This window comes from Perognathus longimembris, chromosome 17 (genome assembly GCF_023159225.1).
Source record: "Perognathus longimembris pacificus isolate PPM17 chromosome 17, ASM2315922v1, whole genome shotgun sequence".
NCBI lineage: Eukaryota > Metazoa > Chordata > Mammalia > Rodentia > Heteromyidae > Perognathus > Perognathus longimembris.
The window spans coordinates 2,909,420-3,034,435 of NC_063177.1; the positions used below are offsets into that span (position 1 = coordinate 2,909,420).

Consider the following 125,016-nt stretch of genomic DNA (forward strand, 5'->3'; position numbering starts at 1 on the left):
GTTTGGCCCTGGCAAAGCCAGGATTAGAATGAGGCAAATGAGTTGTACAAGCACAAGATTAGACTTTTGTTTCTAACAACATCTAAAATGTTGATGTTTGGGTGGGGTCAGGACAAATGGAAGGAGAACAATGGAAAAGGAGTGATGTGTTGAATTGAAACCCCTTTGTACATCTCATTAAAAATGATTTAAAAACCAAAAAATATTTAAAGTGAAACTTATTTTTTGTTTAGCATGGATTTCTTTATATATTTGTTTACATTTCAGTGTGGTACTAAAAAATACATTATATTGATGGCTGTGTTTTCTGATACCCCTAAAATTTTGTCCCAAGGCAACTGTCTCCTACTGCTAGGATCTGCTAGGCTCCCCTTGAAGCCACATCACAGTTTGGTTTCTCCAACTCAATCTTCTTTTTTGCCTGGCTCCATTGTAGCAGTAATTCTCCATCCATTTCCAGTAAGCCTCTTACAATCAACTCAGAAATATCAGAGTCTTTCTTGAGGACACCTAATTAAAAATAAGGGAAAAAAGCTAGGTGCTGATGGTTCATGCCTGTAGTTCTACATGGGGATAGCAGTTCAATGGCCAGCCTGGGTAGAAAAGTCTGAGAAACTCTTATCGCCGATTAACCAGCCCCAAACTGCAAGCAGAGGTATGGTTTACCCACCAGCATAAAGCAAAGCAAGAGTGCAGAGGTCCTGAATTCATGCCTCCGTTTCAGCACAAATAAGTACATTAATTTATGAATTATAAATGAATAGACAATAAGAGACCTTATACAATAGGTTACCCTCAATAAGCTTAACCCCACAACCTAACTAAAAGGCGGCCATTGAGACATGGATTTTGAATCTCAGTTTGTCTTCTTTTTGTTGTAAAATGGGGAAAAAAATCCTGGTGTCTTATTCGTCCTGGGATAGTAGGGAAAGCAAAGGAGGTACCCTAGGAAAAGAGCTCATTTTGGTGTCAATTTTCTGGTATCCAGGAAATGCTCTTCATGTCCCTTCTGCCTTAGCCTCCTCTTCCTCAAAGGCTGACAGAAAAGCTTCCTGACTAGCCATGATCACCCTGGGAAAAGAAAAAAGAGTTTCAAGGAATCAGGGAAGGTCAGGCATTCTTGCAACTAAATCAAACACTCTTCATGCTTTGACGACTGATAATCTGACCAGACCACTTCCTGGTAAAATCGGCAAACGTGTGAGGTCCTCTCTGTGAGTTGTTTCCAAACATCAGTGATTAGCCACAATTAGGGATGGGAGCCTGTCATTCCCTGTGCTGTGGAGGAAATCCTGAGGCTCCTTATCAGGAGCTGGACATGATTTGTCAGCCCTGGTTGTCTTCAGGACTGCAGGACTTGTTCAGATGCATTCCCAATCTCACTGACATTATCTGTGTCCCCACTTGCCTCAGACTGTTTGTGTCCCACTGATAGTGGGGAACTTGGCATCTTATTTTTTCAGTGTCCAGACGAGGATTCGTAAATAGCAAAGAAATTAAGATAGGTGTTTTGGAATGTGAGGAAATGAGGGAAACTGAGTGGAGGTTACAAGTCCCTCCTCTGTGAACACCCCACATTCCATCAGGGAAGAGGATGAACATATATGAGACAGGAAGGATGGGGTGGATGTGCCTGGCTCCCCCCTCTCTTCCACCCTGCCCATCCCAGCAGCCCTCTGCTCGCTCCCATACCAGCTCCTCCTCCTCCCACAGCCAGAAGAAATTTCTTGACTCCATCTTTCCACAGCTGGAATTGGTATTTCTTCTTAGGTACTTGAAATTTGGATACCTGCATACAAGCTCTTCTACGACTTTTCCATTCCTGTCTCTTCTGTCTTGTTATGTGTAGTTGTATTAATACATGTGAGTTACCAGACTCATGCACAATTCATGCATAGAGCTCTACCACTTAGCCACAGCTCCACTTCCAGCTTTTTTTTCTAGGACTTTATTTGAGATAAGAGTGTCCAGGGGCTGGGAATATGGCCTAGTGGCAAGAGTGCGTCCCTTGTATACATGAAGCCCTAGGTTCGATTCCCCAGCACCACATATATAGAAAACAGCCAGAAGTGGCACTGTGGCTCAAGTGGCAGAGTGCTAGCCTTGAGCAAAAAGAAGCCAGGGACAGTGCTCAGGCCCTGAGTTCAAGCCCCAGGACTGGAAAAAAAAATTCCAGGATGAATTGGGCTGGGAATATGACCTAGTGGCAAGAGTGCTTGCCTCGTATACATGAAGCCCTGGGTTCAATTCCCCAGCACCACATATATAGAAAACAACCAGAAATGGTGCTGTGGCTCAAGTGGTAGAGTGCTAGCCTTGAGCAAAAAGAAGCCAGGGACAATGCTCAGGCCCTGAGTCCAAGCCCAGGACTGGCAAAACAAAAACAAAACAAAACAACAACAAAACAAAGGAGTGTCCAGGGCTTTCCTGCAAACAAACTTGTTCTTCTGGAACAGGAGTTCCAGGATCCACATATGGCTACTCTACACATTTACTAAGCTGGTGTTTTAAAGTCTTTATATTGAAATGCTCCTGAGGATGCCATGTTCATCTTACATGGAGCTATGTGTGTCTTCATTATTGCTTGGCTGCTCCCTATGTTTGTGCGGCACAGATGTGGGGATTTGTGGTGTTGGGAGCATCTCTGTGGCTCCCTGCCCATAGCTGCTTCTCTGTCTTTCTCTCATCCTCCTTTCCTCCTTTTCTCTTTCTGTTTGTCTGTCTCTGTCTCTCTATCTTTCTGTCTCACTGTCTCTTCCTCTCTCTGGTGTGTCTCTAGACAAAACATATTTAGGGCTGAGATAAATACATCTATTTTCCTAATCTCATTTCTACCTCATTAAACATAAATCAGTACTGAGTCTTCTAGGATTAAAAACAGATCTAGAAAGAGAAGGGGCATTACAGTTACTCAGTGCACACCAGAAAACAAGAGTTTAATCCTACATAATCCTCTCAACCATCTTAGCTGCTACTCAGACCCATTATTCATATAAGCAAACTAAGTCTCCATGAGGTTCATAAAATTTCCCCAAGCTACAGTGCTGGGAAGGCATGAGACCCAGAAGGCACTGCTAGTCTGGGGAAAGTCCCACAGTCTAAAATCCTTCCCTCAGTCTGGAGTTGCTAGAGAAATTCATTTACACAGAACCTTCATTTCCACAGGTAGAATTGGGAGCCATGTTCATGGGTTTGCATACAAGTAATTCCTGTTTATCTGCAGTAAGGTAGATTAACCATAGTTTCTAATTATTATTGTGATAAATATGAAATTTTGGCAACTGGCAGCTCTTTCAAAGTGTGCTTGAATCGAGTTGCACAAAAGGGTGTTTTTATTCTCCAAGGACTTACCAAGTAACCAGGCAAAAGGAAGTTTAAAAGGGTGCCAGCCCAGCCCCTATCTTCCCCTCCCACAAGAGATGCTGTTTATTTTCAGTGCTACCTTCCAAGTGGGAAGACACTGGAAACAAGGGCACATTTGGGCTCTGCTGAGTTTCTGCCCCTCACCAATTGTGAAACTTGTTGACTCTCCTCACTTGACCAGGAGGGGGAACTGAGATGAGTTTGGGAGGTGTCCTGACCAGGATCACATGGAAAGTTAACTGAGAACTGAGGTAGGAGTCTAAACCCCCTAATATCTTTTTTCAGGACTAACTCTCCTCTCTGGTACTTATGATGGACTGTTTAAGAGAGAGATGCTGGCATAGGGTTCCAGGTATGGATCCAAAATGTGAGGGACAGAAAATGGCAGGTGGGAAAAATTCTCCACTGGGTCTGGGAACAGCACATTCACCAGTGCTTCTCTGGAAAGCAGTGAGGATGAGGAGAGCATTTCATGGAGGAGCTGAGAGTAGATGGAGCAGAGCTGAACTGTGAACATGTGTCTGATGTGGGGCAGGTTACTACACCTCTCTCAGCTTTACCTCAACCACAGAATGCGGTCATTATGAGAACTCACAGTGCTGCTCACAGAATCATCTGGAATACACAAAACCTCAGTCAGCGCAAACAAGATGGTCTTGTACAGGCCCAGGAAACCTGCTGCTCTCATTCCTGGGATAGAATCTTGGATTTGTTGGTTAAACTTATTTATTTGATAATTTCTCTGAGTGGATCCATGTATTAGTCAGATTCATGTTATCATAACAAAATGTCTGAGATAAATAACTTACAAACTACCAACGTTTGTTTTAGCTCTTGAATTTGGAAGTTCCCATTCAGGTTCAAGTAACTCCATGCCTTGGGCCTATAGTGAGGCAGCTCAACATGGAGGGAGAGAATAGCAAACAAAGCCTCTCACCTCGTAGCCTAGAAGCAAAAGGGAAGAATAGGAAGGGACCAGAATCCCAGAATCCCTTCATGAGCACACCTCCAATGACCTAATCACCTCTGCTTAGATCCCACCTCTCAAAACCTTCAACACTTCCCCAAAAGTGCCACCTAGAAGACCAGGTCTTTAACCTCTGAACCTTTGAAGACATTCAAAATTTGTACTATAGCAATCTCTGCAGTATGTTTCTTCCACACATCTGAAAGAGAGGGAACTACTCTAATAAATTAGCTTCCCTGAGCTTGAGATTCATCTCCCATTCTCTCCTTTCCCTCAGCTACATGCAGAAAGCAGAAGTTGGTATACCTATAAGCTGGAATGTAGGGAAGGGCTGAAGCAGGAGGTGCAGCATCTCTGGATTGTAATCGTCTCCACACATCTAAGATCAAACAAGTTTGGTCAAAGTGGCCCTGTGCAGAGAGGAGGATCATTCTGGCTAGAAGAGCCAAACCAATGGGCATCCATGGTTTTGCCATTAAGATGAGACTTGAGAAGATCTGGACTGTGTCATTAACATTTACTTACTCTTAATTTTGTAGGTCAGAAAAGTCAATGATCTTCTCCAAGCTTCTACAGGTAGAACCATTTTACTTCAAGGGACTTGTCAGTGTGCTTTGTAACTGCTTGAGAAGAGAGGCTGAGCATAAACAATAGCAGAACTTCAGCAAACATCTATTTGCTCTTGTTTGTGATGCTACCACGTAAGGATGTGAGTAAGTCCCGTGTGAGATAAATCATCTTTTTTTTTTTTTTGGAGGGGATGGTACAGGAGTTTGAACTCAGGACCTTTCATTTGCTAGGCAGGTGTCCTACCCACTGAGCCACATCTCTAGCCATTTTTGTGTTGGTTATTTTTGAGAAAGGGTCTCACTTTCAGCTTGCTCATAGACCTGGACAGGGATTTGATCTATTTATGCTTTCTCATCATTTCTGAGATGATAGGTGCTTTTACTACCACATCTGATCCCTCCAATGAGATGGAGTCTCATGGACTTTTCTGCCTACATTGGTCTTGAACCATAATCCTCCCATTCTTAGACTCTTGAGTAGCTAAAGTTACAGGCATGAGCCACAAGACTAGTCTATGAATCACCCTCCTATCTTATACATCATGACTTCAGCAAGATTCCTATCATCACAAACTGAGCCAAGTGTACTGACACAAATATTTATGTAGCTGTATTGAAGACAGTATTTTTGTACAAATGTTCCTGCACAACTATAACTCAATAATCACTTAGAAGTCAATTGTTTGCCCAGTTTTAAACAGAATCAAGAGGCTGTCCTGAATTATAATTTGTCTTGGGAAGCTGAAATAGCTCTATCCAGTGGCCATTTGTTGTTGTTGAGATGAGTTGATATAATTAGTTGGGAGCAGAATGAAAAGTTGAACCAACTATGAAATTGTGGTGTAGTGCTGTTACAGACGAGCTGGGGAATTAATGATTCTAATTTCAGAATTTCATCCGTGAACAGTACTAAGTCTGAAGTTCCATAGCCCTCGAAGAAATTATGCTTTGACCAAAGGCAGTATTTTGCAGTGAAAGAAAAATGCTCTTTGCTTCTTATAAGAAGCTGATTCTGATCTGCTCCTCACCTTTGACCCCTCACCTGCATGTGGTTCATTACCCATCACTGTTCACCTTCTAGCTAGATTGTTCATGTGGGAAAGACTCCAGGAACAAGTATGGGAAGGCCAAGAGAAAGGAGGGTCTGGCCTTTTGCTATAAAACAGGACTGAACAGGCCCCTGGGCATATGATCTTTCACACATCAACGAAACTTTCATGCTGGCAAACAGGAAGTAGCTTCATTCCCTGACTCTGTACTAGGCTGGTAAGAATGAGAAACCTTCATGCTTAATATTGGAGTAGGAAACATGGAAGATGAGGAGGGATGTATTCATTTGTTAGAGCTTCTAGAACAAAACACCACAGGGCTGGATGACTTAAAAGGCAAATGTTTGATTTTTTTTTCAGAGTCTTAGAAGCTTAAATACCTGAGAACAAGTACACATGGAGTTGGTTTCATCTGAGGCCTCTCCTAGGCTTGCAGAGAGCTACTTTTGTACCATGTCCTTACATGGCATTTCCTCTATGTGTATGCATCCTTGATTCCTCTCTGTTTAAGTTCCCTCCTCCCTCAGGAAACCTGTTGTACTGAATTAAGACCTTAGTAAAATGACTTTAATAGCAATGACCTTTTCACCAATGAGGTCCTTGCCAGAAGCAAATTGATGGTAACACATTCCTGAATTTTCCAAACCGTGAGCTCAATAAACCCCCTCTCTTTATAACGTTAGTCTGTCTCATGTACTTCATTACAGTAATGAAAAATGGACTATGCAAAACTCATCTTATCTCTTAGTACTAGACAAGAAGGATGATCATATGTGAAGCAGCAAATATATGAAAGTATTCACCAGTTTTTAAAAAAAGAAGGGGATCTGATCAAAGCAAATGCTCTCATTTCAAAAATAGTAACTGAGAGGGTCATAGGAAACTGAACCTCTAACGGGCATTTTCAGGCCAATTCAGGAAGATTTCACATTTATAAAAGCTGTCTCGTAAAGAAAGCAATGTGATATCAGAAAATATTTACTGGCAATTAAAAAATGACAGATACCTTTTAAAATGCAACAAATGTAAGACACAGCAAATGGAGTCTACATAAAAGTGAAATAATTTACTTACAGTACAACTTCAAGCAGTTTTTCCATAACACGGATAAGGAGAGATAAATATGATAAAATATTAAAAGGACAAACATCACAGCATGATCCAGAGAGGATGTATGTGACAAGAATTGCTAAGCAATCAAAGGAAACCCTCATGGAAATAAAAGAAGACATGATGAGTCTTTGCCTTGAAAGGATTCACCAAGTATTACATCAGAAACAAATAGAGACACATCTGGACATATCTTAGCTGGGCACCAATAGCTCATGCCAATAACCTAGTTATTCAGGGGGCTGAGATCTGAGGATAGTGGTTCAAACTCATCCTGGAGAAGACGAATCCTGAGATCTCTTGTCGCCAACTAACACCAAAAACAGAAAAAACAGAAGTGGAGGTAGCTCAAGTGGCGAAAAATCTAAGTGAAGGTGTGAAGCCCCAAGTTCAAGCCCCAGTACAGGAACATGCACATGAGTGAGCAAGCACACACACACCTTGTTTGCCTTTTTGTAAATTCAAATTTTATTGGAGAAATGCAAGGGTTAATTTTACGGGCATCTAGTTTTTTTGTTTTTGTTTTGTTTTGTTAAAACAAACAACATCACAATTCCACATGAAACTTCTCCTTTGAAACATTGAGACATCCAGAACTCAAACCTATAAATTTCTGAAGGAAGAGTGACAAAGGGAGTTATTTTAGACACATAGAAACTAAGGCAAATAAACAGTGATGAGCAATAAGAATAGGGGTAGTTACACTAAATTTAAGTTGTTTGGGTTTTGGCAATAATGGGGCTTGAACTCAAGACTTTGTGCTTACTTGGCAGACACTACTACCACTTGAAACACATCTCCAGCCATTCATCAAAAAGATAAAAGCAGCTTTGAAACTGGATGGAAATGAAAGAATCATTTTTTCCAAAAATGCATAATGGAAAAATAAAAATTTAAATCTGAATATTTTCTTCTGGATTTAATATTTTTGGGGGAGTGAGGGTGGGGAGGCTTGAACTCAGGACCTGAGCACTATCTCTGAGCTCCTTTTGCCCAAGGCTTGTGCTCTACCACTTGACCCAACACCACTTCAGCTTTTTGTGTGGTAAACTGGAAATAAGTGTCTCATATACTTTCCTTCTAGCCTGCCTTTGAACTATGATCTTCATAGCTCAGCCTCCAGAAGAGCAAGGATTACAGGTGTGAGTCACTGGTATACAGTCTGCACTTAATACTAGAATTTGAGCTCAAAGCCTCACATTTGCTCGGCTTTCTTGATCATGGCTGGCACTTGATCACTTGAGCCACACCTCCAGCCCAGCTTTGTGCTGATTAATTGGAGATGGAGTCTCATGGACTTTCTTGCCCCGGCTGGCTTTGACACAAGATCTGCAGATCTCAGCCTCCTGAGTAGCTAGAATTACAGGCACGAGCCACCCATCAACCCTTCATCTTGGACATAATGTTCTTGATAACGTCAACAAGGAGCTCTTAACAGATGGCATTAGACAGTTCCTTCACCATGTTTCTCCTGTCTCAATTTTTCCTCATCTGCATTTCTACAAACCAGGTACTTACCCCTGGTTATAGCAGATTACAAAAAAAAAAAAATTCCTGATAGTTCCTCTGTCTCCAATTTAATACACTTCAATCTTCCTTTAGTCAATTAATCTTAAAGCATTACTTTTAGCCTACCATTCTTTGATAATATATATATATATATATATATATGCAAAATGAAACCCAAACCTTCTAGCTTGTTATTCAAAACCTTCTGAAGTCTTCCTTAATCCTATCTTCATTTACCATCATATCTGGTACATTTCTCAAAATGAACTTCCCATTCCAATAAAATCCACCTTTGTTCAATAGCCTTGAACCATATTGCAGTCATTTCTGCATTGGTGCCCAACTTTGGCCGCACTTAAAGCTTCCTTCCACCTATTTCCACCCCTGGCACTCCAGCTCATCATGGATCCAACAACACAGAGCTTTCTCCTCTTCAAATGGAGGGAGCTCCAGTCCATTCCACATATGCTTCCAATCCACCAGTGCAACCACAACCAGCTCCTCTTCATACAAGTTTAAGATGTGGAAGAATCTTGAGTCCCCTGTGTGCATATGTGCGTGCACATACACACACATACATGAATTTATAACTCTAAGTTCCATTGATGAGACTTCTCACTCGTTCCCTTTGACGGCACATATGCTGTTGAGCACTGCCTAAGTGGAGACTATCTTAGGCTGCCTCGGAAGCTCATCATTCAAGTCCAAGAGATGTGAACTCTCTCCAGTGCTCCCTTTTATGATTTTAATTGTGTTTCTTGGATTTTAGTTTCATCTCCATGCCTACTCACTATGATGTTTAAGACACCACCACCGTGTGTGTGTGTGTGTCTGTGTGTCTGTGTGTGTGTGTGTGTGTGAGATTCAGAATTTCACCTTGCCATTTTTAAAATGCACAAGAATTTAGTCGTTATTTATGAGCCATATTGCTTTTTTATTTTTCTGTTTCTTAATTTATTTATTTTGGTCTTACCAAGGTTTGCACTCAGTGCCTCAGACTTGCTAGACAGGTATTGTATTGGCTGAGCCAAGCCCCAGCCCATCCTTTCTTAGTGGAGTTCTCATTTCAATTCCATGCCATAAAAATGAGGCTTGTCTCATTTGTCCCCATCATTTCCAAGGAGTACAGTGAGGATTTTACTTTTGCACACATTACTGGGGGTTTTCTGGTCACAACCCATCAAAGGCTTCGGGCCTCTCTACTTCTCTGTTCTCAGCAAAGTACTCATGAGACTTTGCCAAACCACCTGCTCATGGGTTTTCCAGATGGATTTCTAGGTGAGTCTGGAATCTGCCCCAGGGGGTTAGGAGGCATGTGAAATGTGTTACACATAGCCTCCTCTTCCATTCTTATACTAGGCAGATCTGGAGCCTAGAGGGCCAACATGAAGGTGCCAGCACAGTTAGTGTCTACAGAGGGTTCTCCATCCATTTGCCTCTCTATGACAATTCATCTCATCCTACCAAGGATAAAATTAAGGCCCAAGGGGGTTAGAGAAAAGCCTAGAATCAAATGATCTTTCAAGCTCAGGCCTCTTGACTGATAATCCAATATTGTTTTCCAGGTCAAGCAGGTGAGTAGAAAGGAGTTCAGTGAACTAGGTGGAATTTCAGAGTAAATCGACATCATCCTCTACAGTAATCCAGAAGCATCGTAGATTATCTCCCACTCCTCAACACAAGAATCAAGGAAACATGTCAATGAGTACTAACAGAATTGAACAATGAGAAGTATTTGATTAACATCAATGATACACAGAAACTCCTATACAAGTGTAAACTTCTGTGCATGAGGACGTGACAGGGAAAAAATTTTATATGTCCCCAGAATCCCATTTAACCTTGTGCTTTTGTGTGGGGTTAGATTGTAACCAACCAACGAGATCCAGATGGAATGGATGGAGTATCCCCGGCCAGCCATGAGGCTGTGTTATGACAGGAAGTTGGCTTCTCGCCAGCTTGGGTCTTTCCTCTGTTCTCCTGTGTGACCCCAGTGCACTTGGGCCGGCTGAATTATTTAAGTGTTGTATGTTACTAGTTAATAGACACAACATATTGAAAGTTTTACAACCAAATATTTATGTTGCTAGAAAACATTTTACATTATCTTTAAACAGCCATGTCATCTATTTATTTTCATTCTCTGATCTTTCTGTTTTGTATCAGAATTGGAGAATTTAGCCTATTTACCCAGAAATAAATATTAGGATGAAAACATTGGGTGGTTCAAAAGTAGACTTAGGAAGAAAGCAGAAGTATTTTGTGTAAGTCTATGCACAACAACCCCTGTGTGCTTAGAAATTTTTCGGGGATGATGCTTGTGACATGGAGATGACACACTGTGGCTAGATACTGCCCCTACCTGATACAGCAGCCCAGCCAACTCTCTTTGGTCATTGGTTTCTTTGCAATGGAGAAGAACTCTCATGGGATAAAGAGGTAGATTTTCAAAGTAACACCACATAGGAAAACACACTTAATACGGAACTTTGGCCAGATATTGGTGCCCCACACCTGTCCTCCTTGCTTCTCAGGAAGCTGAGACCTGAGAACAGAAGTTCAAAGCTATCCATGGCAGAAAAGTCTGTGAGATTTCTTTATCTCCAATTAGCCAGCAAAAAAACCCAGAAGTGGAGATGTGGCTCAAGTGGTAGAATAGCAGCCTTAAGTGAAGCCAACTGCGAGTTAGAGGCCCTGAGTTTAAGCCCCAGGACTGACACAATCAATCATCAGCCAGTTCTAAACCTTGGGCTGCAAGTAAGAGGTCACATTTGGTAGTTTCCTGATTGGAAGTTAACTATGATGTCAACTTGGGTCTTTCCTCTTGTATCTTCTAAACAAGTCTCCCTGATTCTGTCCCATTCCACTGCTTGACTCAAGCTCAAAAGTGCTCCCTGTATACCTGTGTATCTGTCCCACAGTGAATCTGGTCAGCATTTTCTTTATCACTGAGATGTGGAGAAAGAACTGTTTTGCTTATCAAGTGCTTTCCCCTAACCTGTTTCCAATGGAGACTCTATCCTAGAGAATGTCTGACTTTGGTCACCAATCTCTGACTTCAGGTGCTTGCTAAAGCTTGCAGGTTATCCCCAAGAATTCACTTGTTCCTCAGGGCTGATAAAGTGGGGGCTGACGGAGGCCCAGTGGGAGGGCCTGAGGCCCTTAGAGGTGCTGTCTTTTGAAGGGAGTGTGGAAATCTGGCCTCTCTCAGGCTTTCTGTTGGGTAACATGATCACTGCTGGCACCCTTGCCACTGCCATTGGCCATGAGTTCCTCCTCAGAGCTGAGCCAGTGTGGTCTCACACCCTTGAATCTCCAGAATGGTGAACTGTGTAGATCTCTTTGCTTTATAAAGTTAGCCACCCTTAGGTACTTCATTGTATTAATGAAAAACTGAATACAGACCTGGAGACCTAATTTTTGCTCCCTGGCCTTTCTTTGTACTTATATGCCAGGACCTTAGCTTTTTGCTCAAGGCTAGCTCACTAGCCACTTGAACCACAGTTGCATTTCTAGCTTTTCACTGGTTAACTAGTTTCACTGGTTAACTAGACTTTCATAGACTTCCCTTCCCAGGCTGGATTCATATCTTAGATATTAGTCTTCTGAGTAGCTAGGGTTACAAGCATGAGCCACTGGCACCCAGCTACCCCTTGACCTTAAATTGGTCCTTTTATGTTCTCTGTTCTGGAAGCTCCTTTCCTCCATGCATGTCCCATTCTCCAAGCCCAGCTAGACTAACTGAAGCCTGTCTTCTGTTTCATATCCTCATTTGGAAGGCTAGGTAGATTGCAGCTCCCCTTGCTTACTTACCAGGAGATCTGATAGGTCTGAGGAAATCAGTTGATTCATTTAGGAAGGAATGGTGGACTCTCTGCCACCTTCCCTGAAGCCTCAGGCAATCTCTGAACTTCTACAAATCCCTTTCCACTTACAGTAGGAGAATGGCATGGAGATGGGTTGCTAGAAGGAACAAACAAGGATTAAAGGACTTGCTGCTATGCATGGCTATGGACAAGTACTCAATAGTCCAGTCATGATGATGTTTATCATTACTATTCAAGGGGCAGAGGACCTCCTGACTTCCTCTCTAGTCTTGGACTCCTTCCATTTCGTTATTAAAATGGCACCCTATCTCAACAAACAAGCCAGATGTGGTGGCTCATGTCTGTGATCCCAGCTATGCAGGAGGGAGAAGCAAATCACAGTCTAGGCCAACCTGGGGAAAAAGTCAGATGTTGTTTTAAAAATAACTAAGGGAAAAGGGGCTGGAGGCATACATGGCTCCAATGGTAGAGTATTTACCTAACCAGTAAGCCCAGTACAAACAGACCAACAGACAGACAGACAAAGATAGAAAGAAGACAGAGAGACAGACAGACAGACCAAAAACGGGACTTTTTTTAAAAGAAAATAAAGACAGGATACAAAATGAGACAGCAGGAACATTGTAATGGGTCACAGAAACTCTGGTTCCAGTCCCAGTGAGACAACCTGGAAAAATGAATCTATTCTTATGTCTCAACTTCTTCATCTGTCAGATGAGATTGATCTAAACAGATTCGCTTCACAAGTACTTAACCATTTCCTAAGCACCTTCTATGAGCAGGCAGCAGGTTGCTGAGCTCACAAAGGCCCAGGAAAGATACAAGGCTTCCCCTCCCCTTCCAGAAAAGCAAAATCCCACAAAGATCACTAAATCAAGCCATTCTAGGTAACATTAAGTGGCTTGAGAAAAATCCAATGAAGAAGCAGATAGAAAATGATACCCAGGCTTCCAGAGTCTCTGACACTTAGATGAATGGAGTCTGGTCAGGTAAAGGCCTGGCAGAGGCTCTGCCAGGCAGAAGGGCCAGCAAGTGTTCATGTGCATAGAGTGGAGGCCACTGTGGCCCAATAACAGGAGATGAAGTGAGCTTGGTATGAGTATGTCAGTGTACATCAGTGCCACCCTGGGGGCACTGAAGGTCAGCCAGGAGAGGAGAGCTAATGAAAATCGAGAGAGTGGAGGTGATTTGAACACAAGGATTTCCAATGATGTGTGGGGTGGGGACCACACAGAGTGTGGTACATTGCAGGAAGGACTGGGGCAGCAGGATGTGCTGACCATCCCTAGTGCAGGAGGAAGCAGAGGGTGAGCCTGACCCGAAAGAGTAAGCTGAATGGCAAGGGTGGGGACTGGAATGCCAACACAGGAAAAGGACCCTGCTCGCACTCCCTACCTCTTCCCACTCCTTGGACACATCCAGACAATTCCAAAGGACAACAAGGCCTGCTAACAGAACCTACTGATGTGGATCACTGTGGCTCACCTGCCCTTGGCGGCACTGAGGAAGGAAGAGAAAGAGAAGCTGTCAGAGAGTCAACCATGATGAGGTGTAGCACATGACCTTATTCCAAAGGCACGAAGAAGCCATGAAAAGTCCTTGGCCTGACTCACAGCTAAAAACGTAGATGTGGCCTCCACGGTGAAAACAAAAAGCAAGGTCAGAGCCAGCCGCCTATGACTCATGCCTGCAATTCTAGCTACTCGGGAACCTGAGATCTGAGGATCACAGTTCAAAGCCAGGTGGGGCAGGAAAGACAGTGAGACTCTCATCTCCAGTGAACCAACGGAAAACTGGAAATGGAGCTGTCGCTCAAAGTAGTAGAATGCTAGCCTTGAGTAAATGTGCTCAGAGACAGTGCCCATGCCCCAAGTTCAAGCCCTACAAGCAACTTAAAAAAAAGGAACAAGCCAGGTCAGAAGTGGGGAAACTTGGAAGAGGTCACAGGCACCAAGCGAGCCAGGCATACTATGCTGATGTATGTGGTCTAGCATGGTGGCCAAAGCTAAAGGGAAATAAATAGTTTGAGGATATAAATGGGCAAAAAAAATAAACAAAACTTTAAAATCTCAAATTCTCCCTTTGCAAAGCAAAAAGGACACAAATGAAAACCAAGAAGAAGCAAGTGGCAGCCATGTTGTAAATGCAGGCACTTCCCGTGCCTAGGCCAAGCACGACTGCCTCCTCCACACCAAGTGTAGGAAGAGAAATTTATCAGCCCAGTGCTGTTTTTATTTAGAAGAAAGAGACAGAAAAATAAAAGATTTTTCCAAGCCTGGCATGTAGAAAAAATGATTTGTCTACTTGAACCAATAAATAACAAAGCATAAAGTCTAGTTTTATTGTTGGCTTTATCGTAAAGGACATGCTGTGCCTATTAGATGGTTAAAGGGGTTTCATCCTGTTGTCATGCCGAAGTGAGTTATAATCTTTCATAAACAAATAACACCAGTATTCTTTCAATTCCATAGTCATGAATGTTTGTAGAATTTTCTCCTTCTCTTTTTGCTCTTCTCCTTTCTTTCTCTATTCTTTTGAGAGTCTCCTCTCCTCTTTCTCTGTCTTGGTATTGCCTGTCTCCTTTCTTTCTCTATTCTCTTCTTTCCTTGCCTCTCCCTCTCCCACTTCCTCACCTTCTCCCTGTTCAGCCTCTGTCTTTCTCCCATACTGCCTCAAGGCTCAGGCTATAGCAGTGGCAAACAGCTTACTGGTGCTGTTATAACACAGGTCCCAAATCAGTACTTCACTCCCAGGAAGTGCCAGTTACCTCTAAATAAACTTATGCAGGCTCTTCTTTCTGTGCAGGTACTAGATTTTTCCACTCAGGGCCCCAAGTTTGTTAAGCAGGTACCCTACCACTTGTGAACCACACTCCCAGCTCTTTTTGCTTCCATTTTATTTTTTCAGGTAAGATCTCGCATTTTTGCCTAGCTTAGCCTCAGACGATGATTCTCTTACCTTGTCTCCTGAGTATCTTGTACTGTGGGTGCTCACCACTATTGCTGGCCTACCCCATGTAGACTACTAAATTCAAGTTAAAACTCAAGGACAATTTAGCACGGGATACTATCACAAACTGAAGATAATTACGGAAAGACTCTTTGATTGTTCTGTACATAAAAGACTTTATGAGAATTGCAGACAGAATTGATCCTTTTTGTAAAATTTATATTTAAAGACCACAACTCATAGTGTCTTTAAAAATAAAGATGAAAGGGACCAGGTATAGAGGCTTATGTTTGTAATCCCATCTACTTGAGAGGTAGAGATAAGAGGATCATAATTCAAGCCCAGATGGGGCTTCAAAGTGACTGATGAGGATGTCCCAAGGCAGACAAAACCAGAAATGAAGACAGATATGGGGCACAAGGCCTACAGCATTATTCATTCTGCATTTACAGAATTCGATTTCAGCATATATTAATCTGCAAGGTTGTTTGCTTTTTTGAATTGATTTGAATTATTTTTTATGTGGTACCATGGAATCGCACCCAGGGCCTCGTGCACGCTAGGCAAGCACCCTACCACTAAGCCACATTCCCAGACCCTGTTTGCTTTTCTGATTTCATGTCCTGGCTCCCAACCACACATCCTCTGGTATAATGGACCCCTGTGCCAGATGAAGAATTATGCCACCAATGGCTGTCTACCTCAGTAACCTTCCATCTGAACCCAGCCCACCTGCAGTCATGTATATTTTATAAGTTCTTCTGGCATTCTATTTCAGTTGTTTTAAACCAGTTTTCTGTCAAACATACCAGAAGATATATACTAGGCTCATGTCTCAAAAGCCATCTACACACACTTACTTGTTCTTTATTTTTAAATGATACTGTAACAAAATCTTAGGGTGTGCTTTTTTTCCCCCTTTTTCATTGAATGGGTCAGTACCAAGGTCAGTTCGTAATAGAGAATTTTCAAAAAAAAAAACCAACACAAGAATTGGCAATGGACTCTAAGAAAAGGCTACTTGAGCCAGGAAATAACTTAGAGATGTTTAATTTTCCCTGCCATGAATGTGGACCACCCAGGGGAATAAAGAAAACACCTGTCCCCAGTGGGCAGCGGTCCTTGGGTCACGTGGACACCCACACATGGAAACTCAGAAAGGGACACCTGTCCAAAAAACAAAACAAAAACAAAAACAAAAACAGTGTCTCAGAGCCTGGAGACCCCGACCTGACTTCAGCCAGGCCTCTGACCAGAAGAGGCAGTTTAGTCATGCTGACTCCTAAGTCAATTTCTCAGTGATCACAGTAAAAACTCCACAAAAAAGAACTTGAAAAAGTGAAAAATAAGGTCAGTCATAATGGTATAAGAAAGTGGAGGTAGGAGAATCATCAGGATCTCAAGCTGAGGAAAATCTCTAGCAGACCCTATCTGGGGAGAGGGGGTAAGCTAAATGCAAAAGCACTAGGGGTGTGGCTCAATAGGTAGAGCAAGCTTGAGGCCCTGAATTAAAATTCCTCCTATCACCCCCTCACCCCCACGCGCGCACACACACACACACACACACACACACACAAATGAAAGTGAAACGAAGGCACTTAAGAAATGGAAATGGGGCTGGGGATATAGCCTAGTGGCAAGAGTGCCTGCCTCGGATACACGAGGCCCTAGGTTCAATTCCCCAGCACCACATATACAGAAAAAACGGTCAGAAGCGGCGCTGTGGCTCACGTGGCAGAGTGCTAGCCTTGAGCGGGAAGAAGCCAGGGACAGTGCTCAGGCCCTGAGTCCAAGGCCCAGGACTGGCCAAAAAAAAAAAAAAAAAAAGAAATGGAAATGTTGCTATGGTAAAGCCAGAGAGGAGTAGGTAGCAGGGAATGCACAGGGGTTGGTATGCCTTGGTCTGCATCTATAAATTCAGGATCCATTCAAGTCACAGTCCTAGGAAGCCATTTTTCTGAAGCAGCCTTCTTTGGATCTCCACCCCCCTTTGCTATTTGCTGAATTAAATGACTCTTAAAAAAAACTTTCCTTTGACTGCACACTGGGTTCCTGGGACCAGCTTCTTGAGGGTAGCTTAATAAACAAACCTCCCACCATGAATTTTCTTTACTTGTTATTTTAGCTGTTTTTAATCTCACTTGGTATTTCTCTTTTTTTTTTTTTTTCAGCCATTCTCACTTGGAATGTACTAATTGGTTAATCGTCAGATGCAGGTTATAGCTCATCTGTTTGAATTCCAAGTTCGTTGGAAGACACAGACAACCTTCCCAGACAAAGTTCCCAGGAACTGAAATCTCTGCTTTCTGACTCATACCCCTGGAAATGGCAGGAGGGAGGTGCAGTGAGGTGAAAAGGGGGCTGGTAGGCTCTGGTGTGGCTGCTGCTGCCCACTGCACTGCTTGAGCCCTCTGGCCTCCAAGTTCCCTGGCGGCTCCCCCTGAAGCTCTGGGCGGAGCTTAGTCATTCCTTAGCCATAATAGGCTCCCTGGTTAATGAAACCAAGCCGGCTTGATTTGTTAGGTCACCTGAAGCAGGTCAGCGATTTATGGGCCGCTATTCTGTTTTCTGAGAAGCCGGGGAGGAGATGCAGGCCAATGGAGTGCAGGGAGGAATCAGGAGACAGAATGTAACTGATTGCACACACACACAACACACACACACACACACACACACACACACACACACACACACAGGTTTTTTTTGTTTGTTTTTTGTTTTTGTTTTTTTTTTTTGCCAGTCCTGGGGCTTGGACTCAGGGCCTGAGCACTGTCCCTGGCTTCTTTTTGCTCAAGGCTAGCACTCTGCCACTTGAGCCACAGCGCCACTTCTGGCCGTTTTCTATATATGTGGTGCTAGGGAATTGAACCCAGGGCTTCATGTATATGAGGCAAGTACTCTTGCCACTAGGCCATATTCCCAGCCCAAGAGAGAGAGTTTAAGAGAGAGTTTAAGAGAGAAAGCCAACTCAGGTCACACTTTATGATCCAGAAGTGATTTCATCATCTCTGAGGAGTGTAGGAATGAGGTAGCAGGCTCTGAATGGAAGGCAGAATCTGAACTAAATAGTCCTTATGCCCAGCAGCCAACCAACAAATCCAGATGACCCACAGTTATTTGAAAGCACACCAGTATATGAGGTTACAGCCATAAGCCAAAGTAATGTTGCTAAGCCAATAGAACCATTAGAAAAGTGTAGAAATTTTCAGATCAGAGATTGAACTCAGGTTCTTGAGCTCACAGTTTGCTTGGTTGGGCTCTACCACTTGAGCCATGCCTCCAGCCTAGCTTTGTGCTGGCTACTTTAGAGTTAGAGCCTCATGGACTTTTCTGCCTGGGATGGCTTCAAACTGTGATCCTCTAGATCTCAGCCTCCTGAGTAGCTAGGATTACAGATAGGAGCCACTAGCCCTTGGCCAATGAAGGACATTTTCATGCTAGAAAGTAGTTGATGTAGCTGCATATGGTTATGTGTGCTTGGGAGTCCGTGGCAGGACAACTTAGAGACCAGCTTAGACTACATAGAGAGATCCCTCAACCTTCCAACCTTCCTCAGAAATAAGTAATTGCTCATACTATGTGGCCAACACAAGGACACAAACAGGGACAAGGTAAGAAAGCAAAGGAAGGTAGGTGCAATTAACTCTGCTTAGGGCTGTGCAGGGAGAGCTCTTAGCATGCATGATGTGTTGGCACCAGGGAGCCAGAGTGTAGATAGGGAGCAACATGATCTGGCTTATGGTTTAGAGATATCATTCTAATGACAACATGGTCAGTAGATTGTAGCAGAGGAAGGATCTCACTTTAGACACCACACCTCTGCAGCAAGCAAGGGACAAAGTCCCCTTGCGGAGTTCCAGGGCCCCAAAGACATTCTCAGTGAACAACTCCAAAGCATACAAGCTTGAATAACAGCTCTGTGGGTTGCCATGTAGAAATGAGAATAAAGCTGTACCAATGGGTGGGAGTCATCATGAAGCTTCCAGAAGGTTCTGTTCAATTCTGGTTTTTGTCACTCACTACCCTCTAAGCCACAGCCACCAGGACACAGAAAGACAGAGAGACAGGTCATGGATGGCAAATCAAGCCAGCTGTGACACCTTCTTCTAACTCGACAGCTTATGTCTGAATTATCAAATTACATTGTCTTTTCCTGGGAAGGATTGCAAGGTAGAATTATAGAGAGAAAGGTTGAAAAGTATTTCTGGCAGGCAAGAAAAGAATAGTTTGTGACAGATCTTTTCAACTAAGAGTCCTTTTTTTGTTTGAAAATTTGTTTAAATTAGGCAAAAGTGCTTTTTAAATTCACTTCCTTGAAAGAAAACAGGTTATATTAATAGTGTAAGTCACATGGGTTCCATCTGAAATATCATAACACACCAAACCATATCTTATTGGTTGGGTATTTATAGATGACGGATCCACCACATTTGTGTGTGTGTGCGCGCCGGCGCATTTGCGTGTGCGCCAGTACTGGGTCTTGAACTCAGGGCTTTGAGCTTTTGTTTTTTTCACTCAAGGCAGTTTCTGTACCACTTGAGCCACAGCTCTACTTCCCACTTTATTCAAGTTAATTGGAGATTAGAGGCTCTTGGATTTGTCAGTATGTTTTCTTATCTTTGACCTGGAACCTTCAGATCTCAGTCTCCTCAGAAACCAGGAAGACAAGCATGAACTACCAGTGCCCAGCTCCCAAATACCATATTCTTAGCACATCCAGGATCTGACTCATATGTATCTTTAGGTCCCTTACAGTACCATGACATGACACATACTTCATAAGTATTTATGGAATTTGAATAAGTTGAGTATAAAAGCTGAGGTCCTTCCATGGCTCACTTGGCAGTATATATTCCATTTTTCCTATCACAATCCAGGTAAGATTGCCTGGAGGTGGGAGGCGAAGTTTCTTGATGGATTTCCCATGAACTGAAGCCATGTATCTGGACCACTCCTCTCCTTCCTTGAGCCCAAAGGATGTTGGGAATAGTGGAGCTTCAGAGGATTTCTAATGGACAAGGGAAGCCATGATTTGAAAAGAAACTTTTTTTTCCATCAGCCATGGGGCTTGAACTCAGGGCCTAGGCGCTGTCCCTGAGCTCTTCTACCTTTGAGCCACAGCTCCACTTCCAGTTTTCTGGTGGCTAATTGGGGACAAGAGTCTCATGGACTTTCCTGTCTGGGCTGGCTTTGTGCTGCAGTTCTCAGATCACAGCCTCTGAATAGCTAGGATTACAGGTGTGAGCCACCAGCACCCAGCAAAAGGAAATGTTTCTATATTACTTTTTTTTTCTGCCCTGCTGACTGAAGATTGGAGGACAAAAGAGCTGAATCTTGCATACTTCTATTCACTGTGATTTTATTTACCATACTATGCAAATAGTCATTCTTGTAGTCAGCATTGTCATTTTGCATCCAAAATTACAATTTCATCTCCTCCCCAATAGGTTAACTAATAGGGTATTGAAACATTTTTTGGAACTAGGTGCTGGTGGCTTACCCCTATAATCCCAGTTACTTGGGAGACTGAGAATGGGACTATCACAGTTTGAGGGCAGTCCAGGCTGAAAAACATTCACAAGATTCCTTCTATCCCAATAGCATGGTGTGTGCCTGTCACTCTACCTACAATGAGAAGTGTAAAGCATTCACATCACTACCCAGACACACCTGGCAGGAAGTACACTGGAGACATGGCTCAAGTAGTAGAGTGCCTGCCTAGCAAGTGTGAGTCTCTGAGTTCAAATCTCACACTGCTGAAAGAAATGTTTGTTGTTGACAATGTTGTTATTGACAGTCCATAGATAGATGGTTAGATAGATTTTTTTTTATCAGTTGTGGGGTTTGAACTCGGGGCCTGGGCTCTATCCCTGAGCCTCTTTGTGCTCAGAGATACTTTTCTGCCCAAGCTGGCTTCAAACCATGATCCTCAGATCTGAGCTTCCTGAGTAACTAGGATTATAGATATGAGCCACTAACACCTAGATGGTCTATATTTTTAAAAATCAAATAAACAACATATTTTATAGTATAACCTGGCTCTCCAAGTTCTTTAGGCAATGGGAGGGTATAGCAATGAGGGTCTGGATTCTCTACTCTGTAGCTACAGCCACCTGGGACCGGCCACAGGCATTCCATTGGAACAAAGCACCTTCTGTCTGGGTTGCTCTGTGCCATTCATTGCTCCAACAGCATCTTCTCTTCTCTCTACCCAGCTCATATCTCTACACTACTTGTCTGCCAAGGTCTTCCCCTCTACAATGCAGACCCACCAACTGCATTTTCCTTGAATGAATAAAAGAGAAATAAAGTTGTCTTGAAGCCATGTATCCATGAGACCTGTAAAAGGAAAAAGAGAAAACTGAGAGCCAGTGACAGGAAGACACATGGGAGGACCAGAAACCCCAGAGACACATGAAAATAGTGAGGCCTATGATGAGACCAAGGGATTGTGCTAAGAAGAGGGCTCCTCCACATGGGAGCTGGAGACCAGCATCAGTATCAGTGAGCAGACCCTGTCCCCTGACAGTGACCCTAAGGCTGATGCCACACTGTTCATAAAAAAGGAAGTCTGTACAGGGTCAGAGCTCAAGCTCTGCTCAAGCTAAGCTCAAGCTTAGCTGTGCTTTAGACACAGACCTCTGGGCACAATGCAGACTGGAGACCACAGCTTAAAAAAGAATCAGAAACGTATGATGCACCCTTTTCATCAATTACATATCCCTTGGTATAATCTTCACCTCTTTGGCATGAGAGAGACTGGTGAATGTGCCAGATGACACTGCTCTACTTAGGTTACGTCGTTTGGTGACAATGAAGGGTCTTGCAGATATCAAGTTGGTAATGAATAAGGTTTTGAGTTCTAAAGAACAGCAACCTTGGATGGGTCTGGCCTAATCAGTTGATCCTCTTAAAAGAGGGCTATGCTCATAGGAGAGTGGACTTCTATTGGTTTGGAAGAGGCAACCCATTGAAGGTTAGAGGTTCTAAAAACTGAGCCTCACCAACCACCCGAGATTAAAAAAAAAAAAAGGACATCAATCCCCTCTTGAGAGCCCCCTCCCCCAATCCTAGTCCACAGCCTTAAGAGATTCTGAGCAAAGAACTCAGACTAGATATGCCTGGTCAGGAAACCATGATCATAATTGTTGTGGTGGTTTTAAGCTGCTAAAGAGTTGATATAGTTGCACACCCCCTCATAGACGGCCATGCTCTCACAGGTGACCTCGTAGATGGCCCTGCTCTCACATGCATAGATGATTGGGCACTTTTGCCAAGTACCCCAGTGTGTACTTAACCAAACCTAGATGGCACTGTAAAATGGCTCCACGTGGCCTCCGTGCACAATCAGAAGGAACACTAAGCTTGTAAGCTGCATGTGTGCAGCTGCTGTGGAACGTGGCACTGTTTTACAGCAAATCTTTTCTTCTGTTTTGTTTTTATCAGAAGGCACACGCTAAAGTAATAATTAAAAGTAGAGTAAATAAACACCACAGTAACCCAGTTGTTTATATCACAAGCAAGCATTCCGTGCATCATTGTGTGAGTGATTCCCTTCTGTGACTGGTAGCACAGTCAGCCTGTTTCCTCCAGCATCGCTACAAAGGTAGGTAAAGTGTGCCCAGCTTTCCAATGGCCAGGACAGCTCTGAGCCACCGGAGTGCCGTAGCTCCTTCCAACGATCCTATGTGCAGTCCAACAGTCACATGGGGTTTGTTATGCAGCCTAGATGCCTAAACGCAATGCCAAACAGAACAAAAGAAGCCACAACAAGGAGGAGAGTACAGAAGGTCACAATACAAAAGCATGACACACACAGAGGACAGTGCAGCAGAGGCATGGGTAACTTACAGCAGCCAGCCTGGAGGCAGGCTGTGGCTGTCTGCGTCTCTGGCTCCCACAGCAGGGCGGGCTGAGAGCTCTGTTCTCCCGGGGAACAGCCTCTCCAAATACCACCAAACATTCAGAAGAAATGCCTGACTGCACAGGGTCAAGGAAGAGATGCTATAAAAAACTTATTTATATCTATAGATATCCCTAGACATGGAGCATGGAAATCCCAGAAGACAGATATCAGCAGCTGCACAACAGGGTGGGGAAACTGAGGCAGGCTATGGTTTATAACGATTTCCCAAACTCCCTCACAGAAAATGAAAACTATGCTTGCATCTGTAAGCATACAGAACTCTCTCTCTCTCTCGTTCCCTCTCTCTCTCTCTTGCTCTCTCTCTCTCTCATCTGCAGAAGGAAAACAATTTACTCTTTTCAGCTTTTCTAGGTCATGCAGACCCTTGTATTCAAAGCTGGCTTCAGCTGATTTAATCACAACTTTCACTGAGAAGATTGTTCTCAGCCATGTAGCTCTTCCCAAGTCCAAATGTTGCAGGATATGGTTTTCTCCTTTCCCTTTCTCTACTCCTTTCCTTTCCCCTTTTTCCTTTCCTTTCTTTTCTTTATTGCCTCCCCTCTCTTCTCCTGCTTTTCCTGTATGTATCCTTCCCCTTCTTTTCCCTTCCCTCCCTCCCTACTCTTTCTTTCTTTCTTTTTTCTCTTTCTCTTTCTTTCTTTCTTTCTTTCTTTCTGTCTCTCTCCCTCTCTCCTGAACACTGGCCATATTCATTTTTTTCTGTACAAATAATTCTGTAATGATTACCTCTCCTCTCTTCTTTAGAACACCCCCTGCCCCTGCCACATACATTGCAGAATGCATAAGGGACTCTGCCTGGCCTCCTGGAGGCAATCATTTCTAAACTTCTTTTCACAGGAAACCAGAAAGTTGGGGTTTCTGGAGGGCAGGAGATGTGGGGAAGGTGTTTGTGTGGCACACAGAGCCAAGCCCTCTCCTGCCCTGTCCCCTTTTTAAGCCCCACATCTGTGATTGTGTCACACTATACAACCAGGAGGTGGCAGATAGAATTAAAGTTCCAAGCAAGCTGTCTCAGCAACAGCTTATTCTTAACCACAGGTTAGCCTGAAAGTGGGATACAGATGGTATGGAGGACATGTTAGAATGACAAGACATTGTTAAGAACTGAGCTAGAACTGCTGGCTTCCAAAACAGAAGATGCGGCCAGGAGCCCAAGAAAATGAGTGACCACTTTTAGCTGGAAAAGGAGAGAAAGATCCTCTTCTAGTCTCTCCAGAAAGGTGCCAAGCCCAGCCAACACCTCCATTATAATTTAGTGAGACCCATTTCTGACTTCCAGCATCCAGAACTGTAACATAACTGTAACATTTGAAGGCACTAAGCTGGTTTGAAGAGGGCTCAGTTAGCTATGAAAGGTGTGTGGGACTGTTTCACAATGGCCCTGGTGCTTCTGCACACAGAGGCAATGTTTGCTCTTCCTGGGAGAAGCTTGGATGGGAGGGCTCCACCTCCCTCCCACACATGGAAATGCAATCACCTATGCTTAACACCTTATTTCCACCAACAAACCAGAGAGACCCAGACAGCAAGCTGATGAGAGAGACCCTAATGTGGGTGGGGTAAAAGCCCCAGTTGCAGACATAGAATTTTCCCCCCTGGTAACCCTAGGTCTCCATTTGTCATGGGATTAAATCATCCAGGGTCAGAGCTCAGATCTATACACAGGTATGGAGTCACACCTGGAAGTCCAGGTTGCTCTGAGGTTGTAAAAATAAATCCAAATTATGCTTGCGTGCAGCTTGATTTTGCTTTTCTGTATCACTATTAAGCCTACGTGTGTGTGTGCTTGTACTGGAGCTTGAACTCAGGTGCCAGACACTGTCACTTAGCTTTTTTTCACTGAAAGCTGGTGCTCTACCAATAGAGCCACAGGTCCAATTTGGCTTTTCAGTGGTTAATTGGAAAGAAGAATCACAAACTTTCCTGCCCTGGCTGACTTTGAACAGTGATCCTCAGATTTCTTCTTCCTGAGTAGCTAAGGATTACAGGCATGAGCCACCGGCACGGGCTTTCTAACAATAACCTTGAGATGAGCAACTATTTTAATTATTGGTGAGCGAATGACACCTGGAGATTTCTAGATGAGCTGTAACTCCATGTTGGTTGCCTGAGTAGCAGACATCCCTCTAAAGGAGGAATTCATTTGCAGGAAAGCCTTCCAGCTTTCCCTAGCTCAACCCAGCTGGAGCCTTGATATGCCTGTCTGCTTGTGTGTGTTTCTGGAGATTGCTTCTTGAGTTTTCAGTTTGACCTGGTGTAGAACCCTTGAGGAGAAAATTTTAAGTCTTAACCCGCCCCTGTCTGGAGAAGGGTCCAGCGAACGCCGTTAGATACCGCCCCCCCGGTCCCCCCCCGCAACAAAAACGCACTGCAGAGAAAGAGTGGGCTCTTATTTCCTTGGTGAAAGTGTATCTCCATTCATACTGGAGCTGCGATATGTACACCCATCTCTTCCAGCCCTACGGAGCCCTTCAATCCCAGCAAAGAGAGAGAGCGAAGCCCTGGCTGGGTTCGGCGCTGAGCTTGGCTTCTTTGCCAGGGTCCAGCTTCTGCCCCAAGCGCGGGGTGTGAAGGTCCCTGGGACGCGCGCGTGTCCTTTCCCAGCCTTGGCCGCTCGCAGGCGTGAGGTCCGGGGCTGCGTTCCTCCTGGAGAGCTGTGCTGGGCGGGGAAGCCCCAGATCCGCCCGGTCCCACCCCAAGCTCCCTCCGCAGCCACACGCGTGCACCTCCTGCAAGCCCTCGCAGGGTCGCAGTCCTCTTTTCCTGCCTCCTGGCTCCGCAGGGATGCGGGGGGAGGGGGGGTTGGGTGGTGGGGGGGGATTGGCGGGGGAGGGAGCAGCTGGGGTTCACGACCCCCGGGCCCCGACGCCGGTCCCTTGCCTGCATCTCGGTGGTCCGCCGCAAAGAGTTAAGACGGAGGCAGAGACTCCCCTGGCGGCCGCAGGTCTCCGAGGGCCCCCGCGCGCCGCTCCTGATTGGCTGAGCGCCTGTCAGTAGTAAGGCGTCTCAGATAGCAAACTTGGGACCTTCATAAAGGCGTGGTGGGGTACTTGGGCCGTCGCTGGCAGCCTATGACATCAGCCTGGAAATCCCGCCCGGGATGCCGCTGCTCCTGGCCCACCTCAGAGGGGAGGAGGGTCCTGCCTGGCTAAGCGTTGATTAGCCCCCCCCACCCCCCACACCGCACAACAAGAGGGGGGAGGCGCCAGTTTTCTGGGGACACTGGCTGCCACCGTACTTGCACATACTCCTGCCCAGGGGAGCTCCCAGAGACTTGGATGCATTCTGGGTGGTTAGCTGTGGTCAGCTGGGCTCTCGGGAGCCTGCTCGTGGTGGAACACAGGGGACGTCTGGCAAAGGGACCAGCGGCTTGCTGAGACTCAACATGACACTTCTGGGGTCTGAGCATTCTTTGCTGATTAGAAGCAAGTTCCGATCAGGTAGGGTAAGGCCCTGAGCATTCCTTCTTAAACTTTTCTTCTTCTGCAATTCTCAAACTCTGACAACTGCTTTCCAATAAATGTCTAGAGGCCTGCTCTGGCTCTGTCCTCTCTGTTCCCCAAAAGCACACGTTGTGGAAGCAAAGGATTTTATTTGATTTTCATGTTTTGTTTTCCATGCTTGGAGTTGTTGAGTGTGGTTTTTGTTTTATGAATAGGACAATCCCTTTCTTTTACTCTACATTTTCTTTTGCTCTCTATTTGTTAATAGACATTTTGCCGTAGTATATCCAAAAAAAGTAACTTTGAGTATGAACAAACACGGTGTTTCACGCTTGGGAACTGTGTGGTATCTGTTATAATTGCTAAGAATATGAACTTGGTGTTGTGCATTAGGTGCAAGGGTTACTCCAAATGTAGCTAATCTAAACAAATGTATTTGCCCCCCCAAGAAGTCACAGGGGGAAGTAAAAATAGCAAATTTGGAGCACACTAAGAATTTAAAATGACATCACTGTAGAAAAAAGAGAGAGAGCCCAGTGCCACAAATGTTTTTCCCAAACCATCTGATACTTATAAATGGATAATTTTCCCAAAAATTTATGCTAGTGGCCTGTACAGAAACTTCTCAAAGGACACTGCGTAGAGGTGAGTGGAAGAGAGAGATGGGAGTAACTGTTCCTTAGGATGTGTTTGTGCTCAGGCCTCATGAACGTCAGTGGTTGCCTTTCTGTCTTTAGAAAGAATGACACTTGACTGTCTTTCTCAGTAGCTCTGGGTATGTTGTATTTTTTGTGATATTGCCACATTCAATAATAGCAGAACACCTTCTTAGAAGATAGATTGTTCTTATATGAGCTCTGATTCAAACCTGGGTAGTGACAGGTGCAAGCAAGATGCTAGTGTGATTTGCTGCTAATCAGTCTCCCTTAGTCCTTCTCAGGAGGCTCAAAACGGTTTTCTCTAAGGATGGGTGGTTCAGAAAGTTGAAAAATGGGTTCTGGGGTCAGGAGGGCTCATCTGTAGCTTCCTTAGCCACTCCTGGTTTTTAGAAGCCCCTGGGATCTGCTGGAGATAGTGTAGGATCTATCTAACTGAAGCAAGTTGAAATCTTGAGTTTAGGCAGCCACAAGCCACGATGCCCTTGAAACTCAGGGAGGAGTCTCCCCAACATCCTCCACTGGGGTGAGCAGTACATTCAATCTTCGCCTGCCTTTGCACCTTGAGGTGAGGTAGCTGGTTTGCTAACAAGCCAGAGCACTCACCACTGGCTAGACATTTGCGTGTGAGGCGAGCGTGTTAACCACTACACTAAGGAAACCCTTGGCTAGACATTTGCACAAAACGGCAAGGCAACACTGCCACCTTTCTGAGGAAGAGAGGATGTGGATTTGTTTGGAAGCTACATTCATTTCAAATGTTCCTTTTTGGGTTGGATGTGGGGGGTGGGGAGGGGCTGGTTTGTCTCTAAAGGGATTTTGTGATGTTCCTGATAATAAATGTGCAAAGCAGACTTATCACACAATCCCTTCTTTCATCTAAAAGTGCAAGAGAGAGGAGGGACAATTTTTACACCATCCCTAAGTTCCATCTCAGTGTGTTTCTTAAAGCTTGGGGCCTCCCAGGTAGAAACTACAGACTCAGTTCTTAGAGCTCCAGAAAATTCCTCTCTCTCTCTCTCTCTCTCTCTCTCTCTCTTTGTCTCTCTCTCTCTCTCTTTCTCTCTCTCTCTCTCTCTGTGTGTCTTTCTTCTGTCTGTCTTTTTCTTTCTCCCTCCCTTCCTCCCTCCCTCCCTCCCTCCTTCCCTCCCTCCCTCCCTCCCTCCCTCCCTTCCTTCCTTCCTTCCTTCCTTCCTTCCTTCCTTCCTTCCTTCCTTCCTTCCTTCCATCTTTCTTTCTTTCTTTCCTTCTTTCTTTCTTCCTCTTTTCCTTTCTTTCCTTTTTAAGCTTGTTCAGGCCTTTGTGTCAGAAGAATGGGAAGCCTTGGGAGAGCAGACCTGCTTAATGCTTCATCTTTGACAAATGGGGAAATTAGAATCTGGAAATGGGCAAAGCAGCTTGGTCATCTATTATGTGGGGCCAATAATACCATGAATGATAAAGAAAAACAGACATCATGTAAAAATGCTATATCTCTATGTATGGAAAATGCTATATTACAGCTAGTGATTTTTCTTTCTTGATGTAATTACAATGAGTGTTCCAGCCCTGGGGCCTGGCCGGCAGTAATATAAGAGAGTCTGTGTCTAAGAGAATTTGGTTTATTTTGTGGCTAATGACAAATGAGAAAGGGCTCTCTGGTTTATTTTGCTTTCTTTCTGGGTCCTTATTTTCCTCCTCTTACTTCTCTGCTTCTTCCTCTTTCTTTTCCTCTTCCTTCTCTGCTTCTTCCTTTGGGTTTTCTCTCATTAATAACTTGAATATAAACTGATCACATTGTTTCTCTATCATTGGGAATATTTATTTCAATACAAGATCCTGATATGTTTTATTTAAATTGTTTCAAAAAATAAAGGCAGTTAATTTCTTTTTTTGATCTTACCATCTGATTCTCTGTGATAGGGCTTGTTTACAAGTGAGCACATAATTGATTTCACTCTATTGACATAGATAGCAACAACTATATTCTAGTGCTCTTATTTGATTAAGTAATGAAATTATAATACAGAAGCCCAGAACCCTAAAGATTTTACATTTACAAACATGTTTGATGATACAACCCTACCTAACCTTAAGGGCAGGAGGGGGTCCTCAGTCTTACTAGGTGGATTTTTTAAATTTAATTTTATTGACAAGGTGATATACAAAAGGGTTACAGTTACATACGTAAAGTAGTGAGTACATTCCTTGTCAAACTTGTTACCCTTTCCCTCATTTTTCTCCCATTTTCCTTCCCCCAGCCCCCACCCCAAGTTGTACAGTTCATTTTTAACATAATTGTCTTGTGAATATCACTGTTGCATTGGTTCACTCTTTGTCCTTTGTCTTACCATTTTGTTCTTCCCCTTCTCTTCCTTAATTCAAATAAATGTATATACAATACTCAGGGTACCAAAATCAAATACAGTGACAACAGGGGATAAACCATAGGAGAAAAAGAAAACTAACAACAACAAAAAAAGAAATAACCTCACATAGCACTTTGAAAAACCACAGCTGGATTTTTAGCAATCCCATTTACTGGCTGCAGAACCTTGACTGTTCAATGAATTACATATTTTTCTATGACTTAAGTTACTGTCTGGATAATGGGGGTGATTATAAGGCAATTGTGAGAATTAATACAAATAGATCACTAAGAACCATATCCAATACTTGGCAAGACAGCATTCAGTTATATTAATATTCATGGGAGTCATTTCCTATACATCTCTGTGTCTTTATTAGTAGATGCCAAAATAGAACATCCAAACTGAATACCCTTAGTATTGTTGTAAACTTTCTCTAAAGACAGACTCATAAAGGTAAAACTCAGAAAGCAAATTTATCAAGTATATTCATAAAGCAAAACTATGATTGTGCATAAGTGAGAGGCAGTTTACCTAAATCTAATGAGTGTAACTTTTAAATTTTCTAATTTTCTATTTACAACTTTCTATTTTTCTTACTACTTGTGAATTCAATGTTGATAATCAATGCCACTGTCTAAAATATTCTTTGACGTTAAGCTTCGTGTCCTAGGAAACACAAAGGCATTTGTGTCTATGTTCAAGCGCGCGCGCACACACACACACACACACACACACACACACAGATCAAAAGAACTGAGGTAATTGCAAACTCTATGTTTGAAGAACTATTGCACTCTTTTTTTTCTGCTTTCTTATGACCCCCCTCTTGCTTACCTCAAACCAAAACAAATACCATCTTCAGTACCTGCTGTTCTCTCCCTCACCCTCAGCCCCATAGATGGTAGGCAAACAAAACTACAAGAACACAACTTTCCAGAGCTGATTTGAAGTTTAGACCAACAAGGATTGGCTTTGAACAGATAACAAACTTTGAGTAGATAACAAAGAAGTGGTAAAGGTTTCTCTGAAATCCAGTTTCCTGGGAACAAACTTTGAGTAGATAACAAAGAAGTGGTAAAGGTTTATCTGAAATCCACATCTCCTGGGACTTGTACCTCACTGTGGCTATTCCAGCCTCCTCTTGCAATTCCAGGTCCTAAAATTCCCAACTCACATGGTAGCTAGACAAAAAGGCAGCACTCGGAATAAAGAGAAGAGAGTACTCTAAGAAGTCACCTGAGTACCTTGATGTAGAACCAGAATTTGGTGCTAGATAATAGGGCCATCTTGCTGCTAGATTCCTGGCATGGAAGATTATCAGCTAGGTGGGCAGCCAGGGTTCAGCAGCTAGGACTTCATAATTTGCAGCTTTAGCTAATAGCCACGGTCACAGCCAACATCAGACAAGATGTGGGCAAAACTCAGCTGAATGTTGGGTTGGGCAGTGGAATTCGGTTCCTTTGCCCAGCAATGGCAAGGATCAAGCCACGGTCTCTGAAACTGGTTGTTTGTCTTTCTCTATGAAGAAAGCCAGGGCATCCCAGATGGACCTGGAGTGGCCTTTCTGTCAGAAAAGACCCCCTTCTCTGTCCTTCAGGTAACTCAAAAGCACAACCAAGTACTAATTTCACTTGCTGGGGCTTCCTTAGAAACAGAAGTGGTTGGATTGAGAGGTCGTTTCTCTGATCGTACCATAATGGACTCTGTTGGAGAAATTCCCACTAGGAGCTCAAGGCCCTGGGATTATGTTCACCTTTCATTTTAGAGTTTAGAACCATTCATTTGACTATGAGAATCTTCTTGCCGTAATATGTAGTCTGTATCTCATTTCATTGACCTCCAGTGCTCATTTTCATCATTTACAAGAGAGAGAACTTCAATTGCCTCATCTCTGAAGTTGCTTCCAGTTCTAAAAATTTATGTGTTTTTTTTCCCAAGTGAATAACCTTCTGTGACTATTTTTGTAAAGTTTTTAATACTACGAGCATAAACACAGGAGAATATACTTAGCTGGAATTGAAAATATGAATTACATCTTTTACATCTTTTTTTTAATGCAAAGAGATATGCCTGCCATTGCTCTGTTTGCCGTAGCACCTCTGTTCCCTCATGTCCGATGGCATCCAAGTTAGAGGAGATCACATGTCCGTCTCTCACCATCTCAGTTACTATAGCAATGCCACCAACCCCCACTTCCCCTGTCCAATTTACTCAATGTGTCATTCAAGGGCAGACTAAACATTTTACTTCTTTATTGGTTTATTATTTGTCCATGAGTGCAGAAAGAAATTTTCCTTGTTTGTTTTTTATTGTCTTTATTCTTCAACACCCAGCACAGGGCTTGTGTGAAGGAATGGATAGGTAGTTCAGTGGGACAGTGTTGGTTAGCATATGAAAAGACCAGGGTTTGGTTCCCAGCACTGAAAAATAAAAATGTTGAACAAATTCCTCTTATTCTTCCCTCAAAGACTACTCAAAACAATAAAATTGAATACTATATATTTATGTTTAGGCATATGTGTGTGTGTTGAAACTAGATGGGCAGGGAGATAAGTGAATATAATATCCAGAGCAATTGTTATCTCTTACCTTCATATGTATATAAGAATTAGGTATACCCAAAAAGAAAATGAGCGGATTTAAATACAAAATCCAGAGCTGCAGCAAAATGCAAGAGGCTAAATAAGGAAACAGGTAGTTCAGAGATAAAAAGCAGGTTCTGCTCCTAAGTTTGATAGTCACTACATGTATACTTATTATGAAGCAAATTAATTAAATGGGATCATTTATGGGCCAGTGTTGAAGCCAGCCTACAAAGATAAATCTGAGATACTCTTATTTACAATTACTCAGAAAAAGAAAACAACCAGGAGTGTGGCTCAAGTGACAGATTGACACCCTCAAGTGAAAAAGCCAAGCAAGAACATGAGGCCTCGAGTTCAAGCTCTTGTATCAGCGCATGCACTGATATCACACACACACACACACACACACACACACACACACACACACAAATTATGTTAATCTTTTATCTGGTACAATGCACAAGCAAGAAAAAAAACATTTATCAAGGCTAGGAATGTGGCTTAGTGGTAGAGTGCTTGCCTAGCATGCATTAAGCCCTGGGTTCTATTCCTCAACACCACATAAACAGAAAAAGCCAGATGTGGCATTGGGGCTCAAGTGTTAGAGTGCTAGCCTTGAGCAAAAGAAGCTCAGAGACAGTGCCCAGGCCCTGGCCCTAAGTTCAAACCCCAGACTGGCAAAAAGTTTATCAGATTAGATTAAGCCAAATTAAATAGCATCTAATTTAATTAGATTAAAGAAAACTAGAAATGCAAAGCCAATACCAACATGCTTAGCTGCAGAATTAGCATGCATACATGCTTCCAAGTAGTCCAGGCTGAGCAGGAGCTCTGAAGCTGACCAGCAAGGCTTTACTAGTAACTTCCTGAGTAGGAATGGGCGTCTGGCAACTCCACGCAGATGTAGAAGTATGAGAAACCAGCAGGTGTGTTACACAGGCATCTTTCTCCCCAGTGCCATCCTTCTTATCCCATGGGCAGAGCTATGGTGGGAGGCAGTACACTCTCTCAGACACCAGCATCTTGGGGAGTCCCCACACAGTTCACTGAGCACTAGTTTCCATCCTAACCAACCAATGGATGATATTGGTGGGTCCAACTGGATGAGGGAAAAATCTCTGTAGAATTTGCCAGGGAAAGTTCCAGAAGAAGCCCAGTTGCCCTGTGGGAGTGAACTATTTGACCTGGGGGCATGTGAGTTGCACAGGAGCTGAGAACAAAGTCATAAAGGTTTTGATCGAGACAAAACAGGACTGAGAACAAAACCCACCACCTTTAGCCAAATAGATGCACAACCTTATACTTTTAGTACTCAATTTTTCAGTTTTATTAAGCAGGTAAGTGCTTATTTGCACCCCCCACCATCACCTCACCCCATCCCACCCCCAGAAGAACAGCTAGTAAATCAAACTTTACTTAAGCAGGTGTGAATCATTAATTCTTAGCTAAAACTGAGAGAGGTGTACATATTTTGTTAAGGCAAAATGTACTATTTAGTCCCAGGCATTTACCATAAGTAAGGATTTCCTATCTTATTTTTTTCCCAGAACATAGAAAGGGAGAGGTATGTCTTTCTTCTGTGCATCTAGTGAGGGAAAACAAATTCTCTCCCTCCCTCACTGGAGTACTTCCAATATCAGAGCAATCTCTCAGATGGATGTTGGCTACCCTGGGTCACTAGACAAGTGGGAGAATTTGAAATGAATTAAGCCACTCTCATCTAGTAAAACATGTTTATTGGGTGTGCTTATGTATAGGAAGTTGGCTTTCACTCAGGATGTGTGGCAATGAGGAGCAGATACACAGACTCCCAAGGCACTGTCTGCCTTCACCAAGACCTCCTGTCTGGCATTCTATTGAATTAACATATAAATATGCTTTCTGCCTCTCAACCCACTGCACCTCTCCCTAGTTGAGTGGCACAAAGGCATCCATTGTTTTTCATAAAATATGGTCAAGTATTCCTGTCACTTTGTGAAGTGACCCTTTGTGAAGGGTTTGTGAAGTTTCCCTCTAAAAGGGGGACTCTTTGTGCTAGGAATATGGCCTAGTGGTAAAGTGCTCACCTCGTATATATGAAGCCCTGGGTTTGATTCCTCAGCACCACATATATAGAAAAAGAAGGAAATGGCGCTGTGGCTCAAGTGGTTAAATGCTAGCCTTGAGCAAAAAGAAGCCAGGGAGAGTCCTCAGGCCTTGAGTTCAAACCCCAGGTTGGGCTAAATAAATAAATAAATAAATAAAATAAAATAAAAGTGAGGACTATTCATTTAGGGTCCTTGACCTCAATTGTAGAATAGGAATTTCTGGACAATTCATAAGGGTAAGAAAAGTTGGTGGAGCTTTATTGAGTGAGTAATCAAGCAGACAAGCAGACAAATAGACAAACAGGCAAGCGGAGAGGCAGGGGCACTCTAACAGAGTGTGGGTGCTCTCAAAGGGAGAGAGTGACACACAACTCTCTGACATCATGTGTATGGATTTGATCAAGGTGGGGGGTCTGACTTAATATTAGGCAAAGATAGGTATTTATCTTTGTTCTCAAGTACTCTGTGTTGCTACACTTGCTAAGTTCCTGGCTCTTGTTTACTACTCTGGCTATTTATGTTTTGAGGTCCATCCTTTAATATTGGGGAACATTTCTCTTAGGAAGAGATGCATCCTGCCACCAAACAAATGCTAGTTCTTGAGCTAAGGCATGCATCCTGTTTTATCTCTTAGAAGCAAAGATAATGCTTATATGTTTCTAAATACCTTGGTTCTGACTTGTCTTCACCAGATCTCATTTTTCCTAATTTATCCTGCCTCATTTTCCCCTCAAATGACTTTGGTCCCTTAATCTTAAGGGAAGTTGATGGATGAATATCTCTTAAGTTTCCTTTAAGCTTTTTTAAAAAAATTCCTGGCAGCTGTTTACTCATGCTTCATTTTTTCTAATTGATCCTGCTTCCTTCCTAGGGAATCACTCTCATTTCACAAATGGGGTGAAATGACTAGAAAATATCCCAGAACTGTTCTTCCTTGGCGATTTTCAAAAAGGTCCTCCAGTTAAGAAGCTGGCTAGCCTTTCTGCCTCCTACCTGGTAGGACTAGTTTTTCAGCCTGAGGTCAAGTTACACATGTAACATTTTGACACTGAAGCTTCCAAAACAACACAAAGATTCCAAAAATGATTAAATTCAGAATATGGTATTTGATATGATTTGAACAATAATCTCTTCAGTACTTTCAACTTCATTCATTACTTGTGTCCCCTCTCTATCATTGTCTAGGTACATAGCGGTTTGGTTTCTGTTTTGCTTTTTTCCTTCCTTTTCTTTGCCTCTCTCCCTCCCTCCCTACCCCCCCCCCCTTGCTTTCTTTCCTTCTTTTTTGTCAGTACAAGGGTTTGAATCAAGGGTGACCCACTTGCTCAGTTTGCACTCTACGACTTGGGCCATGCCTCTAAAATAGCTTTTTTTTTTTTGCTGGATTTTGTTGAAGACAGAGACTACAGGTGAGAAATGCTTGCCCTTATATGCAATCTAACTCAGTCACTTAGTTTACTTTTCCATTGGTAACTGGTATTCAATAAACTTTTCCTATCTTTTCAGTAGAAAATAAAGAGGAAATGAGTAACTGCTCATCTGGAATCTTCACAAAGTAGCTGAGGCTGGCCTAAAACTCACAGGCAGGCCTTGTACTCCAGATCCTCTTACCTCCACCTCCCCCAATCTGGGATTACGGACATTTGCTACCATGTCCATTTTATTATCTTATTTGATCAGAACAAAAATGTTATCCCAACATTACAGATGAAGAAGCTAAGGTTCAAAGATCCCAAACAACTTGAAGATAAAATGTGAACCCAATTCACATGAGGACAGCCTCTGCTATAACCTACAGCTTCTCCTTTCTCCTCACATTCCCCCACAGCTGGCCCCATAGGCTCAGGGGACCGCTGCCTGCCCTCCTATCAGGCACAGAACCAATTGTTGCTCTTGTCATTGTCTAACAGTGAATTGTGGAGCTCTTTGTTTTGAGCACTGGGTGATCTCTAAACTACACAAATCATCCCTAATCCAGGATTTCTCATATAACTCGGGTAGTAAATTGTCATTTGTATAGAAAGAGGAAGAGTGGTGGAGGGAATGTGTCTGATTAAGGTAGCTTGTATGAATATATGGGCTTATCAGAATGAAATCCCCTTGCAAAATGAATTGATGATAACAAAATAAGGAAGGGAAAACATAATTTTAATTTAAATTTTTACTTTAAAAATGATTTTTTAACACCGGACAAAAGCTAGAGGGTATATGTCAATCCCTTCAGAATGATAAGCAAAGGTACAGACAGGGAAAGATTTTATCTTTTCTATTTGTATCTTTTAAAACTGGATGTATTAATGCTTTAGTTTTTAAAATGCCTAAAATACAAGAAGAAATTCATATCGTAATGCTGGTAGGAAATAATATACTTCCGCAAATCTTTAATTCTGTAGATAAAAATTCACATGTGGATTTAGGCCTGATACAGATTGTTAGTGATATAAGTATTACAATGTAAGTTTTCAATTTAATACTGAGAGAGAAAGGGAGAGAGAGAGAGAGGCAAAATTTTTAAATCAGGCTACTCAGGATGCTGAGACCTGGGGATAGTGGTTCGAAGCCAGCCCAGGCAGGAAAATCTGTGAGACCCTTATCTCCAATAAACTATCAGAAAAATGGAAATGACACTGTAGCTGAAGTGGTAGAGCACTAGCCTTGAGCACAAAGCGGCTCAGGGACAGCACCCAGGCCCTGAGTTCAGGCCCTAAGACAAGAAAGAAAGAAAGAAAGAAAGAAAGAAAGAAAGAAAGAAAGAAAGAAAGAAAGAAAGAAAGAAAGAAAGAAAGAAAGAAGAAGAAGGAAGGAAGGAAGGAAGGAAGGAAGGAAGGAAGGAAGGAAGGAAGGAAGGAAGGAAGGAAAGAAGGAAAGGAAGGAAGGAAGGAAGGAAGGAAGGAAGGAAGGAAGGAAAAGAAGGAAAGGAAAGGAAAGAAGGAAAGGAAGGAAGGAAGGAAGGAAGGAAGGAAGGAAGGAAGGAAGGAAGGAAGGAAGGAAGGAAGGAGAAGAAAAAGAAAACTAGGCCATATTCCCAGCCCCAAGAAAACATTTTTAATGTTAGGTCTATCTCTTGACTATAAAGCATCAAATAAAAAAAAATCTTTTAGAGGCAAGGCACCTGGGGTTCACAACTGTAATTCTAGTTACTCAGGAGGTTGAGATTTGAGGATTGAGGTTCCAAGCCAGCCCAGGCAAGAAAATCTGTGAGACTCTTATCTCTATTAACTCTCAAAAAAAAACCCACAACAAAACAAACAAACAAACAAAAACTAGAAATGGGAGAGAGCAAGGGTGACATTCTCCAAAAAGAAATGTACTCATCACTTGGCTTATGTAACTCTAATCTATCCCTCTGTTCATCACCTTGATAATAACAATAAAACAAAAATTATTTTAAAAGAAACAGAAGTGGAGCTGTGGTTCAAGTGATAGAGTACCATCCTTTAGTGACAAAAGATAAGGCATAGCACCCAGGTCCTAAGCTTAAGTCCCACTACCAGCATTTTTTAAAGGAAAAAAAAATTAACTTAGAAGTTGAAATATTTTAAACCAAACAAGCTAGGAATCAAAACACATCACAAAAATACTGACATAATTTTTCTTTGTTTTGATTATTTATTCAGTGTCTCTCATATTTTCTACAACAACAAAAAATAACGTTGGTCACAAATCAATTGGCTATGAATGCTATCTGTTAAATTAATTTTAGGCCACAAGCAGTGCAGCAGGAAAGGGAAGAATGGACCATATCTAACAGGCAGCTGGATAAGGAACTGTCTGGGGAATGGGGAGGTTTACATTGTTCTCAAATTCTCATCAGTCCTAGAATGCATTCATTGGCCTGCTTGCTGCAGCTGAGAAAGCTTGCTCCTCAGCCAGGGCACTGACAACTAGCAATGCTGGCCATCTGCAGTGTCCACCTTACCTGTTGTCCATCTTCTACAGTTGCAGTCAGCTGGAAGACACCACAATCTGCAAATACTAAATGGTTAACTTGATCCTCAGAGCTCAGTCTCCTGAGTAGCTGGGATTACAGATGTGAGCCACTGTGTGTGTGACTGGCCCTGAATTTAACATTTAAATTTAAATCAGCCTGGAGTGTGACTGACTTCCAGGCTCTTTCTTTCGTTCCTCCTCTTTCTTTCTTTCTTTCTTTCTTTCTTTCTTTCTTTCTTTCTTTCTTTCTTTCTTTCTTTCTTCCTTCCTTCCTTCCTTCCTTCCTTCCTTTCTTTCTTTCTTTTCTTTTCTTCTCCCTCTCCCTCTCCTCCTCCTCCTCCTCCTCCTCCTCCTCCTCCTCCTCCTCCTCCCCCCCTTCCTCCTCCTCCTCCTTTTTCTCCTTCTCCTCTTTCTCCTCCTCCTCTTCCTCCTTCTTCTTTTCACACATAAGAACTTGGGTGTGTGACTTAAGCTCTTTAAAGGGCGTAGCTCTTTTTGGTAACAAGAATGCTCCTGTTGGAAATGCTGATCGTTCTTGCCAGAGTGAGGGGCGTGCTTCTGTAACCAATAAATGATAGCTGCTCATTTACACACACATAATAATTATATAGTCACTTCTATGATAGTCGTGTTTATAAGACTATGCTGTGGCATGCTTATGTACAATATTTTAACACACCATTTCATTCTATATTGATAACTGACCTCATGACCTAGCTATTCTCATTTCGGTGTAACCTTACTTTGTGTGTCAGAGTAAAGAAGATAATTGTTGTCATCAGAATATTTGTAATGTATTGTATCATGTGCTTTATGTACAGATCATTATATATTCTGTCACTTTCACAAAGAAAGATTGAAGATACAATCTCCTCATTCTTCAGGGAGAAAGAAGTGGTTTTCATTCTAGCTAACTTTATATTTTTCTTTATATTTCTAAAGCAAGACCAGAAAAGATCTGGGTTCTTGCAAGGGTGCTACTGGCTCTCAGGGTCAGCAAAGGCTGTTTTTCTTCTCTTACAATTGAAAATCCTGTTCTGGCTAAAAATAATGATTCACAGAAGGGCTCTCTCCAGAGAGAATAATGTTTTGGCAATAGCCAGCTGGTAGAACAGCCTACTGCATGGTAACACCTTGTATTTCTCTGGAGTGTTCACCAAAAATAAGTCACATCTGTGAATATGGTTTTATTAGCCTAAAAACTTTGCTGTAAACTTACAAAACTGATCAGAGAGATGCAGACTGGGGCTCTGGGACAGAAACACATTGATCTAAATCTGCCCAGTAGATTTAGAATGAGAACTATAGTCCCCAGGTTTCCAGCACCTGGTTCCCCAGATGGTCTCCCGCTGAACTGAGGAACCCAGGAAAAACACAAGACAGGCCTGTGAGACAGGCAGATGCATGGTAGTCCATGCATTCTTCTTCCAACAAAGTGGTCTCTTGGCTTAAAGCCACCTTCTCACATGGTGGCCGTCCACACTGGCTCTGAGCTGGAAAGAAGTGGTTTGGGAAGTGAGATTGAGTCTCTGTAAATGTAACTCTGTAAATGAACAGAATAGTTTATGAACAGACAGTTTAGTACAAATGCTAGCTGTGCAGAAGATTCTTCTGTTCCTTACACAAAGATTAGAACCAAAACAGTGTGGTGACTTCAAACTCCTCACAGTAGCACCAATATATCTATATCTATATCTATATCTATCTACTTTTTTTTTTCCAGTCCTGGGCCTTGGACTCAGGGCCTGAGCACTGTCCCTGGCTTCTCTTTGCTCAAGGCTAGCACTCTGCCACTTGAGCCACAGCGCCACTTGTGACCATTTTCTATATATATATATATATATATATATATATATATGTGGTGCTGGGGAATTGGACCCAGGGCTTCATGTGTATGAATCAAGCACTCCTGCCACTAGGCCATATTCCCAGCCCAGCACCAATATTATCATTACACCTTATAGCATATTATAATCCTCTATATTAAAATTCAGCACATGAATATATGCATACATACATGTACCCTATATACATCAGATATTCATATAATATATATGTAGCACAAAGGGGTTAAATATTTGTATTTGAGGATTCTTTTTGTCATGTTATACATGCTGGAGAAAAATCAAGGGAGAAATTTGGACTGTTCATCAAAGGTAAATGGTTTCACTGATGAGGTAGAACATACATATCAAATATGGTCTTTTCAAAGAACAATGAAATGCAAAGACATTTGGAATGCAAAACAAAGGTTTCAATATTGAGAAAATATGGGGCAGACACTTTTTATATCAATGCGCATGCATGCAAAAGGAAAAAAGAAGGTTACAGTATTGGAAGAAAATTAGTAGCCTTGCAGAGTTGAATTACACTTGATTTCACTTTCACTCTTATAACTTTCACACAACTTTTTATATTTGTTTTATGAAACAAACATGTATTTGTTCTACAGTAAGAAAAGACAATATATGCCCCAAATCCTAGGCTAGAATATACTACAAGCATAAATTAGGATTTTAGAATAGTTCTATTCAAAGACCCCATCCATATAAGATGGGGGGAAATCTCTTAATTTGAGAATATCTTGGTCCCTGTGTGCCACACTCTAATCCCTTTCGTCTAATGAGCACCTAGTTCCCCTCATTATTATCTGTGCAATGATGTATCACTGTTGATTATCACAATTACATTATAAGATGAGGAATGGGAAACAAGTCAGAAGGGGCTAATGATCTGCCCAAATCCACATGCACTAGAGAATATTCTGGCACAGGAAGTGAGCTCTCTTCTCCTGGCATAGAGTCTTGGGACCTCCCAAAGAATGAATGAACACAAGGAGACAAAAGTCAGGGTCCCTTTTGTGACAATCTACCTCAGTATCAGCTTTGAAGGAAAGTAAGTGTCCTCCACCATCATATCACTCTCCTCTCCCAGGCCCTTCCTGTTCTGCCCATCCCAGGGCACATGCACAGTCTGTTGAATTCACTCAAAGCTCCACACTAGGGAATACATAAACAAGAGGAGAAAGCCTCTGAGAGCAATCTTAGTGCCCAGATAGTGCAATTTGTCTTCTGAAATGATTGTTTGAAATTGTTTATGTCAGTTGCTCAGTTTCTAGTCTGTTCTTCAGGGACCTGGTTAGGATGAAGGGGAAAGAAAAAATTCCCTGTGGCTGAACAGTTCTCCTGGCTGGAGTGTCCTGGTGGACAGTGGGCCCCGCTGCCTGCCTGTCTACCCCACCCACACCGAACAGGGTAGATGAAGTGGAAAGGCTGGATTTGAACTCGTGCATCCTTGACTTCAGAACCCTTGCTTATGATCTCTAACCCTGTGTGGCTTCTTTGGGGATTCAAAACTGGTCCCAAAGCTAGAAACTCTCTGAAATTACCCTCTACCCTCCCACACAGCATGCAAACTTCAAATTCTGCAGGGCAGTGCCCCGAGAGACCCAGAGCTTCTGCCCTGAGGATTTTGCTCCTCCTCCCTCTAGTGTCTTGAGATATTTTAACATTGAAAGCCTTCAGCTCACAAACCTGGCAGTTTTGTGAGTGAGAGAGAATTCCTTTTGAGGCATGAATTAGTCTTCTTCAAATGTTTTGACAAACTGAAAGTGTGGTGCTTAGGGAAAGAATAGCTTCACTGTGTTTGTGTGAACAGACATCTTCCTAAAACAACTTGAGCCTGTGCGTGAGGCGAGATCATTGAAGTCACTGAGTGATAATTTGGACTCCCAGCTCTTTTGAATATTCTCCTCCTTTTGATTCTCCAAACGCCCACTGCTAGAAGCTAGCCTCAATTATTGTCTCTTCATCTCCTTAAAGGAAACAGAGTCAGGACATCCCTAAGCATGGAGAAGGAACAGTCTGTGTGTCTGGTACAGGTCATGTACAGATTGCCTGTACATGGCTTGGCTGTATGGGCCAGTCAGGTAGACCAGCACCTTCTGGCTCCCCAGTGACATGCTTATTTGTTTCTCCCTCCCCTCTTGTTGGCCTTCCTGGCAAGAGTGGGCAGCCAGACATAGGCCATTCCTGGCTGGTATGACAGCGTGGTCATACACTAGCAGGCAAGGCCATGTTTGTCAGGGAGCTATGATCTGGAATCAGGAAAAGCTGAAGAATTAGTATTCTATGCAGAAAGAAATCCCTGGCTCTCAGTTTTGTTGGGAACCATACCAGGTCTGGAGCAGAAACCATCCAGGTAAGCCAGCCTGTCATTCCAGTGGATCCCAGCTTTTCTATTTTGAAGTCTTTGTATTCCAAAGAAGAATAAGTGAGAGCTGCAAGTGACACCATGGTTTTGTGCTGCAGTCAGATAATGGCAGGTAGAGGGAAGAATATAGTGGGCAGACAACCCAGAGAGGGTGAATAAAGAATGATGTCTATCATGTGTGTACCCAGTGCCTGCTTTCAGCTCTGGAAGGGGCCTTGAACCCTCCAATGGTGGTCATACTTCTTCTCCAGGGGGCCACCCACCCATCAGTCAACAGCCTTCCCAGAGTCAGTGCCTGGCACTGTCATTGAAGATCATAATGTCAAGGTTAGGAGTTGTACACAAAAGTGCATCCAGCAAAACCCAGGGCCAGATGAGAAAACTGGAAAGTCAAGGCCTAAGTTACACACAGGTACTGTGGGGCTGTGTAAGGAGAGTCCTCAGTGAGTTAATGCCTCTGTGTCCAGGACTTGTGTCTGTTTCCTGGCATGGACCACAGAAAATTATCATAAATAGCTACACATGCTGCCGTTTCCTATGACTTGTTTAATCCAGCCTCCAGAGTGTGCCAATGCCCTGTGTGTCATATCATTGCTCACATTTTAGTCACCTTTATAAACTGTAGGTCGATGTACTAAAGGAGTCTTTTCTTGGTAAATTAAAATTTAAAAGCAGAGATTTCAACTGGCACAAGAGTACATACCTGTAACCCCAGCAGTTAGGAAGCTGAGGCAAGAGAATAATAGGTTCAAGGTCAGCCTGAGTTATATAGCAGACTGTGTCTCAAAATAATAAATAAAATTTTAAGTAGGTCTTAACACTTTCCTTAGTTATACAGGTAGCTCTCTGCCATTGATGGATGCATCTCTTTAACACTGATCCTAGGGAAACTCTTTGTTTGAGAGACTCCAATAATAGAAATCCTGCATGTGTTTAAGAGATAAGAAATGCATTGTATAAAGATCCTGAATGTGTTGTGGAACTCAGTGACAGGTAGGTGTGTTAGATGTGAACTTGAGATTGAACACTTTCAGGCTTTTTGGTTCTTATCTATTCTATGGCCCATCCTCTATCTCAGAAACAGCCCTGCCACCTCCAACAGCTATCAAACATTGTGTCTTCTGTGTCTCATGTCTAAAATTTCCAGGGAAATCCTAGGAATAGTGTTTCCCTAGTAAACCACAGGGAAATGATCTCAGAGGGAAATAGAATGGAAACATCGTTCACTTTCCTTCTCTTTTCTTGTTCTCCATTCCCGCAAAATTTCCTTTCAGAACATTCCCACGAGCATTCATTTTAAGGCTTTCTACTTCCTTAGACTGTCAATGTGAGGGAGATGAGGCTTGAGCTACCTTGCTTCCAATCTGGACCCTTCAGGTCTCAAAGCATTTGGATAGGTAGCTGATGATCAGTAGATACTGAATGAATGCAATACCGTGCCAAGAGCAAATGAAGCCAACATGCAGGTTTACAGATGAAAATTTACCTCAAAGGCTTCCCAGTAGGCTGTCAGTGGTGCTACCAGTAATCATCACAGCGATAATGCTTTCTTTTTTTGTAAACATCAGATCAAGCTGGACACTGGTGTCTCATGCAATCCCAGACACTTGGAGACTCAGATCTAAGGATAGAGGTTCAAAACCAGCCCAGAGAGGAGAGTCTGTAAGACTCTCAAATCTCCAGTTAACCACCAAAGAGCTGAAAGTGGAGCTGTGACTTAAGTGGTAGAGCACTAACCTTGAGAAAAAAGCTCAGGGAGAGTGTGAAAGCCCTGAGTTCAAGCCCCAGGGCACATGTACATGTGTGTGTCCCCCCCCCGCCCAACACACATCAGATCAAAGGTATTATCATGTTAGCGGGTCTCTTTTCTTTGTCTATGTCTCGGTCTCTTCCCTTTTCCCTTTCTATCCTTCCTTAATTTACCATCAAGAATTACACAGTGATTTTTCTTTTCTACTTACTCTTCAAATCTGTTTTGTCCTTTCCATTCTCAAGTAAACTTTCTTGATTTACCCATGGATGGTATCCAACCTCATTAGGTGAGCATCAGATCATTCATCCTAAAATGTCAAAGTTTCAATAGTATTCTGTGGGTCAGCAAATATTGGCCAGGTGCCAGCAACTCACATTTGTAATCTTAGCCATTAAGAAGGCTGGATCTGAGGACCAAGGATCCAGGTCAGAAACCAGCCCAAGCAGATAAATCTAAGACTTTTTTTTTCAAATTTTTATTATCAAACTGATGTACAGAGAGGTTACAGTTTCATACGTTAGGCATTGGATACATTTCTTGTAGTTTGTTACCTTATCCCTCATGCCCCCCTCCCTCCCCCCCTTTCCCTCCCCCGCCCCGAGGTGTTCAGTTCACTTACACCAAACAGATTTGCAAGTATTGCTTTTGTAGTTATTTCTCTTTTTTTACCCTGTGTCTCTCAAATTTGATATTACCTTTGAATTTCCTACTTCCAATACCAGTAAACACGGTTTCCAATATACTCAGATAAGATTACAGAGATAGTGTAGGTACAACCATAGGAAGGTGACACAAGAACATCATCAATAATAGAAACTACACATACACATAGGACGTTGAAAGTAGTTACAACTGTGATATAACAATTGTTCTTATCTCCAACTAATCAGCAGAAAGCTAGAAGTAGAGGTGTGACTCAGGTGGTAGAGTTCCAGCCTTGAGCCAAAAAGCTATGCAGTACCAGTACAAGCACACACACACACACACACACACACACACAAGCACACCAACACACACACACACACACACACACACACTTCTCTCCTCTTTTTACAGGATGAATTACAAACACTACAGCACAGCATTCAAGACCCAAATCCCTATCATGTTCCTCAGCATCAACTCTCACCACTCCTTGCATAACACAACCTCAGTACCCGACACTACATATTTTGTTGAACCCAATGTGAACTTACAATACTATGTTTAGAAATAAATAAGTTTTCAATGATTTTACAATGCTGATACCATAGCACTAAACTTGGCCCAGTGACAGCATAGGTCAGATGCTCATTAAGCCAGCCCTATCCCGCTCGTGCTGTTTCCTCCGCATGTGAATTTTTACTGCATGCTATTCCATTGGTCAGGAATTTCCCTGTGTCCTATCACCCACAAAGTTCTCTCTTGAAAGTTTAAAGGCCTAGTTCTTCTGTCCTTGGTGAACTCTTATGTGTATATTTTTAACCACCCATTTATCTAACTTCATTTATCTAACTCAGATGACTATGTCTTTTCTTCCTACAGAAGTTAACTATGCTATAAATCACTTTGGGTCTTGAGATTCTCCAGCAACTAGCAAGGAAGTGTTAAATACTCTCTGAAATGGTGAACTGGGAACATACATGAAGATAGGCTCCCCAGAGTAGCAGGATGATTCCCAAAATTTCTATGACATCCATAAAAGCACTGTTCTAATTCATGTGTCCCTCTTGAAGGTCACCTTGGGGCCTTGCATTTTACTCTTGACCCCTTTGACCTTTGGTGGGGTACTCCATTACAGTCTTGCAGCCCTCACTTGTACTCTGAATATAATACTAAGAGCTATTACAAGAACTACAATTTCATGGGGGAAAATGCTGGGAATTAAGAGACTCTCAGAGTTCTAGGTTTGGAAACTCATAAGGAAACATCCTGGTCAAAAATGAAGCCAAGTGTCATGAAGTGTCAGCCATCCACAGAGCTTTGAAGGGTCCTTCCTTCCACAGAGAAGGAAACTGAGCTGGAGAGGTGAAGAGTGGGAGGAACAAGGTATGATTTCCTGAACTCTTGTGTGACCAGCCAAGCATGTTCTGCTGATATGTTGGGGCAGACAACACGTTAGGACTTTTTCTAATTGCTGCTTATAACTATTGTGTCTATGTGTGGGACGCACCTGGAAGTCAACTAGCTGGCCCCGCCTGTTTCTCAGTCTTGGGGCTAAGATGGCGGCGCCTAACAACAACACGCAGCTGCTACAAGTGTCTTTGGTTATAACCTGGAGGCGGTTCTGTGGGCTGTGACGCCCCGGCTCTTCTGCCCTTGATGCTCATCCCTCCCCTTCCTGCCTATCTTAGATCTGATCGGCTCCTGTGCCTTATATTAGTGGCACGTACTTCCCCAATAAACGAGATCTTGCGCTGACTTGACTCCCAGGCCATCTGATTGTCCTCTGGTGAGAGAGGGCTGGGTGCGTGCGGCCTGCTGACCCTTCTCCTTTCTTGGCTCTTCTGGTCGGGGCGTGCCTTCCCCATCTCTCCCACAGGTCAGGGAAGCGTGGGGGGCGGGGCAGAGACCCCGACATCTATGTGTAAAGCAGAAGTTAAATGTGTATCAAGCTTACTTTTTAAAATATATCTGTAATACAAATTGCTTTAAATCACCACAAAACTAAAAAAAAAAAAAATGGCATTTAGCCAGGCACTAGTGGCTCACACCTATAATCCTATCTGCTCAGGAAGCTGAGAACTAAGGATCCCAGTTCATTGCCAGCCCAAGCAAGAAATTCCCTCAAACTCTTATTTCCAATTAACCACCAGAAAACCAGAAATGGGGCTATGACTCAAAGTGGTATAGTGCTAGCCTTGAGCAAAATTGCTCTGGGACAGCATCCTGGGGTCAAGCCCAATGACTAAAAAAAAAAAAAAAATGAACTAAAAATCTGGCATTTAACTGTCCAATATCCAAGTTAGGAAATGGGTTTACATTTTGAAATAGAGCTTCCCCTATATGCAGAACATATAATAAGTAGGGAGCATGAAGGTCTGATAGCATGATTCTTAGTTACTAAGAAACACTTGTTGCTAGGCAACCAGGATGCAGATGAATCTAATAGTAGCCAGGAATCCATTGTAAGAAGGTCTTATGTAAGTAGGGGGCTCGCTCTCTCACAAGTGGGATTGTCCAGGTGCGCTGAAGCCATTGTTGTCTTTCACGAAGGAGTCAAAAGATCAGGATGAGTTTGGGTGATGTTGGTGCAGTGGCTCCATAACCTTTCCCACCCTGTCCTTCTAGATAAAGCTACTCTTCTACTCTTCTATTCCTAAGCAATATTTCTTAAAAAGTCTGGAGATGTTTAGAAGCAAATAACAAATATAACAAGGTTAAGTAGGAAGGGATTTCGAAGGTCACCTAACCCAAAGATTTTTAAACTCTGATTTCTAGAGTTTTGCCATTTCTGGAGGGGCTCTACTATTATTGATCATCTTTGTGCTGCTGTTTTTTCTCTTCCTTCCTTGGAAGATTTCATATTTTGCCAGTCCTGGGGTTTGAGTCCTGGGCGTTAGCCTTGAGCCTCTTTGTGCTCAAGGCTAGCCCTCTATCACTTGAGCCACAGTGGCACTTCTGGCTTTGTGCGAGTAGTTTATTGGAAATAAGAGTCTCATGGACTTACCTGACTGGGCTGGCTTCAAATTGCATTCATCAGATCTCAGCCTTCTGAGTAGCTAAGATTACAGGCATGATCCAATGGTGCCCAGCTCAAGTTTAAAAAACAAAATGCCTACAGTGTTCTCTCTTTACTCTGTCATTAAGAAACAGATCTAGGCACAATGGCACAATGGTACACACCTGTAGTGTTAGCTACAGGCTGATGTTGAAAGATTGCTTGCACATTAGTAATTCAGGGCCAGCTGGGCAGCATAATAAGACCCTCACCTTTAAAAAATACAGAAAAGAATAAGAATAACCTCTCTATTGGTTGGATGCAGCTGGTAAAGCTAGTAATATAAATACAAGTGTTTTCTTACAAATCCAGAGTTTGGCTGTGATTCTTGGTTTAGTACCTGTGTACCTCCTATCACAGGCCCTAACAAACTTCCCCTAGTTTAACACATCTTTTGTATACATCTTTCTGGTATGAGAGTTTGAACTTAGGGTCTCATGGCCATTCAACTTGCTTGCTTACATGGTGCTATCACTTGAATTATCGGTTATTTTAGAGATGGAATCTTGAGGATTTCCCCCCCAAATTTCAGCTTCTGAGTAGCTGGAATTAGAGGTGTGAATAGCCAGCACTTGGATTCATCTTTTGCTTTCTATTAAATACACATGAAGCAGTATCTATCACCCACATTTTTCTTGTACTTTAACATTTAAATCACTTTCTATTCTCTTTCTTACGTCCTCTGCCTCCGCCCATCCTTGCCTTTTCTTCTTTTGTCTGTTCACCTTTTCCTAAAGTCCTCAAAATAGTCACACCTGTTCATACTCTGATTTAAGATTTCCCTGCCTGTGAAGGTAAATATTTTATTGACTATTCTAACACTACTGTCCTAATCTATTTGCTTCTGCTGTTGGTATAAGGAAAGTGAATCATGTTATTGCATCGACACTATCCTGCAGCCTTGGTTTGGGAAGGCTAAAGTAAGATTGTATAACTGGGAATGGTGTGTGTGTGTGTGTGTGTGTGTGTGTGTGTGTGTGTCTGTGTCTGTTTGTCTTTGTGTATCTGTGTGTGAGTGATTTTGCTATCTCATATTAGACTGCCGTGCCCTATAAAGTATATATTTACATCAGATATGAGCCCAAGGTTATAACATAAGGAAAGAGTAGGAGCATATGTAGGGTTTGAATATTGTATGATAATACGGGATCTAAGATTGAATCAACAGAGAAACCAATGATATTGAAGCAACTAATAACTTGAAAAAATTGAGCTTTTTTTCTGGTAACACAATACATTAAAAGTTGATCCAGATATGCTGACAACAAAATGCAAAAGTAAATACCATAAAAATAGAAGACCATTTAAGCAGTATGTAGTCTGGAGATGGAGAAGAGTCCAAAACCACACTAAAGAGAGAAGTCAGAAAAGTTTATAAAGGACAGAGTAGAAAAACGTTAAATGCCGCAAATCAACACAAACCAAGCAAACTGAAAGGCAGGGGACATTTACCACATAGGTGACTATGTATGCTTAGTATCCTGAAATAGATGTACAAAGTTTGTTCAGTATTTCAGTTTGTGAGTACAATGTATCTTGATTAATGTCATCCCTCTCACCATTCTCCGCCATCTCTCCCAACTCCCCCAATCCTCTCAATTTACCTAATTTCATTTTTATCATGTTCACTGAATATTATGTTTGCATTTTCCCATCCTTTGCTCCCTGCTGACCTCACCTCTTCCTGCAAACACATGTTCTGGCTTCCCCGTATTCATTTTGTTAAACTGTAAATTAGAGACATTACACTATTAGAGCCCTCCCAAGCATACACCATACTTTAATTAATAATTTGTGTATGTATATATGCATATGGCCCTGTATATGTTTTTATTTATGTTAATAACTTAGATCTGGTTTCTGCATATGAGAGAAAACCCATGTCCTTTGTCTCTTTGAAACTGACTTACTTCATTTAATGTCATTACATCATTCTTCCTGATGGATGGGTACAATTCCTATATACATGTAACACAGTTTCTTATTTCCATAACTGGGATATTTCTGTAGCTTGGCGGTGGCTATGGTGAATAGTGCCTAGTGTAGCGATGAACAAGGTTGTTCAAATGTCCGTAGAGATACCCTATGATCCTAGATGACTATGCTTAATGAGCTCTGAATATAAATAGCTTTCCTGACTATAAATAGCTTTCCCAAAGCTACAAGAAAAAAAAATAGTCCCAATGGATAGTTAAACTATGTCATCAGAATATCATATTATTTTGTTCTTTTGAAAGGATTTTCTTAAAATACATACCGATGGTCAGATCCATGAAAACCTAGTAGTCTCACTAAATTATTATGAGTCACCACAATTTCTTATCAAATTATCAAAGGTAAAGCATCACTCCCAATATGAGTGCAAAATAATACATCTTCACTTACAGGAGGAAAAAAGGTAAGATTACAATGGAAAGGTTTAATGAGATGGATCCTGGAATACAATGAAATACTAAGTCGTTGTTTTAAAAATGAGAAAAAGGCCAGGCACTGATGGCTCATACCTATAATTCTATAGTCCAGAGGAGGGTGATTTGAAACCAGCCTGGGGAGAAAAGTCTATGACATTCCATCTTCAATTAAAAAAAATAATCAACTGGAGATGAAGCTCAAGGCCCTGATTTCCAGCCCTGGTATACACACACACACACACACACACACACACACACACACACACACACGGGGGAGGGAGGGAGAGGTGACATAATACACAACCATTCAAAAAGTAATATTGCATTCCAAGGGAAAAAGCAAATCACTAAATAGTTTGAACACAAAGTCCCAGGCTGATATTCAGCACAGTGATAGAACACTTACTTAGCATAGTTAGAAGGCCTGGGCTCAATTAAAATTTTTTTTAATGTAACACATTTATTTTCTTATTTTTATTTCTAAATGTACATTTTCCTCAGAATTTCCTGGGGATTTTCATTAAAATGTAGTCCCATTCAACCCCAGATGTGGTCTATAAGCTTTTTATGTGTGTAAGCTTTTTATTTTTAATCAGATTCCCTAAGTGATTGATCCTTCTAATCAGGTAGATTGGAGAAATTCCCAATACAATCCAATCTACTCTACTCCTTCAGTGAATTAGAAACTGAGATTTCCCCAAGGCTGGGATCTGTCTAATCAAGTAATAGCGAAAATGGCTGTATCATATCCCACATGTGCAATCCTTTGGGGGAGCAGTGAGATTAATCAGACTCATCTTCTTAAATATCTAACAACATCCATTTACTTCTGTCTGACAGCTCACAGAGTTCTCCACTTTACTGTTTCCTTGATAGCCAATGGAGAGTTTTCCATTTACACCCTTCCCCAAGATTGTGACATTTTCAAACAGTAGCAAAAAAGAATCTCTCTAAATAGAAAAAAAGCCATTTCCACTCTATCGTGACTTAGTAACAACCACAAGATTCTTCTCAAACTTTCCTAAAAATGTCATCTTTGGGCTGGACTCAAGAGGAACATTTCAGCCAGGGAGGCACATTTTCCACTCTGTCAGAAATGAGCGAGCCTGGAGTTGGAACATGAAGTGTTTTGCAATCCTCAGAAAAGCAACACTTCTCACCAAAACCATAGCAACCACAGTGTGTGATGCCTTCAGAGCCTGAGATCAGCCAGGAGACTCATTCTTCTCAGAGACTCAGCTGGGACCATCACCTGTGTGGGGCAGAATGGTCACCCCACTGCCTATTGGCTGGAGAAAGAGCATGACCCTTCTCCATGACAGTTGCCATGGAAACCTGTAGGAGGTGATTCTGAGCTGAGCATCATTTATGCTGGGTTACCTAGGAGGCAGGTAGCATGACACATGCCTCCTGTTCTAAGGGTTTCTGATTCTTCATTTAAAGGGTTCTTTCACTATTGGCTATTAAACACAAAGTATAACCATGTCAACATTAATGTCCTCTCATGTAAACAACTGCATTTGGAACTTGAACCCAGAGGGTAAAAATTTAGACTCCAAAGACATAGACTAGGGGCTGGGAATATGGCCTAGTGGTTAAGTGCTCGTCTCATATACATGAAGCCCTGGGTTTGATTCCTCAGCACTACATATATAGAAAACAGCCAGAAGTGCTGTGGCTCAAATGGCAGAGTGCTAGCCTTGAGCAAAAAAAAAGCCAGGGACAGTGCTCAGGTCCTGAGTTCAAGCCCCAGGACTGGCAAAAAAACAAAACCAAATAAAGTCATAGACTAGAATTTTGTTGGTCTTTTGTTTAATTTTTTTTCTTAACCTGTTTTCTTTATTGCAAAGGGGTCACAGATTCATATGTAAGGCAGTGAGTACATTTCTTGTTCAACTTGTTACCTCCTCCCTCATTGCCCCCTGCCCCATCCCCCTTTCCCTCTCCCCCCAAGAGCTGTGCAGTTGATTTACACCAAATGGTTTTGTAAGTATTGCTTTTGGAATGGATTGTCTTTTTGTCGTTTGTCTCTCAATTTTGCTATTCTCCTTTTTTTTCTTTTAATCATTCTAGGCTATTAGCTAAGCTGTTGATGTTATCTGGGCCTTTAGATGTATAACATGGAAATAATCATTTATTCTCCTTCATAATTGTTGGGAGATTTCAATGGAATCTTTTATATAAAATATTTGACACCCAGTCCCCAACCCCCAAATGACATTTTAATTCTAAGTAATAATTGGTCCCCTTCAATATCTTTGTCAGGGATTCTGAGCAGCCCAAACCCAGGGGGGTGGGGTGGGGAATGAAAGTAAACAGGAAGACTAAAGCATTAATGTGTGGGAAGTTCATGACTCCATATTGTCTTTACACCCCATTATCTGTCTTGTTCATCTCATTCTATGTGGCAGGCTCTCCTGTGCCTCCTGTCCTTTCTTTCCAGGACCCCCAGTTCTGGCAAAGCTAGGGATTTAGCAGAACTTTCTCAATGTACATAATCCCATTTTTCTTCAGATTCTGTGCCAGAAGTAGACAGGTAGGCTTTCCTCTGAAGCCACACTATCAACACAAAACATACCTTGTAGAGTTTAGAAAGAAGTGAATATATGCAGTCCATTCCAGTCGTCTTACCAAATTGGTGACTATTACTTATTGTTAATATTGTTGCTACAAGCAGATGAGAAAGCTAGAACTTGCAGACACTGTGACTTACCTGAGGTCAAGTAGCAATCTCTGTCCTCCACTAGCATGCCTTAGGTCATCTCTCATGCTTCTTCGCTGTCATAACTAAAAAGGTCTGACCACCAGCCATTGCTGTGTGCATGGCAGAGGGGACTCTCTATGTGATAGGAGCCATATCATAGTATGCATCAATCTTGGAACTTCCCTCTGCCTCCAACTGAAACACTCACTCAGGCATCTACTTGGTTATTTTTCTCCTGGGTAGTTCTGCTTCTCTCCTGGGCACAAGCAAATGGCATCTCTCTGGCTCCAGTCCCAGAGGTGTACAGAGATACTGTAGCTCTCCTTCTTGAGTTGGGTCTCTAGACCCATTCCTTAGCTGCACACAGAGAGCCTAGCTCTGGTCTTCTATTACATCTTGCTTTACATGTTTCTATGTATTATTTAATAATTATCCAACAAGAAGCTGCTTTTCTAGCTAAATAATGATGACATTTATTCCTTGATTATAGAATATTAAAAGAACATATCCCTCCCTTAAGGAGGTAGATGCTTGGTAGGGGTAGAGGTGGGAGGTGTTAGAATTTACTAGCTTGTTCCCAACCTTCATTTTGGAGAAAAAGTACATGGTAATGTTGTATAAAAAAAAGATTGATTATTTTAAAAGAAATTCTCCCTACACAACATGAGAATATATGTCATCAGTCTAAGATAATGTACAGAGTATAGCACTAAAACAAGTATAGATGGACAGACATGAAAATCTGAATCTGGAATTCTGAGTACAACCACTTGGACATACTCATAGGATGCCAAATCTAAGAGCCATGCATGGCCAAAAGAAAGTGAAGACGGGGAACAAATTGCTTTGGTTTTAGACACTGAGGAAGACTAGCACCCACATGTCAGAGCTACCGATGAGACCTCTGCTGTTAAAACACTGGGATGACACAAAATAAACAGCACACTTGCCCTTCTCTCCCCAAGACGCCACCATGATCTCAAAGGACAGAGAGCAAGAGCAGATTCCGGGAACACCTGTCTTCTGCCGGTGGTTAAAACTGGGAATCTGGAAAAAGCTTGAGCCAAACTCAACCCTTTGCTCAGAGTATTTTTAGTTACAGTTGACCTGTGAAGGGCTGCCAGGAGCCCTGGTGACACAAACGGCCACAGTCTCTGAGTGTGGGGAGGAAGACAAAAGTTCAAGCAGGGACTGGAAATATGGCCTAGTGGCAAGAGTGCTTGCCTCCTATACATGAAGGCGCGTTCAATGCCCCAGCACCACATATATAGAAAATGGCCAGAAGTGGCGCTGTGGCTCAAGTGGCAGAGTGCTAGCTTTGAGCAAAGAGAAGCCAGAGACAATGCTCAGACCCTGAGCCCAAGGCCCAGGAATGGCCAAAAATAACAAAAACAAAAACAAAATGCATGCAGGAAAGGGGGCGAGGCCACAGCTGTGCAGGGAGGGACAGGCAACTTCGCGCAGTACTAGGCTGGTGGTGGCATTTTCTGCCTGGAATGTTAGGGCACTCCATGTGCCACAGGAAGCAGCCCCAGGGTGGGGGGGGGGGGTCTTTCTGCCTGGTCTCTAACCTCCCTCTAAGCTTTTTTTTCAAACCTGGAGAAGCCAGTCCCAGGCCAATCTGCTTTGGGGCTGCTTCCTTTCTCCTTGGAGCAATGAGCCTGCTGCTGGGGCCTCAGTTTCAGAGGAGAAGAAGTTGCTGACACAAGCAGCAAAGCCAGAGGAAATAGGCAGCCTAGCCACCGCACATGGGTAATGGAAAGAAAATGGCATACATTTTTTATAAACAATAAAAAGACCTACGGAGCTATGCCTATATGTTAGAAACACCTAAAGTGGTGTTTGCATTGGCTGTAATCAAATTATTCCACTTCCAGAGTCATTCTTAGAAGTGTCTTAAAGTAATATCCAACAGGTGTGAGGTCTTGAGTTCAATACACAGTACCAAAAATATTCGGAGTGACCTAACAACCAGGAAGAACACCCACAGTAATTTACAATGGCAAAAGCTTGGAAACTAAATATCCAGTAGTGGCCATTTGGTTCAATAACAAGGCATAACCAGAATGTAAAAAAGAAAGAAAAAAAAGTACTACACAGCTACTACAATAGTGAACTTTGAAGAATATTATATGGCATTGGAATATATCTGCGGTATATTACTAATAAAAACAAAGCAGCAAAAAAGCTGACAAGTGCTTGCAATGTTATCTCATGGAAGTTTATGGGGTAAAGGACACAGCTTTCATGAGTCAATGTTATGTTTTGTGACAGTACTGGTGCTTGAACTCAGGGCCTGAGCAATGTCTCTTAGCCTTTCCACTCAAATCTGGCATTCTATCACTTGAGCCACAGCTCCACTTCTGACTTTTGGTGGTTAGAGATAAGAGTCTTACAGAGTTTACTGCTTTGTCTGGCTTTGGACCACATCCTTAGATCTCAGCCTCCTGAGTAACTAGGATTACAAATGTGAGCCACCAGCTTTATATGAGTCAACTACTAAGAAGAGATTTTTAGTTCAGCATCCAAGTCTTAATTTATTTCAGCAGCTATCACAAATTCTATAAACTGGGTAACTTGTAAAACACAAAGGCATTCTGGAATCTAGAGAGAGTAAGAGCAAGGTATAACATACTCCATGTCTGGTGAGGGTATCATTCTACAGAGGAGGTCTCCTCACTGCTTCCTTGCAAGGCAGAAAGGGGCAAGGCAGCTCTGCTTAGCCCTCTTTCATAAGGACACCAGTTACAGTCATGAGAGCACCACCCTCATGACCTAACCAAAAAGTTCCAAACTCCTAAAACCGTCCATCACCTTGCAACTTAGGATTTCAGCACTGGAATGGACAACAGGGCACAAACATTCAGACCCAGAGTGAGTAAGTACTTTCATTCCAAGAAGGTTTCCTCAGTTTGCAGGGCTTCTACATGGGGTGTTTATTGCTTTTGCTTTCCATTCCTGCATTTCTTTGTCCTGTGTCCCACAATAGGCCAATGCTTCCCTTACTGTTTCTTTTCCAGCTATAGTCATTCTAATATCCACCCATTCAAGTTGATCTGGATAACCTAAATCTTACTTTGAAATTAACTTTACTTTTTAATTTGGAACATTGTGGTTAAGACCCCGTCATCACTAACCCTTCTAAATAACTAGTTCCATGATATGACTTCCACATGAATGGACAACCATCACCACTCTTTATCCCCTGAACTCCTTTTATCTGGTAAAACTGAAACTCTGTGTCCATTAAATAATAGCTTTCTATATCCCAGACCCTAACAGGCAAATATTTGCATTTCTGGCTATAGAAATTTTACTATTCTATAAGAAGATTCATGTAGTTTGACCTTTTGTAACTGGCTCATTTCCCTTAGCATAAATGTCCTCAAGGTTTGTCCATCTTTTATTATGTGTCTGAATTTTCTTCCTTGATAAAAGCTAAGTAATATTTCTCTCTATGGATAAACCACATCCATCTATTTATTTATTTAGTCATTCATTCATCTACCCACCTATTCATCTAGAGGTGTCCCCTTGGCTGTTGCTTTCATGTTTTGGCTATTTTGAAAACAAAAAACAAAAAAATGTGGCTATGTACATGGATGTAAAAGTACCTCGTTAAGACCCAGCTTCAATTTTTTTGAGTATGTAAACAGAAATATCTGCTTTTTTATTTTTTTATTTAATTTTTTTTTATTAATTTTTTTAAGTTTATTATCAAACTGAATTACAGAGAGGTTACATTTTCATACATTAGGCACTGGATACATTTGTCTTTTTTTACCCTGTGTCTCTCGATTTTGGTGTTCCCTTTCAATTTCCTAGTTCTAATACCAGTATACACGGTTTCCAATATACCCATATAAGATACAGAAATAGTGTAGGTACAACCACAGGAAGGTGATACAAGAAGATCATCAATAATAGAAGCTACAGTTACACATGGCATGTTGAAAGTAGTTACAACTGTGATATAACAATCGTTTCCATAACATGGAGTTCATTTCACTTAGCATCATCTTATGTGTTCATAAGGGTATAGCTATTGGGCTCTTGTCATCCTCTGCTGTGACTTGCCTAAACCTGTGCTAATTATTCCCTATAAGGGAGACCATAGAGTCCATGTTTCTTTGGGTCTGGCTCACTTCACTTAATATAACTTTTTCCAAGTCCTTCCATTTCCTTACAAATGGAAATGTCTGCTCTTTTAAGGAATCACCATAGCACAATCCAGAGTAGCCATACCTACATATCATTCCCACTGAGACACCAGCATTCCAGTTGTTCCACATTGTTCATCACCCCACTTGTTTGCTGTGCCATTGGCAGTGGCCACCCTAATGCATGAGAGGTGGCCAGCTTACTGTTTTTCTGTGAATGAAAATTCCTCATCTGCCTTTAAGAAAGGTTGTCTTTTCATTCTCTCGGTCACTTTGAGTATATATGCTCTTTCCTTTGGTAGGTTTAGAGTCTTTCTTCCTTGATGCTGATGTTCCTCTAAGTTAGGCAATTCTTGATTATGCCCTCATGGGTATCTGTGAGACTGTCTTCTTCGTAGGTCATCAGAGCTTGCAGAGAAATGACATGTCCCTTGAGACACAGGCTGGTGATTGGGGGATCATAGGAAGGAACAGGATAAGCCAGGGACTACTCTCATATAATAAAGGGTTCTTGAACCTTTGAAGACGTTCCAACCATCCAGGGCCTGTCTTGCTTCTCCAGCATTGCCAAGTGTGCTACTTCCACCTGGAAACAAATACACCCATGCCCTCTAAGCAGTGTGGAGGGGTACAAGTCATGGCAGAGGCTGATCTCCTAGATTTTAGTTATCACTCCAGCAGGTTGGGATGTAGTATTCCAATCCAATCCAAAATTCTTTTTATACCTCATAGATTATAGTATTTAATCACTTGAGGAAGTCTCTTCTTTTTTTAGTACAGACAGAGAAGTTTCTATCATTTATGTTACTTACAGGACTTGGGTGTGGCTCTGTTTACTGTCTATAAACACAAGACCTTTTGCTTCTGTAAAAGAAAGTAAAGGAAGCCAGCACCAGTGGCTCATGCCTGGAATCCTAACTACTCAAGAAGCTGAGATCTGAGGATTACACTTTGAAAAGAGCCATGGTGGGAAAAGTCCGTAAGACTCTAATTTCCAAGTAACTACCAAAAAAGCTGAAAGTGGAGCTGTGGCTTAAGTGGTAGAGTAGTGGCCTCAAGCAAAAGAGGTCAAAGACAATACCCAGACCCTGAATTTAAAACCCAGGAATGGTACAAAAAGAAGAGTGAGAGAAACAGTGAAGAGAGGGAGGGAGGAAGGGAAGGAGAGAAAGTGAGAGAGAGATAGACAGAGACAGAAAGAGAGAGAGAAAAAGAAGGGAGGGAGGGAAGGAGGGAAAGGAAGAGGAAGGAGAAAGGGAGGAAGGAGAGAGAAAAAGAAAGAAAGAAAGAAAGAAAGAAAGAAAGAAAGAAAGAAAGAAAGAAAGAAAGAAGAAAGGAAGGAAGGAAGGAAGGAAAAAAGGAAGAAAGAGGAGTATAGTACTGTAATGGTGCCTCACACCTGTGATTCTAACTACTTTGGAAGCTAAAATCAGAAGGATCACAGCTTGAGGCAAGTCCTGGCAGGAAAATTTACACGATACTTTCTAAACCTTTACTGGGCCCAGTGGCATGCTCCTGTCATCCAAGGTGCATGGGAAGTGCAGACTAAGAGGAGTATAGTTCAAGGCCTGCCTGGAGATTCTGTCTCCATCTCCATGAAGGAAAGGCAGAGTTAGGGATAGGTGCCAGTGATCCCAGCAACAAGAAGAAGCCTGAAGTATGTGGATCTCAACACAGGCTTATGCCTAGGCAGGAAAGGAGAACAACAATAAACACCCAAAAATACCCGAGCTAGAATCATGGCTCAAATGGTAGAGCACCAGCCTAGCAACCACAAATTCTTGGATTCAAACCACAGTACTATAACCCAACAATGAAAAAGGAAGTATCAATTAGAAAAAATAAGAATGTAGAACCTACCAGAATCACAGATGATAGCAGAACCTTTGTAAATGAAGATGACATTACACATATGTGAGTAAAGAAAAATTCTTTAATGAAGGACAGGTTACAGTTAGTTTGATAGTATCTGAGACTTTTCCAGTTACAGTTGTAAATGGCATAATACCAGCTCCCCTGGCAGAACTGTCATAATCAAAGGCAGAGGACTAAGCATGCAGGATGGATATGATGCTCAGGTATAAACAGACCAGACTGGAGAAAAAAGATGATGTGGGAAACAAAGCCTGTGTATAAAAGTGACCTCAGGGACCAGAAACTGGAGCCATTGTAGCATACTGCCCAAAGCAATAGAGCTTGACAATAGAGCTTTGGGGAAATCACCTGAGACTGCTATGCATGCTTGTAAACATAGGAGGTGGCAGAATCTGGATCTCAGTTGGTGATTCATAACCTTGTAGGTTCCTCTCACAGATTCCCCTCAACCCAAAAGAAGTCATCAATCAGTCAATAGAAATTTGTATTTGCAAGCCTGGTGTGCCAGTATCTCATGCCTGTAATCCTTGCTGTTCAAAAAGCTGAGGTCTGAGGATCAGGTTCAAAGCCAACCAGAGCAGGAAAATTCATGAGACTCTTAGCTACAATTAAGCACCAAAAGAGCTGTAAGTAGAGTTGCGGCTCAAGTGGTAGTACACTACCCTTGAGCATCAAAGCTCAGGGGCAGCACCCAGGCTGTGAGTTCAAGACTTGGCACATACACAGAAAAAGAAAGGAAAGGAAATGTGCACTTGCACACATGTAGTTTCAGAAAATGAACAGGGCTTTTGAAGACCAGTTATTCTGGAAAGAGAAAGTATTCCAAAAGAAGGATAGTACTTGAATAGGAAAGTGGGGAAGGGGGAGGAATTAAAGATTTTGTGTCCAGTTAATTGAATTATAATAGACACTGTGGAGAGCCCAGAGAGTATAAATTTTTAGAAAGACTAAGTCAATGCTCAACGAAATAAGCACTGAGAAATGGATACTTACAAGGGGGTAGGGCCAAGGGGAGTGAGGTAGACAATGAAGTGAGGAAGCAGGGAGGAGAATACAGTCAAGAGTTCATTGTTTATATCACTAATATAAGAAAAATAAGGAAGGGAAGGGGTGGGTCAAAAGGGGATGAGATTACTGAAGGGAGTGACAGATCAAGATGCAGTGTATTCATATATTGGGTTGAAAAATGACACCTCCCTGTACAACTACTTAAAGATAATAATTTTAAAACTGAAAAGATAAAAATAATAAAGATTTTGTATTCAGGGAAAACTGAGATTTTTCTCTCCAACTGATACATTCTGACCTTGAGAGTATTATCCGACCTATTCACTGTTACGGACAAGCAGTAAGGAACGTGTTCACTAACAGGTAGTCTGATATTTACTAAGTGAGTTTTAGATGTAATGAAGAAATGCCTTCCATCTTTTGTGGAGTGTGTGTGTGTGTGTGTGTGTGTGTGTGTGTACATGCACGAGCACACACACGCACAACAGTACTAGTGCTCAAAATCAGGGCCTAGGTGCTTAGCTTTTTTGCTGTCCCTTAGCTTTTGTGTGCAAGGCTGGCACTCGACAACTTGAACCACAGCTCCACTTTCAGCCTTTTGTAGGCTAATTGGAGATAAAAGTATCTTGGATTTGTCTACCCAAACTGTCTTTGAACCTTGATCCTCAGATCTCTTTCTTTGTTAATCCCATACTTATAACTCAATTCTATTTAATGTTAACTATGTATATAAAATGATACATTACATATAATTTGTGCAATGCACATCTGACATATGTGTATATGTGTATAGGATGTACATGTATTTAATATATGTATTTGGATATATAGTAAATGATGGATATAGGTTGGCTAATTTTATGTTTTCTTTGGTTAAGCAAAATATAACTCCAATGGTGCCTTTTTGAATTTCCAAAGAATAATTCCAGGTTATCATAATGTCAGTGTACTAGAGTTTGAACTCTGGGCCCCGTGCCTGCTAAGCTCTCCTGCTTGAGTCACCTTCTTGTTTTATTTGCTGCTTATTTTTGAGATAGGGTCTCATGAACATTTCTGGCTAGGCTGGCCTTCAATATATAACCCTTTTGCTCTGTCTCCAGGGAGCTATGATTAGAGAGAGGAGCTCCTGTGCCCAGCTGACAGCAGCATTTTTGTGCCATTGTGAGTGTCAGGTTCTGTGTGAAGTGGCATGCATACAAGCATTTTATCAGACCTAATGGCAGCTATGCAAGGTAGAGATTGCTGCTGTTTACAAATGAGGAAAATGGGGATTAGCCAAATGTGCCCAGGGTTACATATCTATTGGGGGGTGAGGAAAGAGATGGTTTGAACCCAGATGGAATGACAAAGCTATGTTTTTCTCCAGTCTGCATGCCCTTTGGAAACCACAGGTTTTCACTCACGCAGAAGTTGATACTATACACCAGTCAGAGAGTGCCTCTGGGGTGGGGGAGGGGTGGGAGCATGGTGCTATGGGCATGACATTTTCTTCAAAGAGGAGATGGATCTTCCCATCTCAGGTTTCCAGACTTTGCTGCAACCCCCGCCCCCCATCATTTGCAATATGAGCAAAGTTCATCTACAACACATGTGAAAAGGTACTTCACAACTCTTATAGAAAAAAGTAAGAAGAACTAGCAAAGTATGTCATAAATACAAGTGACCACAATTCTATTTAGCCCAAATTCACAAACTAACACTTCTTTTCCAAGTTTTACAGTTACGACTTCAGCAGAGACGGACCCAGGAGCAACTGGCTAACCAAGGTATCATACCACGTGAGTACCTACCACTCTTCCTCATCTACTACTGCAGGACCACAACATACAGGCACAAGAAAGGGCCTCTGAAGTTACAGAGCACCTATGTGTTTGTTTCCCAAGACCCTTACAAAATCTGTGTCAGCAGAAACCTAGATTTGGTATCCATTGCCCCAGCTGTCACTCACCTGTGTATAAGTTGTGTCTAAAAATTCTAATATAGTGGGTTGGCTCCCACCAACTGGCAAACACAATTCACTATGGCCATTCTTGACTCTCCCCTTTTAAAACTGCATATAATGACTCCTCTTTCCAGAAGCACTAATGTATCAGTTATCTTACCTCAGTTGTTTGTGGCAGTTGAGTCCACAATTACTGGGTATTATTAAGTAGTTCCTTTCTGAAAGATTGGGCAGCAATACCATTTTAACACAAATGCTAAAACATTAGACTATCAGCCATATCCTGCATCAGAGAAAGAGTATCATGTTATAGAAAAGACATTTGAAATTCCTACTCATTAGCAACTCAACTTTACTTTGTCAGTACCTATAGAAATAAGGCGAAGGGGAATCCAGGTGAATTAAATAAAGTTAAGTTGTTGGAAGCCACACTAACTTCATTCCCAATAAAGTTTTCAAAATCAAGATTTGTAATGAAGTTCCCAGAAGCTTATATGCCTGTGTAACACCAGACTAAGACTTCCGGGTTTAATGGTGGTTTGATGTTCTCTGCTTGTAGCCAAGACTGGCCCTGGAGGGCTCACCAGTGTGTCAGAACATGGCAGAACTCAGGCTCTTTAAAGCCTTTTTTTTTTTCAAAACTCAAATTTACTTTTCTTTTTTCTTTTTTGTTTATTCTTTTGAGGTTAGGTACTTTCCATTTTTATGACTTTGCTCCACACTTTTTCATACTTTTTTTTACTTCTTAGTACATTTTTAGTACAGTTCCTACGTTTGGGGGACACACAGGAATGATATTATGTGGGGGATTTGCACAAGTAATTCAGAGCTAAGCCTTACACAGTGAACTGTAGGTGTCTAGCAGCAGAGCATTTTTAGGCGTTTGTTAAGCACCCAAGAGACATCTCCCACTGCCCCACCACCACATTTACAGCAATTCTACAGGGTGGTCTGGGACAGCTGACTTTTCCCCGTGCAGGGTGCTGATGACAGACAGAAACCACCAGTCTACAGACCTTAGGTCAGGGAAGCAACTTCACCTAACCAGATGTGTCTTTCTACTTCATTCTGGGAAGGTAAAGGGAGAAAACAGATTCAGAACCTTGCAGTTGACCCAAGTTCATAACTGATTGAAAACTCAACACATTTGCTCGAATGCTCTGGGCATGAGTCTTGCAGGTAGAATTTGAATAACTTTTTAAAAAATATAAGAAGATGTTAAATCTAGGAATCAGGAAAATAAACAATTAAGATAGGACTAACTCTTATCCTTAAAAAAAAGTGGTACACGTGTAATAGCACCTTCCCCTGTGATTTTCATAATCATACAATATAGATACTAACAAAAATAATATATAAGAGAAATTTTACATCTATCATCTATTGTGTCATTAAGATAATTTTACTGATAGAGGATGTCTGGCAAATAATGGAAAATACTGGAAACCGAACCCAGGGTCTCCAAGCAAGTGTTTTATTACTTGAGCCATTCAGCTATCTTTACATCTTTCATTTTAGTTCTGAAACAGGTTCTCACTAATTTTGCTGAGCTTGCCTCAAATTTATGATCCTTCTGTCTCGACCCCCCAAATAGTTGGGATTAAAGGCATGCACCACCACACCAGCTATAATTAAAAAAAAAATTTAGTCAATGATAAAGGCTTAAGAATCTTCTGGCACCTATTCTGAACCATACTTGCTAAGGATATGTGTTCTGCTGTGGAAAAGTGCACACGCATGTCTGATGCACACTGGAAGTCAGGCCTGGGCAGTCCTACTCTACTTAGCTCTTCTCAGAAAGCTAGAGCCAGGACAAGGCTCTTTACTTGCTGATGGCCAGCCACTGCAAGCCTATCTGACACCAAGAACACAGTCTCCATGCATTGAGAGGCAGTAAGTTTCCTTAGGCCCTGAATTCAAACCCCAGTACAGGAAAGGAGGAAAGGAAAAAAGGAAGGAAGAAGGAAGGAAAGAAGGAAGGAAGGAAGGAAGGAAGGAAGGAAGGAAGGAAGGAAGGAAGGAAGGAAGGAAAGAAGGAAGGAAGGAAGGAAACATCGGAGGAAGGAAGAAAGAAGGAAAGGAGGAAGGGAGGGAGGGAGGAAGGAAGGAAGGAAGGAAGGATGGAAGCAAAGGAGAATAGTGGGAGCATGGGAAGGAGGGAAAGGAACAGAAAGAAAGAAAATTAGTTTTGCATTTTATGATAGATTACATCTTCAGAGCTTGCCCATTATATAAACATGCAAATCTCTCCTGCTAAGGCAGAATTGAGTCTCCTGGTCCTTACATTGTCTCTTTCTACAGATGTAAAATGAATCAGTTGACTTTTTAAAATGCATACATTTTTGTGACTACAAAGGTCAGTTGAAAGGACAGACAGATGGTAGGTAGGTAGGTAGGTGGAAGATGATAGATAGGCAGGTAGACAGATAGATAGACAGACAAAGCTGTTCATGATTCCAGTATTAACACATCATCCTTGTTATATTATGAACAGTCTTGAATGAAAAACTCCACTGAAATATCTCTGATGGTTTTCACTTCAGTTTCCCTCTGAATTGATGACTGAACCACACATTTTTCTTCCGCTGACTCTAATGAACAGAAACATATGCTTTCTAGCTGAAGAGCAAGGAGTATATTACAAGTTTTAAGACTTTCATCTTAAATTTTTGCAATGCTGGGAATGGAATGCTAGATAAAGCTCTCTACCACTGAGAAACAAAGCATGGGATACAGGGGCTAGAGCCCCTAGAAGAACATGAAACAGTGAGAAAGGGACTCTTGGGTCAGGCAAGTGAGCCCAACTCATATCCTAAGATTATTTTCATGTTTATAATATCAGTTTTGAAATTCACCTTTCCAACCTGCCAGTCATGAAATGCTGGTGAAATGTCTTCTCAAATTTAAAGAGTCTAAATGTTAGATTATTTTAGGGGTTTAATATATGCACTTGTCTCTGAAATCCCCCATATGAAGCCTGAAATACTGGTACCTCATGCCTATAATCTGAGATACTCATGGAGCTGAGACCTCAGGATTGTGTTTCCAAGCCAGCTTGGTCCAATTCTCAAAATGGAGATTTCATATTGTCTATTTTGCCACCATGACTAGAACTTAAAGGAAATGCCCTTCACTATTTATCCCCTTCAGGCTTAAGGCTGCAAGGCCATTAAGACTTGGTACTCTTATGGCTACAGGACCCATCCAACTCCCTCTCTTGTAGATTACTAGCACTTGAGTCTAGTCATTGTTTTGTTACATCTGCTTTCTTACCTTCTATTCTCTTCCTTGGGCACAACACTGCTGGATAGAATCCTAAATGATATCATTTTATGCCAACTAATTTGGAAGACTTAGATGATCATCATTATATGGCTTAGATAATAAAATGACCACCGACTAATCTGGTATATATCAACTATCTTTTTTGAGCAAAGCTTTGGGGAATATATACAGTGGAATCCAACCTGATCTCTCTTCCAAAGGGTTTACAATCTAGAATGAGGCCCCAGTCACCTTCATTTAGCTGTTCTGTTAATAATTTTGGGCAGATTGAGCTCCCTACATAAGAATATTAGGAGAGAAGAAGAAAATGTAATTTCCCTCCTATATTACAGAAGACAATCTAATGGGAAAATGGAAATCCAGGGAAAAGGAAAAGACATTTTCCCTCTTTTCTGTGGAATGCATAAGAGGAAAGTAAAGAATGAAATTTGTGTTGTAGAGGAGCCAGAGCTCAGAAAGCCTGCTATTTGACCACAAAGTCTCAAAGAAAGTTGCCAGTGGCCAGAATGGAATCTCTGGCCCTACTGAGTCCATGACTAATGTAAATGAATTTCAGGATACAATGAGCTGTCTATGAATGGTACTGCCTTTATTTTTTTTGCAGACTAATCCAAACTACAGCAGCCACACACATACTGCAGAGCCTTGGTAAATCTCTGAACTCTGTGGCACTCCTGAATAGCAAGAAGAATGACTGGGCCATTCCCTCACACCCCACCCCCATGCAGCCTCACCATAGCTCGAGAAGTTGACTGGACAAAGTCTCTCTTCCTTTTTGCAGTGCAATTCCTATGACTTGGCTTCTCTTTACAGCACCCACCCTACCACACACTGTTGGCTGTCTGAGCAGAACACAGCACTGGAGGATTGATCTGTCTGCCTCTTCCCTTCTTTCTAACAGCTGAGCTTCTGAGATAGGGAAAGGCATATTGCAATTTCCTATCAAGTCCATATGGGTCAAAAAGCTAAGCCCCCTCTTCCCTCCCATCTCCCTTCCCATCCATCCCTTCCTTCCCATCTCTCCTTCATTTCTTCGAGACTATACAAAACAAACTAACTAAAACACCCAGTTATTCAAGTACAATTTGAATTTGTCTTTGTACCTTTTTGTATTTTCAGAGAAACTCCAAAATATTCACCTGTCCTAAAAAGTGTACAAACAAGATCTGAATGAATAGAGCCTGCACTAGGGGAGAAAAATGAACTGTTCTCAGATCCTTAAGGCTATAAGCACCTAAGCAATTTATAACCAATCTATAAAGAGAATATAATTTCCAAAATATCACTGGTACATAGCCTGTCTTATAGGTAGGGAACGTATCAGACTAGTTCCAGGTTGCACCAAAAAGATGACAAAATAAGAAAATCAATATTTGTTGATGGTAGATGGATCCTGTACTGTGAGCCATCCCATCCCCCTTCAATCTGGTCCACCACTACCACAGATTTTATGTCTGAAGTAGTATCATCTTTTCCCCCAAATAATCCTACCCATGTGAATTATTAATCTCCATGTATGTTTTGAGTTCATGAATGCCATGTATATTTACCCAACAGTGCCTTTAGATTAGGATAAGCTAGTCTAAATCAAGTCACTATGGTTCTAGACAGTTGCAGTGAAAAATGAGTGTTGCTATGCTTAACATCCTTTCTCTGGACAGACATACCCTTTCAGAAATACCAGAAAACAGTCCCAGTGATTCACTGCTCCCCTTTGAATTCATAGATTCTCAGGAACTTTCAATCAGGGCCCACTGGCCTTGTAAATACCACTGCTATAGTTCTTAAACTGGGATACCAAAGTCACCAGGAGGGCTTGTTCAAACACAAATCTCCGTCTCCTATCTTCAGAACTTTTGATGCTACCACATTTCTGGAATGAAGCTCCAAATGATACTGAGGATGCTGGCTGAGGAGCCATGCTTTGAGAATCATAACTCTCATTCCACTCAGGCTTTTGACTCTTGGATTATGTCTCTTGTCCATTAGTCTTGTACCAATAGAGCCCGATCCTCTCTAAGCCTGGCAGTGAGGCATCCCCTTGAGAGAAGTCAAGCCCTGTAGCCCTGCCTCTCCTGACAGAGCTGCAGCCCAGCACTGCACCCTACCTGTGCAGAAGACTCGGGCCTCTGCTTGAAATACTTCTCAGTGTGCCCACAACCTACTTTCTCCATTTGCCAAGGTCCCCTAGGAGGCATTAGATCCATGGGGTGAAGAACACTGCAGGAGGCCCACCTTATCTCAAAATCTTTCTCTAAGCTCTAAGTAAGCAAATGTTTATACACACAGCTGACCCAAATTATCTGGAGCTATGGGGACAGAAATAGGAATAGCCCACAACTAAACTCCAAGGCGAGAACATGAATTCCCCTGTGAGGAGCCATTAATCTTCCTCCAGGGGGAAGCGAGGCAGATGTGTGGTGGCCTGGATTTTTAACTGCCTTTTCATTTGAAATTGCATGGACTTATTTTTTTGATTTAGAAATCCAAATTCCTTCTCCATCTTAAATGTCAGTGTCATTTAAATACAACATTTTGCCATTCGATACTCCCTAGGCTGGCAGCAGAAGTTGTCCTTTGTGTATTTTTTTTAAAAAAAATCTACTGGCTTGGGGGCCATTATGGTTTCTGCAGGCCTGCAGGGTAGATGGCTAACACCCACATTCTCTGGAGTCACTGAGAAAGCAAACCTCAACCCCAAAGCCACTGCAGGGGAGTTTTCCACAGTGTGACCTCCAGCCAGTGTTCCACATACCCCCTTAAGCATGTGGTGGTAAAAACAACATGTGGACTGCTTTAGAGTTCTTCCCAAGACCTTACTAAATGGACATAACATCCCATCCTATTGTGGAAGATTCTAGAAGACTTCTATGGTCTTGGCGTGAGAGAATTGGATCATGTGAATCATTTCACAGGAGAATTATTGACACCAAGGAGCAATGAAGTATTGCTTTAACCAAGCTAAGAAACAGGAAAGGCAATGTTTCTTAGACCATTTAACCAACTCTGCTATTAAAAACTAAACAGCCTTAGGAATGAAAAAAAAGATAAATTCCCAAGCCCAACTAAAGCCAGTTGTGGTTGGAATGGAAGAGATATCTCAAGATATATGATTCCCTTTGGGAAACTTCTTGACACAAGAAATGTTCTTTTGAACTACTTAGTAAAGAGATCAATTCAAAAATCAATGCCTTTTATGGGTGATGAAAGGAATTAAGCCACAGTAATGTGTAATGCCTAAGTAAATGACTGCCAAGTAATAGAAATAGAAGTGAAGATCTATGGAATCAGAGTGTACAGGTTCACAAGGGGCTGTTGAATTTCAAGCAGACTTTGTGGATGGAATCTGATTACCTAGAGAAGGAGCAGTCTTGTAAGACATGGCTCAATACAAACTCCAACTCTACTTAAAGACAGGAAGACGCAGATTTCTTTCCTATGGTACCTAGACCCATGTCAAAAAGAAAATTCATGAGCCACCCATATGTCATGGGACAGGGAGAAATAATGATGAAACAAAGTATTTACAGTGGCAAGTATGGCAGACAAACCCATTTTAAGAGGGCAAATGGCAATTTCAGATCAGTGGACAATGTGTTATTCAAGCAATGTATTCGAGTGTTTTTCTTGACAAGGAAGCCTCTTCATTTGTAGTCAAGAATGAAGAGAAAATGTGCCTCTCAACTGTGCTGTGAACGTGGCAGCCTTTAGAACTGTTTTACAAGTCCCTAGGGCTGTTTGGCATGCATCTTTTGGTCAGGATGGCTAATGATGAGATGGAGCAGGGAGATGGACAGAGTATGCCTTATTAATTCCCCAAACATAATCCTACTTGAAGGATAATATGGGCAACCTCCATCAAAATGCCCACCATGACTATAGCCATATCTCCTCAATGTCCACCAAGGTGAGCTGAAAACTGCTCAGATTTAGTCTGGTCTTAATGACTGAATGCAACACACACACATACATCATCCTGTTCATTATTTCTGAGGTATTCTTCCTATTCTTACGCACACACACAGACACACACACACACACACACACACACACACACACACACACACACACACACAGAGAGAGAGAGAGAGAGAGAGAGAGAGTTGATCTGGCCAGAAACCTAATTTTTATACCAGCCAAGATTTGGAAGAAAACTTCATTGCCTACATCTGTATCTGTTGCTCACTATAGAACTCTGGATCATATATTTCATCAAGTTGTCCAGACTTGCAATTGTTTTTGATACTCTTTAAAAAAATATTATTGTTGTTATTATATAGGTGATGTACAGAGGGGTTACACTTATATAAGTTAGATAGAGTACACTTCCTTTTGGACAGTGTCGCCCCCTTCCTTCATTCTCTCCCAATTTTTCTCTCAGACTTAACGATTTAAAAAATAATGCAGTTCTGCAACCTCTGGCCTCATCGCTTAGCAAATTAACAGGGATAACTTGCATCTCTTAATGGAGGTTAATCCAGGAGGCCAGGAAAACAACTATAAGCCATAGAATTTTGCGGAAAGGCATTTTAAGTCTTTGTTGCATGGGGTGGATGTAGTGAGTTCTCAAGAAGAAACACTCTGACCACAGAGATGGCATCGGGTCTGGATGCTTTAGGCTGCTGTGGTATCTACACAGCCTGCTGGTGTCTGTCTACTGATGTTCATAGTCGACAGTCATGTTTTCAATGATATCAGGTATCCGAGGACCTAAACTGCAAGCCCTAACTGTACCCTGGGCAAGACTGTCCATTTCTGTAGGCCATTTTCTCCATTGTGCTCAAGGTCGGATTATTGAACTTGGAATTGATCTTCACTGTTCCCAAGATCCCTTCAGGTCTTCAAAGTCCAATTCTGTGTTTTTTCACTCAACACTGTAGGTTGCATATACATGACCAATCACTCTGGGCTGGGAATATGGCCTAGTGGCAAGAGAGCTTGCCTCGTATACATGAAGCCCTGGGTTCGATTCCCCAGCACCACATATATAGAAAATGGCCAGAAGTGGCAGAGTGCTAGCCTTGAGCAAAAAGAAGCCAGGGACAATGCTCAGGCCCTGAGTTCAAGGCCCAGGACTGGCAAAACAAACACAAACAAACAAAAAAAAATACCATGACCAATCACTCGCATTCTTCATCCAAAATACTTGCCTTCACGCAAAATGTCCCCACCCACTTTGAATCACAACCATTGCCCCAACTTTTGAGGCAGCGTCAAAGGGGATGCTAGTTACCCACCTACCTTAAACCAGAGTTACAGCTGGCTCCTCTTGTTTTCTTAAGAACTTGGAATGATCCTGCCACCACCATTTCTCTTCTGTCGTGCATTTTGCTTCTGCTACTTCCTTTTGGTTTAGGCTTGCTCTGCCTTCTCTGGCTTCCAGCAGTTCATGTCTTCCAGGCTTCTCTCTTTGATTGCTTGTGGTCCCTAAAGGCCTGCACTTACAGACTGTGCACAGCTCAGCAAACACCCAGCCAGCCCTACCACACTGCCCAGTGCCCTGAGGCCAGTCTCTTACATTTTTATCTTTCTGTTGCAGCACTGAAAAGCCCAACTGAATTCCATGAGCAAAGAACAAAATTGGATAGTGACAAGGTAATGTTGAAAACTGTCTTTCCTGATTTGGAACAATTAGGCTATAGATCTCTGAATGCTCAACTTTAGCCGAAACACGAGAATTCCTGTAAGCAATTCCTTCACTGGGGCCTATATAAAGGGAATCAATTATGTCAACTTTGAAGTGATTGATGTTGATATATATATGTATGTATTCTCAACCTTCCTGATGTTGGGGAGAAAAATCATAGCAAGGATGCAAAGAGGTCAGAAGAATTTTTGAAATGGAAGTAAGGGTAGTTTGAAGACACCTTTCCTTTTATTACAGTCCTTCTATTACAGCAGATTTTCTTCAGTGAGCTTCCATGGGAAGGCCAGATCTGTAGGGACATTATGTACTAACAGTTACTTAAAGGCAAATGGAATTGTGTTTCATTTTCCTTTTGCCAGCCGGGGGGAGGGCGGGGCGGGGGGGGGTGTTGGAAAAGGTTTTGTTTTGGGTGTGAGGTTTGGGATTTTTTGTTGTTGTTGTTGTTCCTTTGGAGCTTTGTTTTTTCATGTGTGGCATTTGAAGATGATTATCAGTTTATCCTGCAGCTTCATGCCAATCTCTGGAACTTGCATCTACCAAGGATACGATACAAATACTAATTAGAACTATTAACACTTTGAGTGAGAAGAGAAGGTACCCTAGCAACTGTGACTAGGGAAAATGAGCAGGACTCTTCAAAGCTTCTCCCAAAGAGCTATGATTCCTACTACCTGGAGGAGAGGAAAGAATGATAGTCTTTGGTCAGGCCTGGAGTGACCCTTCCCACCCACCCACTTCCAGGCCCTCCCCAGAAACCCAATAGGACATAGAACTCAATGAGGTGTTTTTGTTTTTAAAGCCTAGAAATAAAAAAAAAAAATACCAATGATGGGGGGACCTGCTTTGGCCTTACCCCAGTCTACATCATCCCTACAGACAGCTCCAGTAAATAATCTATTTCTTGATGCCTTCCAAGTATACAAGTTTTACATTGGCCTATGTCCTAAGAGAGGAATTAGACAGCTCACGGGAGAAGGCCATGTGTTACCATGTTACAACAGGTAGATTTAGGCCAAGTGTCATCTCTGGCCTGGGTTATTTTTAAGAGGTAACAGAATAGGGTTGATCCTAAGCCAAGCAGCACAGTATCCTTTCTGGCTACTATTAGCATGAGTCTGTTTGGTCTAGGCTTTACGTGGATTCAAGATCCTTCTTTCTTTATTTTCCCATTCTTTGTGTTTCTTCATCAACATGTGGGAGACTGGGATAGGTCCATTTTCCATATGGCACACAAAGAACATTGCTTCCTTTTGAGAGAAATTGAGAATTTTTTTTTTGTAATGTTAAAACTAGGCCACTCTCCACGTTTGTATTCTACAGACTGAAGATTCTCTGAAGCACAAGGGTAGAAACAGGTCTGACCGTGCCCACTTGCTTAATATGCACATACTCCAAGGTAAGCCTGCATGCCATCAGGAACTAGAAAAATGTCCATCACATGTTGGGTGTGGTTTTCCAGAGTTTCTTGTCAGAATACCAGAGGAGTGACATGTTTGGTTTTACCTTCTCCATTATTGAACATTTGCTAAACCTCTTACAAAGTCTCTCCAATTATTACACTAAGAAGTTCCAAGCTATCATTTAATCATTCTAAGTTTTGGAGAAAACCCACTTGGAAAGCTATGCATTGGTTAAGAAGGTTTCAAGACCAGGACTTCAATTTTGGCAGTGCCATTTTCTGATGCCAAGGCAATTGTGTAGCACATAAGGATGACTATCCAACAGTTGTTGCTAATTATTATCAATCTGGGTTGTTTCACTTAACTTTGGAAATCAGTGCTGATCAATGCAGGCCCAATTCTGCCTTTCTTGGGGAGCTGCCTCCATGATAGAGAAGAGGAAACAGAGGAAATATGTCATTCCACGGGTATTCTAACACCTGGATTAGAGGGATGTCTCCTCTTGCTTGCTCCATGAGTTTTTGCCTTCCCCAGGAGAGCAATCCTAGTTTCCAAGAGTCCCATCTTCTACTCTGATGTTTACCTATGAAGTATTTACTCATTGAGCAAATACCATACTGGATGCCTATAAAAGAGACAATAGAGGATTGTGTGGTTTAGTAATGAATAAAGTACAAGAACCTAACAGAATAATTAAGGAGGCACACATGACAATTAACATTCATTCACAATCCTGCCTGAGATAAGAGAGAATGCACTGTGTGGTACATACACAGAGGAGGATGAGAGAAGAGAGAGAGAGAGCGAGACCCAGAGCACTGAATCAGAATGCTTGGGAAAGGAGAGAAGAGAGCAATTGGATATGAAGGCTGGAGTGTAGACAGAAAGCATTGTAGGCTGAGAGGCCCTCTCCAGATTCAGGACTAGCCAGCCCTCTTTCTCTCCATAAAATGACCATTTTCTAACAAAACTGCATGCTGACTGTAAGGAGCATGGAAGGTTCTGGAAAAATAACAAAATTTGTGGGCTTTTGGTTCTTTAATGAACAGCTCATCCATCATTCTCACTACCCAAAGCTGACCTTTTTTTTCCAACCCTGGAACAGATGGGTTTGTTTTAAAGTGGGGAACTGTTTTCAGTGTAGGGAGGAGAAGGAAGAAAGACAATATCGAGTTAAGGGAAAGGTCTACATAGCTTACAAGGCTGATACCTGGACAAGATGGCAAGGATACCCAGGGCTGTCAGGCAGAGGTGTCCTCATTCTTATCGCCTGTGCAATGACACCACCACACAGAACCTAGAAGCAGCTACTATGTGAGCATATACACGCACATATAATCTAAGTAATGCCATTTCAAATGAGATGCAGACTTGTCAATGAATTAGCAAACAAAAGTACATATTACATCTGGCAAAGATATGAGAAGTACATATAGCAGGTGGGTGCATATGTTGCTTTATGTATCTAGAGAGTGACTTGGTAACAAATTCCGTGATAGTCTATTTACCCTTTAGCCTTGCTATATACATTTGTATCTTTGATTTAAAGAAAAAAATTCAAAAATGCTACCACTTTGAGCCCATAGCTCCACTTCTAATTTTCTGGTAGTTAATTGAAGATAAGAGTCTCACAGGCTTTCCAGCTCAGTCTCTCCAGACTTTGCAGTCTGGCTTCAAACCATGATTCTCAGGTCTAGCCCTCTGAGTAGCAAGGATTACAGGCATGAGCCCCAGCACCCAGCTTTGTAGAAATTACTTTAATAATAAAACATGGTTTTGCAATCCAACAATAGGATGAGCCAAGTAAGTAAATTCAGGATTGTGTAAGGCTGAAAGCCATGTAGCCACTTCCAACGAAGTTTCTAAGAATAATCACTTAATAACAAAAAGTTTACAAGATACCTAATGAGAACAGCAGAAAGCAAAACTATATGTACAGTCAAATTCTAGGAAGAAAAGATACATGTAAACATAAATTGCATTTGCAGGCAGATTCTGGGAAGAAAAAGTACATATCAATAGCAATAAACATAAATAACTTCAGTGTTGAAAGTAGTTGACCTTAAGTGGGGAGTGTCTTGAAGCTTTTATTTTCTTTTGTGTACTTTTTGGGGATTATAGCATTACCATGTACTATCATAAACTTCATTCACATTTATGATAATGACCACATAATACTGCTATAATCCAAAAATCCTAAAAGGAATGGGGAGTAGAGATATAGCTCAGCGGTGGAATGCCTGCCTAGCATGCACAAGGCTCTGGTTTTTATCCCTCATCCCCTTCCTTGTTGATAATGGGGTTTGAACACAGGTTCTACTGCTTGAGCCATACCATCAGTACTTTTAGTTTTAGACACAAATAACTGACATTTTCCAAGCTTTTTTGCCTGGGCCCACCATGGATCATAATCTTCCTACCTACAGCTCCTATGTAGTTGGGATTATAGGTATGAGCCACTGCTCCTGGCCCATCGAAGTCTTGAATTGATCAGCAGCCCCTGATTCTATCCTATGTTTTGTGGCTCCCTTAGAACCCACTCTTCTCTTCAGTAGAAATGAGGGATTTGCTTCCTGGAACCAAAGAGCTAAATACAAAATGACTCCTATCTTCTGGAGTTTCACATTGTATAACAGAGGCAGCAGTGTTAGATGAAGGAGCCAGTGATTGTGACTGCTAATGGCAGGCAAAGTGAAGAAAGGAGGAAAGGCAAGAAGCATCATGAAGGATTTCTACCAGAACCTGGGAGAGAAGCAGGATGTTTATGGTGAGGGGTAGGCGAGAAGCATTCCAGGCTGTGGAAACAAAGCAGAAAAGTGGTACTGAAGGCAAATTCACCAGGGGCCAGAAAGTTCAAGACCAACCTTACTGGGGAACTAGCTTTGGGACAGGGAGCCTCAGGTCCTTAGGAAGATTAATTCAGTGTGTGACATGCTAAGAAATGTAGATTGAGAAGAATAGATGGGGAGAATCATTGTGGGGAAGGAGTAGATTCAAGAAGAAAGGACTTTCTGAAGACTGGTGATAGTTTATATGTGCAATGGATGAGAAAACCCTGAGGCCATCATAAGGAGCCCTTGGGGAAGAGTAAGCCCTAGGTACCTCATTCTTTTGTTTGGAGCACTGATGTTTCTTCTGTCTCGAGAGAACAACTTCTAGACAACTTCTAGACAAGCCAACTATGGCCCATTAGATACCCTTAGGCCTGCTTGGAGAATGCAATATCCATCCACACCCACACCCATCTTCACCCTCCAACCCCAGGTACAAGGTTGAGATTAGTAGCTTAATAATGAGAAGCCAGAAAATATGTCCATTATTACCACATCTTCTAAATGCAGCACATTAAGAACAAAGCTATATACTCATAGACTCCCTGTGTGTGTGTGTGTGTGTGTGTGTGTGTGTGTGTGTGTGTATGTGTGTGTGTGTAGGTGCTAGGGCTTGAGCTCAGGGCCTCAATGCTCCTCTTTTTTATTTACTCATGGTTTGCACTCTACCACGTGAGCACTCTACCACTCTCCTCCACTCTGGCAGTTTGCTGGTGAATTGGAAATGGAGTCTCACAGACTTTCCAACCTGACTGGCTTTGAACCTCAATCTTCAGATCTCAGCCTCTTGAGTAGCTAGGATTATAGGTGTGAGCCACCAGGGCCAGACTCTTCTACAATTTTCACTTACATTTGTTTATCAGAGAAATTTCTTGTTCCGGCTCTCATCATTGTTCTGTCACAGAAATTGGTGAGTTGGGCCCCACTCTCCCCAGAGAAGTTTGGTGTCAGCCCCCTAGAGGTAGGTTTAAAGCTCAGGAGATGACCATTCTCACCCTCCAAATGATGGTGGCCTTCCGATTGAATGCATATAATTTTTTAAACTCTCTCTGTTTAACTAAACAACCATTTCAAAATAATTTGAGTTCTTTTATGATTGACATGACATTTAACTCTCAGTCCATGTCATAACATTGATCCACGTAAGCCCTCTAAAAAGTTAAGCAATGTTTACCACTTGGAACTCATTACCATCAACATTATGATGTTTAGCATGAATATCACCAGTGCCTATGGAAGTGTACTATGGAAGTCCTAGAAGTTTAGGATCCAGCAAACATCACAAATGTCAGGGGATGCTTACTTACAAAATTGCCAACTTGCATGAGTTTTGTTTTTGAATAAATCCTCCAAAGCCAGTTTTTCTAGCTTTTCTATGTGCCTCTGAGTTTGCCTTTATTTGGAAGTATCTAGTCTTTGGTGCTAATCCCTGTAAAAATGATGATGATGACATTGAAAAATTATTAGGACAGTAGAGTGCGAGGTGACACAATGTTTAGTAACCACCAAGCCAAAAACACAAACACAAACCCAAAAGAAAAATAAAATAAAATAAAATAAAGATGACGGCAGATTCTAAAAATGGATCCTTTTGCTTTTCAACTCATCAGCCTCCGCTGCAGAAAGATCCCTTCCAACAACTGCTCAGATGAAGCTGAAACGAGCGCGCCTCGCAGACGATCTCAATGAAAAGATTGCTCTCCGACCAGGGCCTCTGGAACTGGTGGAAAAGAATATCCTCCCTGTGGATTCCACTGTGAAGCAAGCCATCAAAGGTAGTTAGAACATAGCACACCCAGGGCATCAAGGACTTTCTGAGGAGGGGAGGCGGGCCAATCACTAGTGCAGAGCCATGCCCTCATGCCTTGCCCCCTCACCTCCCAGCCAGAGTTGCTGGGGTGAAGAAGAAATCCATTGGCAACCATTCCAGGGAGAGGTCAATGCAAGCCATGTTTGCTGTTAGGCTGCAAAGCTCTACTAGGCAGAACCCTCAAAGCATCCTTTCACTGTGGCATCACCACTTAGGAATGATAGTCCACATTCTTCGGCTTCCTTTTGAGAAGAGGGGTGGAGCAAAACAGAGGAAGAACACTGTCTCTGAACCAGAGCACCTGGACCCCAAGCTTGGCTGTTGTGTACTGGGACTCAGCCATGTCACCTCACCTCACCAGGTGGAGAGGACAGGTCTTTGATGCCTGTGAAAACTCCTTGGTAACTGCCATATACTGGCCAAAGAGAAGGCAAACCCATTCATTCTGTCATATACTGTGTATACTTTGTAGTCTCCTCTAAGAGGACACAGCAATCTTCATATACTGAATTCCTTCATGGAGGGTTTGAGATAGAACTGGAGAAGATAGGGGTGAAAGGGACAAAGGGGAGATATAAATTCCCATAGGTAAACTGACTTGCTTCCAACCAGGCCCACAGGCTGCCATGAGATCTAATACTAGGTATTATTGGGCAATAGAATATTTAAATGTTTTTACACCCTATCAGAAAGAATGGGGAAGGATGGCTTGTTTCAAAATCAAGTTCATTATGAATTTTTCTCATCAAGTTGGCCCATGTTCTGAAATCTAGCTCTTACCCACTCTGAGGCCCTTAAAACCTATAAACATAATCATGTGAACTCTAGGAGAGTCTGTAACCATCTGTCAGTGTCCATCTAAATATCCCACCTTGCTTCTCTCTCTCTTCTGCATCCTGGGTATCTTGTACCCTTGAACTTGACCTTGAGTACTCAAGACTGAATTTTCCCATTGTTACTCTCGCACAATGTCAGATGGGAAAAATATCTCTGTTAGACATCTGTCCAGGCTTGTAAACTTGTGATTTATTTTGCTATGATAGGAAAAATACCTTTTTAAATTTGCACTCTTCGGTTTATAGTAAGATTGCATTTTTTAGGTGATTGCACATCATTGGCAATCAGTGGCTTTTTCTCTTTTTTTCCTGCTGAGCCTGTTCCTTTTTTACTACTATGTGAATGTTATTTATGCAGGAAAAAGAAACCTATTCATCTGCCACAAACAGTGCCTGTCCTTTTTACCTGTTGGTCCTTTTTCTTTTTGGTATTGTTGATTTTGTGTGTAATGATTTTTACCTTTTACCATTTTAATTCTATCTTTTCTTTTGTAGTTTCTGTATTTGTCTATATTGAGAACATTATCTACATCAAGCATACAGTTTGTTCACCTAGACAATCTTCTAGCAGTTATAGATAAATAATTCATATCTGTTTTTAAATATGGAATAGTTCTGAAATAATTGAAGGGCTTGGTTTAGGAGATAGGTCTAATTTTATCTTTCCATAATTTTCTGATATATTTTATATTTTATGTTAATATCTGCCTCAAAACCTTCTTTATAATAGTGTGGGTTTTATCCCCCTAACATTTCTTGGCTGCTTTCAGAAGTATATTATAGAGGAAAACTTAGAGTCAGGTTTTCAAATGCCAACTTCAGTCCTATTAGAATCCTGAGTGAGATTGCAATGAATTTATAGGTTAATTTATGATTAAAATATACTGTTTTTATATCAGAAATAGATTGCTGCTTTCCATCTATTTAAATCTTCTTTAATTTTCTTTGACAAAATTGTTGTTAGTTTAAGTAAAGCCACATGGATTATTGTTGACATGGAGATAACCTCGTAATTTTGTACATTATTTTACAACTGGGCATCTTTAAAGCCTTTTCTAATACTTCCAATACATTTTTAAGTTTGTCTTAAGGTCTGTAGGTATGTTAAAGTCATAGACCTGTAAACCAAAATCATATGTAAAAAATAATAATTTATAAATACAAGATAATATATAGATATATTTTCATATATTTTATTTATAAATTATATCATATAAATTATATAAAATTTTATACACAAGTATAGCATAGTTATACTATATCATATTAACCAATATATTTGAACCATATGAACTAATATATTTTGTTATATATTAAGTATGTATGTCATACAGAAGTATAAAACATCTATCTTACACATAAATTCTTACTTTATATGCAAAAATATAAGTGATATGTAATGCACATGTAATTTTATATATGTGATAACTTAAACATTTAAATAATGTAATTTGATAATTATGTTTATATTACATGGTTAAATAGTATTATTGATATATTGACAATGATTCAAGAGAGCCAAGAAGATAGACAGGAGACCAACTTGGACTTTATAGCCAGACGCTGTATCAAATTAAAAGAAAAAACAGTGATGTGCCATATATCAATTTTTTGTTAAGTTGTTGATACATTTTAATCTTTTTTCCTTTTTTAAATGGAAATGTCAGCAGTCATTCACTCCCATATACAGTATGAGCTTTTTCTACAGAGATACTCTACACAAGTGTTTTGCTATTCATTTTCTAGGCATGGTTTGCTAGGTGAATGCTCTGTATTTAAAATGCTTGAAAAGATGATGAGGTGAATCTCCTGTGTGTCGTCACCTTCCCAAACCATCCTTAACATTATGGAAATAGTCTCTCATGAGCTTATTGGTCAGTTGTGGGGCTTGAATTCAGGGCTTGGGTGCTGTCCCTGAACTTTTCTGCTCAAGGCTAGTGCTCTACCACTTTGAGTCACAGCACATTTCCAGTTTTCTGATGGTTAATTGAAGATAAGAGTCTCACAGACTTTCCTGCCCGAGCTGGCTTTGAACCACAATACAAATCTCAGACTTCTGGATAACTAGGATTACCAGTGTAAGCCACCAGCGCACACCTTCACCAAGCATTTTTAAGAAATCACTTTAGTATTTTATTTGGGATTCTGTGTGCATCTGGATGTTAGTTGGAATTACCCTCTCTGGACTAACACTAAACTTGTTTCTTGCTCTTCAAAAGTCTGGGGAGGGCTTTCCTCCTAAGCATGGCCTCCAGGAAGCTGCTTTCCTTCTTGTCACCCCACCATCCCCCAGAGAGAGAGCAGCACTTTTTCTTAAAGAACTAGATAGTAAATTCTTGAAGCTGTGTCTGTCACAGCTGCCCAATTCTTCCAATGTAGTGTGAAAGTCACCATAGCAACAAGTCAACAAATGGGTATGGCTGTGTTCCAGCAAAGCTTTATTTAGAAACATAAGCAGCGGATGGGTTGTTTGTCTGCCCCATAGCTCCTTCATGAATCTAACCAGCGAAGGGGAAAGGAAGAATGAGAAGGCCCCAGTCACTACTCACACAGTCTTAACTTGGAAAGGAACACGTCACTTCCACTCACTCTGCTGTGAAAACCATAGGTAGGGCTGAAACAAGTATCTCTTGCACTGCTATGAACAGCTCTTTCCCAGCAATAACTCTATGCCAAGGATGGAGTCACATCTGGGTTGATAAATTACCTGACCAGTCTGTCACAATATTCATAGGTAATCATAGTCTATTCTGTTCTTTTATATAATGTCAAGATGATCCTTGACAAATTATAGTTATATTTTGATCACTCAAACCTGAACTGGAAAAGTTGTAAGATGAAAATGCATTTATTACACCTACCTGCAAGTATCCTTTGTCCAGTGACACAGCAATGTTGAACGTTAATTATTTCCTCTTGTGACCAGTGGCTGGTTGGAGCCTGGCTTGCTGTTTGCTCTGCTCAACATCACAAGAGAGGGTCACAATCAAAACGGAAGCTTCAAATTTCTATGCCTATTCATTTTGCATTATTGTAAAGTCAAAAAAATCCCAAGTCAATTCATCATAGGTCAGACTAGTTTATACTTGCCTTTTCATATTTGTCTATGTGTGGGGAGCATTGAAAATACAATTTCAATGATCAGCTGCTTGAAAATATTGCTTATTTGCATCATAGGTACCCAGTGGTAGATCTTAGATTTTCTAAGTAGTTGGACTTAGAAGTAATCCTTTGATTTTCTGCCATTTGGTCCAGAGTGTTTTGTGTATTCAAATTTTCTCTTAATTCAAATAATTTACCTTATCCCAGATATTTTCATTATCCTTCTGGATTACAAAGTGAATTGGCCTCAAGTAACATATAGTCTTGACTTACAATGATTCTAAGTGTTTCAGGACCTAGGGTTAGACTTTATTTTTTAAATTTTAAGTCAATTATATACCTGGTTTCTCTTTTGCCCTCTCTTTTCCTATCTGAAAATCTTTCTTGCTAGTTGCTAGTTGATTTTTACCAAAGAATAGTTTATGATTTTATTCGTGTATGTTGTTGGCCTTTTGTCTTTTTTTGAATTCAGTTTGGCTTTTAGTTTGGGTTCTAAGAAGAATTTGCACGAGAACGGTAGCTTCACTTGTTTCAGTCGATTCTGGTTTTTTTTGTTTGTTTTTTGTTTTTTTGTCTTTAATGTCGAGCATTAAACTCACATGCTGGGCAAGTGGTCTATTTGCAACTCACCCTCAAGCTTTGGAATCCGTCTGCCTTTCTTTCTAGCCTGAACTCCATGAATGAACCATGTGGCCATAGAAGACTCACCTCATCTCTCTGTGCCTTGGTGGCCCTATCTGTAATACCCCATAGTAGCAAGTGCCAGCTTCTCGAGCTTTGCTTTCCCCTCAAGTGGATTCCATTAAATAATTGATGTATTGAGTTATCTAGACACTGGTGCTGATCCATTTACAAGTTGCTCTCCATTCTGACTCCCAGTGAATTTGCATTTTTGCAAGTAAAGAGGGCTAGGAGACACAATTCCTGTGACACAATTTATGAAAGACATAAGAATAGAGGTATCTATGTGTGCTTCTGTCTGAGGAATCCTGGAAGAGGTGACATCTTAGCTGACCTGAAAGAGGTAGAAGTGTGACAAGAATGGACAGTCAATAAAGACAGCTTAAATTCTATCTTTAAAGCAGAGGAAAGGTTCAAGCATCAAAGATGCTCTCATTGCTAAAGGAGTGGATCTAAACATTTTTCTAATTCCCCAACAGGGGAGAACATAATTTTAAAAAACTAATAATAAAGCAGTGGAGAAGCATGAGAAGGGTTTCCAGTGACCACGCAAGCCCCATCTGAATGTGAACATTGAGGGGGCTGGGCATGCAGAAAGGATGCAAGGGCCCGCTAGCCCCAGTGTGAGCTGGCCTCCAGAGAGGCAGGCAAAAGGCAGAGCTCCATTGGGAAGCTGTTTGACTTCTCTGATGAGAGCTAGAGCAAGATTCTTGGCTGCGGATCTGGAAAGAATTTGAAAGATCGTTGATTTTACATGATTAGCTCAGTAAAACGATGTCAGTTTAGGCAAGATGACAGCAGACTTCTGTCTTGAGCAAGTGGGTAAAAGATGCTCCCCTGGATCAAAAACAGGACAATGAGTAGAAGAACAGATCTGAAGAGAGATGAAAATCTGTACTTTGAAATGTTGAATTGGGAGAGCCTATGAAATCCACAGGCATAGATTAAGTATGCAATGAGTTTATATAGAAACAGAGAGAGAAAGAGAGAGTTGGTATAGGAGTTCAGACGTTGGAGTTTTCAGCATATAAAACGCATCACATTGTTGTTGTGAACATAAGAGTGTTATCACAGTCACTTATTTCTTCATTTAGTATTTATGGAGAATCTTCTATATGCCAGGCCCTAAGTTCTGGGACTATATCAGTCAGCAATGTATAAAGATTTCTGCTGACTTAGTGGGGAGACACAAACAGAAAAATAGAATAAGAAATGTACATTATATATAATAATAGAATTTAATTGGTGTATACATAGAAATAATGCAGGGAACAGCTCTAGTGGAATAAGACAGAGGGGGAGCAAAGATGCGTAGAAAGAGAAGGCTAAACATGAGGCTATCATAGTGTAATATTTAAGATGGAAGAAGTGGTGCAGAGAACACAGAAGGAATGGCTGGAGAAAGTAAACTCCAGAGGTAGGCACCAGTCCAGCCATTCTCAGCCCAGGCATCCTCCTTAACAGCAATGACCTGTCATACATGCTAACAAGTGTCATAAGCAATGGCCACATCTTATGGCAGACATGTCATAAGGTTGCTTGCAGACCAGTTGTAGCCCTGCCTGCAACAAGGACAACCCAGCCCACTCTTCCACCTGCCCGCTGGTGATCATATCATATCCCTGATAGGGTGGTGACTCAGGCTTGTGCTGTGTGTATCATTCTTCTGGCCTCTGTGTATTTTCCCATCTACATCCACGTGCCTTTCCAGTTGTGTTTATATTTCCCAGCTCTTTCTCCAGCTGTGTTTTTGTGTTTCTGCCAAGCTCTGAGAGGCCTACTCTATCAATGTCTCTCTCCTGCCCAACTTCACCAGGGACTGTCACTTCTGCAACTGTCCCCTCTTATCCAGACCCTCTTCCAAGCAAGGAAGGGTATTTTTGACAGCTAATCCCCCTCCCCGCTGTGAAATTTTTCTTCTCATTCCCAGATATGTTGTTGCTTGAATGGCCACACTAAGTCTTCTCCCATCCACGTTTTCTGCCCCCCCCCACCCCATTTTTCTCTCCTTTAGGGTGACTTGTGACCTTTGGCTTGGCTGTCTGGGCCAGTAGAGTTCAAAATTCAGCTAGAGGAAACACAGGCCCCCCTGTCAATAATGGCCTGTAAAGGGTAGTGGAGCATGGGCTTCTTCATGGTTCCCTCTCAGCCCAGCTCTGATTGTCTTTCTCCTTTGCATAGGAAATCCTGACTCAGGTTTAGTCAGGAGCACTGACTAAACCACATGATGTCATGTAGAGTGATGAATAATGAGTGAAGAAATAACACATCAGCCAGGCATCAGTGGCTCATGCCTGTAATCCTATAGCTACTCAAGAGGCTGAGATCTGAGGATCGTAGTTCAAAATCAGCCTGGACAGGAAAGTCCATGAAAATCTCATCTTTGATTAATTACAAAAAATAAACTGGAAATGGCTTTGTGGTTCAAAGTAGTAGAACACTAGTCTATTGGGGGGAGGGTGTGAGTGTGAGTGTGAGTGTGTGTGTGTGTGTGTGTGTGTGTTTGCCAGTCCTGGGGCTTGAACTCAGGGCCTGAGCACTGTCCCTTGGCATCTTTTTTTCTCACAGCACTTTTTTCTCATAGCACTCTGCTACTTGAGCCACAGCACCACTTCCAGCTTTTAGAACACTAGCCTTAAGCACAAAAGCTTAGGGACAATGCCTAGGCCCTGCGTTCAGCCCTAGACCCAGGACCGAAAAAAAAAGAAAGAAGGAAAGAAAGAAAGAAAGAAAGTAAGAAAGAAAGAAAGAAAGAAAGAAAGAAAGAAAGAAAAAGAAAGAAAGAAAGAAAGAAAGAAAGAAAGAAAGACGGAAGGAAGGAAGGAAGGAAGGAAGGAAGGAAGGAAGGAAGGAAGGAAGGAAGGAAGGAAAGAGAAAGAAAGAGAGAGATAATGAGGGAAAAGAGAGGGAGGGAGGGAGGGGGAGGGAGGGAGGAAAGAAGGAAGGAAGGAAGGAAGGAAGGAAGGAAGGAAGGAAGAAAGGAAGGAAGAAAGGAAGGAAGGAAGGAAGGAAGGAAATAACACATCAGAGTTTAGCATGGCCTTATTCACCTTGTAAGTGATCATTACAAAGTGTTCCTCTCTGGGCATGTCACTGGAGGATGGATGAGGGTTCCATTCAGCTTCCCAGTTTTCTTGCAAAAATCACAGGGCCTCTATGAGATCCACTCATGCTGAGAATTTCAAGGTGTCTCACAAACAAGAGAGTCTCACAAGTTGGAAGTTTTAACAAGGATTTATTTTAGTAAAACAAGTTAAAGGAGAGAATGATGTGGAAAACAGGGAGGAACATTGCCTGCCCCCACACCAGATGTGGGAGGAAACAACTCCAAATAGTACCTGTTAGCGGTTGGCCTTTATTCTTTCTGAGCCGGGGGAAATACACATAGTCACATCCTCTTGCAACCCCCAACTGTTAGACAAGGGCTCTGGGTGGCCAAAATCGGTGCTGCTCATTATTGCCAAATATGGGGTTTGTATTTGGCCCTAACCAAAATATAAGATGATAAACAGGTGATTTTTAGGGCTTCCTTTCCCTAGATTTGCTTCTCATTTTTCCATCTCTATGCATTTATGAAGAGCTTGCAGCAAAGAGAGCAAATATAGCCTGCTCTTCTATATCTCCCTGTCTTTGTCACTTACCACTTAAAAATATGGGCAGCCTGTTCCTTTGGCTTGGGGGGTTCTATTTCCTGTTTCTAATGTCTGAGTCTGGCTCTTCTAATATCTATTCATTTTCATTTCCTTGTGTGCTATATACCCTACTGCAGTGAGCGCCCTGAGCTCTCCTTAGCTTGTTAATTCTCTTGTTAGTCCTCAGAATTTTGAAATTTACTTGACATCATCCTCCTTTAGACCCCAGGGAAGTTATTTATTGTCCAGATACATGACTTCTGACTGGAGTGAAACAATATCAGTCCAGGTTTCTCAGTTCTTCAGACAGTAGCAGGGTCCTGGCTTCCAACTCAAAATGTAGATTTCCTCCTCCTCCTCCTTCTCCCCTTTCTTTCACCTTGCCCTTGAACAGGACCAGGGCTTGTACTTGAATCAGATTTTCCAGTTTCCTTTGACTAACTTAACTTCTGATTCAGAACAAGGAGCCCTATTGTCAAAGATAAATCATTATTTTGGTTTTGTTTAAATCCACATAATCCTTTAAAGAAAGCAGCATGTCAGACTCCCAGCTCCCTCCAAAGCTGGTACAAAACCACCTATTTCTAACAAATCATGTGCATTTCCTAAAAATTATATTCTAACTAATGCTTATCCCCTCTGATTTTATAACAAAACCCTCCTCTTCACTAGCAATTCACTCCATCTTCAGGGGCTCTGAAAGTCCTGGACACTTTGTGATCATCCAGTTTAAAGCAGATATACAATAACTATGGCCCTAAGCCAGATGGTAAGATTGTTTGCTTTGGCATAAAAAAGAAAATGTTTGCTTTGGCATAACTTTCTCATGGACAAAATTCTATCATTCCACAATGAGAAATCACTTCCAAAATACAACTGATCCTTGGGGGAAAGAAACTCATGAAAGCATACATGACAAATATTCTTCTAAGGAAGAGTCCTGGGAAAGGGAGAGAGTGAGGCTGGAGAGTGGAGAAGCTGGTAAGCTCTGAGGAGTGTGGGAGCAGCTGAGAAGGAAGGTGAGGAAGGTGGGCCTTTGACTAGATTGTGCTGCCTGGTGATTTGATCATCTTTGCTATGCTGAGGGGTGGACAGGACATGGCTAAGGAAGGTGGGAATTGAGGAGAGATTCTGGAATACCAGATGTGCAGCCTGAGGCACTGAGAAGGCCTGAGTGGTTGGTGTCTTACACAAAGCGACAAGGAGTAATTTGTACTCACACAGGATGAAATTCCTTGTTCCTGACCTTTCACCTTCAGAGTTGAGGCAAGATAAGTATTTCTAGGAATTAGCCTTTTTTCCTGACTTGTAAGTTCCCTAGGTAAAGGGAACTTTCTGAAGAAAAGGAATCCTTCTCCATCCAAACACCTACCTACACCTGTTTCTGTAATACAGTCATTGAATCCCTTTACAGAGTAGGGGGTCCCCACCAGGGCTACACAGTCGAATCTGTCTGTCCATCCCACATTGTAGTATTGGGTCTATCCAAGTATCTTTACAGCAGTAAACAGTAGCTGCTATGCTTTACACATTGGTGCCTTTTGTTCTCTATTAGGAAATAGAAGTTTGCTTCGCTGTCTTTCAGGGAGATGGTAGGAGTGGTTGTTCTGTAATGGTAATGGGTTGGAGTGGGGTTAAGAATGTTGAAGGGGGTGATACTAGTCAAGATACATTGTACTCATAAGCTGCTCTGTGAAATGGTACCTCCTTTGTACAACTACTTAAAGATAATTTAAATTTTTTAATACTATTTATAGACACAAATTCCAGGAAATGGAAAAATTAAATAAAATAGCTCTCTCTCACAACTATGGTGAACATGGCTAACTATCAAGTAGATAAGCCAGGAGATTAATTTTTCCATTTCCCCACCACACACCTCCTGGCTTTATAGCTTCTATTCCAAGTCCTAGCAGAAAGGTAAAACAGCTCCAACTACCTCGCTATAATCTTGGAATTTGAAATGTTTGTGTAGTAGAAAGTACAGCTGACTCACTCATCAATTCCAGGGGGAGCTCAGAGTCACTCATCAGCCCCAAGTCCTCAGGGAGCCAATGCCCAGAGCCAGAGCTTTCCCCTCCCCTCTGGGCATAGCCAGAGAATGATGTCAGAACTTCCCAAACAGGTCCCTGTCATCACACTGCCTGACAGGTCTGCAGGGACAATAGCCAGTCCTCTACTCCAACAGCTCCCAGCCAGCCTCACACTGGGGGAGACTGGGGCAGAGGACCGGGGTCACAAAGTAAAAGGACAGATGTAGATATTTCAGAGGCAGTCAGATAAAGCCATCTTTCTGTCCTGAAGGAGCCTGGCTTGAACCATATTTGCCCTGCTTTGGGGAAGCTAGGTCTTTAACAAACTGGATTTACTGGTTCTTTGTGAGCTAAACACAAACTAAACTGCTTCCAATATGTTCATTTTATTTTTGAATATTAATATCATTCCTTAGTTATTATTGAATATTAATATTATTATTTTGAATATTATTATTTCTGAATATAACCAATGCCCCTAACCAAAACAGTAAGCCTAGCTCAGTGGCTCACACCTGTAATCCCAGGTACTTGGGAGGCTGAGACTGGAGGATCTGCAAGCGTAGTCAGAAAAGTCCAACAGACTCCATCTCCAATTAACAAGTAAACAAACAAAAGTGAACTGGAGGCCTTCCTTGAGTGGGTGAGCACTAGCCATGAGCACACTAGAAGTTGTGGAATACTTCTGTCAGCATCAGGGCTCAATGTTTTATCTAGATTATTTCATCCTTAAAACCCCCAAAAGATAGTGATGAATATTCCTATTATTTAGATGGGGAGATTGAGGCTAGAGGAGGTTGAGAAAGTTGCCAATATTCACATTACAGTTGACACAGCAGTCAAGAAACGACCACCCAAGAGTGTCTGACTCCAGGTCCCACATCCCCCAAACACTCAGCAGGAACTAAGTGGGTGTAGAAGTGTCCCTACCCTTCCCCTCATCTTCTGTTCCAGCTGTGGCAAATGCAAACCACATATAGTCCCAACAGAGTGGTGATAGTAGCACCCATGTGCCTGGAAGGCCCTGAGTAGTCCTTAATGCATCTGTTGGCCAGGATGATGTGACACTATCTTAGATGCCAGACAGAAGTCATATTTGGGTTCTTGGGTCTGAGTTACTTTGTTTAGTTGAGTGTGTGCCTTGTATTTGGTTGCAGGTAGTCATAGCTTTCATCTTGGTACTGACGTATGTGGGGCCCCTCTTCAATGATGGGTGTTACCTGAGGAAGTGCATTCCTAGGATTCTAGCTCTCCAATGACTGGCTCTTAAGATAATACTTTTCTCTGACTGGTCATTTCTCTCACACTTCCCACTCTATTTGTGCTCATGGACACTGTATTGTTTCTATTCTACTCTCTCCACATCATTTTCAAATGCCCCCCCCTCCCTTTCTATGTTCTATCCACAGTTGATTATTATTCCAGGCTGAATTCAATCTCCCCTCCTCCAGGAGAATTCCACCCCCCCCCCCAGACTTCTTGGTCAACCTAGTGTCACTATCTGCTCTGTCTAACTGCCACCAACACTTCCCTGGCAGTGTAACCATGAAAAATTCTCTGATTGTGTCTCATGGAGATACAGAGATAGTCTTTTCCTTAGGCCTTTCTTTAGTGTCTGCTCCTCACCAGATCTTATCTGACTCGACTTCAGCTTGTCTCTCAGCTTTGGAAAGTGCCCAGAGTGGAAATGAATGCGATAACGGAGAAATATTTCCTTCAGCCCTGGGGAGAATAGGACAGATTAATGCCTGATTAATACAGATTAATACTAATGCCTCAGTACCTACAGGGTATGGGCTCTAGGACCTCCCAATGGACACCAAAATCCTTTGTGTTTGCCTGTATAACTTCTCCTCTGTTGCAATTTAAATCTCTCTAGATTTGTAATACCCAATTCTATGTAAAAAGTTCTTACACTTATTATTTGGGGAGAAATGACAAGAAAACAATATCCCTAATGTTCAGTACGATGGAAGGTTTTCCCTTAATATTTTCAATCTTCAGTTGGTTAAACTTACAAAGAATTCTCCTTCTAGGATTTTCTACATCATTCCAGAACATCTTTCTGAGCTCACCCCCCTGCCAGTATCATGGCAGAGGGGAACGCCTATTTACAGCACAGCCATATGTTTTCCAACGTTTCTCCAGTCAAGTCCAAGTGCAAGTCATCACAATCTCCCTTCTTAGTCTCCTGCCTTGGATTCTCACTGTCAAGTTGCCACATTTAGTCCTTCAAGTCTCAGAAGCTCGGGTCAAAGATGGTGGGGCTCTGGAGACATCCTCTGGGCCCAATGGGCAGATGGTGGTTATTTCCTATGTTGCTCCCATCATCCTACCCTCTTACCAATCTAGGAGGTGGACAGCCTCCATGATGCCTGACAGGATGAAGGTAAATGATGTTGCCACCCCCCCTCTACAGATTGGTTCTGAGAGCCTTAGATCTAGGACTTCCATCTCAGTTCATTTCCTAAGTATCTGTATGGAGTGGACCTGGTAATGTCACCCTCTGTAAAAACAGGGAAGAAAATGGGGATCCACTGTGACTTCTTGGACCATTATGAGCCTGTCTTAGATAAGTTCTTTAGGAGATCTTGGGCCAATGATCTGGAGAGAAGACAAATGGCACAGAGAGCTACTCATGTCACAGGAAGGCAACATATAGGGACCTAGAATGTGTACAGAGAAAGGAGAGAAGGGATAATATGCACAAGCTCTGGATTTTTAAAGGAGGGAGGAATGTGGGAGTAGAGTCCCAATGGAGAAGAGAGAACCCTGGTCTCTAAGAAAAAAATTGGCATTTTTCTTTTTTCTTTTTTTTTTTTTTTTTTTTTTTTTTTTTGGCCAGTCCTGGGGCTTGGACTCAGGGCCTGAGCACTGTCCCTGGCTTCTTCCCGCTCAAGGCTAGCACTCTGCCACTTGAGCCACAGCGCCGCTTCTGGCCGTTTTCTGTATATGTGGTGCTGGGGAATCGAACCTAGGGCCTCGTGTATCCGAGGCAGGCACTCTTGCCACTAGGCTATATCCCCAGCCCTAAAATTGGCATTTTTCAAAAACCCAATGAAACCTCCCTGGTAGAAGATGAGCAGCTTGCTCACACAATTATGAGGGAAGGCTGGGGCTGGGATGTAGCTCAGTGGCAAAGCATTTGCCTGGCAAGTACAGCATCCTGATTTCAATTCCCAGTACCAAAAAGAAAAGACAAAACAAAAAACACAGAAAAGGCTAACTTCTATTTATTTCAGGTTAGACTAAATATTCTCTGTATTCTCATTGTAAAATTTTACAGTTGAGTAAAAAGGGGGCAGGGATAAATTAAAAATAAAACTTCCCATCATTCTGATGGAATAATACGTAACTATTTTAAAAATAAGGAAGGACTCTATGTTTCCGTCTGGAAAGATCTCCAAGAAACACTGTGGAAGGAGGGGAAAGGCAAGTTTCAGAAGAGTATTTTTATTTTTTTTAACTTCCAGGGCTGGGAATAAAACTTAGGGCACTACACATGCTCTACAAGTTCTCTACCACTGAGCCACAGTCCTGGACCTTGAGTAGCATATTTCACCCAATCTTATCTGTATGAAATGCCTTTTCAATGTATATGTCTATATCTTTCTGGATACATAAAGTTAAATCTAAAAGAGACAGGATCTTATTTACTTGAAACAGGTGATGTGCACTAGGCATTTGGTATAACTGAAATTTCTATTATACTCCATATTATTTTTATAATTACAACATCTCAAGAAATAATTTTTATAAGTGACAGTGCAGCCAAAATGGTAAAGTCAAGTCTCTCCCGGTTAGTAGGCTTCCCATGAGGCCCGTTACCAGAGTTTCCACTCCCCCTGGCCTGACCTGCCCTCTTTCCTGATTTGACACTCAGATGTCTACGCGAGGGTTGGTGACAGATGCCAGTGGTGGTGGTGTTGACAAGCCCCAAGCCACATTGTTCCATTACTTCCAGCTCTCCATTGCCCTTCTCTTGGCTACAGTGAGAGCTTCTTTCTCTTATCTGCACCTAGCAAGAGTCAAAAGTTCTTGTGAGTGTGACTGCAGAATACCGGGCTTTCTAAAGCTTTCCTGATAATGCTTGAATTCCTTTCAGAGAGCACTGCTTGCAGTCAGGCTAGGAGGCCCTGTGGCTTCAGCATGTCGTGTACTTGCAGTTGCATTATAAACCAGAGGGAAGGTGGCACTATACAATGGAAGAGATATTTTAAGATGTGCTTATAGGCCCACCTGGCCCATAACCTCTCTTCCTAAGCCAATCTTTCAGCTCCCCTAAAGGACCATGCAGGGAGATTGAGTAAGAGTCTCTGCATAAGTGAGCCATTGAACACTTGCAAAAGATACTAAAAAATACCAAGAAAATACCAGTAATAAGCACATAAACATCAAAAAAGTTTCTGGGACATAGCTTTTTTTTTTTTTTTTTGTCAGTAATGGGATTTGAACTCCAGGCCTGGATGCGATATCTGAGTTTTGTTTCCCTCAAGGCTAGTACACTACAACTTGGAGCCCCAGTACCACTATTTCAGTGGTTAATTGGAGATCAGACTTTCCTGCCTGGACTGGCTTTGAATTGTGATTCTCAGATCTCAGCCTCCTGAGTCACTAGGATTATAAGTATGAGCTACCAGTGCCTGGCCAGGACACAGCTTTTATAAACAGCAACGCTTTGGGTGAGGGGCACTTTGGGTTATCTCAGTTAACATTAGCTAGTCCTGACACATTGAAATTTAAATTTAGTAGCTGGACTAATATCTCCTTATTAGCAAACTTCGCTAAACATTTTATCCCAAGTGACCAGCTTTTTGCTTGAACCACATGCTGTCTTATCAGTTTATCTGTCATTGAAAAACCTCAGAGAGAGAGCAGCCATCTTCCCCAGCCTTCTTCTGGTCCCGACGGTACATTGCCAGGCCACATGCTTTCCTCTACCTTCTCTAATCTACTTCCAAAGAAAGATCTGGCTTCCCATAGAAAATGTGGAGAAAGGCCTATGACCTGAAAATAAATCTTCACAGATGATGATAAAACTTCCATACATTGTTCATTCATTCTCCCAGGCAAGTAGACCGTGTTTATAAACAAATTCTCATTGAGGAAATCGAGTCATTAAAAAAAATGTATCTCCACTCCTTTCTGGACTTGGAAAACAACAAAAGGAAAAGGCCAGGAGGGAGAGATGTAGGCTTGCCACAGACTTGATGTGTAAAAGTACTCCTACAACAGCCCTCTGGGTCTCCCCAGCCACTGATTCAGGTCTTGGGATTTCCTCCATCAGGGAAGCAGGTGAGCTTTTCCAAGGCTGCAGATGCATTTGCCTTTGAAGAAGACAGCAGCAGTGATGGGCTCTCTCCAGTTCACACTCGAAATGAAGACCCCCAGAGCGCTGCAGGATCTCCCCAAGATGGGAAAGCCACAGAAGCCCCTTTGGCAGGACCTGTGGGAACAATTCAGGTAAGACATCAACTGTGACATCTGAGTTTTCTCATTTTTTCATAACTGCTCTGTGTGTGTGTGTGTGTGTGTGTGTGTGTGTGTGTGTGTTTTTGAACCCAGGGTGGCACTCTCACTTCACTTTTTCACTAAAGACTAGTGCTCTACCACTTGAGCCACATCTTCAATTCTAGCTTTCTGCTGGTTAAATTGAAGGAGTCTCTTGGATTTTCCTGCTGCAGCTGGCTTTGAATTATGATCCTCAGATCTCAGCTTCCTGAGTAGCTAGAATTATAGATGTGAACTACCAATGCCTGGGTCTTGAAATCAGCATTGATACAGTGGATATGGCTAAGACTTTTGATGTTCCACCTCATGTTTTGTTTGCTTTATTTTGCTTGTGAGGCAGGCAGGGTTTTGCATGTTCGCTTCAAACACATAATCTTGCTTCAGTCTCCTGCCACCTTCCTCTCCCCCCCACCCTACACATACATAACACTCTGTGCTGGAATGATAGGCATGTGCCATATACCCAGCTTACTTGCATCTTCTTTATGCCCCTTCTCACTCTATTCATCCTGGAGATCTGTGTGACAAAAAACCTCCAGGAAACACTAAAAGCAAACCCCCACTATATCCTTTGGGCCTATGTACTCTGCCACATAGATACTGTTTACCACCACCTTTATGCACTATACTACCAAGGCTTAATTAGATTAGATGATTTACCCACAACCTCCTAGCTCTCAATGTCAGAGCAGGACTGATTTCAAAGACCAGTTCAACCAGGCACCGTGGCTCATACCTGTAACACTAGCTACTCAGGAGGCTAAGATCTGAAGATTATGATTCAAAGCCAGCAAAGGCAAGAAAGTCCATGAGACTCTTATCTCCAATTAGCCACCAGAAAACTGGAAGTGGTGCCGTGGCTTGAGCAAAAAGAGCTCAAGGACTGCTTCCAGGCCCCAAGTTCAAGCCTCACAACACCTGCATACCCTCCCCCCACACATACACAAGATCAGTCCAATTCCTTAGACTGCAGTCATGGCTGAGTTCCCAGGGAATGAGGTGAAGGAGAGAAGAAAATATCAGGAGGCCCATGTTCATTCTACTTTAACAATTATCTAACTCCCAAGCTACTACAAAGTTAGCTGGGAGCCCCCACCCACACTTAGAGCTTACTTCTTTCTGAACAAATCCATAAAACCTCAAGAGTGAGAAATGTCTATTGAAAACATTTATAAAACACGTTTATACAGAATCCTGATGAGTGGAAGCAACAGCTACTGCCATGATTCCCTCTCTGGTCCGGGAATAATTAATGTTGGGCATTTTATAGACATTTACTCCCACAGTCCCCTCCAGGGAAGGCCTTCATGCTGTTGATTCCAGCGGTAGAACTGAACGTTATGAGGCTGAGGAAGCTGGTGGCCTCTGGGATCACCACAGTGCCACCACCCCAGAGGATCTATCACCAGAAGCCACATGCAGGCTCTTTTGGCATTTTCCCCTGTTACTCATGGACACCTACAGAGATGTTGGGGAAGTACACATGACAGAAAGGAGATAACACTGGTGTGTGTTACGTTTATTAAAGTAGGTAGCCAATAAAGGAGAATGCCATGGGGTATTCAGGCAGGAGAGAAAGTTTATTATTGAACTGTTGACCTGTGGCTGAGGTGATGCTTGGGTGGAGACTTAACCAGGTGGGGGCATCCGCATGGAGCCCTCTGGGGCAGACCTTACAGTGTGGACCTGGCATGTGGAATTATTTGCAGTTCTGATTCTGCAATGTTCCTCCTCTGTAGAGAATCCTCCAGATCACAAGTTTATTCCTGGGTTGGGGTGTGTGGCTCATCCAGTAGTAGGGAGCATGCCTAGCAAACATGAGACCCAGAGTTCATACTATAGGATAACATGAAGTTATTTTAAATGAAGCTTTTAACAATTTGGTTCATGAATCAAAATTTTTTGCTATGGGTTTTTCTACCTGTGGCATCTTGTCAGCCTCAAAGTATTCCTGAGCACTTTCAACTTGAAATTCTGTTTTGAGGACAGTAAACCTGTATTGGAAATTTTTTCCCATTGAAAAGCCATACAAATAGCAGGGGCAGCCTCTGGAATTACTACACACAACCCATTTTCCCGAAACCCTGTTAGTCACTGGTCACTGTCAGCCCTATCTTCAGTCCATCAGAGCAAGTTGGAAGTTGCACCAAGAAGAAAATGTGAGGAGGGAGGGGAAAGGGAAGCACAAGAATTGAGACATTTGTGCATTTATTGTGCAAGAGTTTATAATCATTTTTATTTCCCTTTCCTGAATACCGAAGCTGCTCTTTGAAACCAAACTTCTTTGATAATATTTAAACGTTCATCAGACCATTTGCACATATTATTCTGACAGTAAATGCCTGAGCTTCAGACTTAAGAATGGCTTGAGCAGAAAACATGTTTTCTCCTGCTTAGCTCTAGGAGAAGGGGAAAAGGAACAAGCCTTGGGAAAACCCAGGAAAAATGCCAAAGTCCTTTCAGGTTATTTCACCCAGCAATTTCTGACAGATGAGGACACCGAGATTCTAAGAGAAAAGCAGCCATTGGGGCTGGAGACAGGTGCCAGAGCTCAGGGGGCTAAGCAGCCCTGTTCTGACCTCCCTGAGGGAGATCCTGAGCAGCTCCTGCCCCTTTGGGTCAGAGTCACTGGGTAGGAATGTGGGAGGGGAAACAAAGAGAATTATGCCTTTTTTGGAGTCTTTAGCAGACAGAAATGTGCCTCTTAGAAAGGTTTGGATGACCCTACACACACACACACACACACACACACACACACACACACAAACACACCCCTCCCACACTTATTTATCTATCCATCTTTATGCATGTGTTCATGAATATGTATATGCATTTACACACACATCCCACATATGCATATATGCAGACATGTACGTACACATATTTATATAGCCAACATGCATATAGAGTGATCATCTTAATGCACATACATACACCCAGACATGTCTTGTAGTTACTCATTTGTGTACATACAGATGTCAGCATATACATATACCTAAATACTTGCACATATGTGCACACATACCTCAAACATATGCATATATGCTCAACACAGGCATCCATATACTAAGACACATTAGACACATACTCATATATGTATACACATATGCACACATATGAATATATGCATATATTCATATTCACTCACATAGATGCACACATACACATATTTGTTCTGACTACCAACACTACTTTATTGTAGCTCTACTTTTCCCTAAAGTTCCTACACTCACTTTTTCCTCATCCTATCTTCTTTTCAATCTCCTTATTAAACTTGGAGGTGGCCCTCCAGAGGGTGACCAGATACCCCTGTCTCTTTAGAGCAAAGCAGCCTTAGACTCCTCTTCAGAAATCAGCTTGGAAATTGCCTCCTTTCTCTGTCTGAAGTACCCTAGATTGGATAATAGATTTGGGGACATCCTCCTAGACTAGTGATCCCTGTCTTCTTAGACAAGAAGCCAGGGTGCCAAAGTAGTAGAGCTCTGCCTTTAACATATGTATATCGCTCACCTTTTATTCCTGTATCCTAAGAATGTTAACATTTGGATTTCAGGATCACATATTGGGCTCAGAAAATGATAAGAATAATTCCACCACTCAGCCCAGTAACCAGTCTGACTCTGGGAAGCATGGGCTCAACGCTTCCATTCCTGTGCATGCAGCTGTAAAGGTAGGGACTGGTCAGATCCCCTTACCCCATCCCCATTCCAGTCCTACTGAGCACCTGGCTCACCAAAACTGCTGGATGCAGAGCTCCTGAGTCAGGTTTGATTATCAATCCACTAGAAATATCACAGAACTGGAGTTGAGAAATGGGACCAAGATTCTGTTCTGGGGCTTGTCTGCACTGTGTGTTGGCATTTCTGTGGGATCACAGCTCAGCTACCATATTCCTAAATTAAATGTATTTCCTGAAGTAACCCTTAAGAGAGATGTAGCCTATTGGAACACACACCTGATTTGCAAGTGCTCTAACACAAAAAAAGGGAGGTTGGATTTTGTGCCAGGAAAAGAGTCTTAAAGGCCTTGCATAATGTAAAAACTTACAAGTCACAGCAGTTCCCTTCTAAGGAAATGACATGGGGGCAGAGGGTTGCATTCACAGTAGATGATTACCTGTCGTCATTATAATGCTAGTACTGGCATTTCAACTCAGCACCTCCATCTTGCTAAACTCATTTGCTTGGACAATGTTCCACTACTTGAGACCAGGCCTCCAGCCGAGATTTTTTTTTGTAATTTATTTATTAATTAAACAAAATTTTTTTGACAAGGTGTTGTGCAAAAAGGGTACAGTTACATAGTAGGGCAGTGTGTACATTTCCTGTGATATCTTACACCCTGTTTTTCTTTCCCTTCCCTAGGTCAGGTAGACATATATACAATACACAATGTACCAAGAACATATACAGTAACCAGCCACATGGCCTACGCCCAAGAAAATTCACCTAGGGCTTTAAATGTAATGTCAACATTAGACAATATGTTGACAGTAGTCTTATATGAACGTACATACATAGCTTTTGAGCTATTGTATTCCACTGAGAGGTCAATTTTTGACCTTTATATGTTGGGTTGTTGTTTGGTTTTAGTTACATAATGTTGGGTCGCTGCCCCAATCCTGTGGGAAATACCATTTGACAAGCAGTTTTTGCTTTCACAGACCTGGTCTCTACTGTCTCTCCATCACCCCATCTTAACAGTCATATATCAGGGAGATCATGCCCCTTTGTTTTCTGTGTTCTAGGCTTGTCTCGCTCAACATTATTTGTTCAAGTTCTGACCATTTCCCTGCGAATAACAATATTTCACCATTCCTAATCGCTATGTAGTATTCCATTGTGTATAGGTACCAGCCGAGATTTTTGCTGACTGTTTTGAAGATGGAGTCCCATGGACTTTTCTGCCTGGGCTGTCTTGGAACTATCATCCTCCAAACTCAAGCTCCTGAGTATCTAAGATTATAGGTGTGAGCCGCCAGCACCCATTTATTATAATGTATTTCCTATTTGATCTTTTCAGCCTTTGATCCATAGAGTTCTTCCTGCTCAATGAGCTCCTTGCTCATTATTTGGCCTTCTTTATGGCATTTTATGTTAAACAGCTTCTATTTGATTTGAGAGGATGTTTAATGAGATCACTTAATTCATACGGAGGTGACTTTTAGGGGATCCTTTTATAAAAGAGAAGTATCAAAGTAAAATGATAAAATAACAATATTGTGTTTCCTACCCAGCTTATAATATGCTCGTTTCAAGAGCTTTAAAATTATGTGCTTATTGATTAATCTTGTCCATTACAGGGGAAGCAGGAGGAAATGGTTCGCACTAAGACTGTATATAAAGAGAAATTACATTACTGCTTCTATCAGAGTATTTAAAAATGTGCATATTTCAAATTGATAAAGCTGTCAGCCTCACTGTACTAAGAAGGAGGCCTGAGAAGAAGCTGAGCATGGCTGATTCATGCCAGTAATCTTAGCTACTTGATAGGCTGAGATTGGGAAGATCGTGGTTCAAGGCCAGCCTAAGCAAAAAAGTGTGAACCCCTTCTCAACTGAGAGCCTGATGCAGTCATGTGCACCTGTTGTCCTAGCTATGGGGGGAAGCCAAACATAGGTGGCTTTGACGTAGGTAGTGACCTCCTACCTCAAAAACCAGCAAAATGCAGAGCTGGAGGTATTGTCCAGTGGTAACAGTGCCAGCCTTACAAGTGAGCTGAGCAAATTGCACGCACACACACACACACACACACACACACACACACACACACCCCACAAAAGCAAAACAAACAAAAAAATCTTACAATTCTGTGAGAGAAGGCCAGGACCTCATGGGGAACCAGCTCTAGTTATCAGAGTACCACTAACCCAATAGTTCCTTCTTCAAGAAAGAAAAAGATATGCCCAAGGGGCTTGATGCCCAAATGGCTCACCAAGTCTCTCAAGCATTGTTCATTAGAAAAATGAATAATGAAAATGGTTTTCATTTAAAAATATGAAAATAAGCCTGGCATTGTAATCCTGGCAACTCAGGAGGCTGAGATCTGACAATCTAGGTCCAAAGGCAGTTGAGGCAGAAAAGTCCATAAAACCCTGTTTTCAAAATAATCAGCAAAAATGCTGGATTGGAGTGGCTCAAGTGCTAGAGCATTTGCCTACCTCTGAATTCAAGCACCAATACCTCAAAAAAAAAAAAAAAAAAAAGAAGAAAGAAAGGGAGAGAGAGAGAGAAAAAAAGAGAGAAAAAAGAAAGAGAAAGCGAGAAGGAAAGAAAGAGAGGAAGAGCTTGTATTCTCCTTCTATTTGCCATACAGCTCTAAAGAGAAAAATAAACAAACACAGCTTTAAATATCCTCAGGGTTCAAAAAGGAAATGAAATTACATATTAGCATAAACCAAACCATCTCTGCCCCACACTATCCAGAGACACTGATCTGATTTTAGTATATTCTGGAATGCTCAAAATGCTAAGGTATCACAGAGGGGAAAATAATTTCTTTGCCTCCTGATTTCATTGCAAGCCAGAGGACTGAAGCTTCCATCCAGGGCAAGAATTGCAGGGGAGCTGGGGCAAGGCAGGGCCAAGCTGGTGACCGACCGGCCCTGCAAAAACCCTCCAAATTACAAGACTGAGTAATTAACTGAAAGCTAATCGAATGATGAGCAGGGGAAATAAAGACATTAAGCACACAGAAATAGTTGTGCATGTCATTTACACTAGTAAATTTACACTAGGAAGGCGACTATAGGAGAAAACAAAAACCCCTTTGCTATGAGATGTGCTGAGTCAGGGTTGTGGGCTCCTCCCACAGGCACAGTCAGACATGTATTTTTGAGGTTGAAACGGGACAACTGCCAAATCGGCTTGTGCCTGCCAGCTATTCAGGAGTGCCCTCGTCTGGAACCTCCTGGTACCACATTTTCCCTCCATTTATGATTTCTATATTTCTTCCTCTAATAAGATTCAAGGTTTGAAAACAGACTTGTTTTTTCTATAATGCAAGGGCTTTATATCAAGGGCCTCATGTTCTTTGCCTCACTTTTTCTCTCGAGGCTGGCACTCTTCCATTTGAGCTATAGCTTCACTTTTGGCTTTTTGCTGATTGGTTGCAGCTGAGTCTCATGGACTTCTTTGCTTATACTGGCTTCCAACCTCAACCTTCATATCTCAGCCTCTTGAGTAATTAAGGAAATTACTTTTTGACTGATAACAGTATGAACCCAGTTTCACTCTATCATTTGGAGTCCTTTTGATTTCAAAAGGTCATGGATATAGAAAATTATAGAATTATTTTTATTAAGTCAGTATAATATTTATAGTCTTTATCTTGATCACCAAGATCAACATAAAGTATGGAATAATTTCCCGATTATATCACTTCAAACACTTCTCTTCATTTCTAGTCCTGTACCTTTAACTGCCTTTACTATAAGGTTTATAATGGGAAACCATTGGGCTGAGAAAGAACCCAGTGGACCTTGATTCTTAACTTCTTATAAAGTAACATCCCACTGTATGCACACTAAGAGAGAAGGGAGAAAGTTGTCTCCTTTATCCTCCATCCAAAGCAATACAGCATACTGTATGCTTAATTGAAGATGATTGCACTGATATACTTGAAAGAACAGTCTTAGGAATAGTTGCACAATTTGATGCTAGACTGTCCATTGGCTCTTGGTTAGGAAAGGGTGCTTGGTAAGACTCAGGATTCCATTGGACTCTATTCCATCCAGGGAGAGAACTATGCACCTTGGAGACCTTTCTAAGATGTAAGATTCCCTACCACATTGTATCCTCCCAGGGTGCTGAATTTTCAATAGATTTGTGCTTCAACCGTATTATTGTTGGAGGTACTCTTTTGCCCATTGTGGCTCTGCCATATTGTATTGCTAGGATTTGAGAATAGCCATTAGAGAACAACTTCTCACTGGTAAAATACTAGGCTTTCTCCCCATCACCCAAAGCTCGTGCCATTTCCTCATCCTCTTTACAGTCCAAGACCTTGGGTGACAATAAGAACCGCCACAAAAAACCCAAAGACCCCAAGCCAAAGGTGAAGAAACTCAAATACCACCAGTACATTCCTCCAGACCAGAAGGCAGAGAAGTCCCCACCCCCTATGGACTCAGCCTATGCCAGGCTGCTCCAGCAGCAGCAGCTCTTCCTGCAACTGCAGATCCTCAGCCAGCAGCAGCAGCAACAGCAGCAGCAACAGCACCGGTTTAGCTATCCGAGGATACACCAAGCACAGCTCAAGTGAGTTTGGCCAGCCCAGGTGGGTACTGAGGGCAGAATGGGGAATAACTTTCCTCTGCTTGAGGCTTGGAGGAGTGGGAAGCAGCACCTTGGAATCCAGCGAGTCTGTCCAAATCTACATCGTGGAAGAGATAAGATTGTAATATTGGCATTGCTCACAATTCTGGTGCACTTCTATTTGGGGAGAAGTAACACATTGAATAGCTATCTGGGTGACAACCCCAGAGATTGACACCTGAGTCCAGGTGCTGAGTGACCACTCTGCTAGGTCACCTTTCTCATGATCAGCATCCTCACCTATCAAGTTGAACATGACTTCTACCTTTAGTTTCCCGCAGGTCAGACTTACAATTGTGCTGCATGGTCGGTGCAACCAAGCTTCACAATTCAAGTTTCCATATCCCACCATCTCCACCAAACAAACCTGTGGGTGGGGGTGGGGGTAGATCTTTTACCATTGGCCAACCAGCCTGTGCTGGTTCTCTTCCTCCTGCCCTCTGCTGCTGATTCTCACATGGTTGGCCCTTGTAGGCAATTACTCTGTGGTCTGATCCAAAAGGCAGCTTGGTCTGTGCATATTCCTTTTTTAAGTGCCTCTGTGTTTGCTTTTTCAGAGAACCAAATGAACAGATGGCCAGAAATCCAAACTCATCTTCAACACCACTGAACAATACCCCTCTGTCTCCTGTCAAAAACAGTTTTTCTGGACAAACTGGTGTCTCTTCTCTCAAACCAGGTCCTCTCCCACCTAACCTGGATGATCTCAAGGTAGAAGATTTGATACATTTTTTCTTTTCTTTTTTTCTCTCACAGTTACAGCAATGTATTGTTATTAGGATCTTTGCTACCTTGAGAAAAACAAGTGGAGAGGGAGGGAGAAGAATATGAGAGAGACTGAAGACAGTGGCAGAACCTATTGCTCTGCTATTCAAACTCCATCTCTCTCCCCACACCCAGAGAACAAAGCTATGAACCCCAGGTCAACCTTCCCAGGAGGTGTGACCCTGGGCTAGTCTTTATACTATTCAGCATCCCAAGTTGTCATTAGCATAAGTCAGTCAAGAAAACTCAAGTACAGCTTAGCCCCGAGTATAGGTGTGTGATTTATCTATGGTTTCTAAAATGCTCTAAAGCAGTGGACAATTCCATCATCAACAACTTTACAATTTTTCTCCAGGCCAGTACATAGACAGGTCCCCAGAGTCTTTATTGAGCTCAGTCATATGCTGCTCTTCCTCATCTCCATCCTCATTACCACCTCGTGACTATGCTGCAGCCTCAGCCATTTTCCTGAAAGGAGGAAGAAAGTATGTGCAAGTCTTTTTCAAACAGGAAGATATTCTGTGGCTCTTGAAATGCCAATACAAGAATATAAAACATATCAAAGGTCTTGCAACCAGAAGCTTCTTTTTTCCTTCCCCTTGGTGCAAAAATGGAGCTTGTTTCAATTTGGCATCCACATACCTGAAATCTGATGTGAGCTTGTGCTAATGCTCTCTGGAGCCTTAGGTCACCAGCCCTCCACTCCCCAAATCATAAATCCACAGAGATTTAAAAAAAAAGCCCATCATACCTTGAGAATATTATACTAAGTGAAAGAAGCCAGTCACATCAGGATGAAGGCCACATGCATCCAGCTGCAGGAGTGGCTTCAACAGGCAAATTCTTACAGACAGAATGTGGAATATAAGATACCAGGACCATGGTACCCGAAAAGGGCCATGGGGAGTTGTTGAATGGAGTCCCAGTTTCAAGTTGAGATGATGAAAGAGTTCTGGGAATGGACAGTGGTGATGGCTGAAACTGCCTGAGTGTACTTATTGCCTCTGAGCAGTCCATTCAAAATGATAAAATCATAAACTGTTGTAATTTTTGTGTGCCCCCTACTAGTGCTTGAACTCAGAGCTTTATACTATCCCTTGGATTTTTTGCTCAGGATGGTACCACTTGAGCCATGCCTTCACTTCTAGCACTTTGATAGTTAATGGAGATCAGAGTCTCATAAGACATTTTTGCCCAGGATGATTTCAAACCATGATCCTCAGATCTGTCTCTTAAATAGCTAGGATTAGCTACTCACCAATGCCCAGCTACAATAAGATTTTTTTGTTTGGCAAATGGATAATCACTGGAAGGAAGTGGTAAGTAAGCCAGGAAGGACTGGAGGGTCCATAGCCCCAGAGAAAACAGAGTACAGATGTGGTGATGCCACTGGTCAGACCCCTGAAGGTGATTCCCTCTGGGTATACATGCTGAGGGTGATTGGTGGGTGGCAAGGATGGTCATTGGGCTAAGTTGAGAGGTAGAGATGATGGTGATGGTAGCTGCCATTTCTAGTGTGGGCCATAAGCCAACCATTCTATGCAGATTTGCCCTCTAGAAAGTTAGTTTTGCCATCCCAATTTAAAAAGCAAAAATAAAAGTCAGAGTCTTATGTTAAAACAACCTTATAAATGATAACAATAGGCTTGATCTTCCATGACCCATGAAGGAGTCAGTCTATCCTCATGAAAGAAGAATGGAAAGCAAGAGAGGCAGGAAGAAAGCTTGGCTGGATTTTATCAGTCAGTGTATGTCATAGGGGAAATGTCCTGGGAGAGTTATGCCAATGGTAAAATCCTGGGCTTAGGATGAGATGCTGAATAGCAGGGATGATGGTAGGTTCATTTAGATGAGGAATATTGAATATGTGTGAAGGAGGCCAGATTCTGTCAGTAAGAAATATGCCAAACTGGTTCATCCAGCTGAGTGACCAGGAATGATACAGAAATGTTAGTCATGTAAAATATGGGGGAGGTGGAAACAAGTAAAGGAAATGAAATTGGAGAAGTAGAAGAGGGAAAGAATGGGGGGAGAAGTAAGGAGAAGAAAAAAAGAAGAAAGAATATGGTGCAACCATATTTGGGAAAGAAAAAATAGAAGGAATTTGTGAAGATGATCCTCAAAAAGAGTAATTAGAAAGGTAAGCTAGTAGAGATATAGTGTTTGTTCAAGAAATGTCTGCATTTTTCGCTGCATAAAACTGAAAAACGCCAAAAAATACTTTGATTTTTAAAAAAATTATTAATAGTTATATCATACTATTTAGATTTTTTGCAACATTCCTGAAAATCTGGAGAGTGAGGGAGAGTGGGAAGAAGAGACTGGGAAGTTTGGAAACTGGGAAATATTTGATGGATATTAAGCTATTAAGAATCAGTGGGTCATTTATTTTAAGGTGAGACAATGCTACCATAGCCATGTTTTTAAAGAGTATTTATGTTTTAGAGATGGCAAAATATTTACAGATGAAATTACATAATTTGCTTCAGAACAATTTAAGAAAGGTAGAGAAGTAGTAGTTTAGGGTGTAGAAATTTGGACAGAAGTTGATCATTGTTAAAGTTATTTGATAAACATATGGGCTCATTTATACTCATATCTACCAGTGTATGTCAGAATTTTTCCATAATATATGATTTTGTAAATTACCAAGGAGTAACACACAAGGGAATAGAGGAAAGAGGTGGGTGCATATCTTAGGCTGGAACATGCTTATACGGCCTTATATTCTGAGATCCAAGATAAATTGAACTCAACAAGTATTCATTTCATTTTCGAGTATGAGCTGTACAATAGTGCAGCTTAAATTATTCAGTGCAAGAACAGATTCTAAAAATACGTGGAGAACTTCATTAATTTTAAGAAACTTAAAATTAAAACAATAATGAATTGCCATCTTGCCCTTTTCTAAACTAGCTAATCTAAAAACAAAGGAAAAGAAAGGGAAGGGAAGGGAAGGGAAGGGAAGGGAAGGGAAGGGAAGGGAAGGGAAGGGAAGGGAAGGGAAGGGAAGGGAAGGGAAAGAAAAGGAAACCAGTAAGACTATGGGGAAACTGTTATATTGCTGGTTGATAAAAAAATTTTTATAACTTTTAGTTGATTTTCAAGTCACATTTATTTACACATGAAATATGATGGCATTTAGAAAAGTAAACTCTATTTTAACAGATAGTTAAGACTCAGAGGGGAGATAGTAGATCATGTTTCCTTCTAGACTTAAAAATGCATATGAACATATTTTGTTTCCCAACAACTACTTTTAAATAACTATGCACCCATAAATTTATGACATGCTTTCTTTAACACATCATGAACATTTTTCATAACTTTTAATATTCAATAAAGGTTTCATTTTTAATAGCAGCATGTCACTCTGCCACCTAGTTAGCATTCCACTCTTGGACATCTAACTAGCTGCCAGATTTTCATTATTTAAAACATGATTTCAGTGACCTCTGTGCATACACTTATTAATTTCTCTGATTATTTCTCTAGGCTGACTATATGGGACTCGAAATTCCTGAACTAAAATGTATCAGTATTTTTAAACATGCTTGATGTCTATTACCAAATTTCAGTCCTAAACATTTGTTCCAGTAGGACTGAAAAGCAGCATTTTTTTTAAAAGTGCTAGTTAAATGTTAGTATCAGTCACGCCGGTGCTTGATAAAAGCTATTCCTATTCATTACATCTCAGGAGAGACTGGAGACTCAGCACTTCTAACCAGCTCCCTGATACTGCTCATAGTGCTGGTCCCAGGACTACCCTTTGCACAGGCCAACAATAAATACCTTTGTCTTTTAAACATTTTTATTTCTTTCTGCTGCTTGTGCCTTTTGCACTCAGCCATTTCTTGGTCAGTTTCTCATTTTCTTGCTCAATTTGGTACACACAAACATAAGCACATCTTTATTTATTTGAATTCTGTGAATTACTCATGATGCCCAATGGGCCATATTTTTTAGATTTTAATTTTGCTTATGAACAGCTAGGTCACATCTCTAACTCATATTTTTTTTTGTGGAGGGAGGATCAGCTTGAACTCAAGGGTTGGGCACTCTGTCTTAGCTTTTTCCTTCAAGTCTGGTGCTCTACCACTTGAGCCACAGCGCTGCTTCCAGTTCTTTGATTAATTGGAGATAAAAGTCTCATGGATGTTTCTGCCCTGTCTGGCTTGGAATCTCAATCCTCAGACCTCAGCCTCCTGAGTAGCTAGGATTACAGCCATGAGGCACAGGCAGCCAGCTCCTATCTCATTTTTATATGAAGTATCAACTTTTTTCTTTTTCATTGGTATGCATTGGTATGCATTTTGATGCAATGCTTCCCCTGCCCCAGGATTGCAATTCGCATCTGCATTTGTGTTTGTATCTTTTGGGCTTAGAGTTTTCAGTTTTGGTTGTCAATATTTTTATGATTATTCTGCTTGCTCAAAAATGCAGATGTTCAGAAGAACATTTGCTTACATTTGCTTATATATTCTTCTATCTTTCAGATTATTGAAACTTAGGTAATGTTTCCTGTTTTGTTTTGGTTTTGTGCTAATGCTGGGACTTGAACTCAGGGACTCACCACTGTCCTTAAGTTCTTTTGCTCAAGACTAGTGCTGTCCCACTTGAGCCACTTCTGCCTTTTTGCTTGTTATTTGGAGATCTAAGTCTTTTGATTTGTCTTCTTAGGCTGGCTTTGAATTGTGATCATGATATCTCAGCTTTCTGAGTAATTAGGAGTACAAGCATTAGCCACTAGTCCCTGGCTAATATTCCTGTTTTCATCACAGAAAATAATATATTTCTGTGAAATATGTGTAAAATACAGAAAAGGAAAACACTTGTCAACATTTTTGCATATATTTATCTAGATATTTTTAAAACATAGATTGAAATATATATCCATACTATTTATAAAAATGGCTTAAAAATAAAATCAATTCAAATTCCCATTCACTTAATAATATTCCACAAAACATTATTACCCAATGTCAATCAATATTTATATCATCAATCTTAAGGGGTCTGTGATGCTTCATTATTGTTTATTAGCATTATTAGCATTATTGTTTATTTTACCAGTTTCCATATTTGTTAATATTTTTAGTTACCCATTTATGACCATTATGAACTAATTACATGTGAATCAACAGAGTATTAATTAATAGTAATCCTTAAAGCACATAATCATTTTCAAGGCTTTTGTTGTTGTTGGTGGTGGTGGTGGTCACTGAGCTTGAACTCAGGGCCTGGGCACAGTCCCTGAGCTATTGTGCTCAAAGTACTCCACCATAGCTCCACTTGTGGTTTCCTGGTGGTTAATTGGAGATTAGAGCCTCCCAGACTTGCCTGCATGGGCTGGCCTCAAGCTGTGATCTCAGGTCTCAGCCTTCTGAGTAGCTAGGATTACAGGCGTGAACCACCCGTGCCCAGCAAGGCTTTACAAATTTTAAGCCATTTGCACTTTTTTTTTTTTTTTGCCAGTCCTGGGGCTTGAACACAGGGCCTGAGCACTGTCCCTGGCTTCTTTTTGCTCAAGGCTAGCACTCTACCACTTGAGCCACAGGGCCACTTCCGGCTTTTTCTATGTATGTGGGGCTGAGGAATTGAACCCAGGGCTTCATAAGCCATATTCCCAGCCCCGCCATTTGCACTTTAAAAGAAAAAAAGTACAGGACAGATATTATCATCCCATTTTCCCAAGGATGTACCGAGGACCTCAGAGCTAGGAAATAGCAGGATCAGCATCTGGCCTCATTCTCTTCTCTCTTCTTCTCCTTCTCCTTCTCCTTCTCCTTCTCCTCCTCCTCCTCCTCCTCTTCCTCCTCCTCCTCCTCCTCCTCCTCCTCCTCTTCCTCCTCCTCCTCCTCCTCCTCCTCCTCCTCCTCCTCTCCTCCTCCTCCTTCTCCTTCTTCTTCTTCCTCTCTCTGTCTCTCTCTCTCTTTTTTTCTCTCTCTCTGTCTGTCCATGACTATTATCCAGGCACTTGTTGAAATCAAGAGCTACATGTTCATATGGAGTTCACCACGTCTAGTCCTGGGACCAACAGCATAAATATCCCTGATCCCCACCCAGATTTGCTGAGCCAGAACTCTAAGAAAGGGGTCACAGTCTTTATGGTCATGCCCTCCAGGGACTCAGCTTGCCAGGTTCAGGTTTGAGGAAGAAGACATAGTGGAGAAAAGCCTCGCTTTGGAAGCCAGAAGCCCTGTAGATTCCCCAGTGCCTCCTTGAAGACCTGTGTCTAAAGCCAAAGCAGGCACTAATTTCTTCACCTACAGAAAGGGGGCCAATGTGGGTGTTGGAGAGCATCCAGGAATATCCCCAAGGCCAAGTCCACTTTTGCTGTACATTCCTACAATTCTAAGGCATAAAAACACTGCACAGATGGCTCAGCACTTAAAATGGTAAAACGTATATTAGACTCTGTAATGATACCCAGTCAGTTGAAATCATGCTTCCACTTTTGAATATTCATCTCCTCCCAGGCTAGCAGTAGCCATCCAGTTCTCTCTCAAACAGACAGTGGTGTCAGGTCTCAGCCTTGTGGTCTTGAGAGTGAACTGACCTTGCTCATGGTGCTGCTAAGCTAGCACATTCAGTAGGTCACATTGTCTTCCACTCATTTTCATTTCAATAATACTGTAACCCTACACTGGGTTTATCGAACATTGAGGAACATCTGTATAGTGTAGCAGAAAATCAAGAATTGTTTCAAGGCAATGGTGGCTCACTCCTGTCATCTTAATTGCTACAGAGACTGAAATTAGGAGGATCACAGTTCCAAGGTAGCATAGGCAAACTGAAAGCAAAAAGCATTTGTGAGACTGCCATCTCAGCCCGTAGCTGGGCATGGTGGTGCATGTCTCTCATTCCAGCTAAATCAAAAGCTTATCAAGTAGAACCATGGTCCAGCCTGTTCCCAGCATAAGACCTGAGTAAAGAAGCAAGGAAAGCATAAAGGTCTTGGGAGGTGGCTTGGTAGTGGAGCAATTTCCTAGTGAACACGAGGTCCTGAGTTCAAATCTCAGTACTATCAAAAGCAAACATAGATAAAAATGGGCAAAACTCATATTGGAGGTAAGAGAGGAAATTGGAGCTGGGTGCTGGTGGCTCACACCTGTAATCTAGTTTCTCAGGAGGCTGAGATTCTGGAGGTCACGGTTCTATCTCAGCCTGGAGAAGAAAATCCATGAGATTCTTATCTCCAAATATGCACCAAAAGCTGGAGGTGGAACTGTGGCTCAAGTGGTAGAGCATTCATTCAGTCTTGCAGGGGAAAAAGCTAAGGGACGGTGCCTAGACTAGAGTTTAAGCCCCAGTACAAATACACCAAAAATAAATAAATAAAAATAAAAAACGAGAGAGGAAATGCAAAGAAGTATTTTGTAAAAAGAAAACTCCATGTGGGATATTTTAAAGCTAACTTTGAATACATTTAAAAAAAATACCTGTCATTAGCAATAGTAATAATGTCCTGCTTTCATTAGGTTTCCGAATTAAGACAACAGCTTCGAATCCGAGGCTTGCCTGTGTCAGGCACCAAGACGGCTCTCATGGACCGGCTCCGACCCTTCCAAGACTCTTCTGGAAACCCTGTGCCCAACTTTGGGGACATAACCACGGTCACTTTTCCTGTTACACCCAGTGCCCTGCCCAGTTACCAGTCCCCCCCTTCCACCAGTGCCTTATCCAATGGCTTCTACCACTTTGGCAGCACCAGCTCCAGCCCACCCATCTCCCCAGCTTCATCTGACCTGTCGGTGGCCGGGTCCCTGACGGATACCTTCCAAGATGCGTCCCCATCCTTTGGCCTGCACCCATCTCCCGCGCACGTGTGCACGGAGGAGAGTCTCCTGAGCAGTCTGAACGGGGGCTCGGCTCCCTCTGAGCTGGATGGGCTGGACTCGGAGAAGGACAAAATGCTGGTGGAGAAGCAGAAGGTGATCAACGAGCTCACCTGGAAGCTGCAGCAGGAGCAGAGGCAGGTGGAGGAGTTGCGGATGCAACTGCAGAAGCAGAAGGGCCAGCACTGCGCGGATGAGAAGGCACTGCCGCCTTTCCTGGCAGTCTCCATCAAGCAGGAGGACGCTGTCTCCAGCTGCCCCTTCGCAGTCCAGCCAATACCCACAGGGCAGGGCAGCGGCCCCGAGGGCCAGGCGCAGACTGCCAGGGACGCAGCTCCGCTCCTGCCCCTTGGGAAGGTGCACTGTGTAGAGTCCTCGAGTCAAAGCAACGTACTGTCTTCCACATTCCTCAGCCCACAGTGCTCCCCTCAGCATTCGCCGCTGGGGGCTGTGAAAAGCCCACAGCATATCAGCTTGCCTCCTTCACCCAACAACCAGTACTTCCTACCTGGGGCTCAGGGGGAAGGGCACAGGGTCTCCTCCCCTGTGTGCAGCAGCCAGGCATGCCCCCCACAGGTAAGAACACCTTGCACTCCCCCCCCCCTCCCCTGCCTCCCAGGGAAGTTGGAGGTGGATGCTGAGGGTGGGAGGTGGGAGGCACAGGTCCCAGGAGATCCAACTCTATTATCTCAGTCAGGGGCTCACCACCTTCATCTATGAAGGACCACGGGGTAAATATTTGGAGCTTTGCAGCTTATACCATCTGTGGCACAAGTATCCAGCTTTGCTCTTTTTTTAAAAAACAAATTGTTTTTTTCTCTTTTTTTGTGGTATTGGGGTTTGAACTCAGGGCTTCATGCTTGCTAAGCAGGAGCTCTACAACTTGAGTCACATACAACTCTTTTTTAAAATATAATTTTATTGTTATGAAGGTGTTCTACAGAGGGATGACAATTTCACAAGTCAGGTAATGAGTATGTTTCTTTTTCTGGACAATGTCACCTTTTCTTTTTCTTTCCTGTTTCCCCTCCCATCCCTGCCTACAAGTTACATAGTTCATTTTCCATACAGTGTCTACTGAATAGCATGGGTGCATTTGTTCACCCTTCTTCCCTTTCCATGATTCTTGTTGCCTCCCTTTAATACAAAAGAAAAGTCCAGAAGCAAAAACGAACACTACCACCACCCAAAAAAAAACAAGAATAATAACAACCATGTTTCCATTTCTGCAATTAATTTACATAAATAGTATTTTAAATGTTCAGAGAAGTTATACCATTGAGTTCTTCCTCTAAGGGTATCCCCCTTTGATCTATTTGTGTGTGAATACCCAGAGTCCTGTATAATTTATCATGCCCAATGGTATTTTAGGTCTAGTTTCCACATATGGGAGAAAACATTTGCTGTTTTTCTCTGAGTTTGGCTTATCTCACTTAGCATGATTTATTCTAGGCCCATTCATATCCCTGCAAATGACACAATGTTATTCTTTCTAGAGGATGAGTAAATTCCATTGTATATAGGTACCACATTTTATCAATCCACCCATCTGTTGTAGAGCCTCTGGGATGTTTCTGTAACTTGCCTATTGTGAATAGTACAGCAATGAACATGGATGACACACAGCCCTTTTGACTCTTTTAGAGACAGGCTCTCTCTCTTTGTTGGCACTAGTGATGCTCCTACTTATTCTTTTCACTGTAGTTGAGATTACAGGTGTGCGACTACCTATTGATTGGGTTGAGATGGGGAGGGGGGTAAACTGTTTTAGGCCTGGGCTGACCTTGAACCACAATCTTCCCGATAGCTGCCTTCTGGGTGGCTAAGATTAGAGGTGTGCCCAGCTCAGCTTTACTCTTGCTTTATGTGAGAAGCCATATACACTGCAAAAATAAATGCATATGGTTCCAATAAAAATAGTCCATGAGCAAAATTTAGCTACTTCTCAGGGATCTTTGGTATCAACCCTTATCTCAGCCCAAATCCTCTTTCTAGAGAGCCAAAAAGAAGCCATGCCCAGTGCTGCGTACCTGTAATCCCAGCTACTCAGGAGGTAGAGCAGGAAGAGTTGGAGCTTTGACACAGGGAGTGATTATACCTTATCTAATAATTATAACCTAGAAGATTGAAGGATGTGAATAAAACACAATGAAACTTACATAACACTTTGAAAAAGGAAAAAGGATGGAGAATAGCAATCACAATATGAATTTTCTCAAAATGCCCTGTGCACATATGTAGAACTATCACAGTAAACCCCTCACAAACTACAAATGCACACTGATTCAAAAATAAAATGATTTCAAAAGGAAAAGGAATATTGACTCCCACATTGATTGTATCATGAGGCTTGTGTATACACAATCTCATGCATTAAGAGATCTCATCTGTTATTTTCTATTTGCCTTTGAGAAAAGTTAAGCTCAGGGAGGCTAAAGACATCCAGTCTCACACAAACTTATGATTCATTCATTCTAAACTTCATGCCCATTACCATATTGAATATCACTACCTTGAGTCTGGGATGAGGCTAAAAGTAATGAGGGAGAATTCATACCAATCTGCCCGAGTAACCCATTCAAATGATTGGCACCTACTTCTGACAGATTCATGCTGGAAGGTCAAAAGGCTTGTCAGCATAGCTAATAAGCATCCATCACATACAGCATATCCTAGGCAACAAACTAAAAAAAATAGCTATCAAGACATAACTCCTTAAGGTAAAAATGGCCATCTTTTTCCATTTTGATGGTATTGGTGCTATGAAGGAGGACAAATATTTGTTTAATGACTCATGGTATAAGATTATCACAATTTATAAGATGCCAGCAATGCCATAATGAAAAGATAAACAATATAAATGACATGACTTACCTGGTCACAGCATTAAATTATGTTGTACAAAGTAGGTGGATAGGGAGGGTCAAAGAATGGTCATAACGGGAAAGTTCAGTAAGGTTTCCTAGAGGGCTTGAATTTTGCTAGAAGAGTAACACTAAAAAGAAGGGCACTGGCACATGGTGCTCATCAATGACTTGCCTTTGACCATGAGGGACAATTAACAGGTCATGTTCACAGCAGGAATACCAGCATCTACAAATACAGAAGTAAATAGCCCCATACTGTAGAGTCGAGAACACATATCCTGGTATGACATCAAGCCCCTGCACTCGATATCTGTGAGCAGTAGGTAGTACCTACAAAGTCAAGCTTGGGGAATTCCATTAGCAAGTCCATCTGCTAATAGAATTTAAGGAACTTTATAAAGAAAAAACACCAGGAATCAGAGAATGGAGTTAAGAAACATAGCTGAGCCCTGTTAGCTGATGCCTGTAATCCTAGCTACTCTGAAGGCTGAGATCGGAAAATCAAAATTCAAAGCCAGCTCAGGCAGGAAAGTCCAAGAAATTCTATTTATTTATTTATTTATCTTATTAATTGTCAAAGTGATGTACAGAGAGGCTACAGTTTAATACCTTAGGCCTTGGGTACATTTCTTGTACTGTTTGTTATTCTTATCTCCAATAAACTACTCAAATGCCAGAAGTGGAGGGTGTAGTGCGTATGGTAGAGCACTATCCTTGAGCCAAAAAAGCCAAGTGAGAACCTGAGGTCCAGAGTGCAAGCCCCAATACCAGCATACAAGTGAAAGTCATACTCAAGTACACTGCTGGCTATTCATTTTGTCACTTCTTCCTTTTTGCAGAACTCAGGAGCACACCACAGCAATACCCCCAGCTTCTCTCCCTCACCTTCCAGCCTCCATCCACCTTTCTCTGGGGCCCAAACAGACACCAGTCATGGTGCTGGGAGCAACCCTTGTCCTAAAAGCCCAAGTGTACAGCCAAAGGTAAGGAACTGGAAAAAGTTGAAAACTGGGATCCACATTCCCTCATCCATCTCTTTCCACGGACTCTGTCCTCTAAAGTGAATAATGAGGTTCAAAGGTGAAGTATTCATTTCAAAGAGAGACAGTCTAATTGAAACACCTTGAAAGTACAAATAAGGGTTAGGAAGTATCCCAAAGAGTCATTTCTGGGGTCATGCCAAAAATTGTGATAGCTAAAATGGCCATGGTATATTTGCAAAACAATGCAGGCATCCTTCCAATTTCTGTGGACCTAGAAATAGGACTCAGAGCATGGGAAAGCAATGAAGGGATATAGGAAAATGAAATCATAGTGCCAGGTCTCTGTAGAAAAGGAACAAGCCATGCAGATCTATTGATGATAGACAAAATCTAGTATATGAAAGGCCCAGGAAGTTTCTTGGAGCAGAGGAGTTGTAGAAAGACACAGACATAAGCACATCATAACATATTAGAGACACATATTTCCAAGTATTGTTCACTCATGCCTGTAATCCTAGCTACCTAGGTGGCTGAGATTTAAGAATCATAGGTCAAAGCCAGCCCAGTCAGGGAAGTCCATGAGACGCTTATCTTGAACTAACCACCAAAAACTAGAAGTGGAGCTGTGGCTCAGAGTGGTAGAGCACCAGACTTAAGCAAAAAAAGCTAAGGGACAGAGCTCAGGCTATGACTGCAAACCTGAGTACCTGAAAGAAAAACAATGGCCAGCGGTGCAGACATACATCAGGCACTCCACAGAGTCTGCACTAAGCAGCTGATTAAGGAAGAGAGAGAGCTCAGCAATGCCACCTCTGACACTGAAAATGACCCCAGTTTGGAATAAATTGATCTGGGGAAATGAAGTATTCTGGAAATCCTGGATTGAGGAACTGATTTGCATTGGATTGGACTTTTCTTCTCTTTCCTTCTCTCAACTTGCCTTCCTTAAGTACTCCTCAGGTGTTTTTCAGAGAAGGAAGTAGATCTATGAGGATCCCAGGCTAAGTTATCACCAGCAGTCAATCCACAGTGATACATGCTATTGTTAGTATATTAAAGTTGTTTGTTATTGTCTTATTTCTGGATTTTATTACTATCATTTAGTCTTAGATCATTTTTTTTTACATGTAGCCTTTGATTTCTAGAGAAGAAGCTCTATCACTTCTGATCCAAGAATTGATCATCTTTCTCTATTTTGCCTACAAGCAGATGGCTGGCTTACACTCTGCTGATAAGACGGGGCCCAAGTTCTCAATTCCATCCCCGACTTTTTCTAAGTCAAGTTCAGCTGTTCCAGACATAACCCAGCCTCCATCTTATGAAGATGCAGTAAAACAGGTAACCCCATTTATTCTTCTTAGAATGCAGTTTGTAAATTCTGTTGTTGAGTGTGTCCAACACCTCCCCAGCAGAATAAACTAAGTCTCTACACAGAATAAAAAATTAAAAGATCCTGCACACATACACAACAAATGAAACTTAGGGTGGTTCAACTTATGACTTCATCATGATGAAGACTGAGACTAAGCACAGTCAAAACTCTATTACAAGATGGGGGCTGGGGGCTCATGCCTGTAATCTTAGCTTCTCAGGAGGTTGAGATCTGAGGATCATGGTTCAAAGCCAGCTCAGGCAAGAAAGTCTCCAATCAAATATCTGGAAGTGGAGCTGTACCTGAAGTGGTAGCATATTAGCCTTGAGTACAAGAGCTCAGCATCAGTGCCCAGACTCTGAGTTCAAGCCCCGAGACTGGCAAACCACATACACACACACACACACACACACACACACACACACACACACACAACTGTGTTATGAACTGGGTTCTTTTCCTGGGCTAACAGAATGTAGGACAACATTGTGGGTACTGGTCTAGAAGCCGCTTCCAGTCAACCACACAATCCAGAGGAAACAACCGTGGTTTACATGCATCAGAGTTAGAGTGGTGTATTGGTTAGGTGTGGTCAATGCATTTCTGGCTTATGGTAGTCAGGTTATCTAAACACAATTCACCATAAGCTGATGAGCATCTGCAGCACTCAGAGCCACAGGGAGAAGGAGCTGGGGATGGCATCCAGGATGCCTGATCTTGGTGCCAGCTCTGCCACCTGTCATTGCCATGGAGATTGAGCATCTACGCAACTTCCCATCTATAAAATAAGGATGATAATCTAGCACTTACCACATTATTTGGGTTCTTGGTAAGTACTCAAATATAAGACAGTGGTTGTCAGGGAAAGGCATTCTATGCTTCTTTCTAACTTTAAATTTAATGATCCTAACACACCATTGCTAACTATTGAATTTGGGTAAATCAATGCAGGGAGATTCATGATAATCTCTACTTCCACTTGCGTTTTGAAAGTAAAAAAACAATAATTAAGAATATTACATAGTCAGCCCTCTGTGTCTGGATTCAACCAGATGGGGATCCCACAGGGAAGGAAGGGAATTCTTGCAAGCTCCACACAGCAAAACTTGAATTTGCCACCTGACAACCACTGGGCTGAGTCCATGCAAATGAAATGATGTGTGCCCTGCATCCACTGTCAGCCATTCATTCCATACCTCTCTCATCCCTGCTGTACTCAGCATCTGAGCATTGCTTCCCTATGTCTGATTACATACTATGACAAACCTAGGATGGGTGCCTCTGTATTGAAGATGCCCAGACTCCATTTCATAATTCCCTGTACAATGCAGTACAACCATTCACACAGCCTTTACACTGCATTGGGAGTATACGTGATCTAGAGATGACTTAAGGTATATGGGAGAATATGGGAAGGTTTATACATACACTACATCCTTTCATGCAGGAGACTTTGATCACCCAAAGATTTTCCAGTAAAGGATTTTACTAGAACCAACATATTAAGGATACTGAGGAATGCCTGACTGTATGTCAAATGATTTGAGCTTTGATCTAGTATCAGATAACCCTACGCTCAACACAGAAAAGAATGACTAAATCCACTGTGGCCAGGTTTCCTTTGGTCTACATGTGTGTGAAGGATCAGGAGGCATTATGCAAAGAGGGATTTCTCATTTCTGAAAATTGTAGGGGATCTGGCAATACGAGAAGCACTTTCCTGCCAAACAACAGTTCTTCTATATTTGACTCCACATAACATACAGGAGCCTATAGGCTGTGGGAATTTCTGGACCAGCCATAATGCATTTTGGGGCAATTTTCCCATCTATATTGATTACTGATACCCAATGATATTGACTGGCTCTGGGAATTGAGGGGAGTGAAAGGGACAGCTGTCTTTTCCTCACTTCCTCACTGTTGGTATTTAATATGTCTGCTGGTTCTTCACAGCTTTGATAGAAAAGAAAAAGGCTAGGAAAAATGAACTTCCAGAAATGAGACTCCACTTAACCATGCCAATGAACAGAGAGAAGGGGGTAAATATGCAAGGGTCTACAGGTTTTGCAAGCTGTTGCAGAGAGGAACAGAGGAACTCTGAGACAAGTTCCTGGACCACATTCACAGCAGCCAAACAAGAGGCAGATTCAGTTCATTTCTAAGTGGGTGGTGATGGAACCCAGGGTGGAAATCTCTCGTGTAAATGAACTAAAGTGCATACTCTGTGCCGGGACCCATTCTCCTTTCCTTTCCCCTTTTCTTGGAATAGATTACTTCATTCTGTAATGTAAAACCTCCAGCCAGAATAGCCCAGTTCATAAGAAAATTAGTCTCTGTAGCCAAAAGATGGGAACAGCCCAGCATTCATCAGCAGATGAATGGATAAACAAAAATAGCAGATCACACAATAGAATAATGTTTTGTCTGTCCTTAGGAGGGAAATTCTGACACATGCTACAACACAGATGAACATCAAGGACCTGATGATCAGTGAAATAACTAGGTCATAAAAGGAAAAGCATTATATGGTTTCATTTATGCAAACTCATAGAAACAAGTTGATCTGTTGAACTTGCCAGGGTGGCTCCTAGCTAGAATTCAGGCTAATTAGAAAGTGCACAGCAGATGGGTCCTGGTTCAAGGCCACACACAGAAAAAAACGCACATAAGACTTTATCTCAACCAATAAAAAAGTTGAGCCTGATGATACACATCTGTCATCCTAGCTATGAAGGAAGTATAAATGAAAAGTATGGTCCAGACTAGTCCAAGGGAAATGCAAGAGCCTGCTCAAAAACTAATGAAAGCAAAAAGAGCTGAAGTTAGGGCTTAAATTGGTAGAGTACATGCCTAGCAAACATAAGGTTCTAAGTTCAAAACCTAGTATCACCAAAAATAATGTTGCCAGGGCTGAAAAGGAAGATCAGGAAGTTATTGTTTAATGGGCACAGAGTTTCAGTTTTGCAACTGAAAAGAGCTCTGGAGATGAATGGTGGTAATGATTTTCTCAAACATTGTGAATGCAATTAATAGCACAGAACTATACACTTACAAATATTTAAAATGGCGAGTTCATGCAACATGCATTTTACTACAGTTTTTTTTTAATCTTAACAAACCTAGTTTAAAAACATACCGATCCTACTGATTTTTGCCAGGAGAAGCTACCTTCTAACCTCTCTGCTTTCCTTTGATTGATTTGCACCAGCAAATGACTCGGAGCCAGCAGATGGATGAACTTTTGGATGTCCTTATTGAAAGTGGAGGTAAGACTGCCTTGTTTCCCACCTGTCAACACCCGCGGCACTTGTGCATTCTGGGACATGACATGTTAGGACCAAAGTGATGCACACTGAATCAGGAGTACCAAATATTGCAGGTAGAGTCATTGCCTCTGAGCTTCAGGTGCAGGCACTGAGTCCTTGTCGCCTCCGTCCTTGCAACACTCTTTACCGTAACATCATTTCAATAGTTTTCGCTTTTCCACATAATACTTTCTTTTCATAAATTATTTCTTTCTCCCATTCTAACCTCATTGTCCCTATCTCCTTAGCTGTAAGATAAAAATGACCCAACAAATAATGAAAATATTGTGTTACCTACTCAAACTGAAACTCAACTGGATGGTCCATTCCTGCTTAAGCATGATTCAATTCACCAATAAAATGTAATCACCTCGTGTTTCTTGCCTTCTTTTAACGCATTTGTTTACTTTAAAGAATTACAGAGTATGTACTTGGAATTTGAAAATACAGAAATGAATGAAAGGGCCTAAAGTGAATGTGTGTATGTAGAGAGGAGATATACAGAGAGATAGAGACTGAGAAAGAGAGCATGAGGGAGGATACACACACAGGGCTGAACAATTAGGTATCAACATTGGAAGTCAGAAAAGGATTGTCCAGACATCGTGCTACATTCAAGTCCCCACCAGAAAACTGCCAGCCTCTATTGAGGATACAGTCTAGTATGGGGGATGAATAACAAGCAAGTGAATAGATATTTCCTATTGGAACAAGAAAGAAGAGATGCATATATAAGTTTTCTGATGGAAAGATGAAAGCCCACGCCTTTAAAATACAGCCCTTCTTTAAAATAAAGTATGTGGCAAGGACAGGGAAGAGCGAGGAGAGTTTGGGAGACTCCAAAACAAAGGGATAGTTTTGAATTCATCGTGAATGGGTTTTCTAGAGAAATGCAAGAAAATAGTTGGTCATTTTCCATTGCCAATGAAGGGCTTGATGCCACGAATTTGAAGTGAAATTTATCAGCTCACTTGTGTACATTTTTTCCCCCATTCGACTCAAAGCAGGCTCACAGGAATTCAAAGGTAAGGCCTCACCAGGTGTGGAAGTTTGCTAGGCTGATACAGAGAAAATATAGAAGAGTAGGGGGCTTGAGGATATTTTCAAACAAGTTAACTCTATTGGTGGAGCAAAGAACATGGGCTAGCCACGGAAGGAAGTGATGCAGAAGTTGATGGAACAGGGATGAGAGGAGAGGGACCAAGAGTGGGAAAATTTGCTTGAAATGGTACCCTTGAAAGGATGCATTGTGTGAGGACAGAACCAAGATGCACCAAACAGAGTGGGAGAGCAAGCATCACCAGAGGGGGAAACCAGGAGCTGAAAGGCCAGTGTGGACGATGGTGATTCTGAGGACAACAAAGTCTCACAGAATGAGGAACTTTGAAGACAGACAAATGCAGTGAACAGGGAAATAGAGTTTAAGTGGATAAGAGGCTAGGATTGTGGAGGAAGTGGCCCTTAAAAGCCTCTGAGGAATAGTAAGAAGGAAGGGAAGTAAGCCAGGTGCCAGTGGCTCATACCTGTACTAGCTACTCAGGAGGCTGAGATCAAAGGATTGCAACTAGAAGCCAGTCCACACAGGAAAGTCCATGAGATTCTTTCCAATTAAGTACCCAAAAGCTGAAAGTGGAGTTTTTGCCTTGAGAAAAAAAAAAGCTAAGGGGCAGGCCCTAAGTTCAAGCCTCAGTACACACACACGCGCGCGCATGCACGCACACACACACACGAGGGGGAGTGACACCTGTCCCTTCACTTGCTTACTGCCACAGAGAAGGTAATGCAGGGGACAGCAAAGGAGGAAAAGGAACTTGTGCAGAACAGTAGGATTTGGGGGTAGAGACACAAGAAATGTGGCCACCAAGAGCAGTTGAGGGATGAGAGTGGAATGAGATGGGGCCTGGGGGAGGCTATGACCACCTGCTGCCTGTGAAAACACAATCCCTTCATTCCAGCATTCCAGACTCTCTCCATGTGGCCTTGCTCCTTTGGCAGTGATTTAACTATTCACTTTGTGTTGTGTTTTACCCACAGAAATGCCAGCTGACGCCAGAGAGGATCATTTATGTCTTCAGAAAGTTCCAAAGATATCCCGTTCTTCCCGCAGCCCCACTGCCATCCTCCCTAAGCCTTCAGCCTCCTTCTCACAGTCGTCCCCCGAAGGAGGCCAGCTCCCCTTTGACCACTACCCCACTGACAGTGAGGAACACCTGGAGGTCTTGCTAAATTCCCACAGCCCTGTGGGAAAGGTGAGCGATGTTGCTCTGCTCAAGATTGGGAGCGAGGAGCCTACTTTTGAGGGGATAATGGATGGCTTCTCTGGGAAGTCTGCGGAAGAGATCTTCAATGCCCATGAGATCCTGCCCGGTCCCCTCTCTCCCATGCACACCCAGTTCTCACCCTCATCGATGGACAGCAATGGTCTGCAGCTGAGCTTCACAGAGGCTCCGTGGGAGACCATGGAGTGGCTGGACCTCACCCCACCTGGCTCCACCCCAGGCTTCAGCTCCCTGGCCACCAGTGGCCCCAGCATCTTCAACATCGACTTCCTGGATGTCACAGATCTTAATTTGAATTCCCCCATGGATCTTCACTTACAGCAGTGGTAAGATGCAAAAGGGCAACCAACAGGGTCCCATGGGGGAAAGCCACAAGCCACAAATATTGACATCATCCAATATGAAGAAGAACATTGAAAAAGAAGACAGGAAAACATCTGTGACCATCCACAAATACCAATGGACATCAATTAAAAAAGAAAAAACAAAGACAAAACTATATCCATAATGTGATAAACATTCAGTATTATTTCAGCAATACATTCAAAAATGTGCTTTCTCCAATGAAGGATGCCAAAAAAATTCTCACTGCCTTTTCTAATATTAGTATTGTTTCTTTCTGGCCCATAGATTTGTTTTCCCCTTCAGGCATTGTTAGGGCATAAGCTCAACACTGTAAGCTTTTGACCTGAATTTAGTAGACATACTGTGGAAAGAAAATGTCAAGTCTTTGGGGGGAGTACAGCAAAGCCAGTCTCTCAAAGTTTACAGAAGATACACCCACGGAAAGGTTACTTCCTGTATCTCCATTATGTGTCTTTCCAAAGAGCTGCCAGACCCAGCTCCATTAATGGGGTACCTTGAGGAAGAGAAGTGGGACAATCCATTCCCAGGAAAACAAAATCAACTCAATGTCCTTCTACCCCTAAATATTCCCCCTCCCACTGAACTGGTTCCAATCCATGATTTTATGATCACTGAGAGCAACTAATTTGCACTAAGTCCCAAGAAGCCACCCAGAACTACTTTTTTCTTTTCAACCAGGACCCCAATTCTTTCCAAGAATATCTGTGCCAACAAACATTGTGTCATAGGTGAAAATCTTGAAGCAAGAAATCCCTCTGCTGTGGAAAGAGATTCCACAGATTCTCCTACCCAAGCACTTCTACTTCCATAGACTGGACAGAGGCCAATGGAAAAGCCTCTGGAGGCACAGGAAGCTGTTTAAGGGATAAGGGAGCAAGATTGTTTCACGTATCCTGAGAAGACATGCTATGGGTGACAATTCCTCTCTTTCTTTCCTTTCTTTCTTTTTTTTTTGGGGGGGGGGGTGGGGTCGTGGGGCTTGAACTCAGGGCCTGGGCACTGTCCCTGAGCTCTTTTTACTCAAGGCTAGAGCTCTACCACTTTAGCCACAGCTCCACTTCTGGTTGCATGGGACCTTTCTGTCTGGGCTGATTTCAATTCAATCCTTCCTCAGATCTCAGCCTCTTGAATAGCCAGGATTACAGGCGTGAAAAAACAGTACATGGTGACAACTTCTTATAGGGGTCTAAATTCTTATTTTGTTCTTTTATTATGAGACATCCTTTTTGCTTTTATTCTGGTTATCCCCCCCTCCCCTCCCCCAACATTAGGAGAGGAAAATACCTGGCTTCAACAAGCTGCCATCCACCTAACAAAGTCATTTTTTTTAGAAAGTTAAATTCCAAGCTCTCTTGTAGACATCATTCTTGACATGCATAATTTGGGGCAAAAGGAATTCACAAGAATTTCCTTAGGTAGAAACTGGTGATGTGGCCCACCAGTCACACAGCTCATAAGAGTTTCATTTGATTTACAGGAAAACTTTGAGTTATGTTTCTCTGAAGAAATTGCAATTTATTGTATTGTAAAGCTATATCAGGGTAATATTTACAGGAGAGAATCTTTTGGGGTTAGAAAGGAAGGACAATTGCACATTACAAATGTGGGAAGGGAAAACAAGATTATGGGCTAAAGAGTGTTCCTCATTTACCCTTGTGCTTTAGTAGGAAGTTGGAGGAAAAAAGAAAAAACAAAAACTCAAATTACACGACAGTTTCTCTTAAGGCTCAAGGTGACTCCAGTTCACCATTATAATAGTGCATGCTGTAGAAAGTTAGCTATTGCTGTTGTTTTGTTTAATTTAAGTCACTGAAGCACTGTTTCATTTTTTGTAAAAAAAAAAAAATGTTGTTCACTGGGCACTTATTTGAGAAAATACTCAAAAAAGTGACTTTAGAAGTTTTCTTCTTTTTTTTTTTTTTTTGATAAACCAAAGATTTGGAAGTCATTCCATTGTTAACTTGTAAAAAAAAAAAAAAAAAAAAGGTGTGAACACAAGTCTTTTTGGTGATTGCTACTCTGAAAGCTGCTCACTCTTGTTCTAGGGGAGGAGCTAAGGGTATACCCATACCTTTATAAATCTATCCAGATATGTGTGTTATATTTGTGCGTGTACACACAATCGCACATATGCATACACATACACATATGTGTGCATGTAACTTGTAAAGCAGTGTTCCAGAGTTCCCTACCAAATGCCTTTAATCCTCAGTCTGCTGTGAATGATACCTAGCCTTTCTCACTATGAGTTCCTGGTTAATTTACCAGACTGCACGTTGCCTCTTTGTGTATGATGAAGGGCTCTGACCCAATCACTCACAGCCACTTGCTTCCTATGACTAAGCTCCTCCTGGCATTGAATACAGATGTGAAAGGACGGAGCAGCTTCAGCACCAGTAGCTGCCAGTTGTAATTACTCTTGTTAAAGAGTTTCAAAGGAACATGAAGATTGTGTTACATTCCTTGATCTGTATTGTGCTTTAAAAGCTTGTATTTCAGTCATCAAAACCAAAATTCTAGAGGGAAAACTTACCATGAAGGTGAAGCCATGGAGAAGAAATGTTATGGACACATTCCACAAATGGGCTTTGTGCTCAGAAGTTGATATTTTCTGTGTGTCTCGATGAAACTTACTTGTCAGTACTCTTTTCAGGTGCCATGTTATGCTATTCTATGTTATTTTTTCTTCCCCACCCCCTTACTTTGGAAAACAAACCCATATGGTATACTGACTCTAGGATCCTAAGTATTCGTGGTTTTTTCCTTTGGGAATTTCTATCCAAAGGATTAAACCTGATTACAAGGCCTCTGCCCTTAGCTAAATGATACCTTCTCACTGGGAGGTTTCAGAATATTACCCAAGACATGTGTACGCGCATGTGTGTGTGTGTATGTATACACACACACACACACACATGCCTCACATTAGACAACAGTTTAAATGACCCCTCTTTGTTATGTAAACAAGCAGAGTTCACAAAGCAGGCAAGCAGGCTAGTGGATAGATGACTGGTTTCAACCTCCTCCCACAATCTCCACCTGCCATATTCACCCTAAGTCTTTGTAGCTCAGAGTGCAGGTATGGGGAAGAAAACTGGAGATAATTGGGAGAGAATTGATGAAGGCGGCTGCTCCCCATGTAGTAGATAATTACCTACTAATTCATCTGTCTCCTATTGGGGATTTTTACTTTAAAGCCTTTAAAATCTTGCTTGTGTCTTCTTTGGTGATGGCAGATGGGATACTGATAAAATAGGGGGAGAGGCAGGGCTCCATTGATGTTTCTGGATGCTTTTTAAGCCTGAAAATGACCATGTGGTGTGAAGCCCCTCAGAATGCTCTGTGGTGATGCAGTCTAGTATAACAGTCAGAAAATTCATCTATGCAAGCACTTTTAGTAAGCGATGCTCAGAAATAGTAGACCTGCTTCCAACAATATTATTGAGATAATGCTTATGTATAATAAGGGAGAGAGAGGCAGGCAGAGAGGAAGAAGGAAGGAGGGAAAGAGGAAAGAAGGAAGAAAATAAAGAAAGGAGGGAAGGAAAAAAGAAGGAAGGAAGGAAGGAAGGAAGGAAGGAAGGAAGGAAGGAAGGAAGGAAGGAAGGAAGGAAGGAAGGAAAGAAGGAAGGAAGGAAGGAAGAAGGGAGGGAAGAAGGGAAGGCAAAAGAAAGGGAGGAAGGAAGGAAGGGAGGGAGGGAGGGAAGGAGGGAGGGAAGGAGGGACAGAGAGAGAGGGAGGGAGGGAGGGAGGAAGGACGGAAGGAAGGAAGGAAGGAGGGAAGGAAGGAAGGAAGGAAGGAAGGAAGGAAGGAAGGAAGGAAGGAAGGAGTAGAAAGAATGAGCAGAGAAAATAAAGGAACAGTTAGCTTCTTAATACATGACCCTCTCAGTTAAGCCAAGATGTCACATTATGAAAAGTGAATCAAAGACTTGTAAATAGTAAGCCATTCTTAACAATGCAATAATTGTACCTGTAAATATGGAAACCAAGACAGCCTCTAGTTGCATAGTTCAGCATCTAGGAGATGGCATCTTTAGGCCATTCAAAGACAGTTACTTCCACTCTGGA

General features: G+C 42.0%; 1 protein-coding gene across 3 annotated transcripts; it reads left to right on the plus strand.

Moving 5' to 3' along the window:
* The first annotated feature begins 26,413 nt into the window (after nt 1–26,413).
* Nucleotides 26,414–121,457, plus strand: Myocd (myocardin). 3 transcript variants are annotated; one of them, XM_048366669.1, is made up of 15 exons: nt 26,638–26,710; nt 61,858–61,923; nt 65,977–66,020; nt 70,912–70,967; nt 72,340–72,415; nt 76,861–77,025; nt 92,632–92,807; nt 96,409–96,525; nt 100,851–101,113; nt 101,728–101,881; nt 109,417–110,349; nt 113,480–113,623; nt 114,833–114,961; nt 118,204–118,261; nt 120,335–121,457. In XM_048366669.1, exons 5-15 carry the CDS (start codon nt 72,400–72,402, stop codon nt 120,907–120,909), a joined length of 2,730 nt encoding a protein of 909 aa, XP_048222626.1. In that variant the 5' UTR covers nt 26,638–26,710; nt 61,858–61,923; nt 65,977–66,020; nt 70,912–70,967; nt 72,340–72,399; the 3' UTR covers nt 120,910–121,457. The 3 variants fall into 3 exon arrangements, with proteins under 3 accessions (XP_048222625.1, XP_048222626.1, XP_048222627.1); XM_048366668.1 differs by lacking the exon at nt 65,977–66,020 and having other exon boundaries at nt 26,414–26,710; XM_048366670.1 differs by lacking the exons at nt 26,638–26,710; nt 61,858–61,923 and having other exon boundaries at nt 65,952–66,020.
* The last annotated feature ends 3,559 nt before the right edge of the window (nt 121,458–125,016 follow it).

Bases quoted from the DNA above. Each gene is read 5' to 3' on its own strand.
- Myocd (XM_048366668.1), top strand. From the start codon at position 26,656: ATGACACTTCTGGGGTCTGAGCATTCTTTGCTGATTAGAAGCAAGTTC. The intron at 61,924-70,911 runs GTGAGTACCTAC...TTTCTGTTGCAG, and splicing joins TAACCAAGGTATCATACCAC to CACTGAAAAGCCCAACTGAA. The intron at 70,968-72,339 runs GTAATGTTGAAA...TGTATTCTACAG, and splicing joins CAAAATTGGATAGTGACAAG to ACTGAAGATTCTCTGAAGCA.